A 144179-nucleotide genomic window follows, 5' to 3' on the forward strand; every position below is an offset into this window, starting at 1 on the left:
AAAAAAATAATAGATGCCAACCTGGATATATTAATAATCCCGTATCTATGATCACCTTCATAAGGTAGCTTCCCAACTTCTGTGTGGAAGTGTGTTTCTCCTTGGCACTTACACTGTTGTGGAGACCACTAGGAGTTCAGCTTTGTGCAGGATCATCTGACCTGGACTTTTGGCAAGACCTGTACAGCCCTCACACATGCTCAGATGCTACAGGACTTTTCAGACCAGTCCAGACAACAGTAGGCATCCATTCATTGTCTGCACTCTACAGATTCCTAGATGCACGACATTCATTACCATCAAATGCAGAATTTTCATCAAAAACTAATATATATATATCATTCCAATCTGAATCAAGAAAATCGGAAATATCCCCAAATCCAAAGAGTGGATCCCCATTGTGATGCTACAAGTTGAAAATTCCACAGCTGACCTCATGGGATGGTTCACAGTCAAAAGACAGCTGCATGAAAAAATATTACATGACCTTCCTGCTATGTGAAAAGTGGCATGTGAAGTACACATGCATGTCTTCCTCAGACATGGGTTCATTTGCAAGACACCTTGTGCAATTGAAAATACTCCAAAAGGGGAGAAATCAGAACCATGTCTCCAAAGTATTTCAGCAGAGACCAACTCCATCTGTCTATCTATCTCTCAGTGAGTGTGTGTGCTCTTGTGTGTGTTTGTGTGTCTTTGTTTGTGTTTGTACCATCACAGCTGATACTTCATTGCCCCCATTGGAAAACTGACTCAGATAATGCCATCTGCCAAACTCCTAAAAACCAAAGTTCTTGCTGATAGAATGAAACATTCCTTCCTGTTGGTTTGGATGTGTCCTTTAGGAATCACTGCTACATTTAGTATACTCAAATCATCACAGTAGATCAGGTAACAAAAACATATATATTTTAAAATAATAATAATATATTAATGGAAACAACAAATACAGGATAGAGTAACAACTGTGTTACTAAACAAGGTCAAGGACAATGGCAAACTATAGATTCAAACTTTGAAGAAAATAGTAATCAATGTAAATATTCCTGGGCTGCCTCAGCCCCGCCCAGGCACACAGCAACAGAATGGTTTTGCAAGCATCCTCAGGAGGGCAGGAGCCTTCTTTGCAGGACGAGAGGGAGGTTGAGGCTCGATCCACCCATCATTCTTTTGGGAGAGGCTCCTTTTCCTCAGCACAAAGTTGGATTTTTTGTGAGGATTCTTGGCATCAAATACGTTGGCCTCTGCTGGAATCCTCAGCTCTGGGGAGAGAGGGGTGTACAAAAAGAAGGTGGCACTCAGGAGGTGCTCCCTAGGACACGCCAACATCTGAGAGCCTGTGCCAGAAAAGGCCAGAGCCACACACCTGAGAGCTCTCCAATTCAGCACCAATACCAACAAAGACAGCCTCCACAGTCCTCCCTGAGGAAGAACTAGGCAGAGCACTTCAACAGACCTAATGTCTGTTCCTACTGAAGGCTTTGGACTCCAGAATATCTCAGGTCCTCTTGCATCTGCCAAAGCACACCACTAGGGTTTGCATCTGAAATCTCCCACAAAAGGCTCCTGTGCCGAAGATTCAGTCCCCACATGAGCCATCTTCATAGGTGGGTTTGGAGGGAAGCATTGGATGGTGAGTGCTCTGATGTCAACATGAAATTCTCATTCAAGATGAATACACTACTGGGGGGTGGGAGGGACTGGAAGAAAGGTTGAGCATGGTTGGAGTAAGACCTAAACAGGGTTGTGCCCTGGGCAACAGTACCTTGTTCCTGTTGGCTCCACTGAATCCTCATTCTCCAAGGAGAGGTCCTCCCTCTCCATCTTTCTCTCTCTCCCTCTCTGCCAGCCTCGATCTCTCTCTCCCAGTCTATGCCTTTGTGGCAAGGGCTGAGGAGCTCTCCACTGCCACACACTAGAGCTTTATGGACAGCCTCAGTGCACAACCAAAGAGAAAGCTATGAAACCCAGAGAAAAAAGGCCTAGGATTCCTCCTCTGAGTTATTTTCCTCAAGTATGGCCACAGTGAGGACAGGCTGACCAGCACGGATACCACATTAGAGCCATGCTTCTGCGTTGGTGGAGCCCGCCTCCATGTGAACCAGGCTTCTGAGAATGGAGGCCACATTCCAAATACTGCCCTACTGAGAACAATGGTTCCAAAGACCAGCAAAGGGACTGCTTCCCTCCAACATGGTGTATGGCCCAGTGGTGCCATGACCCCGAGTGGGGGAATACAACAGCCGCTTCTCCTTCCTCTGAACATGTGTTTCCTGTCGCCCTCCTCTAACCTAGAGCCTGTTCTCCATCCCTTCTGGGTTGGATGTGGAGATCTCTGCTATGAATTTCTTAGGCTACCAAGGCCCCAGACAGACTTCCTCTTCCATAGACTCTACTAACCTAACAGTAGGTTAAGATAGGAGACAAGTGATCCTAGAACTCATAGGGATGGTGGTCTTCAGGGTACATAGGCTGGGATAATGGCTGCTGTGGTGTTTGGCTCACAAAAACCAACCAACCAACCAACGAAAAAGCGCTGGCATTATTATCAGATGAGCTCTGTGGCTACGTGCTCAGGAAGCCCTCATCTGACTTTAGTTAGGGATCACAACCTGGCTATTGTGATCACTCCTTGCCTAGTGGACTCAGGTGCGTAAGACCATGGAATTTATGCAAAAACAGATGATTCAGGCTGTCTCCCAGGCTGTGTTTTCTTCCCAATTTCATCCTGTTACTGCTTGCTAGAATCCTGGCAATGCTCTGCCCAGGCAGTGGTTTTTTGGTCACACAGAAGGCTTTCAATAGTACTGCTTCAGTCCACAAAATGCCAGTTCCCTCTTTAGCCCATGCATTCCCATGTTCGTTTGAAACCACTCCTATCCCAGACCATGAAAACATACTGCTCCTGGAGAGAGGCTTTCCTCCTCACTCCTCAAAGATGTCAGCTTTGGATGCCTGTTCATGTCCAGGGGAGGGCACCTGGTGGGGAGCCGCAATATCCACCGGGGTATACCATTGGACCTCAAGACCTTCCACCAGCAGAAGTGCAGTTGGCTTTGTGCACGAACCCAACACACCTGTTGGAGTGTTCTTGGGGGTCAGAGACTACTCTTTGTTGCTAAGAGTTGACCTGAGTCCACATCCTGACCCTTGCTCTCTGCTATCTGATTGTCTCACTTACTCTGACGGCGAGAGATGATTTGGCCCAGCTCATAATCCTCTGGATTCTCCTCAGTAAGGAAGTGTAGGTCGAGGGCGCTGCGGATGACGACAGGAGCCCTATCGTGGCAGGTCACCTGGAGCAGCATGGGAGACAGGCCTTCAGGAAATGGGCCTTGAAGTGACTACTCAAGGACAGTGGGCAGGGGCATTCTGGAGGCACCTCCATTCTAAATACAAGGGCAACATCCATGACCCTACTACCCGAGGCTGACCTCCTGCTCATCGTGTGGGCTCTTCCCACAGGCTACTAGCCCAATCCTTGTACATAGGACTTCCTGGGCCTGCCATTGCTCTTTGTGGAGCTGCACTCCTCTCGGAGTGAAAGGACCCCACTACCTGCATACAGATGCAATCTCATCCCACAAGTTGGGAGGAATGGGACAATAGCCTCCAAGATCCCAGGTCTGCCCGAGGATGCAGGCGGCATTGGGAATGGCCTAGGCACAAAACCTAGAGGCTTTGGTCTGGATTGCCAGGGCCAAAAACAGACCCAGGAACATGACCACACACAGGAGAGCTGAAAGATAGCCACGAGAGCTCCTAGCCTCCAGAGGCTCAGTGCTGGCTGGGATGTAGGTGGGCACCTCATCCGGCAAGGGTGGTCATTGGGTTACCTGGACATTTAGTGTGCTTGCTCCACATCCATATCGACTCTGCAGAGAGACTCTCTCAGCTCCTTGTTCAAGGAACATGGAGAACCTCACACTGCTGTCCTCCTCCATAGACGTCAGCATCCCATACAAGGGAACCTGCAACCTAGTTCCTGTCCTATTCTCATCTGTCACCCATACCTGTCCCTGCCCTTCTGGACTGCATGCTGCCACCTGACACACAGACTCCCTCAGACATGGCAGTGGACAAGCTGCTGCACTCGCTCATCTCAGCTCCAGCCCTTCACACTGACCTCTCCCTTCTTGATTCCCATCTATCCTCCTGATCATCCAGAAGCTCCAAATTCAAGAGGGCATGAGTAGTCCATGGTATTGGACCAGTGTCTGCTCCCCACCCAGGTGTAAGCACCACGGGACACCCCTGCTCCCAGGCTTACCAGAACACTCTTGGCCATCTCTGGACTTTGTGTTTCTAAGTGGACACGAATTAAGCAGGTGTCTCCCACCTGCTTGTGGGAAAGCGGCCTGGAGGACTTGCAGGTTGATTCTGAGAACTGTGGGGGATGGAACATCAGCAAACCCAGAAATAGAAAGCCACCCGAGACTGTCAGTTGGCTCTATGGGCTTCCAGCAAATATGTCCAGGTGCTGAGGCTTCTTATTTCCTCAGGTCGGAGTGGAATGGCAGCACATGCACAGCTTGAATAAGGTAGGTGTTTACCTCCTTTCCCTTGACCTGGGGGCGTTTCCTCACGATGAAATATTGTATTCCCAGATTCATGGACAGACACACGAGTGAGTGGTCAGAGACCTTGATTTCTGCAGAGCGAAGTGGAGAGAATTGTTAGGTGGCACTCAAGGATTATACCACAAAACACCCACAACCCCTGAGAGTCTCCGCCAGGCCCATCACACTTTGGTATTTTGGGGCCAAGGCCCACTTTCTCTTGGCTGTCAGTTATCCTGAGCCCACTGTGGATCATGTCTCCCCACTGTCTGATTGTCCTACTTACTCTCATCCTCAGACATCATATACAGCAGCTCAAAGTTGTCCACATCCTCATGCTGCAACAAATTTTGGTCCAAGGCCCTGCGGATGAGGCTTGTCACCGTCTCCTGAAAGGTCACCTGGATCAGGGTGGGACAAATGTCATCAGAGAATGGCTTTTAGAAGAGCTACCCAGAAGACTGTGGTCAAACATTCAGGAGAAATCTCAGCTACATATACAAGGGCACAATCTTGTTATCCTGCTACCTGAGTGTGTCCTCCATATACCACCTGGGTTCTTGCAATGTGCTACTAGAACAATCCTGGTACAAATATCTGCCTGTACCTGCCATCTCCCCTCCCCCTGGGGAGCCACATTCCACTCATGTCAAAGGACCAAACTGCCTATGCACAGACACACTCTCATCTCACTGAGATGAGAGCAATGGGCCAGGGATCTGCGCACCAAGTGTGATCTGGGATGCAGGCTGCCTTTGTGGGTGGAAGAGGCAGATGCACTGAAAATTTGGGTCCTGACTGCCACGACACAAAACAGACTCAGATACAAGAGTGTGCACTTGAGTGCTTCATGATAGCTTTGAGAGGCCCTGGCCTCTGGAAGCTCGGTGCGGGTCTGGTTGTCATGATGTACTTGACTCAGCACTGGCAGTCACTGAACATGTCTCCTCTGCAGCTGGACACCTGCAGCATTAGCGTGTCTACTGCACATCCATAGAAATTCTGCCAAGAACCCCTTTAGCTCCGTATTTACATACATGCAAAGCCTAACATTCCGAAGCTTTGGCATGACCCCCCAGGTGATCCCGACCCCAAATTCCTACACCTAGTCATGCTAAGGAGGTTCTCTTCCCTGCCACCAGGAACACAACCCCTCCTACACATGTGACAAGTCACTGCCACCTCCTCTGCTCCAAATTCACTCATTGAGAATACCAAGTTCTAGGCACTGCAGCCTGCACCCTGGACATATCTCTGCCTTCATCTGTCCACAGCACTTCCGTCTGCACTTCTGGCCTGCAAAACCCACAATACACAGGCCCACTCACCACTGAAGCTGGGCATGCTGATGCTCTCCCTCCTCAGGTCAAGCCCTTAAGACGGACCTCTCTCTTCTTTATTTCCCACCATAGCCCTGGGGTTGGCTGTGTCTCCTGCCTTCCACTGTGTGGACACCCAGGAGGCAGCCCTGCTGTCGGGCTTACCGGGATGCACTTTGTCTCCCTCAGGCTCTGTCCCTCTAGGAGGACGTGAACAACGCGGCTGTCTTCCACCTGCTCGCTGGAGTGAAGCAGTGAGGAGCTGCTACTCACAGCTGCTGGGGTCCTGGATGCCACTGCCACAGAAGGTTCCAAGAACTGTGGGGGATGACAACATCAGCAAACTGCACCCCACCCAGCCTGGCAGTTGGCTCTGTGGGCATTCTACAACATCCATCCAGAACCTGAGGTTCTTGTCCCCTTGGAGGATGTGGAGTGGCACCAGGAGTAAAGACTGAAGAAGGTGGCTGTTTTGGGAACAAGAGATCCAGCACCTGCTGGGTGGGGATGAAATCCCAGGAGATTAACCCCATGTTGCTGCTGAAATGTAGGTTCCTCCCACAAATGACAGGCAGGAGCTCATTCCTAAGCTGGTCCTGCCTGTAAGGTTCAAGGCTCTGAACCCTGAAGGGCTCCTCCGTGTTCTGATCATTTTCACCCTGGGTTGGGACCAAGAATGGTGGGTTCAAAATGGAATTGGTGACAAACAGAAAAATGACTTGTGCCAATACACTAGAGTCAAAGCACAATGGGACAGTTCCCATCAGTACAAACACACACACACACACACACACACACACACACACACACACACACACACAGAGTCAGAATAGGAGTCCTGGGCCATTCATCAGGGATCAGACTAGAGGGCCTGCTGGGCTCACCTGCCCTGTGCTACTCACTGTTACTCTTGAGCTCCTCTGCGACAATCGCCAGAGGCTCTGGCGTCTAAGATGAAGCCTCACCCAGTGTATCCACAAAAGGGCTAGTTGGCCCCCCTGAGATTCCTGGGAGCCTGAGGCTCGGCATTGTCTGCAACCACAGGAGAACATCCTTCTCCCTCCAGTGGCTCCAACCAAGTGAGCTCGGATGGCTTGGTCAGTGAAGTGGGTGCCTGGATACCAGGGTTCCATGTTCTGTTTGATCCATTGTCAAGGCAATGATGTCATTTCCTGTGCCCATACCTGAGCCTCTTTTCACATAAGACCACTTTCAACAGCCCTATGGGCTGCCGATTTCTCCTCCATGCCTACCCATCTCAGGTGCGCAGGTGTTCACCAACAACTACCCAAACATCCCCACCAGCATCTGCCCTGCTTGGTGCCACTAGAGTTCCAGCTTGGAGCCTTCAAAAATGCATTCACAACCAGTCCTTCCCTCTCAGCAGCTTTTGGACCCTGGTCCCATCATTGTGCAACTCATGGTGTGCCCAGTCTTTTCTGGAAAGTAGGGTAGCATCTAATCTCTAGGGTTTATTGTGTCTATTGGCCCATAACACCCTCTGTTCTCTCTGAAACCAGAGATGGGACTCACAGGTGGCTAAAGCACAAATGTAGAGATGGGATAATCACAAGAAAGGGAGAGACAAAGAATGCACCCTAACTCAATCAGGCCTGTGTCCCACACAGGGACATGGCCAATGTCCGTCCCATCGTGGCTGCAGTTCCCTCTCTACACCATGGCAAGTTGGAGGGGACTGAGATGCAGAGGCTGCTCCCCTCTGCCATACAACTTCCCAAGGCTTCTCCTAAGATTTCAAAAGGGCCAAGTGTGTCTAGTGTTGGGGTCTCACAGAGACTCCGAGGTACCACAGCATCCTGCTGCCCAGAACCGGTTCACCCCTCACCTCAAGGGGGCTCAGCCTCTGGATTCATGGGAATTGAAGTGGGTACAGGTGATGGGATATCACCTCCAAGACTGAGTTATGCCAAGTCCATGACCCCTGTCTGCATCCCTGTCTCCAGCACCACTCCCCCCTCTCTCTTTCCTCCTCAGAGCAAACAAATCCATTTAGCAAGTGTGTCCTGTGATAAAGACATGACGGTCACCCATCCTCTCATTACAAAAACACTGAGGCTCAGCCAACATGGATCCTACAGGGAACACAGGCATAAACTCAGACTCCGATCCTCCCAGCCGAGCCTCAGTGGAGCCTGGACTCCCAGCCTCCTGAGTCAAGGAAACAGAGGTTCCTAGCCGAGCCACCTTGGATGCAGCCGCACACAAACTGAACTCATCAATGCCCCTTGCTCTCAGTTGTGAGTAAGAGGGGAAGTGGTGTTTCACAACCCTGGACATCAAGTGCAGTCTCCAGGCTTTGGGGTGTGCCCTGGCCTCTGTCTATCTGCCCAGGCTCTCCAACCCACACTGGCCTCTTACCCAACCTCCTCCTAGGGCCAAACTCAATCCTGCCTCTCAATTTCTGCTGCCTTCCCCAACACACTGCTCCCCAAAATGAGCAGGGCTGGCTCTCGGTTATCATGCTGGTGCCAGCAGCAATGCCACCCCACTGACATAATTCTGAGTCCCAACCTAGGCACTCCAGCTGTCTTTGCCACACCTGGCCTGTTTGGGCTCTGGCTCTTGCTCTTTTCTTTCATGTGCATGTGTTTTGAGGTTTTGAGTTTCTCCCACTGCAGAACTGCAGCTGTGGCAGGGTAGAGCTCATGAGGGTGACATTCTGAGCCACATCCAATCCCATCAGGACTGTTCACTGGGGTGACTGCTGGAACACAGTGATGAGTGAACACATGGGAGGTGGTTGGACCCACCTTGCCTCTGAGTGGCTTCCTTTCAGGACAGGAATGTAGGCATGGGAGCCCCTGGCGTGGGATGCTTTGCACAAGGCGTGACCATGGGCTCTCTTTCCTGGCAAAAATGGCTCCACTCAGCATGGAGAGCACTGTCATTCCTGGTGGCTAACAACAGCCCTGGACCCCAGAAAGGAACCCACACTCAAGATTAACGTCTGAGTGTGCGTGTCCTCGAGGAAATGAGGTCTCCTGATCCCAGGTGCAAAGGGGTAAGTCCTCTAACTCCAGGGGCCATGAAGGGACATCTGAGTTTCCCTCGTCCTTCTTTCCCTCTCTAACTAACCACAGTTAGGACCCTGGCCTCATTCCCCAGTGAGGATCATTAGGCTCCATAAAGGACAGTCTCTAAGATGCTCAGTGGACCAACACCCTCTGCACAACCCATAACCCTATTCACCCAAGAGGCAAGAGGATTTCTATTCAGGAAAACCAGGAAAGGGAGAGCCTTTCTCAAGGACACAAGGACATTAGTGAGTGAGGGAGTGATTAATGGATGGAGAACTATTTCCAACACCAACTTCCAGGAGCATATATGGCCCCCTGGAGAATTCTGCAGTGTGTTGGTGATTAAGGAGAACGTGTGAATTCAGGGGTCACTAGGTCCTCTCAGCCATAAGGAGGGAAACTGCCATAAAGGAACTAGGACAAGGGTGCGAGGAATGCTCACTGGTGGGAGATCGGAAGGAAGGAAAGTGTACTCATTAGAAAAGTGTCGCCTGAAAATTCTTAGCCAGCCAAAAGTCGTGCGAACTTGTGTGGGAAAAGAGTCTTTGCACAGTGATGAAGCTAAGAGCTCACATGATGGAACACAGCATCAACTGGGACCAAATCCAATATCTGATATTCTTGTAGGAAGAGGAGAGTCTGGACCCAGATACCAGGGAGACTGGGGGATACCGGATATGTGAGGTTGGAGCCAGGGCGGGATGCCCATATGGGAACCACAGATCGTGGGCAGCAATAGGAGAGTGGGCAAGGGCTGGGAGAGTTGGGGAGACAGTCCCCTTGAAACCTGGGAGGGGTTATGGCACTGGGACAGCCCAACACCTACTGTGTTGAGCCTCTGGAGCTCAACGGAAGACACTTCCTCTGTTGTCGGCCACCCAGTTAACAGAGTTTGGTTGCAGCAGCCTAGGACCCAGCTGAAGGTCTGAGCATGTTGGCCATGCAGGTTGGATCTGGACCACAGACACCCTCATCAGAGATTGTAGGGTCTCAGCCCTGAGGCAAGACAGGCACTAAGTCAGGCCAGGTGGGGAAACGGATAGGCACACACTCTGGGGGCTGGTGCCTGTGTTACTGGGAGCACTTCTGATCGCAATTCCCTGATCTGCTGCCAACACAGGCTACAGAGGAGCGTACAGAAACACAGACCACGGATCTGCCCCACTCAGTGGGCCCAGGCCAACACCACACCCAGCAGCCTCGTGCCATACCCAATGAGTCTCGAAGCGGCCCCCTCTTCCCATCCTGAGAGCTCTTCCCTTCCTCATGTGCCAATAGCTCCCTACTGTCACTGGCAATATCTACTCTGTGAGATGTCAACATCCGTGGGTACTGTTCTCTCATCCCAGGACAGTGTGGTCCCACACACCCTGGTGAAATGGGCCACCTGGAGGCTGGACCTGGAGGTTGTTGAGGCTGAATGGCAGCGGTGGTCCTCTGGCACTTAATATTATTTAAGTTAAAAAAAACAAAAACAAAAACAAAAACAAAAACAAAAAACGGGTCTTGGTGCTCAAAAATGTTTGATTTGCATATTCTCATCCCCTAACCCCAATATTTTCATTATTTCCTCACATATGAAATCTTACTAGCATAAAGGTAATTTCGTATTAAACAAAGTGGATTGAAATAACATTGGTAAAAATAATCAATCACCATACTTTCAATTTTTGTTCTGCTTTCCTATTAGAAACCACTTGGATACAAGAGAACAGAGGACAGACTCATGGAAATGCTTGAAATGACAAGAAGCTCCCACTCAAGCTCAGCATTCAGTCCTGGACAGGGTAAGACCAGGCCACTTTGACATCTGTGCCAAAGAGTCTACCAGACAGAATCCTCTGACTGATCCCTGACTGAGCCATAGGAACTGGCTAGAAAAGCCTTCACATCCTCAATACATTCTTCACGTCAGAATACTTGACAACCATTGATATCCATCTCTCGTTAACTTGCTCCCCAGCCAACCATTCTTCAACAAATTCAAAGGAGTAACTCATGCAAGCACACAGAAAGGGGTGTTCACTACACACATCCATGTGCGAAAAAGACAACTGGTATTTCTTGTTTGGGCTATTTCAAATGAAATCCCTTCTGCATGACCTCCACAAACCAAAGGAAAATATTTGTGAAATTCCCACGTAGAAGACAAGATACACTTGCCAAGGAGGCAGTGGCAAGAATTTTGACACTCCAAATGTAGAGTGTGTGTTTAGGAAGCAGTCACAGTTTCCATGAGAGAGTCCCATGAAATCAATTAGGAAGATCCATGCTCTAGCCCTACCATGCAAGTGATGTGACTTGAAAGAGTCACTTAGTCTTAGTAACCATCATCACTAACAACTAAGTCAATGAATAAAGGTCCTCAGGTGCCAAGCTACAAAATGTGGGATGAGCATGGATGAGGATGGGTGGGAGAAGTCTCCAACTCTAACACAATTAGGGAAGGATGTGCTGACCTCAAGTGGCTGGGGGGCTGGGATCCTGCCACAGAGGGGGATTCCAAACCTCACATCCCCTGACCCAGGCCAGAAGACCAGGTAGAGTCCAAGGACCCTGGGGTGGCCCAATGGCAATAAAGGTCAAAAGGAACTAGGGATCTGCCTGGTCCCTCAATCCCCTACTCTGAGCAGGGCTGCATGACGAGGCCAGAGGCCATCCACAGCAATCTGCCTTTACAGGAAAACAGGGACTGCAGGCTGCCTCTGGCTCACTGAATCAGGGTGGTGTTTTCATAAAGCAAGACCACTTCCTCACATTTGACCAGCAGCTCATGTGTTGACAGCACAATGACTGACTTGACTCAGGCCCTGATGAATGAAATAGAAAATTCATAGCAAACCCATCTTTAGCTCTTCCACATCATCAGGGGCTCTGATTCAATTCCGTCCAGAAAGGTGTCTGAAATGATTTCTAAACATGCTGGGGACTCACCTCTGTGTGGAACTTTTCAGGAAAAAGGGGATCAAATCTCATGAAGCAACTCTTCTCTCTTCTAGCCCATGGGCAATGCAAGGAACCTGCATGATACCAGAGGCTCACTTCTCTCTTCTCATGTCTTCTGGAAAGGATTCGTTAATGCTTCCTGCAAGGTGAAGCAGAAGCCTGCATCCCCAGCTGCACAGAAGTGTTTTAGGGCAGTGTCTCCCTTAAAACCCAAAAATAAAAAAAACAGGTCATTCAACAGGCACATGGATTCGAGTACATGTTCAATGATCCCTCCTCCCTGGAGCCTTCCACATGCCCATCTTCCACATTCACAGAGCAATGCTTGGCCATTCTCAAGACCAGGAGACCATGATGCTCATCACCAGGAAGTCAATAAGGAACATGAAGAGAGCAGCATGGATTGCAGAAGGTGGCACATCAAGGATCTTCAGCTCTGCTGCTAGAACACAAGAGCTTAACTTCAGTATTGACTTTTTGCCAACTACCAAGTACGATAGCAGTGTCAAGCCCAATATGCAGATATGCAAGTAGTAGGTGACACCCCGCATCCATTCACAAAAGTGGGCAACATCTGCATCAGAACAAGGAAGTATCTTACCCTTACTCATAAAAATCATCAGAAACAAAATAAAATGGATGCAAGACTTCTCATTTCACTATTAGGTAGCTGTTGGAATTCCCTATTAAATAATACCTCCTCCAAAATAAAAAGTATCTCAGACATGTGTCAACTATTCAATGGATGACATTTTAAAAACTATGGACTTTACTTAATATTTATGTATGCTATATCCCTGCCTAAGGCTCTATGAGAAAGGAGCACATAGAATTGGATCTTTGAAAATCTCACATTTGCTGATAAATATTACTGCTGATCTCAGGCATGGCGAAGTGAAAAGTGGGACTTTGGATATTCCAAGAATGCTATGTTGTGGGATTGGTGTCCCTGATTCATACATAGCATATGGTTTCTATGAAATCCAGTGAGGGAGCAGGAGGAACGAAGCTGATTGCACAGATGACCTCAGGGAATACTGACAGATAGGCCAAATGAAAAATATGCTCCAGCTAACCATTGGTATTTGGGCTTCTGATCCCAGTCCTGTTTTTAAAAAAGGTGCAGACAGGCAGTGTTCATTAAAAACTGTCTACCATGTAAAAGTGGGTAATTTAAATGGCATCTAGTTACACATCTGATAGAATGGTCTGGCAACATATGAATTTCATTCTAACAACAACAACAACAACAACAAAACATAGAAAATGAGACATAAAGATAAAACCTTGTCTTCACCAGGATGCCTAAAAATAGGTTTTATTTGGCTCATGCCAATAAATATCTTTCAATAGAATTTCTGATTTCTGAATGAATCCATTCAACTTCATACTGCACAGATCACAAGGTTTTCTTTACAGAATATTCTCTTCTTCTTCTTAAAGCCTCACATAGAAAATGTCTCACAGGACATAGGAGGGGAATGACCCAAAGGATGAGAGAATGGCTGGAACCGTTCTCAAATGTGCCCATGTAGCCTAAAGTTTGAAGGCATCTAATTGTACTCTAAAACAATTATGAACCTATTCGATCCATTATTAATAAATATCACCACTTTACCACTTGAACCAAATCACAGAAAATTGGAAACAGATGATCATTGGCTTTGATACCTTTACTTCTGTTTCATTACTCAGAGTCGATCAACTCTATACTTCAAGTGACACAGATTTATTACAGAATGCCTAAGATCCTAAGGATCTATTTTAGCTCAGCCCATGGTATTGCTTCATTATTTTATTATTTTGTAAGTAATAAAATATAACTTCATGTTGGATGATATATTCAAGCCATGAATATATCATCCAACATTGTTCTTCCCAAAATATTAGCCCAATTTCTGCGCGCGCTCACTTACTGTTCAGGAATTTTACTAATTGTTTGAAGGTTCTAGAGGACCTGTTAGACTCCTAATGGACAAACCATACAACATACTCCAGAGAACGGACGAGTGCCATAAGAAGAAAATAAGGTCAGCCTACAGCAATGGGCAGCTGCCTGCCCTCGGCTGGGAGGAGCCCTGGCCATGGCACCAGGGCTGCTGGGCAGCAGAAGCCTCCACAGCCCTGCAGGGAGCCTGGAGCACAGCTCTGCCTAACCATGCTCAGCCCTGGACAGATGCACATGAGTTCCCATCACAGGCTCGAGTGTGACAGTCCCAGGTGCATGCCTGTCATGCCAGCCACCAGGGAGGCTGAGGCAAGAGGAACGTTTGAGGTCAGCCTTGGCAACTTAGACCCCGAGGCAAAGGGGAAATACTTTTACAGGGGTCTCTGAGGGTGTAGCTCAGGTAGGTCACTTGCCTCACAGGCTCAAGGCCCTGGGTTCAATCCCCAGAACCCACGTACACACAAAAAGTGAACTTGGAATATTGTTTAAAATGATGGGTCAGGTACACACAAGGACTTCAATATGACCTCTCAGAGGAGCTCAATTTGAGATCAGAGTGAACAAAAGACCACCTGGACCATTGACTCAGTGTCTGAAACCCTCTGTGAGCATGAGAAGCACTGCTGGCAAGACACCAGAGGGCCAAAGCACTTGTGCCCCCTGCAGGGGCGTCTCTTGTCTACCGCCAAAGACTGTTCCCCTCCTGGGGCAGCTGAGAGCAAGCTGGGCCTTGGAGCAAGGACTAGTGCTTTAGATATAGACTATGCAAGCAAGGGGCAATGTCTTTAATAAAACTAAAATTAAAAAGTCACATTGAAAAAATTTTAAAAAGAAGAAAATAAGGTCAAGTAGAGGAAGCCCATTTTCACAGGAAAAAATCCCCCAGTGAAAAGCATCAGAATAGATACCAAGAAAAATACCAACAAAAACAGTGTGCTCCCACTATGTATCTACTCAACCTGCAAAAGTTAGAAAGCTAGATAATACAATCCTGGCCACAGGTAGAGCTATGCAGAAGAGCCACCTGGCAGTGCTTAGTCAAAGAAGTAAACATGCACACTTTGACCTAGAAATTCCACCTGTGTGTAAACCAGGCGGTGCTTAAGCAGTTTCACAAGGGGACATGCACAGGGAAATTTATCCTCAGGTTCTTATAGAGTTGTCTGTGCTTACAGGGAGTTGATGGTTGTCAAGATGCCCACAGCTGCGAAAGTCAAAAGCTAAAAAAATAATAGATGCCAACCTGGATATATTAATAATCCCGTATCTATGATCACCTTCATAAGGTAGCTTCCCAACTTCTGTGTGGAAGTGTGTTTCTCCTTGGCCCTTACACTGTTGTGGAGAACACTAGGAGTTCAGCTTTGTGCAGGATCATCTGACCTGGACTTTTGGCAAGACCTGTACAGCCCTCACACATGCTCAGATGCTACAGGACTTTTCAGACCAGTCCAGACAACAGTAGGCATCCATTCATTGTCTGCACTCTACAGATTCCTAGATGCACGACATTCATTACCATCAAATGCAGAATTTTCATCAAAAACTAATATATATATCATTCCAATCTGAATCAAGAAAATCGGAAATATCCCCAAATCCAAAGAGTGGATCCCCATTGTGATGCTACAAGTTGAAAATTCCACAGCTGACCTCATGGGATGGTTCACAGTTAAAAGACAGCTGCATGAAAAATATTGCATGACCTTCCTGCTATTTGAAAAGTGGCATGTGAAGTACACATGCATGTCTTCCTCAGACATGGGTTCATTTGCAAGACACCTTGTGCAATTGAAAATACTCCAAAAGGGGAGAAATCAGAACCATGTCTCCAAAGTATTTCAGCAGAGACCAACTCCATCTGTCTTTCTATCTCTCAGTGAGTGTGTGTGCTCTTGTGTGTGTTTGTGTGTCTTTGTTTGTGTTTGTACCATCATAGCTGATACTTCATTGCCCCCATTGGAAAACTGACTCAGATAATGCCATCTGCCAAACTCCTAAAAACCAAAGTTCTTGCTGATAGAATGAAACATTCCTTCCTGTTGGTTTGGATGTGTCCTTTAGGAATCACTGCTACATTTAGTATACTCAAATCATCACAGTAGATCAGGTAACAAAAACATATATATTTTAAAATAATAATAATATATTAATGGAAACAACAAATACAGGATAGAGTAACAACTGTGTTACTAAACAAGGTCAAGGACAATGGCAAACTATAGATTCAAACTTTGAAGAAAATAGTAATCAATGTAAATATTCCTGGGCTGCCTCAGCCCCGCCCAGGCACACAGCAACAGAATGGTTTTGCAAGCATCCTCAGGAGGGCAGGAGCCTTCTTTGCAGGACGAGAGGGAGGTTGAGGCTCGATCCACCCATCATTCTTTTGGGAGAGGCTCCTTTTCCTCAGCACAAAGTTGGATTTTTTGTGAGGATTCTTGGCATAAAGTACGTTGGCCTCTGCTGGAATCCTCAGCTCTGGGGAGAGAGGGGTGTACAAAAAGAAGGTGGCACTCAGGAGGTGCTCCCTAGGACACGCCAACATCTGAGAGCCTGTGCCAGAAAAGGCCAGAGCCACACACCTGAGAGCTCTCCAATTCAGCACCAATACCAACAAAGACAGCCTCCACAGTCCTCCCTGAGGAAGAACTAGGCAGAGCACTTCAACAGACCTAATGTCTGTTCCTACCGAAGGCTTTGGACTCCAGAATATCTCAGGTCCTCTTGCATCTGCCAAAGCACACCACTAGGGTTTGCATCTGAAATCTCCCACAAAAGGCTCCTGTGCCGAAGATTCAGTCCCCACATGAGCCATCTTCATAGGTGGGTTTGGAGGGAAGCATTGGATGGTGAGTGCTCTGATGTCAACATGAAATTCTCATTCAAGATGAATACACTACTGGTGGTGTGGGAGGGACTGGAAGAAATGTTGAGCATGGTTGGAGTAAGACCTAAACAGGGTTGTGCCCTGGGCAACAGTACCTTGTTCCTGTTGGCTCCACTGAATCCTCATTCTCCAAGGAGAGGTCCTCCCTCTCCATCTTTCTCTCTCTCCCTCTCTGCCAGCCTCGTTCTCTCTCTCCCAGTCTATGCCTTTGTGGCAAGGGCTGAGTAGCTCTCCACTGCCACACACTAGAGCTTTATGGACAGCCTCAGTGCACAACCAAAGAGAAAGCTATGAAACCCAGAGAAAAAAGGCCTAGGATTCCTCCTCTAAGTTATTTTCCTCAAGTATGGCCACAGTGAGGACAGGCTGACAAGCGCGGATACCACGTTAGAGCCATGCTTCTGCGTTGGTGGAGCCCGTCTCCATGTGAACCAGGCTTCTGAGAATGGAGGCCACATTCCAAATACTGCCCTACTGAGAACAATGGTTCCAAAGACCAGCAAAGGGACTGCTTCCCTCCAACATGGCGTATGGCCCAGTGGTGCCATGACCCCGAGTGGGGGAATACAACAGCCGCTTCTCCTTCCGCTGAACATGTGTTTCCTGTCGCCCTCCTCTAACCTAGAGCCTGTTCTCCATCCCTTCTGGGTTGGATGTGGAGATCTCTGCTATGAATTTCTTAGGCTACCAAGGCCCCAGACAGACTTCCTCTTCCATAGACTCTACTAACCTAACAGTAGGTTAAGATAGGAGACAAGTGATCCTAGAACTCATAGGGATGGTGGTCTTCAGGGTACATAGGCTGGGATAATGGCTGCTGTGGTGTTTGGCTCACAAAAACCAACCAACCAACCAACGAAAAAGCGCTGGCATTATTATCAGATGAGCTCTGTGGCTACGTGCTCAGGAAGCCCTCATCTGACTTTAGTTAGGGATCACAACCTGGCTATTGTGATCACTCCTTGCCTAGTGGACTCAGGTGCGTAAGACCATGGAATTTATGCAAAAACAGATGATTCAGGCTGTCTCCCAGGCTGTGTTTTCTTCCTAATTTCATCCTGTTACTGCTTGCTAGAATCCTGGCAATGCTCTGCCCAGGCAGTGGTTTTTTGGTCACACAGAAGGCTTTCAATAGTACTGCTTCAGTCCACAAAATGCCAGTTCCCTCTTTAGCCCATGCATTCCCATGTTCGTTTGAAACCACTCCTATCCCAGACCATGAAAACATACTGCTCCTGGAGAGAGGCTTTCCTCCTCACTCCTCAAAGATGTCAGCTTTGGATGCCTGTTCATGTCCAGGGGAGGGCACCTGGTGGGGAGCCGCAATATCCACCGGGGTATACCATTGGACCTCAAGACCTTCCACCAGCAGAAGTGCAGTTGGCTTTGTGCACGAACCCAACACACCTGTTGGAGTGTTCTTGGGGGTCAGAGACTACTCTTTGTTGCTAAGAGTTGACCTGAGTCCACATCCTGACCCTTGCTCTCTGCTATCTGATTGTCTCACTTACTCTGACGGCGAGAGATGATTTGGCCCAGCTCATAATCCTCTGGATTCTCCTCAGTAAGGAAGTGTAGGTCGAGGGCGCTGCGGATGACGACAGGAGCCCTATCGTGGCAGGTCACCTGGAGCAGCATGGGAGACAGGCCTTCAGGAAATGGGCCTTGAAGTGACTACTCAAGGACAGTGGGCAGGGGCATTCTGGAGGCACCTCCACTCTAAATACAAGGGCAACATCCATGACCCTACTACCCGAGGCTGACCTCCTGCTCATCGTGTGGGCTCTTCCCACAGGCTACTAGCCCAATCCTTGTACATAGGACTTCCTGGGCCTGCCATTGCTCTTTGTGGAGCTGCACTCCTCTCGGAGTGAAAGGACCCCACTACCTGCATACAGATGCAATCTCATCCCACAAGTTGGGAGGAATGGGACAATAGCCTCCAAGATCCCAGGTCTGCCCGAGGATGCAGGCGGCATTGGGAATGGCCTAGGCACAAAACCTAGAGGCTTTGGTCTGGATTGCCAGGGCCAAAAACAGACCCAGGAACATGACCACACACAGGAGAGCTGAAAGATAGCCACGAGAGCTCCTGGCCTCCAGAGGCTCAGTGCTGGCTGGGATGTAGGAGGGCACCTCATCCGGCAAGGGTGGTCATTGGGTTACCTGGACATTTAGTGTGCTTGCTCCACATCCATATCGACTCTGCAGAGAGACTCTCTCAGCTCCTTGTTCAAGGAACATGGAGAACCTCACACTGCTGTCCTCCTCCATAGACGTCAGCATCCCATACAAGGGAACCTGCAACCTAGTTCCTGTCCTATTCTCATCTGTCACCCATACCTGTCCCTGCCCTTCTGGACTGCATGCTGCCACCTGACACACAGACTCCCTCAGACATGGCAGTGGACAAGCTGCTGCACTCGCTCATCTCAGCTCCAGCCCTTCACACTGACCTCTCCCTTCTTGATTCCCATCTATCCTCCTGATCATCCAGAAGCTCCAAATTCAAGAGGGCATGAGTAGTCCATGGTATTGGACCAGTGTCTGCTCCCCACCCAGGTGTAAGCACCACGGGACACCCCTGCTCCCAGGCTTACCAGAACACTCTTGGCCATCTCTGGACTTTGTGTTTCTAAGTGGACACGAATTAAGCAGGTGTCTCCCACCTGCTTGTGGGAAAGCGGCCTGGAGGACTTGCAGGTTGATTCTGAGAACTGTGGGGGATGGAACATCAGCAAACCCAGAAATAGAAAGCCACCCGAGACTGTCAGTTGGCTCTATGGGCTTCCAGCAAATATGTCCAGGTGCTGAGGCTTCTTATTTCCTCAGGTCGGAGTGGAATGGCAGCACATGCACAGCTTGAATAAGGTAGGTGTTTACCTCCTTTCCCTTGACCTGGGGGCGTTTCCTCACGATGAAAGATTGTATTCCCAGATTCATGGACAGACACACGAGTGAGTGGTCAGAGACCTTGATTTCTGCAGAGCGAAGTGGAGAGAATTGTTAGGTGGCACTCAAGGATTATACCACAAAACACCCACAACCCCTGAGAGTCTCCGCCAGGCCCATCACACTTTGGTATTTTGGGGCCAAGGCCCACTTTCTCTTGGCTGTCAGTTATCCTGAGCCCACTGTGGATCATGTCTCCCCACTGTCTGATTGTCCTACTTACTCTCATCCTCAGACATCATATACAGCAGCTCAAAGTTGTCCACATCCTCATGCTGCAACAAATTTTGGTCCAAGGCCCTGCGGATGAGGCTTGTCACCGTCTCCTGAAAGGTCACCTGGATCAGGGTGGGACAAATGTCATCAGAGAATGGCTTTTAGAAGAGCTACCCAGAAGACTGTGGTCAAACATTCAGGAGAAATCTCAGCTACATATACAAGGGCACAATCTTGTTATCCTGCTACCTGAGTGTGTCCTCCATATACCACATGGGTTCTTGCAATGTGCTACTAGAACAATCCTGGTACAAATATCTGCCTGTACCTGCCATCTCCCCTCCCCCTGGGGAGCCACATTCCACTCATGTCAAAGGACCAAACTGCCTATGCACAGACACACTCTCATCTCACTGAGATGAGAGCAATGGGCCAGGGATCTGCGCACCAAGTGTGATCTGGGATGCAGGCTGCCTTTGTGGGTGGAAGAGGCAGATTCACTGAAAACTTGGGTCCTGACTGCCACGACACAAAACAGACTCAGATACAAGAGTGTGCACTTGAGTGCTTCATGATAGCTTTGAGAGGCCCTGGCCTCTGGAAGCTCGGTGCGGGTCTGGTTGTAATGATGTACTTGACTCAGCACTGGCAGTCACTGAACATGTCTCCTCTGCAGCTGGACACCTGCAGCATTAGCGTGTCTACTGCACATCCATAGAAATTCTGCCAAGAACCCCTTTAGCTCCGTATTTACCTACATGCAAAGCCTAACATTCCGAAGCTTTGGCATGACCCCCCAGGTGATCCCGACCCCAAATTCCTACACCTAGTCATGCTAAGGAGGTTCTCTTCCCTGCCACCAGGAACACATCCCCTCCTACACATGTGACAAGTCACTGCCACCTCCTCTGCTCCAACTTCACTCATTGAGAATACCAAGTTCTAGGCACTGCAGCCTGCACCCTGGACATATCTCTGCCTTCATCTGTCCACAGCACTTCCGTCTGCACTTCTGGCCTGCAAAACCCACAATACACAGGCCCACTCACCACTGAAGCTGGGCATGCTGATGCTCTCCCTCCTCAGGTCAAGCCCTTAAGACGGACCTCTCTCTTCTTTATTTCCCACCATAGCCCTGGGGTTGGCTGTGTCTCCTGCCTTCCACTGTGTGGACACCCAGGAGGCAGCCCTGCTGTCGGGCTTACCGGGATGCGCTTTGTCTCCCTCAGGCTCTGTCCCTCTAGGAGGACGTGAACAACGCGGCTGTCTTCCACCTGCTCGCTGGAGTGAAGCAGTGAGGAGCTGCTACTCACAGCTGCTGGGGTCCTGGATGCCACTGCCACAGAAGGTTCCAAGAACTGTGGGGGATGACAACATCAGCAAAGCCCAGCAACTGCACCCCACCCAGCCTGGCAGTTGGCTCTGTGGGCATTCTACAACATCCATCCAGAACCTGAGGTTCTTGTCCCCTTGGAGGATGTGGAGTGGCACCAGGAGTAAAGACTGAAGAAGGTGGCTGTTTTGGGAACAAGAGATCCAGCACCTGCTGGGTGGGGATGAAATCCCAGGAGATTAACCCCATGTTGCTGCTGAAATGTAGGTTCCTCCCACAAATGACAGGCAGGAGCTCATTCCTAAGCTGGTCCTGCCTGTAAGGTTCAAGGCTCTGAACCCTGAAGGGCTCCTCCGTGTTCTGATCATTTTCACCCTGGGTTGGGACCAAGAATGGTGGGTTCAAAATGGAATTGGTGACAAACAGAAAAATGACTTGTGCCAATACACTAGAGTCAAAGCACAATGGGACAGTTCCCATCAGTACAAACACACACACACACACACACACACACACACACACACACACACACACAGAGTCAGAAGAGGAGTCCTGGGCCATTCATCAGGGATCAGACTAGAGGGCCTGCTGGGCTCACCTGCCCTGTGCTACTCACTGTTACTCTTGAGCTCCTCTGCGACAATCGCCAGAGGCTCTGGCGTCTAAGATGAAGCCTCACCCAGTGTATCCACAAAAGGGCTAGTTGGCCCCCCTGAGATTCCTGGGAGCCTGAGGCTCGGCATTGTCTGCAACCACAGGAGAACATCCTTCTCCCTCCAGTGGCTCCAACCAAGTGAGCTCGGATGGCTTGGTCAGTGAAGTGGGTGCCTGGATACCAGGGTTCCATGTTCTGTTTGATCCATTGTCAAGGCAATGATGTCATTTCCTGTGCCCATACCTGAGCCTCTTTTCACATAAGACCACTTTCAACAGCCCTATGGGCTGCCGATTTCTCCTCCATGCCTACCCATCTCAGGTGCGCAGGTGTTCACCAACAACTACCCAAACATCCCCACCAGCATCTGCCCTGCTTGGTGCCACTAGAGTTCCAGCTTGGAGCCTTCAAAAATGCATTCACAACCAGTCCTTCCCTCTCAGCAGCTTTTGGACCCTGGTCCCATCATTGTGCAACTCATGGTGTGCCCAGTCTTTTCTGGAAAGTAGGGTAGCATCTAATCTCTAGGGTTTATTGTGTCTATTGGCCCATAACACCCTCTGTTCTCTCTGAAACCAGAGATGGGACTCACAGGTGGCTAAAGCACAAATGTAGAGATGGGATAATCACAAGAAAGGGAGAGACAAAGAATGCACCCTAACTCAATCAGGCCTGTGTCCCACACAGGGACATGGCCAATGTCCGTCCCATCGTGGCTGCAGTTCCCTCTCTACACCATGGCAAGTTGGAGGGGACTGAGATGCAGAGGCTGCTCCCCTCTGCCATACAACTTCCCAAGGCTTCTCCTAAGATTTCAAAAGGGCCAAGTGTGTCTAGTGTTGGGGTCTCACAGAGACTCCGAGGTACCACAGCATCCTGCTGCCCAGAACCGGTTCACCCCTCACCTCAAGGGGGCTCAGCCTCTGGATTCATGGGAATTGAAGTGGGTACAGGTGATGGGATATCACCTCCAAGACTGAGTTATGCCAAGTCCATGACCCCTGTCTGCATCCCTGTCTCCAGCACCACTCCCCCCTCTCTCTTTCCTCCTCAGAGCAAACAAATCCATTTAGCAAGTGTGTCCTGTGATAAAGACATGACGGTCACCCATCCTCTCATTACAAAAACACTGAGGCTCAGCCAACATGGATCCTACAGGGAACACAGGCATAAACTCAGACTCCGATCCTCCCAGCCGAGCCTCAGTGGAGCCTGGACTCCCAGCCTCCTGAGTCAAGGAAACAGAGGTTCCTAGCCGAGCCACCTTGGATGCAGCCGCACACAAACTGAACTCATCAATGCCCCTTGCTCTCAGTTGTGAGTAAGAGGGGAAGTGGTGTTTCACAACCCTGGACATCAAGTGCAGTCTCCAGGCTTTGGGGTGTGCCCTGGCCTCTGTCTATCTGCCCAGGCTCTCCAACCCACACTGGCCTCTTACCCAACCTCCTCCTAGGGCCAAACTCAATCCTGCCTCTCAATTTCTGCTGCCTTCCCCAACACACTGCTCCCCAAAATGAGCAGGGCTGGCTCTCGGTTATCATGCTGGTGCCAGCAGCAATGCCACCCCACTGACATAATTCTGAGTCCCAACCTAGGCACTCCAGCTGTCTTTGCCACACCTGGCCTGTTTGGGCTCTGGCTCTTGCTCTTTTCTTTCATGTGCATGTGTTTTGAGGTTTTGAGTTTCTCCCACTGCAGAACTGCAGCTGTGGCAGGGTAGAGCTCATGAGGGTGACATTCTGAGCCACATCCAATCCCATCAGGACTGTTCACTGGGGTGACTGCTGGAACACAGTGATGAGTGAACACATGGGAGGTGGTTGGACCCACCTTGCCTCTGAGTGGCTTCCTTTCAGGACAGGAATGTAGGCATGGGAGCCCCTGGCGTGGGATGCTTTGCAAAAGGCGTGACCATGGGCTCTCTTTCCTGGCAAAAATGGCTCCACTCTGCATGGAGAGCACTGTCATTCCTGGTGGCTAACAACAGCCCTGGACCCCAGAAAGGAACCCACACTCAAGATTAACGTCTGAGTGTGCGTGTCCTCGAGGAAATGAGGTCTCCTGATCCCAGGTGCAAAGGGGTAAGTCCTCTAACTCCAGGGGCCATGAAGGGACATCTGAGTTTCCCTCGTCCTTCTTTCCCTCTCTAACTAACCACAGTTAGGACCCTGGCCTCATTCCCCAGTGAGGATCATTAGGCTCCATAAAGGACAGTCTCTAAGATGCTCAGTGGACCAACACCCTCTGCACAACCCATAACCCTATTCACCCAAGAGGCAAGAGGATTTCTATTCAGGAAAACCAGGAAAGGGAGAGCCTTTCTCAAGGACAGAAGGACATTAGTGAGTGAGGGAGTGATTAATGGATGGAGAACTATTTCCAACACCAACTTCCAGGAGCATATATGGCCCCCTGGAGAATTCTGCAGTGTGTTGGTGATTAAGGAGAACGTGTGAATTCAGGGGTCACTAGGTCCTCTCAGCCATAAGGAGGGAAACTGCCATAAAGGAACTAGGACAAGGGTGCGAGGAATGCTCACTGGTGGGAGATCGGAAGGAAGGAAAGTGTACTCATTAGAAAAGTGTCGCCTGAAAATTCTTAGCCAGCCAAAAGTCGTGCGAACTTGTGTGGGAAAAGAGTCTTTGCACAGTGATGAAGCTAAGAGCTCACATGATGGAACACAGCATCAACTGGGACCAAATCCAATATCTGATATTCTTGTAGGAAGAGGAGAGTCTGGACCCAGATACCAGGGAGACTGGGGGATACCGGATATGTGAGGTTGGAGCCAGGGCGGGATGCCCATATGGGAACCACAGATCGTGGGCAGCAATAGGAGAGTGGGCAAGGGCTGGGAGAGTTGGGGAGACAGTCCCCTTGAAACCTGGGAGGGGTTATGGCACTGGGACAGCCCAACACCTACTGTGTTGAGCCTCTGGAGCTCAACGGAAGACACTTCCTCTGTTGTCGGCCACCCAGTTAACAGAGTTTGGTTGCAGCAGCCTAGGACCCAGCTGAAGGTCTGAGCATGTTGGCCATGCAGGTTGGATCTGGACCACAGACACCCTCATCAGAGATTGTAGGGTCTCAGCCCTGAGGCAAGACAGGCACTAAGTCAGGCCAGGTGGGGAAACGGATAGGCACACACTCTGGGGGCTGGTGCCTGTGTTACTGGGAGCACTTCTGATCGCAATTCCCTGATCTGCTGCCAACACAGGCTACAGAGGAGCGTACAGAAACACAGACCACGGATCTGCCCCACTCAGTGGGCCCAGGCCAACACCACACCCAGCAGCCTCGTGCCATACCCAATGAGTCTCGAAGCGGCCCCCTCTTCCCATCCTGAGAGCTCTTCCCTTCCTCATGTGCCAATAGCTCCCTACTGTCACTGGCAATATCTACTCTGTGAGATGTCAACATCCGTGGGTACTGTTCTCTCATCCCAGGACAGTGTGGTCCCACACACCCTGGTGAAATGGGCCACCTGGAGGCTGGACCTGGAGGTTGTTGAGGCTGAATGGCAGCGGTGGTCCTCTGGCACTTAATATTATTTAAGTTAAAAAAAACAAAAACAAAAACAAAAACAAAAAACGGGTCTTGGTGCTCAAAAATGTTTGATTTGCATATTCTCATCCCCTAACCCCAATATTTTCATTATTTCCTCACATATGAAATCTTACTAGCATAAAGGTAATTTCGTATTAAACAAAGTGGATTGAAATAACATTGGTAAAAATAATCAATCACCATACTTTCAATTTTTGTTCTGCTTTCCTATTAGAAACCACTTGGATACAAGAGAACAGAGGACAGACTCATGGAAATGCTTGAAATGACAAGAAGCTCCCACTCAAGCTCAGCATTCAGTCCTGGACAGGGTAAGACCAGGCCACTTTGACATCTGTGCCAAAGAGTCTACCAGACAGAATCCTCTGACTGATCCCTGACTGAGCCATAGGAACTGGCTAGAAAAGCCTTCACATCCTCAATACATTCTTCACGTCAGAATACTTGACAACCATTGATATCCATCTCTCGTTAACTTGCTCCCCAGCCAACCATTCTTCAACAAATTCAAAGGAATAACTCATGCAAGCACACAGAAAGGGGTGTTCACTACACACATCCATGTGCGAAAAAGACAACTGGTATTTCTTGTTTGGGCTATTTCAAATGAAATCCCTTCTGCATGACCTCCACAAACCAAAGGAAAATATTTGTGAAATTCCCACGTAGAAGACAAGATACACTTGCCAAGGAGACAGTGGCAAGAATTTTGACACTCCAAATGTAGAGTGTGTGTTTAGGAAGCAGTCACAGTTTCCATGAGAGAGTCCCATGAAATCAATTAGGAAGATCCATGCTCTAGCCCTACCATGCAAGTGATGTGACTTGAAAGAGTCACTTAGTCTTAGTAACCATCATCACTAACAACTAAGTCAATGAATAAAGGTCCTCAGGTGCCAAGCTACAAAATGTGGGATGAGCATGGATGAGGATGGTTGGGAGAAGTCTCCAACTCTAACACAATTAGGGAAGGATGTGCTGACCTCAAGTGGCTGGGGGGCTGGGATCCTGCCACAGAGGGGGATTCCAAACCTCACATCCCCTGACCCAGGCCAGAAGACCAGGTAGAGTCCAAGGACCCTGGGGTGGCCCAATGGCAATAAAGGTCAAAAGGAACTAGGGATCTGCCTGGTCCCTCAATCCCCTACTCTGAGCAGGGCTGCATGACGAGGCCAGAGGCCATCCACAGCAATCTGCCTTTACAGGAAAACAGGGACTGCAGGCTGCCTCTGGCTCACTGAATCAGGGTGGTGTTTTCATAAAGCAAGACCACTTCCTCACATTTGACCAGCAGCTCATGTGTTGACAGCACAATGACTGACTTGACTCAGGCCCTGATGAATGAAATAGAAAATTCATAGCAAACCCATCTTTAGCTCTTCCACATCATCAGGGGCTCTGATTCAATTCCGTCCAGAAAGGTGTCTGAAATGATTTCTAAACATGCTGGGGACTCACCTCTGTGTGGAACTTTTCAGGAAAAAGGGGATCAAATCTCATGAAGCAACTCTTCTCTCTTCTAGCCCATGGGCAATGCAAGGAACCTGCATGATACCAGAGGCTCACTTCTCTCTTCTCATGTCTTCTGGAAAGGATTCGTTAATGCTTCCTGCAAGGTGAAGCAGAAGCCTGCATCCCCAGCTGCACAGAAGTGTTTTAGGGCAGTGTCTCCCTTAAAACCCAAAAATAAAAAAAACAGGTCATTCAACAGGCACATGGATTCGAGTACATGTTCAATGATCCCTCCTCCCTGGAGCCTTCCACATGCCCATCTTCCACATTCACAGAGCAATGCTTGGCCATTCTCAAGACCAGGAGACCATGATGCTCATCACCAGGAAGTCAATAAGGAACATGAAGAGAGCAGCATGGATTGCAGAAGGTGGCACATCAAGGATCTTCAGCTCTGCTGCTAGAACACAAGAGCTTAACTTCAGTATTGACTTTTTGCCAACTACCAAGTACGATAGCAGTGTCAAGCCCAATATGCAGATATGCAAGTAGTAGGTGACACCCCGCATCCATTCACAAAAGTGGGCAACATCTGCATCAGAACAAGGAAGTATCTTACCCTTACTCATAAAAATCATCAGAAACAAAATAAAATGGATGCAAGACTTCTCATTTCACTATTAGGTAGCTGTTGGAATTCCCTATTAAATAATACCTCCTCCAAAATAAAAAGTATCTCAGACATGTGTCAACTATTCAATGGATGACATTTTAAAAACTATGGACTTTACTTAATATTTATGTATGCTATATCCCTGCCTAAGGCTCTATGAGAAAGGAGCACATAGAATTGGATCTTTGAAAATCTCACATTTGCTGATAAATATTACTGCTGATCTCAGGCATGGCGAAGTGAAAAGTGGGACTTTGGATATTCCAAGAATGCTATGTTGTGGGATTGGTGTCCCTGATTCATACATAGCATATGGTTTCTATGAAATCCAGTGAGGGAGCAGGAGGAACGAAGCTGATTGCACAGATGACCTCAGGGAATACTGACAGATAGGCCAAATGAAAAATATGCTCCAGCTAACCATTGGTATTTGGGCTTCTGATCCCAGTCCTGTTTTTAAAAAAGGTGCAGACAGGCAGTGTTCATTAAAAACTGTCTACCATGTAAAAGTGGGTAATTTAAATGGCATCTAGTTACACATCTGATAGAATGGTCTGGCAACATATGAATTTCATTCTAACAACAACAACAACAACAACAAAACATAGAAAATGAGACATAAAGATAAAACCTTGTCTTCACCAGGATGCCTAAAAATAGGTTTTATTTGGCTCATGCCAATTAATATCTTTCAATAGAATTTCTGATTTCTGAATGAATCCATTCAACTTCATACTGCACAGATCACAAGGTTTTCTTTACAGAATATTCTCTTCTTCTTCTTAAAGCCTCACATAGAAAATGTCTCACAGGACATAGGAGGGGAATGACCCAAAGGATGAGAGAATGGCTGGAACCGTTCTCAAATGTGCCCATGTAGCCTAAAGTTTGAAGGTATCTAATTGTACTCTAAAACAATTATGAACCTATTCGATCCATTATTAATAAATATCACCACTTTACCACTTGAACCAAATCACAGAAAATTGGAAACAGATGATCATTGGCTTTGATACCTTTACTTCTGTTTCATTACTCAGAGTCGATCAACTCTATACTTCAAGTGACACAGATTTATTACAGAATGCCTAAGATCCTAAGGATCTATTTTAGCTCAGCCCATGGTATTGCTTCATTATTTTATTATTTTGTAAGTAATAAAATATAACTTCATGTTGGATGATATATTCAAGCCATGAATATATCATCCAACATTGTTCTTCCCAAAATATTAGCCCAATTTCTGCGCGCGCTCACTTACTGTTCAGGAATTTTACTAATTGTTTGAAGGTTCTAGAGGACCTGTTAGACTCCTAATGGACAAACCATACAACATACTCCAGAGAACGGACGAGTGCCATAAGAAGAAAATAAGGTCAGCCTACAGCAATGGGCAGCTGCCTGCCCTCGGCTGGGAGGAGCCCTGGCCATGGCACCAGGGCTGCTGGGCAGCAGAAGCCTCCACAGCCCTGCAGGGAGCCTGGAGCACAGCTCTGCCTAACCATGCTCAGCCCTGGACAGATGCACATGAGTTCCCATCACAGGCTCGAGTGTGACAGTCCCAGGTGCATGCCTGTCATGCCAGCCACCAGGGAGGCTGAGGCAAGAGGAACGTTTGAGGTCAGCCTTGGCAACTTAGACCCCGAGGCAAAGGGGAAATACTTTTACAGGGGTCTCTGAGGGTGTAGCTCAGGTAGGTCACTTGCCTCACAGGCTCAAGGCCCTGGGTTCAATCCCCAGAACCCACGTACACACAAAAAGTGAACTTGGAATATTGTTTAAAATGATGGGTCAGGTAAACACAAGGACTTCAATATGACCTCTCAGAGGAGCTCAATTTGAGATCAGAGTGAACAAAAGACCACCTGGACCATTGACTCAGTGTCTGAAACCCTCTGTGAGCATGAGAAGCACTGCTGGCAAGACACCAGAGGGCCAAAGCACTTGTGCCCCCTGCAGGGGCGTCTCTTTTCTACCGCCAAAGACTGTTCCCCTCCTGGGGCAGCTGAGAGCAAGCTGGGCCTTGGAGCAAGGACTAGTGCTTTAGATATAGACTATGCAAGCAAGGGGCAATGTCTTTAATAAAACTAAAATTAAAAAGTCACATTGAAAAAATTTTAAAAAGAAGAAAATAAGGTCAAGTAGAGGAAGCCCATTTTCACAGGAAAAAATCCCCCAGTGAAAAGCATCAGAATAGATACCAAGAAAAATACCAACAAAAACAGTGTGCTCCCACTATGTATCTACTCAACCTGCAAAAGTTAGAAAGCTAGATAATACAATCCTGGCCACAGGTAGAGCTATGCAGAAGAGCCACCTGGCAGTGCTTAGTCAAAGAAGTAAACATGCACACTTTGACCTAGAAATTCCACCTGTGTGTAAACCAGGCGGTGCTTAAGCAGTTTCACAAGGGGACATGCACAGGGAAATTTATCCTCAGGTTCTTATAGAGTTGTCTGTGCTTACAGGGAGTTGATGGTTGTCAAGATGCCCACAGCTGCGAAAGTCAAAAGCTAAAAAAATAATAGATGCCAACCTGGATATATTAATAATCCCGTATCTATGATCACCTTCATAAGGTAGCTTCCCAACTTCTGTGTGGAAGTGTGTTTCTCCTTGGCCCTTACACTGTTGTGGAGAACACTAGGAGTTCAGCTTTGTGCAGGATCATCTGACCTGGACTTTTGGCAAGACCTGTACAGCCCTCACACATGCTCAGATGCTACAGGACTTTTCAGACCAGTCCAGACAACAGTAGGCATCCATTCATTGTCTGCACTCTACAGATTCCTAGATGCACGACATTCATTACCATCAAATGCAGAATTTTCATCAAAAACTAATATATATATCATTCCAATCTGAATCAAGAAAATCGGAAATATCCCCAAATCCAAAGAGTGGATCCCCATTGTGATGCTACAAGTTGAAAATTCCACAGCTGACCTCATGGGATGGTTCACAGTTAAAAGACAGCTGCATGAAAAATATTGCATGACCTTCCTGCTATTTGAAAAGTGGCATGTGAAGTACACATGCATGTCTTCCTCAGACATGGGTTCATTTGCAAGACACCTTGTGCAATTGAAAATACTCCAAAAGGGGAGAAATCAGAACCATGTCTCCAAAGTATTTCAGCAGAGACCAACTCCATCTGTGTATCTATCTCTCAGTGAGTGTGTGTGCTCTTGTGTGTGTTTGTGTGTCTTTGTTTGTGTTTGTACCATCATAGCTGATACTTCATTGCCCCCATTGGAAAACTGACTCAGATAATGCCATCTGCCAAACTCCTAAAAACCAAAGTTCTTGCTGATAGAATGAAACATTCCTTCCTGTTGGTTTGGATGTGTCCTTTAGGAATCACTGCTACATTTAGTATACTCAAATCATCACAGTAGATCAGGTAACAAAAACATATATATTTTAAAATAATAATAATATATTAATGGAAACAACAAATACAGGATAGAGTAACAACTGTGTTACTAAACAAGGTCAAGGACAATGGCAAACTATAGATTCAAACTTTGAAGAAAATAGTAAACAATGTAAATATTCCTGGGCTGCCTCAGCCCCGCCCAGGCACACAGCAACAGAATGGTTTTGCAAGCATCCTCAGGAGGGCAGGAGCCTTCTTTGCAGGACGAGAGGGAGGTTGAGGCTCGATCCACCCATCATTCTTTTGGGAGAGGCTCCTTTTCCTCAGCACAAAGTTGGATTTTTTGTGAGGATTCTTGGCATCAAATACGTTGGCCTCTGCTGGAATCCTCAGCTCTGGGGAGAGAGGGGTGTACAAAAAGAAGGTGGCACTCAGGAGGTGCTCCCTAAAACACGCCAACATCTGAGAGCCTGTGCCAGAAAAGGCCAGAGCCACACACCTGAGAGCTCTCCAATTCAGCACCAATACCAACAAAGACAGCCTCCACAGTCCTCCCTGAGGAAGAACTAGGCAGAGCACTTCAACAGACCTAATGTCTGTTCCTACCGAAGGCTTTGGACTCCAGAATATCTCAGGTCCTCTTGCATCTGCCAAAGCACACCACTAGGGTTTGCATCTGAAATCTCCCACAAAAGGCTCCTGTGCCGAAGATTCAGTCCCCACATGAGCCATCTTCATAGGTGGGTTTGGAGGGAAGCATTGGATGGTGAGTGCTCTGATGTCAACATGAAATTCTCATTCAAGATGAATACACTACTGGGGGGTGGGAGGGACTGGAAGAAAGGTTGAGCATGGTTGGAGTAAGACCTAAACAGGGTTGTGCCCTGGGCAACAGTACCTTGTTCCTGTTGGCTCCACTGAATCCTCATTCTCCAAGGAGAGGTCCTCCCTCTCCATCTTTCTCTCTCTCCCTCTCTGCCAGCCTCGTTCTCTCTCTCCCAGTCTATGCCTTTGTGGCAAGGGCTGAGGAGCTCTCCACTGCCACACACTAGAGCTTTATGGACAGCCTCAGTGCACAACCAAAGAGAAAGCTATGAAACCCAGAGAAAAAAGGCCTAGGATTCCTCCTCTAAGTTATTTTCCTCAAGTATGGCCACAGTGAGGACAGGCTGACAAGCGCGGATACCACGTTAGAGCCATGCTTCTGCGTTGGTGGAGCCCGTCTCCATGTGAACCAGGCTTCTGAGAATGGAGGCCACATTCCAAATACTGCCCTACTGAGAACAATGGTTCCAAAGACCAGCAAAGGGACTGCTTCCCTCCAACATGGCGTATGGCCCAGTGGTGCCATGACCCCGAGTGGGGGAATACAACAGCCGCTTCTCCTTCCGCTGAACATGTGTTTCCTATCGCCCTCCTCTAACCTAGAGCCTGTTCTCCATCCCTTCTGGGTTGGATGTGGAGATCTCTGCTATGAATCTTAGGCTACCAAGGCCCCAGACAGACTTCCTCTTCCATAGACTCTACTAACCTAACAGTAGGTTAAGATAGGAGACAAGTGATCCTAGAACTCATAGGGATGGTGGTCTTCAGGGTACATAGGCTGGGATAATGGCTGCTGTGGTGTTTGGCTCACAAAAACCAACCAACCAACCAACGAAAAAGCGCTGGCATTATTATCAGATGAGCTCTGTGGCTACGTGCTCAGGAAGCCCTCATCTGACTTTAGTTAGGGATCACAACCTGGCTATTGTGATCACTCCTTGCCTAGTGGACTCAGGTGCGTAAGACCATGGAATTTATGCAAAAACAGATGATTCAGGCTGTCTCCCAGGCTGTGTTTTCTTCCTAATTTCATCCTGTTACTGCTTGCTAGAATCCTGGCAATGCTCTGCCCAGGCAGTGGTTTTTTGGTCACACAGAAGGCTTTCAATAGTACTGCTTCAGTCCACAAAATGCCAGTTCCCTCTTTAGCCCATGCATTCCCATGTTCGTTTGAAACCACTCCTATCCCAGACCATGAAAACATACTGCTCCTGGAGAGAGGCTTTCCTCCTCACTCCTCAAAGATGTCAGCTTTGGATGCCTGTTCATGTCCAGGGGAGGGCTCCTGGTGGGGAGCCGCAATATCCACCGGGGTATACCATTGGACCTCAAGACCTTCCACCAGCAGAAGTGCAGTTGGCTTTGTGCACGAACCCAACACACCTGTTGGAGTGTTCTTGGGGGTCAGAGACTACTCTTTGTTGCTAAGAGTTGACCTGAGTCCACATCCTGACCCTTGCTCTCTGCTATCTGATTGTCTCACTTACTCTGACGGCGAGAGATGATTTGGCCCAGCTCATAATCCTCTGGATTCTCCTCAGTAAGGAAGTGTAGGTCGAGGGCGCTGCGGATGACGACAGGAGCCCTATCGTGGCAGGTCACCTGGAGCAGCATGGGAGACAGGCCTTCAGGAAATGGGCCTTGAAGTGACTACTCAAGGACAGTGGGCAGGGGCATTCTGGAGGCACCTCCACTCTAAATACAAGGGCAACATCCATGACCCTACTACCCGAGGCTGACCTCCTGCTCATCGTGTGGGCTCTTCCCACAGGCTACTAGCCCAATCCTTGTACATAGGACTTCCTGGGCCTGCCATTGCTCTTTGTGGAGCTGCACTCCTCTCGGAGTGAAAGGACCCCACTACCTGCATACAGATGCAATCTCATCCCACAAGTTGGGAGGAATGGGACAATAGCCTCCAAGATCCCAGGTCTGCCCTAGGATGCAGGCGGCATTGGGAATGGCCTAGGCACAAAACCTAGAGGCTTTGGTCTGGATTGCCAGGGCCAAAAACAGACCCAGGAACATGACCACACACAGGAGAGCTGAAAGATAGCCACGAGAGCTCCTGGCCTCCAGAGGCTCAGTGCTGGCTGGGATGTAGGAGGGCACCTCATCCGGCAAGGGTGGTCATTGGGTTACCTGGACATTTAGTGTGCTTGCTCCACATCCATATCGACTCTGCAGAGAGACTCTCTCAGCTCCTTGTTCAAGGAACATGGAGAACCTCACACTGCTGTCCTCCTCCATAGACGTCAGCATCCCATACAAGGGAACCTGCAACCTAGTTCCTGTCCTATTCTCATCTGTCACCCATACCTGTCCCTGCCCTTCTGGACTGCATGCTGCCACCTGACACACAGACTCCCTCAGACATGGCAGTGGACAAGCTGCTGCACTCGCTCATCTCAGCTCCAGCCCTTCACACTGACCTCTCCCTTCTTGATTCCCATCTATCCTCCTGATCATCCAGAAGCTCCAAATTCAAGAGGGCATGAGTAGTCCATGGTATTGGACCAGTGTCTGCTCCCCACCCAGGTGTAAGCACCACGGGACACCCCTGCTCCCAGGCTTACCAGAACACTCTTGGCCATCTCTGGACTTTGTGTTTCTAAGTGGACACGAATTAAGCAGGTGTCTCCCACCTGCTTGTGGGAAAGCGGCCTGGAGGACTTGCAGGTTGATTCTGAGAACTGTGGGGGATGGAACATCAGCAAACCCAGAAATAGAAAGCCACCCGAGACTGTCAGTTGGCTCTATGGGCTTCCAGCAAATATGTCCAGGTGCTGAGGCTTCTTATTTCCTCAGGTCGGAGTGGAATGGCAGCACATGCACAGCTTGAATAAGGTAGGTGTTTACCTCCTTTCCCTTGACCTGGGGGCGTTTCCTCACGATGAAAGATTGTATTCCCAGATTCATGGACAGACACACGAGTGAGTGGTCAGAGACCTTGATTTCTGCAGAGCGAAGTGGAGAGAATTGTTAGGTGGCACTCAAGGATTATACCACAAAACACCCACAACCCCTGAGAGTCTCCGCCAGGCCCATCACACTTTGGTATTTTGGGGCCAAGGCCAACTTTCTCTTGGCTGTCAGTTATCCTGAGCCCACTGTGGATCATGTCTCCCCACTGTCTGATTGTCCTACTTACTCTCATCCTCAGACATCATATACAGCAGCTCAAAGTTGTCCACATCCTCATGCTGCAACAAATTTTGGTCCAAGGCCCTGCGGATGAGGCTTGTCACCGTCTCCTGAAAGGTCACCTGGATCAGGGTGGGACAAATGTCATCAGAGAATGGCTTTTAGAAGAGCTACCCAGAAGACTGTGGTCAAACATTCAGGAGAAATCTCAGCTACATATACAAGGGCACAATCTTGTTATCCTGCTACCTGAGTGTGTCCTCCATATACCACATGGGTTCTTGCAATGTGCTACTAGAACAATCCTGGTACAAATATCTGCCTGTACCTGCCATCTCCCCTCCCCCTGGGGAGCCACATTCCACTCATGTCAAAGGACCAAACTGCCTATGCACAGACACACTCTCATCTCACTGAGATGAGAGCAATGGGCCAGGGATCTGCGCACCAAGTGTGATCTGGGATGCAGGCTGCCTTTGTGGGTGGAAGAGGCAGATGCACTGAAAACTTGGGTCCTGACTGCCACGACACAAAACAGACTCAGATACAAGAGTGTGCACTTGAGTGCTTCATGATAGCTTTGAGAGGCCCTGGCCTCTGGAAGCTCGGTGCGGGTCTGGTTGTAATGATGTACTTGACTCAGCACTGGCAGTCACTGAACATGTCTCCTCTGCAGCTGGACACCTGCAGCATTAGCGTGTCTACTGCACATCCATAGAAATTCTGCCAAGAACCCCTTTAGCTCCGTATTTACCTACATGCAAAGCCTAACATTCCGAAGCTTTGGCATGACCCCCCAGGTGATCCCGACCCCAAATTCCTACACCTAGTCATGCTAAGGAGGTTCTCTTCCCTGCCACCAGGAACACATCCCCTCCTACACATGTGACAAGTCACTGCCACCTCCTCTGCTCCAACTTCACTCATTGAGAATACCAAGTTCTAGGCACTGCAGCCTGCACCCTGGACATATCTCTGCCTTCATCTGTCCACAGCACTTCCGTCTGCACTTCTGGCCTGCAAAACCCACAATACACAGGCCCACTCACCACTGAAGCTGGGCATGCTGATGCTCTCCCTCCTCAGGTCAAGCCCTTAAGACGGACCTCTCTCTTCTTTATTTCCCACCATAGCCCTGGGGTTGGCTGTGTCTCCTGCCTTCCACTGTGTGGACACCCAGGAGGCAGCCCTGCTGTCGGGCTTACCGGGATGCGCTTTGTCTCCCTCAGGCTCTGTCCCTCTAGGAGGACGTGAACAACGCGGCTGTCTTCCACCTGCTCGCTGGAGTGAAGCAGTGAGGAGCTGCTACTCACAGCTGCTGGGGTCCTGGATGCCACTGCCACAGAAGGTTCCAAGAACTGTGGGGGATGACAACATCAGCAAAGCCCAGCAACTGCACCCCACCCAGCCTGGCAGTTGGCTCTGTGGGCATTCTACAACATCCATCCAGAACCTGAGGTTCTTGTCCCCTTGGAGGATGTGGAGTGGCACCAGGAGTAAAGACTGAAGAAGGTGGCTGTTTTGGGAACAAGAGATCCAGCACCTGCTGGGTGGGGATGAAATCCCAGGAGATTAACCCCATGTTGCTGCTGAAATGTAGGTTCCTCCCACAAATGACAGGCAGGAGCTCATTCCTAAGCTGGTCCTGCCTGTAAGGTTCAAGGCTCTGAACCCTGAAGGGCTCCTCCGTGTTCTGATCATTTTCACCCTGGGTTGGGACCAAGAATGGTGGGTTCAAAATGGAATTGGTGACAAACAGAAAAATGACTTGTGCCAATACACTAGAGTCAAAGCACAATGGGACAGTTCCCATCAGTACAAACACACACACACACACACACACACACACACACACACACACACACACACACAGAGTCAGAAGAGGAGTCCTGGGCCATTCATCAGGGATCAGACTAGAGGGCCTGCTGGGCTCACCTGCCCTGTGCTACTCACTGTTACTCTTGAGCTCCTCTGCGACAATCGCCAGAGGCTCTGGCGTCTAAGATGAAGCCTCACCCAGTGTATCCACAAAAGGGCTAGTTGGCCCCCCTGAGATTCCTGGGAGCCTGAGGCTCGGCATTGTCTGCAACCACAGGAGAACATCCTTCTCCCTCCAGTGGCTCCAACCAAGTGAGCTCGGATGGCTTGGTCAGTGAAGTGGGTGCCTGGATACCAGGGTTCCATGTTCTGTTTGATCCATTGTCAAGGCAATGATGTCATTTCCTGTGCCCATACCTGAGCCTCTTTTCACATAAGACCACTTTCAACAGCCCTATGGGCTGCCGATTTCTCCTCCATGCCTACCCATCTCAGGTGCGCAGGTGTTCACCAACAACTACCCAAACATCCCCACCAGCATCTGCCCTGCTTGGTGCCACTAGAGTTCCAGCTTGGAGCCTTCAAAAATGCATTCACAACCAGTCCTTCCCTCTCAGCAGCTTTTGGACCCTGGTCCCATCATTGTGCAACTCATGGTGTGCCCAGTCTTTTCTGGAAAGTAGGGTAGCATCTAATCTCTAGGGTTTATTGTGTCTATTGGCCCATAACACCCTCTGTTCTCTCTGAAACCAGAGATGGGACTCACAGGTGGCTAAAGCACAAATGTAGAGATGGGATAATCACAAGAAAGGGAGAGACAAAGAATGCACCCTAACTCAATCAGGCCTGTGTCCCACACAGGGACATGGCCAATGTCCGTCCCATCGTGGCTGCAGTTCCCTCTCTACACCATGGCAAGTTGGAGGGGACTGAGATGCAGAGGCTGCTCCCCTCTGCCATACAACTTCCCACGGCTTCTCCTAAGATTTCAAAAGGGCCAAGTGTGTCTAGTGTTGGGGTCTCACAGAGACTCCGAGGTACCACAGCATCCTGCTGCCCAGAACCGGTTCACCCCTCACCTCAAGGGGGCTCAGCCTCTGGATTCATGGGAATTGAAGTGGGTACAGGTGATGGGATATCACCTCCAAGACTGAGTTATGCCAAGTCCATGACCCCTGTCTGCATCCCTGTCTCCAGCACCACTCCCCCCTCTCTCTTTCCTCCTCAGAGCAAACAAATCCATTTAGCAAGTGTGTCCTGTGATAAAGACATGACGGTCACCCATCCTCTCATTACAAAAACACTGAGGCTCAGCCAACATGGATCCTACAGGGAACACAGGCATAAACTCAGACTCCGATCCTCCCAGCCGAGCCTCAGTGGAGCCTGGACTCCCAGCCTCCTGAGTCAAGGAAACAGAGGTTCCTAGCCGAGCCACCTTGGATGCAGCTGCACACAAACTGAACTCATCAATGCCCCTTGCTCTCAGTTGTGAGTAAGAGGGGAAGTGGTGTTTCACAACCCTGGACATCAAGTGCAGTCTCCAGGCTTTGGGGTGTGCCCTGGCCTCTGTCTATCTGCCCAGGCTCTCCAACCCACACTGGCCTCTTACCCAACCTCCTCCTAGGGCCAAACTCAATCCTGCCTCTCAATTTCTGCTGCCTTCCCCAACACACTGCTCCCCAAAATGAGCAGGGCTGGCTCTCGGTTATCATGCTGGTGCCAGCAGCAATGCCACCCCACTGACATAATTCTGAGTCCCAACCTAGGCACTCCAGCTGTCTTTGCCACACCTGGCCTGTTTGGGCTCTGGCTCTTGCTCTTTTCTTTCATGTGCATGTGTTTTGAGGTTTTGAGTTTCTCCCACTGCAGAACTGCAGCTGTGGCAGGGTAGAGCTCATGAGGGTGACATTCTGAGCCACATCCAATCCCATCAGGACTGTTCACTGGGGTGACTGCTGGAACACAGTGATGAGTGAACACATGGGAGGTGGTTGGACCCACCTTGCCTCTGAGTGGCTTCCTTTCAGGACAGGAATGTAGGCATGGGAGCCCCTGGCGTGGGATGCTTTGCAAAAGGCGTGACCATGGGCTCTCTTTCCTGGCAAAAATGGCTCCACTCAGCATGGAGAGCACTGTCATTCCTGGTGGCTAACAACAGCCCTGGACCCCAGAAAGGAACCCACACTCAAGATTAACGTCTGAGTGTGCGTGTCCTCGAGGAAATGAGGTCTCCTGATCCCAGGTGCAAAGGGGTAAGTCCTCTAACTCCAGGGGCCATGAAGGGACATCTGAGTTTCCCTTGTCCTTCTTTCCCTCTCTAACTAACCACAGTTAGGACCCTGGCCTCATTCCCCAGTGAGGATCATTAGGCTCCATAAAGGACAGTCTCTAAGATGCTCAGTGGACCAACACCCTCTGCACAACCCATAACCCTATTCACCCAAGAGGCAAGAGGATTTCTATTCAGGAAAACCAGGAAAGGGAGAGCCTTTCTCAAGGACACAAGGACATTAGTGAGTGAGGGAGTGATTAATGGATGGAGAACTATTTCCAACACCAACTTCCAGGAGCATATATGGCCCCCTGGAGAATTCTGCAGTGTGTTGGTGATTAAGGAGAACGTGTGAATTCAGGGGTCACTAGGTCCTCTCAGCCATAAGGAGGGAAACTGCCATAAAGGAACTAGGACAAGGGTGCGAGGAATGCTCACTGGTGGGAGATCGGAAGGAAGGAAAGTGTACTCATTAGAAAAGTGTCGCCTGAAAATTCTTAGCCAGCCAAAAGTCGTGCGAACTTGTGTGGGAAAAGAGTCTTTGCACAGTGATGAAGCTAAGAGCTCACATGATGGAACACAGCATCAACTGGGACCAAATCCAATATCTGATATTCTTGTAGGAAGAGGAGAGTCTGGACCCAGATACCAGGGAGACTGGGGGATACCGGATATGTGAGGTTGGAGCCAGGGCGGGATGCCCATATGGGAACCACAGATCGTGGGCAGCAATAGGAGAGTGGGCAAGGGCTGGGAGAGTTGGGGAGACAGTCCCCTTGAAACCTGGGAGGGGTTATGGCACTGGGACAGCCCAACACCTACTGTGTTGAGCCTCTGGAGCTCAACGGAAGACACTTCCTCTGTTGTCGGCCACCCAGTTAACAGAGTTTGGTTGCAGCAGCCTAGGACCCAGCTGAAGGTCTGAGCATGTTGGCCATGCAGGTTGGATCTGGACCACAGACACCCTCATCAGAGATTGTAGGGTCTCAGCCCTGAGGCAAGACAGGCACTAAGTCAGGCCAGGTGGGGAAACGGATAGGCACACACTCTGGGGGCTGGTGCCTGTGTTACTGGGAGCACTTCTGATCGCAATTCCCTGATCTGCTGCCAACACAGGCTACAGAGGAGCGTACAGAAACACAGACCACGGATCTGCCCCACTCAGTGGGCCCAGGCCAACACCACACCCAGCAGCCTCGTGCCATACCCAATGAGTCTCGAAGCGGCCCCCTCTTCCCATCCTGAGAGCTCTTCCCTTCCTCATGTGCCAATAGCTCCCTACTGTCACTGGCAATATCTACTCTGTGAGATGTCAACATCCGTGGGTACTGTTCTCTCATCCCAGGACAGTGTGGTCCCACACACCCTGGTGAAATGGGCCACCTGGAGGCTGGACCTGGAGGTTGTTGAGGCTGAATGGCAGCGGTGGTCCTCTGGCACTTAATATTATTTAAGTTAAAAAAAAAAAAAAAACAAAAACAAAAAACGGGTCTTGGTGCTCAAAAATGTTTGATTTGCATATTCTCATCCCCTAACCCCAATATTTTCATTATTTCCTCACATATGAAATCTTACTAGCATAAAGGTAATTTCGTATTAAACAAAGTGGATTGAAATAACATTGGTAAAAATAATCAATCACCATACTTTCAATTTTTGTTCTGCTTTCCTATTAGAAACCACTTGGATACAAGAGAACAGAGGACAGACTCATGGAAATGCTTGAAATGACAAGAAGCTCCCACTCAAGCTCAGCATTCAGTCCTGGACAGGGTAAGACCAGGCCACTTTGACATCTGTGCCAAAGAGTCTACCAGACAGAATCCTCTGACTGATCCCTGACTGAGCCATAGGAACTGGCTAGAAAAGCCTTCACATCCTCAATACATTCTTCACGTCAGAATACTTGACAACCATTGATATCCATCTCTCGTTAACTTGCTCCCCAGCCAACCATTCTTCAACAAATTCAAAGGAGTAACTCATGCAAGCACACAGAAAGGGGTGTTCACTACACACATCCATGTGCGAAAAAGACAACTGGTATTTCTTGTTTGGGCTATTTCAAATGAAATCCCTTCTGCATGACCTCCACAAACCAAAGGAAAATATTTGTGAAATTCCCACGTAGAAGACAAGATACACTTGCCAAGGAGGCAGTGGCAAGAATTTTGACACTCCAAATGTAGAGTGTGTGTTTAGGAAGCAGTCACAGTTTCCATGAGAGAGTCCCATGAAATCAATTAGGAAGATCCATGCTCTAGCCCTACCATGCAAGTGATGTGACTTGAAAGAGTCACTTAGTCTTAGTAACCATCATCACTAACAACTAAGTCAATGAATAAAGGTCCTCAGGTGCCAAGCTACAAAATGTGGGATGAGCATGGATGAGGATGGGTGGGAGAAGTCTCCAACTCTAACACAATTAGGGAAGGATGTGCTGACCTCAAGTGGCTGGGGGGCTGGGATCCTGCCACAGAGGGGGATTCCAAACCTCACATCCCCTGACCCAGGCCAGAAGACCAGGTAGAGTCCAAGGACCCTGGGGTGGCCCAATGGCAATAAAGGTCAAAAGGAACTAGGGATCTGCCTGGTCCCTCAATCCCCTACTCTGAGCAGGGCTGCATGACGAGGCCAGAGGCCATCCACAGCAATCTGCCTTTACAGGAAAACAGGGACTGCAGGCTGCCTCTGGCTCACTGAATCAGGGTGGTGTTTTCATAAAGCAAGACCACTTCCTCACATTTGACCAGCAGCTCATGTGTTGACAGCACAATGACTGACTTGACTCAGGCCCTGATGAATGAAATAGAAAATTCATAGCAAACCCATCTTTAGCTCTTCCACATCATCAGGGGCTCTGATTCAATTCCGTCCAGAAAGGTGTCTGAAATGATTTCTAAACATGCTGGGGACTCACCTCTGTGTGGAACTTTTCAGGAAAAAGGCGATCAAATCTCATGAAGCAACTCTTCTCTCTTCTAGCCCATGGGCAATGCAAGGAACCTGCATGATACCAGAGGCTCACTTCTCTCTTCTCATGTCTTCTGGAAAGGATTCGTTAATGCTTCCTGCAAGGTGAAGCAGAAGCCTGCATCCCCAGCTGCACAGAAGTGTTTTAGGGCAGTGTCACCCTTAAAACCCAAAAATAAAAAAAACAGGTCATTCAACAGGCACATGGATTCGAGTACATGTTCAATGATCCCTCCTCCCTGGAGCCTTCCACATGCCCATCTTCCACATTCACAGAGCAATGCTTGGCCATTCTCAAGACCAGGAGACCATGATGCTCATCACCAGGAAGTCAATAAGGAACATGAAGAGAGCAGCATGGATTGCAGAAGGTGGCACATCAAGGATCTTCAGCTCTGCTGCTAGAACACAAGAGCTTAACTTCAGTATTGACTTTTTGCCAACTACCAAGTACGATAGCAGTGTCAAGCCCAATATGCAGATATGCAAGTAGTAGGTGACACCCCGCATCCATTCACAAAAGTGGGCAACATCTGCATCAGAACAAGGAAGTATCTTACCCTTACTCATAAAAATCATCAGAAACAAAATAAAATGGATGCAAGACTTCTCATTTCACTATTAGGTAGCTGTTGGAATTCCCTATTAAATAATACCTCCTCCAAAATAAAAAGTATCTCAGACATGTGTCAACTATTCAATGGATGACATTTTAAAAACTATGGACTTTACTTAATATTTATGTATGCTATATCCCTGCCTAAGGCTCTATGAGAAAGGAGCACATAGAATTGGATCTTTGAAAATCTCACATTTGCTGATAAATATTACTGCTGATCTCAGGCATGGCGAAGTGAAAAGTGGGACTTTGGATATTCCAAGAATGCTATGTTGTGGGATTGGTGTCCCTGATTCATACATAGCATATGGTTTCTATGAAATCCAGTGAGGGAGCAGGAGTAACGAAGCTGATTGCACAGATGACCTCAGGGAATACTGACAGATAGGCCAAATGAAAAATATGCTCCAGCTAACCATTGGTATTTGGGCTTCTGATCCCAGTCCTGTTTTTAAAAAAGGTGCAGACAGGCAGTGTTCATTAAAAACTGTCTACCATGTAAAAGTGGGTAATTTAAATGGCATCTAGTTACACATCTGATAGAATGGTCTGGCAACATATGAATTTCATTCTAACAACAACAACAACAACAAAACATAGAAAATGAGACATAAAGATAAAACCTTGTCTTCACCAGGATGCCTAAAAATAGGTTTTATTTGGCTCATGCCAATAAATATCTTTCAATAGAATTTCTGATTTCTGAATGAATCCATTCAACTTCATACTGCACAGATCACAAGGTTTTCTTTACAGAATATTCTCTTCTTCTTCTTAAAGCCTCACATAGAAAATGTCTCACAGTACATAGGAGGGGAATGACACAAAGGATGAGAGAATGGCTGGAACCGTTCTCAAATGTGCCCATGTAGCCTAAAGTTTGAAGGCATCTAATTGTACTCTAAAACAATTATGAACCTATTCGATCCATTATTAATAAATATCACCACTTTACCACTTGAACCAAATCACAGAAAATTGGAAACAGATGATCATTGGCTTTGATACCTTTACTTCTGTTTCATTACTCAGAGTCGATCAACTCTATACTTCAAGTGACACAGATTTATTACAGAATGCCTAAGATCCTAAGGATCTATTTTAGCTCAGCCCATGGTATTGCTTCATTATTTTATTATTTTGTAAGTAATAAAATATAACTTCATGTTGGATGATATATTCAAGCCATGAATATATCATCCAACATTGTTCTTCCCAAAATATTAGCCCAATTTCTGCGCGCGCTCACTTACTGTTCAGGAATTTTACTAATTGTTTGAAGGTTCTAGAGGACCTGTTAGACTCCTAATGGACAAACCATACAACATACTCCAGAGAACGGACGAGTGCCATAAGAAGAAAATAAGGTCAGCCTACAGCAATGGGCAGCTGCCTGCCCTCGGCTGGGAGGAGCCCTGGCCATGGCACCAGGGCTGCTGGGCAGCAGAAGCCTCCACAGCCCTGCAGGGAGCCTGGAGCACAGCTCTGCCTAACCATGCTCAGCCCTGGACAGATGCACATGAGTTCCCATCACAGGCTCGAGTGTGACAGTCCCCGGTGCATGCCTGTCATGCCAGCCACCAGGGAGGCTGAGGCAAGAGGAACGTTTGAGGTCAGCCTTGGCAACTTAGACCCCGAGGCAAAGGGGAAAAATTTTACAGGGGTCTCTGAGGGTGTAGCTCAGGTAGGTCACTTGCCTCACAGGCTCAAGGCCCTGGGTTCAATCCCCAGAACCCACGTACACACAAAAAGTGAACTTGGAATATTGTTTAAAATGATGGATCAGGTACACACAAGGACTTCAATATGACCTCTCAGAGGAGCTCAATTTGAGATCAGACTGAACAAAAGACCACCTGGACCATTGACTCAGTGTCTGAAACCCTCTGTGAGCATGGGAAGCACTGCTGGCAAGACACCAGAGGGCCAAAGCACTTGTGCCCCCTGCAGGGGTGTCTCTTGTCTACCGCCAAAGACTGTTCCCCTCCTGGGGCAGCTGAGAGCAAGCTGGGCCTTGGAGCAAGGACTAGTGCTTTAGATATAGACTATGCAAGCAAGGGGCAATGTCTTTAATAAAACTAAAATTAAAAAGTCACATTGAAAAAATTTTAAAAAGAAGAAAATAAGGTCAAGTAGAGGAAGCCCATTTTCACAGGAAAAAATCCCCCAGTGAAAAGCATCAGAATAGATACCAAGAAAAATACCAACAAAAACAGTGTGCTCCCACTATGTATCTACTCAACATGCAAAAGTTAGAAAGCTAGATAATACAATCCTGGCCACAGGTAGAGCTATGCAGAAGAGCCACCTGGCAGTGCTTAGTCAAAGAAGTAAACATGCACACTTTGACCTAGAAATTCCACCTGTGTGTAAACCAGGCGGTGCTTAAGCAGTTTCACAAGGGGACATGCACAGGGAAATTTATCCTCAGGTTCTTATAGAGTTGTCTGTGCTTACAGGGAGTTGATGGTTGTCAAGATGCCCACAGCTGCGAAAGTCAAAAGCTAAAAAAATAATAGATGCCAACCTGGATATATTAATAATCCCGTATCTATGATCACCTTCATAAGGTAGCTTCCCAACTTCTGTGTGGAAGTGAGTTTCTCCTTGGCCCTTACACTGTTGTGGAGACCACTAGGAGTTCAGCTTTGTGCAGGATCATCTGACCTGGACTTTTGGCAAGACCTGTACAGCCCTCACACATGCTCAGATGCTACAGGACTTTTCAGACCAGTCCAGACAACAGTAGGCATCCATTCATTGTCTGCACTCTACAGATTCCTAGATGCACGACATTCATTACCATCAAATGCAGAATTTTCATCAAAAACTAATATATATATATATCATTCCAATCTGAATCAAGAAAATCGGAAATATCCCCAAATCCAAAGAGTGGATCCCCATTGTGATGCTACAAGTTGAAAATTCCACAGCTGACCTCATGGGATGGTTCACAGTCAAAAGACAGCTGCATGAAAAATATTACATGACCTTCCTGCTATGTGAAAAGTGGCATGTGAAGTACACATGCATGTCTTCCTCAGACATGGGTTCATTTGCAAGACACCTTGTGCAATTGAAAATACTCCAAAAGGGGAGAAATCAGAACCATGTCTCCAAAGTATTTCAGCAGAGACCAACTCCATCTGTCTATCTATCTCTCAGTGAGTGTGTGTGCTCTTGTGTTTGTTTGTGTGTCTTTGTTTGTGTTTGTACCATCACAGCTGATACTTCATTGCCCCCATTGGAAAACTGACTCAGATAATGCCATCTGCCAAACTCCTAAAAACCAAAGTTCTTGCTGATAGAATGAAACATTCCTTCCTGTTGGTTTGGATGTGTCCTTTAGGAATCACTGCTACATTTAGTATACTCAAATCATCACAGTAGATCAGGTAACAAAAACATATATATTTTAAAATAATAATAATATATTAATGGAAACAACAAATACAGGATAGAGTAACAACTGTGTTACTAAACAAGGTCAAGGACAATGGCAAACTATAGATTCAAACTTTGAAGAAAATAGTAATCAATGTAAATATTCCTGGGCTGCCTCAGCCCCGCCCAGGCACACAGCAACAGAATGGTTTTGCAAGCATTCTCCGGAGGGCAGGAGCCTTCTTTGCAGGACGAGAGGGAGGTTGAGGCTCGATCCACCCATCATTCTTTTGGGAGAGGCTCCTTTTCCTCAGCACAAAGTTGGATTTTTTGTGAGGATTCTTGGCATCAAATACGTTGGCCTCTGCTGGAATCCTCAGCTCTGGGGAGAGAGGGGTGTACAAAAAGAAGGTGGCACTCAGGAGGTGCTCCCTAGGACACGCCAACATCTGAGAGCCTGTGCCAGAAAAGGCCACAGCCACACACCTGAGAGCTCTCCAATTCAGCACCAATACCACCAAAACAGCCTCCACAGTCCTCCCTGAGGAAGAAATAGGCAGAGCACTTCAACAGACCTAATGTCTGTTCCTACCGAAGGCTTTGGACTCCAGAATATCTCAGGTCCTCTTGCATCTGCCAAAGCACACCACTAGGGTTTGCATCTGAAATCTCCCACAAAAGGCTCCTGTGCCAAAGATTCAGTCCCCACATGAGCCATCTTCATAGGTGGGTTTGGAGGGAAGCATTGGATGGTGAGTGCTCTGATGTCAACATGAAATTCTCATTCAAGATGAATACACTACTGGGGGGTGGGAGGGACTGGAAGAAAGGTTGAGCATGGTTGGAGTAAGACCTAAACAGGGTTGTGCCCTGGGCAACAGTACCTTGTTCCTGTTGGCTCCACTGAATCCTCATTCTCCAAGGAGAGGTCCTCCCTCTCCATCTTTCTCTCTCCCTCTCTGCCAGCCTCGTTCTCTCTCTCCCAGTCTATGCCTTTGTGGCAAGGGCTGAGGAGCTCTCCACTGCCACACACTAGAGCTTTATGGACAGCCTCAGTGCACAACCAAAGAGAAAGCTATGAAACCCAGAGAAAAAAGGCCTAGGATTCCTCCTCTGAGTTATTTTCCTCAAGTATGGCCACAGTGAGGACAGGCTGACCAGCACGGATACCACGTTAGAGCCATGCTTCTGCGTTGGTGGAGCCTGCCTCCATGTGAACCAGGCTTCTGAGAATGGAGGCCACATTCCAAATACTGCCCTACTGAGAACAATGGTTCCAAAGACCAGCAAAGGGACTGCTTCCCTCCAACATGGTGTATGGCCCAGTGGTGCCATGACCCCGAGTGGGGGAATACAACAGCCACTTCTCCTTCCTCTGAACATGTGTTTCCTGTCGCCCTCCTCTAACCTAGAGCCTGTTCTCCATCCCTTCTGGGTTGGATGTGGAGATCTCTGCTATGAATTTCTTAGGCTACCAAGGCCCCAGACAGACTTCCTCTTCCATAGACTCTACTAACCTAACAGTAGGTTAAGATAGGAGACAAGTGATCCTAGAACTCATAGGGATGGTGGTCTTCAGGGTACATAGGCTGGGATAATGGCTGCTGTGGTGTTTGGCTCACAAAAACCAACCAACCAACCAACGAAAAAGCGCTGGCATTATTATCAGATGAGCTCTGTGGCTACGTGCTCAGGAAGCCCTCATCTGACTTTAGTTAGGGATCACAACCTGGCTATTGTGATCACTCCTTGCCTAGTGGACTCAGATGCGTAAGACCATGGAATTTATGCAAAAACAGATGATTCAGGCTGTCTCCCAGGCTGTGTTTTCTAGCCAATTTCATCCTGTTACTGCTTGCTAGAATCCTGGCAATGCTCTGCCCAGGCAGTGTTTTTTTGGTCACACAGAAGGCTTTCAATAGTACTGCTTCAGTCCACAAAATGCCAGTTCCCTCTTTAGCCCATGCATTCCCATGTTCGTTTGAAACCACTCCTATCCCAGACCATGAAAACATACTGCTCCTGGAGAGAGGCTTTCCTCCTCACTCCTCAAAGATGTCAGCTTTGGATGCCTGTTCATGTCCAGGGGAGGGCACCTGGTGGGGAGCCACAATATCCACCGGGGTATACCATTGGACCTCAAGACCTTCCACCAGCAGAAGTGCAGTTGGCTTTGTGCACGAACCCAACACACCTGTTGGAGTGTTCTTGGGGGTCAGAGACTACTCTTTGTTGCTAAGAGTTGACCTGAGTCCACATCCTGACCCTTGCTCTCTGCTATCTGATTGTCTCACTTACTCTGACGGCGAGAGATGATTTGGCCCAGCTCATAATCCTCTGGATTCTCCTCAGTAAGGAAGTGTAGGTCGAGGGCGCTGCGGATGACGACAGGAGCCCTATCGTGGCAGGTCACCTGGAGCAGCATGGGAGACAGGCCTTCAGGAAATGGGCCTTGAAGTGACTACTCAAGGACAGTGGGCAGGGGCATTCTGGAGGCACCTCCACTCTAAATACAAGGGCAACATCCATGACCCTACTACCCGAGGCTGACCTCCTGCTCATCGTGTGGGCTCTTCCCACAGGCTACTAGCCCAATCCTTGTACATAGGACTTCCTGGGCCTGCCATTGCTCTTTGTGGAGCTGCACTCCTCTCGGAGTGAAAGGACCCCACTACCTGCATACAGATGCAATCTCATCCCACAAGTTGGGAGGAATGGGACAATAGCCTCCAAGATCCCAGGTCTGCCCGAGGATGCAGGCGACATTGGGAATGGCCTAGGCACAAAACCTAGAGGCTTTGGTCTGGATTGCCAGGGCCAAAAACAGACCCAGGAACATGACCACACACAGGAGAGCTGAAAGATAGCCACGAGAGCTCCTGGCCTCCAGAGGCTCAGTGCTGGCTGGGATGTAGGAGGCCACCTCATCCGGCAAGGGTGGTCATTGGGTTACCTGGACATTTAGTGTGCTTGCTCCACATCCATATCGACTCTGCAGAGAGACTCTCTCAGCTCCTTGATCAAGGAACATGGAGAACCTCACACTGCTGTCCTCCTCCATAGACGTCAGCATCCCATACAAGGGAACCTGCAACCTAGTTCCTGTCCTATTCTCATCTGTCACCCATACCTGTCCCTGCCCTTCTGGACTGCATGCTGCCACCTGACACACAGACTCCCTCAGACATGGCAGTGGACAAGCTGCTGCACTCGCTCATCTCAGCTCCAGCCCTTCACACTGACCTCTCCCTTCTTGATTCCCATCTATCCTCCTGATCATCCAGAAGCTCCAAATTCAAGAGGGCATGAGTAGTCCATGGTATTGGACCAGTGTCTGCTCCCCACCCAGGTGTAAGCACCACGGGACACCCCTGCTCCCAGGCTTACCAGAACACTCTTGGCCATCTCTGGACTTTGTGTTTCTAAGTGGACACGAATTAAGCAGGTGTCTCCCACCTGCTTGTGGGAAAGCGGCCTGGAGGACTTGCAGGTTGATTCTGAGAACTGTGGGGGATGGAACATCAGCAAACCCAGAAACAGAAAGCCACCCCAGACTGTCAGTTGGCTCTATGGGCTTCCAGCAAATATGTCCAGTTGCTGAGGCTTCTTATTTCCTCAGGTCGGAGTGGAATGGCAGCACATGCACAGCTTGAATAAGGTAGGTGTTTACCTCCTTTCCCTTGACCTGGGGGCGTTTCCTCACGATGAAAGATTGTATTCCCAGATTCATGGACAGACACACGAGTGAGTGGTCAGAGACCTTGATTTCTGCAGAGCGAAGTGGAGAGAATTGTTAGGTGGCACTCAAGGATTATACCACAAAACACCCACAACCCCTGAGAGTCTCCGCCAGGCCCATCACACTTTGGTATTTTGGGGCCAAGGCCCACTTTCTCTTGGCTGTCAGTTATCCTGAGCCCACTGTGGATCATGTCTCCCCACTGTCTGATTGTCCTACTTACTCTCATCCTCAGACATCATATACAGCAGCTCAAAGTTGTCCACATCCTCATGCTGCAACAAATTTTGGTCCAAGGCCCTGCGGATGAGGCTTGTCACCGTCTCCTGAAAGGTCACCTGGATCAGGGTGGGACAAATGTCATCAGAGAATGGCTTTTAGAAGAGCTACCCAGAAGACTGTGGTCAAACATTCAGGAGAAATCTCAGCTACATATACAAGGGCACAATCTTGTTATCCTGCTACCTGAGTGTGTCCTCCATATACCACCTGGGTTCTTGCAATGTGCTACTAGAACAATCCTGGTACAAATATCTGCCTGTACCTGCCATCTCCCCTCCCCCTGGGGAGCCACATTCCACTCATGTCAAAGGACCAAACTGCCTATGCACAGACACACTCTCATCTCACTGAGATGAGAGCAATGGGCCAGGGATCTGCGCACCAAGTGTGATCTGGGATGCAGGCTGCCTTTGTGGGTGGAAGAGGCAGATGCACTGAAAATTTGGGTCCTGACTGCCACGACACAAAACAGACTCAGATACAAGAGTGTGCACTTGAGTGCTTCATGATAGCTTTGAGAGGCCCTGGCCTCTGGAAGCTCGGTGCGGGTCTGGTTGTAATGATGTACTTGACTCAGCACTGGCAGTCACTGAACATGTCTCCTCTGCAGCTGGACACCTGCAGCATTAGCGTGTCTACTGCACATCCATAGAAATTCTGCCAAGAACCCCTTTAGCTCCGTATTTACATACATGCAAAGCCTAACATTCCGAAGCTTTGGCATGACCCCCCAGGTGATCCCGACCCCAAATTCCTACACCTAGTCATGCTAAGGAGGTTCTCTTCCCTGCCACCAGGAACACATCCCCTCCTACACATGTGACAAGTCACTGCCACCTCCTCTGCTCCAACTTCACTCATTGAGAATACCAAGTTCTAGGCACTGCAGCCTGCACCCTGGACATATCTCTGCCTTCATCTGTCCACAGCACTTCCGTCTGCACTTCTGGCCTGCAAAACCCACAATACACAGGCCCACTCACCACTGAAGCTGGGCATGCTGATGCTCTCCCTCCTCAGGTCAAGCCCTTAAGACGGACCTCTCTCTTCTTTATTTCCCACCATAGCCCTGGGGTTGGCTGTGTCTCCTGCCTTCCACTGTGTGGACACCCAGGAGGCAGCCCTGCTGTCGGGCTTTCCGGGATGCGCTTTGTCTCCCTCAGGCTCTGTCCCTCTAGGAGGACGTGAACAACGCGGCTGTCTTCCACCTGCTCGCTGGAGTGAAGCAGTGAGGAGCTGCTACTCACAGCTGCTGGGGTCCTGGATGCCACTGCCACAGAAGGTTCCAAGAACTGTGGGGGATGACAACATCAGCAAAGCCCAGCAACTGCACCCCACCCAGCCTGGCAGTTGGCTCTGTGGGCATTCTACAACATCCATCCAGAACCTGAGGTTCTTGTCCCCTTGGAGGATGTGGAGTGGCACCAGGAGTAAAGACTGAAGAAGGTGGCTGTTTTGGGAACAAGAGATCCAGCACCTGCTGGGTGGGGATGAAATCCCAGGAGATTAACCCCATGTTGCTGCTGAAATGTAGGTTCCTCCCACAAATGACAGGCAGGAGCTCATTCCTAAGCTGGTCCTGCCTGTAAGGTTCAAGGCTCTGAACCCTGAAGGGCTCCTCCGTGTTCTGATCATTTTCACCCTGGGTTGGGACCAAGAATGGTGGGTTCAAAATGGAATTGGTGACAAACAGAAAAATGACTTGTGCCAATACACTAGAGTCAAAGCACAATGGGACAGTTCCCATCAGTACAAACACACACACACACACACACACACACACACACACACACACACACAGAGTCAGAATAGGAGTCCTGGGCCATTCATCAGGGATCAGACTAGAGGGCCTGCTGGGCTCACCTGCCCTGTGCTACTCACTGTTACTCTTGAGCTCCTCTGCGACAATCGCCAGAGGCTCTGGCGTCTAAGATGAAGCCTCACCCAGTGTATCCACAAAAGGGCTAGTTGGCCCCCCTGAGATTCCTGGGAGCCTGAGGCTCGGCATTGTCTGCAACCACAGGAGAACATCCTTCTCCCTCCAGTGGCTCCAACCAAGTGAGCTCGGATGGCTTGGTCAGTGAAGTGGGTGCCTGGATACCAGGGTTCCATGTTCTGTTTGATCCATTGTCAAGGCAATGATGTCATTTCCTGTGCCCATACCTGAGCCTCTTTTCACATAAGACCACTTTCAACAGCCCTATGGGCTGCCGATTTCTCCTCCATGCCTACCCATCTCAGGTGCGCAGGTGTTCACCAACAACTACCCAAACATCCCCACCAGCATCTGCCCTGCTTGGTGCCACTAGAGTTCCAGCTTGGAGCCTTCAAAAATGCATTCACAACCAGTCCTTCCCTCTCAGCAGCTTTTGGACCCTGGTCCCATCATTGTGCAACTCATGGTGTGCCCAGTCTTTTCTGGAAAGTAGGGTAGCATCTAATCTCTAGGGTTTATTGTGTCTATTGGCCCATAACACCCTCTGTTCTCTCTGAAACCAGAGATGGGACTCACAGGTGGCTAAAGCACAAATGTAGAGATGGGATAATCACAAGAAAGGGAGAGACAAAGAATGCACCCTAACTCAATCAGGCCTGTGTCCCACACAGGGACATGGCCAATGTCCGTCCCATCGTGGCTGCAGTTCCCTCTCTACACCATGGCAAGTTGGAGGGGACTGAGATGCAGAGGCTGCTCCCCTCTGCCATACAACTTCCCAAGGCTTCTCCTAAGATTTCAAAAGGGCCAAGTGTGTCTAGTGTTGGGGTCTCACAGAGACTCCGAGGTACCACAGCATCCTGCTGCCCAGAACCGGTTCACCCCTCACCTCAAGGGGGCTCAGCCTCTGGATTCATGGGAATTGAAGTGGGTACAGGTGATGGGATATCACCTCCAAGACTGAGTTATGCCAAGTCCATGACCCCTGTCTGCATCCCTGTCTCCAGCACCACTCCCCCCTCTCTCTTTCCTCCTCAGAGCAAACAAATCCATTTAGCAAGTGTGTCCTGTGATAAAGACATGACGGTCACCCATCCTCTCATTACAAAAACACTGACGCTCAGCCAACATGGATCCTACAGGGAACACAGGCATAAACTCAGACTCCGATCCTCCCAGCCGAGCCTCAGTGGAGCCTGGACTCCCAGCCTCCTGAGTCAAGGAAACAGAGGTTCCTAGCCGAGCCACCTTGGATGCAGCCGCACACAAACTGAACTCATCAATGCCCCTTGCTCTCAGTTGTGAGTAAGAGGGGAAGTGGTGTTTCACAACCCTGGACATCAAGTGCAGTCTCCAGGCTTTGGGGTGTGCCCTGGCCTTTGTCTATCTGCCCAGGCTCTCCAACCCACACTGGCCTCTTACCCAACCTCCTCCTAGGGCCAAACTCAATCCTGCCTCTCAATTTCTGCTGCCTTCCCCAACACACTGCTCCCCAAAATGAGCAGGGCTGGCTCTCGGTTATCATGCTGGTGCCAGCAGCAATGCCACCCCACTGACATAATTCTGAGTCCCAACCTAGGCACTCCAGCTGTCTTTGCCACACCTGGCCTGTTTGGGCTCTGGCTCTTGCTCTTTTCTTTCATGTGCATGTGTTTTGAGGTTTTGAGTTTCTCCCACTGCAGAACTGCAGCTGTGGCAGGGTAGAGCTCATGAGGGTGACATTCTGAGCCACATCCAATCCCATCAGGACTGTTCACTGGGGTGACTGCTGGAACACAGTGATGAGTGAACACATGGGAGGTGGTTGGACCCACCTTGCCTCTGAATGACTTCCTTTCAGGACAGGAATGTAGGCATGGGAGCCCCTGGCGTGGGATGCTTTGCACAAGGCGTGACCATGGGCTCTCTTTCCTGGCAAAAATGGCTCCACTCAGCATGGAGAGCACTGTCATTCCTGGTGGCTAACAACAGCCCTGGACCCCAGAAAGGAACCCACACTCAAGATTAACATCTGAGTGTGCGTGTCCTCGAGGAAATGAGGTCTCCTGATCCCAGGTGCAAAGGGGTAAGTCCTCTAACTCCAGGAGCCATGAAGGGACATCTGAGTTTCCCTCGTCCTTCTTTCCCTCTCTAACTAACCACAGTTAGGACCCTGGCCTCATTCCCCAGTGAGGATCATTAGGCTCCATAAAGGACAGTCTCTAAGATGCTCAGTGGACCAACACCCTCTGCACAACCCATAACCCTATTCACCCAAGAGGCAAGAGGATTTCTATTCAGGAAAACCAGGAAAGGGAGAGCCTTTCTCAAGGACACAAGGACATTAGTGAGTGAGGGAGTGATTAATGGATGGAGAACTATTTCCAACACCAACTTCCAGGAGCATATATGGCCCCCTGGAGAATTCTGCAGTGTGTTGGTGATTAAGGAGAACGTGTGAATTCAGGGGTCACTAGGTCCTCTCAGCCATAAGGAGGGAAACTGCCATAAAGGAACTAGGACAAGGGTGCAAGGAATGCTCACTGGTGGCAGATCGGAAGGAAGGAAAGTGTACTCATTAGAAAAGTGTCGCCTGAAAATTCTTAGCCAGCCAAAAGTCGTGCGAACTTGTGTGGGAAAAGAGTCTTTGCACAGTGATGAAGCTAAGAGCTCACATGATGGAACACAGCATCAACTGGGACCAAATCCAATATCTGATATTCTTGTAGGAAGAGGAGAGTCTGGACCCAGATACCAGGGAGACTGGGGGATACCGGATATGTGAGGTTGGAGCCAGGGCGGGATGCCCATATGGGAACCACAGATCGTGGGCAGCAATAGGAGAGTGGGCAAGGGCTGGGAGAGTTGGGGAGACAGTCCCCTTGAAACCTGGGAGGGGTTATGGCACTGGGACAGCCCAACACCTACTGTGTTGAGCCTCTGGAGCTCAACGGAAGACACTTCCTCTGTTGTCGGCCACCCAGTTAACAGAGTTTGGTTGCAGCAGCCTAGGACCCAGCTGAAGGTCTGAGCATGTTGGCCATGCAGGTTGGATCTGGACCACAGACACCCTCATCAGAGATTGTAGGGTCTCAGCCCTGAGGCAAGACAGGCACTAAGTCAGGCCAGGTGGGGAAACGGATAGGCACACACTCTGGGGGCTGGTGCCTGTGTTACTGGGAGCACTTCTGATCGCAATTCCCTGATCTGCTGCCAACACAGTCTACAGAGGAGCGTACAGAAACACAGACCACGGATCTGCCCCACTCAGTGGGCCCAGGCCAACACCACACCCAGCAGCCTCGTGCCATACCCAATGAGTCTCGAAGCGGCCCCCTCTTCCCATCCTGAGAGCTCTTCCCTTCCTCATGTGCCAATAGCTCCCTACTGTCACTGGCAATATCTACTCTGTGAGATGTCAACATCCGTGGGTACTGTTCTCTCATCCCAGGACAGTGTGGTCCCACACACCCTGGTGAAATGGGCCACCTGGAGGCTGGACCTGGAGGTTGTTGAGGCTGAATGGCAGCGGTGGTCCTCTGGCACTTAATATTATTTAAGTTAAAAAAAAAAAAAAAAACAAAAACAAAAAACGGGTCTTGGTGCTCAAAAATGTTTGATTTGCATATTCTCATCCCCTAACCCCAATATTTTCATTATTTCCTCACATATGAAATCTTACTAGCATAAAGGTAATTTCGTATTAAACAAAGTGGATTGAAATAACATTGGTAAAAATAATCAATCACCATACTTTCAATTTTTGTTCTGCTTTCCTATTAGAAACCACTTGGATACAAGAGAACAGAGGACAGACTCATGGAAATGCTTGAAATGACAAGAAGCTCCCACTCAAGCTCAGCATTCAGTCCTGGACAGGGTAAGACCAGGCCACTTTGACATCTGTGCCAAAGAGTCTACCAGACAGAATCCTCTGACTGATCCCTGACTGAGCCATAGGAACTGGCTAGAAAAGCCTTCACATCCTCAATACATTCTTCACGTCAGAATACTTGACAACCATTGATATCCATCTCTCGTTAACTTGCTCCCCAGCCAACCATTCTTCAACAAATTCAAAGGAGTAACTCATGCAAGCACACAGAAAGGGGTGTTCACTACACACATCCATGTGCGAAAAAGACAACTGGTATTTCTTGTTTGGGCTATTTCAAATGAAATCCCTTCTGCATGACCTCCACAAACCAAAGGAAAATATTTGTGAAATTCCCACGTAGAAGACAAGATACACTTGCCAAGGAGGCAGTGGCAAGAATTTTGACACTCCAAATGTAGAGTGTGTGTTTAGGAAGCAGTCACAGTTTCCATGAGAGAGTCCCATGAAATCAATTAGGAAGATCCATGCTCTAGCCCTACCATGCAAGTGATGTGACTTGAACGAGTCACTTAGTCTTAGTAACCATCATCACTAACAACTAAGTCAATGAATAAAGGTCCTCAGGTGCCAAGCTACAAAATGTGGGATGAGCATGGATGAGGATGGGTGGGAGAAGTCTCCAACTCTAACACAATTAGGGAAGGATGTGCTGACCTCAAGTGGCTGGGGGGGCTGGGATCCTGCCACAGAGGGGGATTCCAAACCTCACATCCCCTGACCCAGGCCAGAAGACCAGGTAGAGTCCAAGGACCCTGGGGTGGCCCAATGGCAATAAAGGTCAAAAGGAACTAGGGATCTGCCTGGTCCCTCAATCCCCTACTCTGAGCAGGGCTGCATGACGAGGCCAGAGGCCATCCACAGCAATCTGCCTTTACAGGAAAACAGGGACTGCAGGCTGCCTCTGGTTCACTGAATCAGGGTGGTGTTTTCATAAAGCAAGACCACTTCCTCACATTTGACCAGCAGCTCATGTGTTGACAGCACAATGACTGACTTGACTCAGGCCCTGATGAATGAAATAGAAAATTCATAGCAAACCCATCTTTAGCTCTTCCACATCATCAGGGGCTCTGATTCAATTCCGTCCAGAAAGGTGTCTGAAATGATTTCTAAACATGCTGGGGACTCACCTCTGTGTGGAACTTTTCAGGAAAAAGGGGATCAAATCTCATGAAGCAACTCTTCTCTCTTCTAGCCCATGGGCAATGCAAGGAACCTGCATGATACCAGAGGCTCACTTCTCTCTTCTCATGTCTTCTGGAAAGGATTCGTTAATGCTTCCTGCAAGGTGAAGCAGAAGCCTGCATCCCCAGCTGCACAGAAGTGTTTTAGGGCAGTGTCTCCCTTAAAACCCAAAAATAAAAAAAACAGGTCATTCAACAGGCACATGGATTCGAGTACATGTTCAATGATCCCTCCTCCCTGGAGCCTTCCACATGCCCATCTTCCACATTCACAGAGCAATGCTTGGCCATTCTCAAGACCAGGAGACCATGATGCTCATCACCAGGAAGTCAATAAGGAACATGAAGAGAGCAGCATGGATTGCAGAAGGTGGCACATCAAGGATCTTCAGCTCTGCTGCTAGAACACAAGAGCTTAACTTCAGTATTGACTTTTTGCCAACTACCAAGTACGATAGCAGTGTCAAGCCCAATATGCAGATATGCAAGTAGTAGGTGACACCCCGCATCCATTCACAAAAGTGGGCAACATCTGCATCAGAACAAGGAAGTATCTTACCCTTACTCATAAAAATCATCAGAAACAAAATAAAATGGATGCAAGACTTCTCATTTCACTATTAGGTAGCTGTTGGAATTCCCTATTAAATAATACCTCCTCCAAAATAAAAAGTATCTCAGACATGTGTCAACTATTCAATGGATGACATTTTAAAAACTATGGACTTTACTTAATATTTATGTATGCTATATCCCTGCCTAAGGCTCTATGAGAAAGGAGCACATAGAATTGGATCTTTGAAAATCTCACATTTGCTGATAAATATTACTGCTGATCTCAGGCATGGCGAAGTGAAAAGTGGGACTTTGGATATTCCAAGAATGCTATGTTGTGGGATTGGTGTCCCTGATTCATACATAGCATATGGTTTCTATGAAATCCAGTGAGGGAGCAGGAGGAACGAAGCTGATTGCACAGATGACCTCAGGGAATACTGACAGATAGGCCAAATGAAAAATATGCTCCAGCTAACCATTGGTATTTGGGCTTCTGATCCCAGTCCTGTTTTTAAAAAAGGTGCAGACAGGCAGTGTTCATTAAAAACTGTCTACCATGTAAAAGTGGGTAATTTAAATGCCATCTAGTTACACATCTGATAGAATGGTCTGGCAACATATGAATTTCATTCTAACAACAACAACAACAACAAAACATAGAAAATGAGACATAAAGATAAAACCTTGTCTTCACCAGGATGCCTAAAAATAGGTTTTATTTGGCTCATGCAAATAAATATCTTTCAATAGAATTTCTGATTTCTGAATGAATCCATTCAACTTCATACTGCACAGATCACAAGGTTTTCTTTACAGAATATTCTCTTCTTCTTCTTAAAGCCTCACATAGAAAATGTCTCACAGGACATAGGAGGGGAATGACCCAAAGGATGAGAGAATGGCTGGAACCGTTCTCAAATGTGCCCATGTAGCCTAAAGTTTGAAGAAATCTAATTGTACTCTAAAACAATTATGAACCTATTCGATCCATTATTAATAAATATCACCACTTTACCACTTGAACCAAATCACAGAAAATTGGAAACAGATGATCATTGGCTTTGATACCTTTACTTCTGTTTCATTACTCAGAGTCGATCAACTCTATACTTCAAGTGACACAGATTTATTACAGAATGCCTAAGATCCTAAGGATCTATTTTAGCTCAGCCCATGGTATTGCTTCATTATTTTATTATTTTGTAAGTAATAAAATATAACTTCATGTTGGATGACATATTCAAGCCATGAATATATCATCCAACATTGTTCTTCCCAAAATATTAGCCCAATTTCTGCGCGCGCTCACTTACTGTTCAGGAATTTTACTAATTGTTTGAAGGTTCTAGAGGACCTGTTAGACTCCTAATGGACAAACCATACAACATACTCCAGAGAACGGACGAGTGCCATAAGAAGAAAATAAGGTCAGCCTACAGCAATGGGCAGCTGCCTGCCCTCGGCTGGGAGGAGCCCTGGCCATGGCACCAGGGCTGCTGGGCAGCAGAAGCCTCCACAGCCCTGCAGGGAGCCTGGAGCACAGCTCTGCCTAACCATGCTCAGCCCTGGACAGATGCACATGAGTTCCCATCACAGGCTCGAGTGTGACAGTCCCAGGTGCATGCCTGTCATGCCAGCCACCAGGGAGGCTGAGGCAAGAGGAACGTTTGAGGTCAGCCTTGGCAACTTAGACCCCGAGGCAAAGGGGAAATACTTTTACAGGGGTCTCTGAGGGTGTAGCTCAGGTAGGTCACTTGCCTCACAGGCTCAAGGCCCTGGGTTCAATCCCCAGAACCCACGTACACACAAAAAGTGAACTTGGAATATTGTTTAAAATGATGGGTCAGGTACACACAAGGACTTCAATATGACCTCTCAGAGGAGCTCAATTTGAGATCAGACTGAACAAAAGACCACCTGGACCATTGACTCAGTGTCTGAAACCCTCTGTGAGCATGAGAAGCACTGCTGGCAAGACACCAGAGGGCCAAAGCACTTGTGCCCCCTGCAGGGGCGTCTCTTGTCTACCGCCAAAGACTGTTCCCCTCCTGGGGCAGCTGAGAGCAAGCTGGGCCTTGGAGCAAGGACTAGTGCTTTAGATATAGACTATGCAAGCAAGGGGCAATGTCTTTAATAAAACTAAAATTAAAAAGTCACATTGAAAAAATTTTAAAAAGAAGAAAATAAGGTCAAGTAGAGGAAGCCCATTTTCACAGGAAAAAATCCCCCAGTGAAAAGCATCAGAATAGATACCAAGAAAAATACCAACAAAAACAGTGTGCTCCCACTATGTATCTACTCAACATGCAAAAGTTAGAAAGCTAGATAATACAATCCTGGCCACAGGTAGAGCTATGCAGAAGAGCCACCTGGCAGTGCTTAGTCAAAGAAGTAAACATGCACACTTTGACCTAGAAATTCCACCTGTGTGTAAACCAGGCGGTGCTTAAGCAGTTTCACAAGGGGACATGCACAGGGAAATTTATCCTCAGGTTCTTATAGAGTTGTCTGTGCTTACAGGGAGTTGATGGTTGTCAAGATGCCCACAGCTGCGAAAGTCAAAAGCTAAAAAAATAATAGATGCCAACCTGGATATATTAATAATCCCGTATCTATGATCACCTTCATAAGGTAGCTTCCCAACTTCTGTGTGGAAGTGAGTTTCTCCTTGGCCCTTACACTGTTGTGGAGACCACTAGGAGTTCAGCTTTGTGCAGGATCATCTGACCTGGACTTTTGGCAAGACCTGTACAGCCCTCACACATGCTCAGATGCTACAGGACTTTTCAGACCAGTCCAGACAACAGTAGGCATCCATTCATTGTCTGCACTCTACAGATTCCTAGATGCACGACATTCATTACCATCAAATGCAGAATTTTCATCAAAAACTAATATATATATCATTCCAATCTGAATCAAGAAAATCGGAAATATCCCCAAATCCAAAGAGTGGATCCCCATTGTGATGCTACAAGTTGAAAATTCCACAGCTGACCTCATGGGATGGTTCACAGTCAAAAGACAGCTGCATGAAAAATATTACATGACCTTCCTGCTATGTGAAAAGTGGCATGTGAAGTACACATGCATGTCTTCCTCAGACATGGGTTCATTTGCAAGACACCTTGTGCAATTGAAAATACTCCAAAAGGGGAGAAATCAGAACCATGTCTCCAAAGTATTTCAGCAGAGACCAACTCCATCTGTCTATCTATCTCTCACTGAGTGTGTGTGCTCTTGTGTGTGTTTGTGTGTCTTTGTTTGTGTTTGTACCATCATAGCTGATACTTCATTGCCCCCATTGGAAAACTGACTCAGATAATGCCATCTGCCAAACTCCTAAAAACCAAGGTTCTTGCTGATAGAATGAAACATTCCTTCCTGTTGGTTTGGATGTGTCCTTTAGGAATCACTGCTACATTTAGTATACTCAAATCATCACAGTAGATCAGGTAACAAAAACATATATATTTTAAAATAATAATAATATATTAATGGAAACAACAAATACAGGATAGAGTAACAACTGTGTTACTAAACAAGGTCAAGGACAATGGCAAACTATAGATTCAAACTTTGAAGAAAATAGTAATCAATGTAAATATTCCTGGGCTGCCTCAGCCCCGCCCAGGCACACAGCAACAGAATGGTTTTGCAAGCATCCTCAGGAGGGCAGGAGCCTTCTTTGCAGGACGAGAGGGAGGTTGAGGCTCGATCCACCCATCATTCTTTTGGGAGAGGCTCCTTTTCCTCAGCACAAAGTTGGATTTTTTGTGAGGATTCTTGGCATCAAATACGTTGGCCTCTGCTGGAATCCTCAGCTCTGGGGAGAGAGGGGTGTACAAAAAGAAGGTGGCACTCAGGAGGTGCTCCCTAGGACACGCCAACATCTGAGAGCCTGTGCCAGAAAAGGCCAGAGCCACACACCTGAGAGCTCTCCAATTCAGCACCAATACCAACAAAGACAGCCTCCACAGTCCTCCCTGAGGAAGAACTAGGCAGAGCACTTCAACAGACCTAATGTCTGTTCCTACCGAAGGCTTTGGACTCCAGAATATCTCAGGTCCTCTTGCATCTGCCAAAGCACACCACTAGGGTTTGCATCTGAAATCTCCCACAAAAGGCTCCTGTGCCGAAGATTCAGTCCCCACATGAGCCATCTTCATAGGTGGGTTTGGAGGGAAGCATTGGATGGTGAGTGCTCTGATGTCAACATGAAATTCTCATTCAAGATGAATACACTACTGGGGGGTGGGAGGGACTGGAAGAAAGGTTGAGCATGGTTGGAGTAAGACCTAAACAGGGTTGTGCCCTGGGCAACAGTACCTTGTTCCTGTTGGCTCCACTGAATCCTCATTCTCCAAGGAGAGGTCCTCCCTCTCCATCTTTCACTCTCTCCATCTCTGCCAGCCTCGTTCTCTCTCTCCCAGTCTATGCCTTTGTGGCAAGGGCTGAGGGGCTCTCCACTGCCACACACTAGAGCTTTATGGACAGCCTCAGTGCACAACCAAAGAGAAAGCTATGAAACCCAGAGAAAAAAGGCCTAGGATTCCTCCTCTGAGTTATTTTCCTCAAGTATGGCCACAGTGAGGACAGGCTGACCAGCACGGATACCACGTTAGAGCCATGCTTCTGCATTGGTGGAGCCCGCCTCCATGTGAACCAGGCTTCTGAGAATGGAGGCCACATTCCAAATACTGCCCTACTGAGAACAATGGTTCCAAAGACCAGCAAAGGGACTGCTTCCCTCCAACATGGCGTATGGCCCAGTGGTGCCATGACCCCGAGTGGGGGAATACAACAGCCGCTTCTCCTTCCTCTGAACATGTGTTTCCTGTCGCCCTCCTCTAACCTAGAGCCTGTTCTCCATCCCTTCTGGGTTGGATGTGGAGATCTCTGCTATGAATTTCTTAGGCTACCAAGGCCCCAGACAGACTTCCTCTTCCATAGACTCTACTAACCTAACAGTAGGTTAAGATAGGAGACAAGTGATCCTAGAACTCATAGGGATGGTGGTCTTCAGGGTACATAGGCTGGGATAATGGCTGCTGTGGTGTTTGGCTCACAAAAACCAACCAACCAACCAACGAAAAAGCGCTGGCATTATTATCAGATGAGCTCTGTGGCTACGTGCTCAGGAAGCCCTCATCTGACTTTAGTTAGGGATCACAACCTGGCTATTGTGATCACTCCTTGCCTAGTGGACTCAGGTGCGTAAGACCATGGAATTTATGCAAAAACAGATGATTCAGGCTGTCTCCCAGGCTGTGTTTTCTTCCCAATTTCATCCTGTTACTGCTTGCTAGAATCCTGGCAGTGCTCTGCCCAGGCAGTGGTTTTTTGGTCACACAGAAGGCTTTCAATAGTACTGCTTCAGTCCACAAAATGCCAGTTCCCTCTTTAGCCCATGCATTCCCATGTTCCTTTGAAACCACTCCTATCCCAGACCATGAAAACATACTGCTCCTGGAGAGAGGCTTTCCTCCTCACTCCTCAAAGATGTCAGCTTTGGATGCCTGTTCATGTCCAGGGGAGGGCACCTGGTGGGGAGCCGCAATATCCACCGGGGTATACCATTGGACCTCAAGACCTTCCACCAGCAGAAGTGCAGTTGGCTTTGTGCACGAACCCAACACACCTGTTGGAGTGTTCTTGGGGGTCAGAGACTACTCTTTGTTGCTAAGAGTTGACCTGAGTCCACATCCTGACCCTTGCTCTCTGCTATCTGATTGTCTCACTTACTCTGACGGCGAGAGATGATTTGGCCCAGCTCATAATCCTCTGGAGTCTCCTCAGTAAGGAAGTGTAGGTCGAGGGCGCTGCGGATGACGACAGGAGCCCTATCGTGGCAGGTCACCTGGAGCAGCATGGGAGACAGGCCTTCAGGAAATGGGCCTTGAAGTGACTACTCAAGGACAGTGGGCAGGGGCATTCTGGAGGCACCTCCACTCTAAATACAAGGGCAACATCCATGACCCTACTACCCGAGGCTGACCTCCTGCTCATCGTGTGGGCTCTTCCCACAGGCTACTAGCCCAATCCTTGTACATAGGACTTCCTGGGCCTGCCATTGCTCTTTGTGGAGCTGCACTCCTCTCGGAGTGAAAGGACCCCACTACCTGCATACAGATGCAATCTCATCCCACAAGTTGGGAGGAATGGGACAATAGCCTCCAAGATCCCAGGTCTGCCCGAGGATGCAGGCGGCATTGGGAATGGCCTAGGCACAAAACCTAGAGGCTTTGGTCTGGATTGCCAGGGCCAAAAACAGACCCAGGATCATGACCACACACAGGAGAGCTGAAAGATAGCCAGGAGAGCTCCTGGCCTCCAGAGGCTCAGTGCTGGCTGGGATGTAGGAGGCCACCTCATCCGGCAAGGGTGGTCATTGGGTTACCTGGACATTTAGTGTGCTTGCTCCACATCCATATCGACTCTGCAGAGAGACTCTCTCAGCTCCTTGTTCAAGGAACATGGAGAACCTCACACTGCTGTCCTCCTCCATAGACGTCAGCATCCCATACAAGGGAACCTGCAACCTAGTTCCTGTCCTATTCTCATCTGTCACCCATACCTGTCCCTGCCCTTCTGGACTGCATGCTGCCACCTGACACACAGACTCCCTCAGACATGGCAGTGGACAAGCTGCTGCACTCACTCATCTCAGCTCCAGCCCTTCACACTGACCTCTCCCTTCTTGATTCCCATCTATCCTCCTGATCATCCAGAAGCTCCAAATTCAAGAGGGCATGAGTAGTCCATGGTATTGGACCAGTGTCTGCTCCCCACCCAGGTGTAAGCACCACGGGACACCCCTGCTCCCAGGCTTACCAGAACACTCTTGGCCATCTCTGGACTTTGTGTTTCTAAGTGGACACGAATTAAGCAGGTGCCTCCCACCTGCTTGTGGGAAAGCGGCCTGGAGGACTTGCAGGTTGATTCTGAGAACTGTGGGGGATGGAACATCAGCAAACCCAGAAACAGAAAGCCACCCCAGACTGTCAGTTGGCTCTATGGGCTTCCAGCAAATATGTCCAGGTGCTGAGGCTTCTTATTTCCTCAGGCCGGAGTGGAATGGCAGCACATGCACAGCTTGAATAAGGTAGGTGTTTACCTCCTTTCCCTTGACCTGGGGGCGTTTCCTCACCATGAAATATTGTATTCCCAGATTCATGGACAGACACACGAGTGAGTGGTCAGAGACCTTGATTTCTGCAGAGCGAAGTGGAGAGAATTGTTAGGTGGCACTCAAGGATTATACCACAAAACACCCACAACCCCTGAGAGTCTCCGCCAGGCCCATCACACTTTGGTATTTTGGGGCCAAGGCCCACTTTCTCTTGGCTGTCAGTTATCCGGAGCCCACTGTGGATCATGTCTCCCCACTGTCTGATTGTCCTACTTACTCTCATCCTCAGACATCATATACAGCAGCTCAAAGTTGTCCACATCCTCATGCTGCAACAAATTTTGGTCCAAGGCCCTGCGGATGAGGCTTGTCACCGTCTCCTGAAAGGTCACCTGGATCAGGGTGGGACAAATGTCATCAGAGAATGGCTTTTAGAAGAGCTACCCAGAAGACTGTGGTCAAACATTCAGGAGAAATCTCAGCTACATATACAAGGGCACAATCTTGTTATCCTGCTACCTGAGTGTGTCCTCCATATACCACCTGGGTTCTTGCAATGTGCTACTAGAACAATCCTGGTACAAATATCTGCCTGTACCTGCCATCTCCCCTCCCCCTGGGGAGCCACATTCCACTCATGTCAAAGGACCAAACTGCCTATGCACAGACACACTCTCATCTCACTGAGATGAGAGCAATGGGCCAGGGATCTGCGCACCAAGTGTGATCTGGGATGCAGGCTGCCTTTGTGGGTGGAAGAGGCAGATGCACTGAAAACTTGGGTCCTGACTGCCACGACACAAAACAGACTCAGATACAAGAGTGTGCACTTGAGTGCTTCATGATAGCTTTGAGAGGCCCTGGCCTCTGGAAGCTCGGTGCGGGTCTGGTTGTAATGATGTACTTGACTCAGCACTGGCAGTCACTGAACATGTCTCCTCTGCAGCTGGACACCTGCAGCATTAGCGTGTCTACTGCACATCCATAGAAATTCTGCCAAGAACCCCTTTAGCTCCGTATTTACCTACATGCAAAGCCTAACATTCCGAAGCTTTGGCATGACCCCCCAGGTGATCCCGACCCCAAATTCCTACACCTAGTCATGCTAAGGAGGTTCTCTTCCCTGCCACCAGGAACACATCCCCTCCTACACATGTGACAAGTCACTGCCACCTCCTCTGCTCCAACTTCACTCATTGAGAATACCAAGTTCTAGGCACTGCAGCCTGCACCCTGGACATATCTCTGCCTTCATCTGTCCACAGCACTTCCGTCTGCACTTCTGGCCTGCAAAACCCACAATACACAGGCCCACTCACCACTGAAGCTGGGCATGCTGATGCTCTCCCTCCTCAGGTCAAGCCCTTAAGACGGACCTCTCTCTTCTTTATTTCCCACCATAGCCCTGGGGTTGGCTGTGTCTCCTGCCTTCCACTGTGTGGACACCCAGGAGGCAGCCCTGCTGTCGGGCTTACCGGGATGCGCTTTGTCTCCCTCAGGCTCTGTCCCTCTAGGAGGACGTGAACAACGCGGCTGTCTTCCACCTGCTCGCTGGAGTGAAGCAGTGAGGAGCTGCTACTCACAGCTGCTGGGGTCCTGGATGCCACTGCCACAGAAGGTTCCAAGAACTGTGGGGGATGACAACATCAGCAAAGCCCAGCAACTGCACCCCACCCAGCCTGGCAGTTGGCTCTGTGGGCATTCTACAACATCCATCCAGAACCTGAGGTTCTTGTCCCCTTGGAGGATGTGGAGTGGCACCAGGAGTAAAGACTGAAGAAGGTGGCTGTTTTGGGAACAAGAGATCCAGCACCTGCTGGGTGGGGATGAAATCCCAGGAGATTAACCCCATGTTGCTGCTGAAATGTAGGTTCCTCCCACAAATGACAGGCAGGAGCTCATTCCTAAGCTGGTCCTGCCTGTAAGGTTCAAGGCTCTGAACCCTGAAGGGCTCCTCCGTGTTCTGATCATTTTCACCCTGGGTTGGGACCAAGAATGGTGGGTTCAAAATGGAAATGGTGACAAACAGAAAAATGACTTGTGCCAATACACTCGAGTCAAAGCACAATGGGACAGTTCCCATCAGTACAAACACACACACACACACACACACACACACACACACACACACACAGAGTCAGAATAGGAGTCCTGGGCCATTCATCAGGGATCAGACTAGAGGGCCTGCTGGGCTCACCTGCCCTGTTCTACTCACTGTTATTCTTGAGCTCCTCTGCGACAATCGCCAGAGGCTCTGGCGTCTAAGATGAAGCCTCACCCAGTGTATACACAAAAGGGCTAGTTGGCCCCCCTGAGATTCCTGGGAGCCTGAGGCTCGGCATTGTCTGCAACCACAGAAGAACATCCTTCTCCCTCCAGTGGCTCCAACCAAGTGAGCTCGGATGGCTTGGTCAGTGAAGTGGGTGCCTGGATAACAGGGTTCCATGTTCTATTTGATCCATTGTCAAGGCAATGATGTCATTTCCTGTGCCCATACCTGAGCCTCTTTTCACATAAGACCACTTTCAACAGCCCTATGGGCTGCCGATTTCTCCTCCATGCCTACCCATCTCAGGTGCGCAGGTGTTCACCAACAACTACCCAAACATCCCCACCAGCATCTGCCCTGCTTGGTGCCACTAGAGTTCCAGCTTGGAGCCTTCAAAAATGCATTCACAACCAGTCCTTCCCTCTCAGCAGCTTTTGGACCCTGGTCCCATCATTGTGCAACTCATGGTGTGCCCAGTCTTTTCTGGAAAGTAGGGTAGCATCTAATCTCTAGGGCTTATTGTGTCTATTGGCCCATAACACCCTCTGTTCTCTCTGAAACCAGAGATGGGACTCACAGGTGGCTAAAGCACAAATGTAGAGATGGGATAATCACAAGAAAGGGAGAGACAAAGAATGCACCCTAACTCAATCAGGCCTGTGTCCCACACAGGGACATGGCCAATGTCCGTCCCATCGTGGCTGCAGTTCCCTCTCTACACCATGGCAAGTTGGAGGGGACTGAGATGCAGAGGCTGCTCCCCTCTGCCATACAACTTCCCAAGGCTTCTCCTAAGATTTCAAAAGGGCCAAGTGTGTCTAGTGTTGGGGTCTCACAGAGACTCCGAGGTACCACAGCATCCTGCTGCCCAGAACCGGTTCACCCCTCACCTCAAGGGGGCTCAGCCTCTGGATTCATGGGAATTGAAGTGGGTACAGGTGATGGGATATCACCTCCAAGACTGAGTTATGCCAAGTCCATGACCCCTGTCTGCATCCCTGTCTCCAGCACCACTCCCCCCTCTCTCTTTCCTCCTCAGAGCAAACAAATCCATTTAGCAAGTGTGTCCTGTGATAAAGACATGACGGTCACCCATCCTCTCATTACAAAGACACTGAGGCTCAGCCAACATGGATCCTACAGGGAACACAGGCATAAACTCAGACTCCGATCCTCCCAGCCGAGACTCAGTGCAGCCTGGACTCCCAGCCTCCTGAGTCAAGGAAACAGAGGTTCCTAGCCGAGCCACCTTGGATGCAGCCGCACACAAACTGAACTCATCAATGCTCTCAGTTGTGAGTAAGAGGGGAAGTGGTGTTTCACAACCCTGGACATCAAGGGCAGTCTCCAGGCTTTGGGGTGTGCCCTGGCCTCTGTCTATCTGCCCAGGCTCTCCAACCCACACTGGCCTCTTACCCAACCTCCTCCTAGGGCCAAACTCAATCCTGCCTCTCAATTTCTGCTGCCTTCCCCAACACACTGCTCCCCAAAATGAGCAGGGCTGGCTCTCGGTTATCATGCTGGTGCCAGCAGCAATGCCACCCCACTGACATAATTCTGAGTCCCAACCTAGGCACTCCAGCTGTCTTTGCCACACCTGGCCTGTTTGGGCTCTGGCTCTTGCTCTTTTCTTTCATGTGCATGTGTTTTGAGGTTTTGAGTTTCTCCCACTGCAGAACTGCAGCTGTGGCAGGGTAGAGCTCATGAGGGTGACATTCTGAGCCACATCCAATCCCATCAGGACTGTTCACTGGGGTGACTGCTGGAACACAGTGATGAGTGAACACATGGGAGGTGGTTGGACCCACCTTGCCTCTGAGTGGCTTCCTTTCAGGACAGGAATGTAGGCATGGGAGCCCCTGGCGTGGGATGCTTTGCAAAAGGCGTGACCATGGGCTCTCTTTCCTGGCAAAAATGGCTCCACTCTGCATGGAGAGCACTGTCATTCCTGGTGGCTAACAACAGCCCTGGACCCCAGAAAGGAACCCACACTCAAGATTAACGTCTGAGTGTGCGTGTCCTCGAGGAAATGAGGTCTCCTGATCCCAGGTGCAAAGGGGTAAGTCCTCTAACTCCAGGGGCCATGAAGGGACATCTGAGTTTCCCTTGTCCTTCTTTCCCTCTCTAACTAACCACAGTTAGGACCCTGGCCTCATTCCCCAGTGAGGATCATTAGGCTCCATAAAGGACAGTCTCTAAGATGCTCAGTGGACCAACACCCTCTGCACAACCCATAACCCTATTCACCCAAGAGGCAAGAGGATTTCTATTCAGGAAAACCAGGAAAGGGAGAGCCTTTCTCAAGGACACAAGGACATTAGTGAGTGAGGGAGTGATTAATGGATGGAGAACTATTTCCAACACCAACTTCCAGGAGCATATATGGCCCCCTGGAGAATTCTGCAGTGTGTTGGTGATAAAGGAGAACGTGTGAATTCAGGGGTCACTAGGTCCTCTCAGCCATAAGGAGGGAAACTGCCATAAAGGAACTAGGACAAGGGTGCGAGGAATGCTCACTGGTGGGAGATCGGAAGGAAGGAAAGTGTACTCATTAGAAAAGTGTCGCCTGAAAATTCTTAGCCAGCCAAAAGTCGTGCGAACTTGTGTGGGAAAAGAGTCTTTGCACAGTGATGAAGCTAAGATCTCACATGATGGAACACAGCATCAACTGGGACCAAATCCAATATCTGATATTCTTGTAGGAAGAGGAGAGTCTGGACCCAGATACCAGGGAGACTGGGGGATACCGGATATGTGAGGTTGGAGCCAGGGCGGGATGCCCATATGGGAACCACAGATCGTGGGCAGCAATAGGAGAGTGGGCAAGGGCTGGGAGAGTTGGGGAGACAGTCCCCTTGAAACCTGGGAGGGGTTATGGCACTGGGACAGCCCAACACCTACTGTGTTGAGCCTCTGGAGCTCAACGGAAGACACTTCCTCTGTTGTCGGCCACCCAGTTAACAGAGTTTGGTTGCAGCAGCCTAGGACCCAGCTGAAGGTCTGAGCATGTTGGCCATGCAGGTTGGATCTGGACCACAGACACCCTCATCAGAGATTGTAGGGTCTCAGCCCTGAGGCAAGACAGGCACTAAGTCAGGCCAGGTGGGGAAACGGATAGGCACACACTCTGGGGGCTGGTGCCTATGTTACTGGGAGCACTTCTGATCGCAATTCCCTGATCTGCTGCCAACACAGTCTACAGAGGAGCGTACAGAAACACAGACCACGGATCTGCCCCACTCAGTGGGCCCAGGCCAACACCACACCCAGCAGCCTCGTGCCATACCCAATGAGTCTCGAAGCGGCCCCCTCTTCCCATCCTGAGAGCTCTTCCCTTCCTCATGTGCCAATAGCTCCCTACTGTCACTGGCAATATCTACTCTGTGAGATGTCAACATCCGTGGGTACTGTTCTCTCATCCCAGGACAGTGTGGTCCCACACACCCTGGTGAAATGGGCCACCTGGAGGCTGGACCTGGAGGTTGTTGAGGCTGAATGGCAGCGGTGGTCCTCTGGCACTTAATATTATTTAAGTTAAAAAAAAAAACAAAAACAAAAACAAAAAACGGGTCTTGGTGCTCAAAAATGTTTGATTTGCATATTCTCATCCCCTAACCCCAATATTTTCATTATTTCCTCACATATGAAATCTTACTAGCATAAAGGTAATTTCGTATTAAACAAAGTGGATTGAAATAACATTGGTAAAAATAATCAATCACCATACTTTCAATTTTTGTTCTGCTTTCCTATTAGAAACCACTTGGATACAAGAGAACAGAGGACAGACTCATGGAAATGCTTGAAATGACAAGAAGCTCCCACTCAAGCTCAGCATTCAGTCCTGGACAGGGTAAGACCAGGCCACTTTGACATCTGTGCCAAAGAGTCTACCAGACAGAATCCTCTGACTGATCCCTGACTGAGCCATAGGAACTGGCTAGAAAAGCCTTCACATCCTCAATACATTCTTCACGTCAGAATACTTGACAACCATTGATATCCATCTCTCGTTAACTTGCTCCCCAGCCAACCATTCTTCAACAAATTCAAAGGAGTAACTCATGCAAGCACACAGAAAGGGGTGTTCACTACACACATCCATGTGCGAAAAAGACAACTGGTATTTCTTGTTTGGGCTATTTCAAATGAAATCCCTTCTGCATGACCTCCACAAACCAAAGGAAAATATTTGTGAAATTCCCACGTAGAAGACAAGATACACTTGCCAAGGAGGCAGTGGCAAGAATTTTGACACTCCAAATGTAGAGTGTGTGTTTAGGAAGCAGTCACAGTTTCCATGAGAGAGTCCCATGAAATCAATTAGGAAGATCCATGCTCTAGCCCTACCATGCAAGTGATGTGACTTGAACGAGTCACTTAGTCTTAGTAACCATCATCACTAACAACTAAGTCAATGAATAAAGGTCCTCAGGTGCCAAGCTACAAAATGTGGGATGAGCATGGATGAGGATGGGTGGGAGAAGTCTCCAACTCTAACACAATTAGGGAAGGATGTGCTGACCTCAAGTGGCTGGGGGGCTGGGATCCTGCCACAGAGGGGGATTCCAAACCTCACATCCCCTGACCCAGGCCAGAAGACCAGGTAGAGTCCAAGGACCCTGGGGTGGCCCAATGGCAATAAAGGTCAAAAGGAACTAGGGATCTGCCTGGTCCCTCAATCCCCTACTCTGAGCAGGGCTGCATGACGAGGCCAGAGGCCATCCACAGCAATCTGCCTTTACAGGAAAACAGGGACTGCAGGCTGCCTCTGGCTCACTGAATCAGGGTGGTGTTTTCATAAAGCAAGACCACTTCCTCACACTTGACCAGCAGCTCATGTGTTGACAGCACAATGACTGACTTGACTCAGGCCCTGATGAATGAAATAGAAAATTCATAGCAAACCCATCTTTAGCTCTTCCACATCATCAGGGGCTCTGATTCAATTCCGTCCAGAAAGGTGTCTGAAATGATTTCTAAACATGCTGGGGACTCACCTCTGTGTGGAACTTTTCAGGAAAAAGGGGATCAAATCTCATGAAGCAACTCTTCTCTCTTCTAGCCCATGGGCAATGCAAGGAACCTGCATGATACCAGAGGCTCACTTCTCTCTTCTCATGTCTTCTGGAAAGGATTCGTTAATGCTTCCTGCAAGGTGAAGCAGAAGCCTGCATCCCCAGCTGCACAGAAGTGTTTTAGGGCAGTGTCTCCCTTAAAACCCAAAAATAAAAAAAACAGGTCATTCAACAGGCACATGGATTCGAGTACATGTTCAATGATCCCTCCTCCCTGGAGCCTTCCACATGCCCATCTTCCACATTCACAGAGCAATGCTTGGCCATTCTCAAGACCAGGAGACCATGATGCTCATCACCAGGAAGTCAATAAGGAACATGAAGAGAGCAGCATGGATTGCAGAAGGTGGCACATCAAGGATCTTCAGCTCCGCTGCTAGAACACAAGAGCTTAACTTCAGTATTGACTTTTTGCAACTACCAAGTACGATAGCAGTGTCAAGCCCAATATGCAGATATGCAAGTAGTAGGTGACACCCCGCATCCATTCACAAAAGTGGGCAACATCTGCATCAGAACAAGGAAGTATCTTACCCTTACTCATAAAAATCATCAGAAACAAAATAAAATGGATGCAAGACTTCTCATTTCACTATTAGGTAGCTGTTGGAATTCCCTATTAAATAATACCTCCTCCAAAATAAAAAGTATCTCAGACATGTGTCAACTATTCAATGGATGACATTTTAAAAACTATGGACTTTACTTAATATTTATGTATGCTATATCCCTGCCTAAGGCTCTATGAGAAAGGAGCACATAGAATTGGATCTTTGAAAATCTCACATTTGCTGATAAATATTACTGCTGATCTCAGGCATGGCGAAGTGAAAAGTGGGACTTTGGATATTCCAAGAATGCTATGTTGTGGGATTGGTGTCCCTGATTCATACATAGCATATGGTTTCTATGAAATCCAGTGAGGGAGCAGGAGTAACGAAGCTGATTGCACAGATGACCTCAGGGAATACTGACAGATAGGCCAAATGAAAAATATGCTCCAGCTAACCATTGGTATTTGGGCTTCTGATCCCAGTCCTGTTTTTAAAAAAGGTGCAGACAGGCAGTGTTCATTAAAAACTGTCTACCATGTAAAAGTGGGTAATTTAAATGGCATCTAGTTACACATCTGATAGAATGGTCTGGCAACATATGAATTTCATTCTAACAACAACAACAACAACAAAACATAGAAAATGAGACATAAAGATAAAACCTTGTCTTCACCAGGATGCCTAAAAATAGGTTTTATTTGGCTCATGCAAATAAATATCTTTCAATAGAATTTCTGATTTCTGAATGAATCCATTCAACTTCATACTGCACAGATCACAAGGTTTTCTTTACAGAATATTCTCTTCTTCTTCTTAAAGCCTCACATAGAAAATGTCTCACAGGACTTAGGAGGGGAATGACCCAAAGGATGAGAGAATGGCTGGAACCGTTCTCAAATGTGCCCATGTAGCCTAAAGTTTGAAGGCATCTAATTGTACTCTAAAACAATTGTGAACCTATTCGATCCATTATTAATAAATATCACCACTTTACCACTTGAACCAAATCACAGAAAATTGGAAACAGATGATCATTGGCTTTGATACCTTTACTTCTGTTTCATTACTCAGAGTCGATCAACTCTATACTTCAAGTGACACAGATTTATTACAGAATGCCTAAGATCCTAAGGATCTATTTTAGCTCAGCCCATGGTATTGCTTCATTATTTTATTATTTTGTAAGTAATAAAATATAACTTCATGTTGGATGATATATTCAAGCCATGAATATATCATCCAACATTGTTCTTCCCAAAATATTAGCCCAATTTCTGCGTGCGCTCACTTACTGTTCAGGAATTTTACTAATTGTTTGAAGGTTCTAGAGGACCTGTTAGACTCCTAATGGACAAACCATACAACATACTCCAGAGAACGGACGAGTGCCATAAGAAGAAAATAAGGTCAGCCTACAGCAATGGGCAGCTGCCTGCCCTCGGCTGGGAGGAGCCCTGGCCATGGCACCAGGGCTGCTGGGCAGCAGAAGCCTCCACAGCCCTGCAGGGAGCCTGGAGCACAGCTCTGCCTAACCATGCTCAGCCCTGGACAGATGCACATGAGTTCCCATCACAGGCTCGAGTGTGACAGTCCCAGGGGCATGCCTGTCATGCCAGCCACCAGGGAGGCTGAGGCAAGAGGAACGTTTGAGGTCAGCCTTGGCAACTTAGACCCCGAGGCAAAGGGGAAATACTTTTACAGGGGTCTCTGAGGGTGTAGCTCAGGTAGGTCACTTGCCTCACAGGCTCAAGGCCCTGGGTTCAATCCCCAGAACCCACGTACACACAAAACGTGAACTTGGAATACTGTTTAAAATGATGGGTCAGGTACACACAAGGACTTCAATATGACCTCTCAGAGGAGCTCAATTTGAGATCAGACTGAACAAAAGACCACCTGGACCATTGACTCAGTGTCTGAAACCCTCTGTGAGCATGGGAAGCACTGCTGGCAAGACACCAGAGGGCCAAAGCACTTGTGCCCCCTGCAGGGGCGTCTCTTGTCTACCGCCAAAGACTGTTCCCCTCCTGGGGCAGCTGAGAGCAAGCTGGGCCTTGGAGCAAGGACTAGTGCTTTAGATATAGACTATGCAAGCAAGGGGCAATGTCTTTAATAAAACTAAAATTAAAAAGTCACATTGAAAAAATTTTAAAAAGAAGAAAATAAGGTCAAGTAGAGGAAGCCCATTTTCACAGGAAAAAATCCCCCAGTGAAAAGCATCAGAATAGATACCAAGAAAAATACCAACAAAAACAGTGTGCTCCCACTATGTATCTACTCAACCTGCAAAAGTTAGAAAGCTAGATAATACAATCCTGGCCACAGGTAGAGCTATGCAGAAGAGCCACCTGGCAGTGCTTAGTCAAAGAAGTAAACATGCACACTTTGACCTAGAAATTCCACCTGTGTGTAAACCAGGCGGTGCTTAAGCAGTTTCACAAGGGGACATGCACAGGGAAATTTATCCTCAGGTTCTTATAGAGTTGTCTGTGCTTACAGGGAGTTGATGGTTGTCAAGATGCCCACAGCTGCGAAAGTCAAAAGCTAAAAAAATAATTGATGCCAACCTGGATATATTAATAATCCCGTATCTATGATCACCTTCATAAGGTAGCTTCCCAACTTCTGTGTGGAAGTGAGTTTCTCCTTGGCCCTTACACTGTTGTGGAGACCACTAGGAGTTCAGCTTTGTGCAGGATCATCTGACCTGGACTTTTGGCAAGACCTGTACAGCCCTCACACATGCTCAGATGCTACAGGACTTTTCAGACCAGTCCAGACAACAGTAGGCATCCATTCATTGTCTGCACTCTACAGATTCCTAGATGCACGACATTCATTACCATCAAATGCAGAATTTTCATCAAAAACTAATATATATATCATTCCAATCTGAATCAAGAAAATCGGAAATATCCCCAAATCCAAAGAGTGGATCCCCATTGTGATGCTACAAGTTGAAAATTCCACAGCTGACCTCATGGGATGGTTCACAGTCAAAAGACAGCTGCATGAAAAATATTACATGACCTTCCTGCTATGTGAAAAGTGGCATGTGAAGTACACATGCATGTCTTCCTCAGACATGGGTTCATTTGCAAGACACCTTGTGCAATTGAAAATACTCCAAAAGGGGAGAAATCAGAACCATGTCTCCAAAGTATTTCAGCAGAGACCAACTCCATCTGTCTATCTATCTCTCAGTGAGTGTGTGTGCTCTTGTGTGTGTTTGTGTGTCTTTGTTTGTGTTTGTACCATCATAGCTGATACTTCATTGCCCCCATTGGAAAACTGACTCAGATAATGCCATCTGCCAAACTCCTAAAAACCAAAGTTCTTGCTGATAGAATGAAACATTCCTTCCTGTTGGTTTGGATGTGTCCTTTAGGAATCACTGCTACATTTAGTATACTCAAATCATCACAGTAGATCAGGTAACAAAAACATATATATTTTAAAATAATAATAATATATTAATGGAAACAACAAATACAGGATAGAGTAACAACTGTGTTACTAAACAAGGTCAAGGACAATGGCAAACTATAGATTCAAACTTTGAAGAAAATAGTAATCAATGTAAATATTCCTGGGCTGCCTCAGCCCCGCCCAGGCACACAGCAACAGAATGGTTTTGCAAGCATCCTCAGGAGGGCTGGAGCCTTCTTTGCAGGACCAGAGGGAGGTTGAGGCTGGATCCACCCATCATTCTTTTGGGAGAGGCTCCTTTTCCCCAGCACAAAGCTGGATTTTTTGTGAGGATTCTTGGCATAAAATACGTTGGCCTCTGCTGGAATCCTCAGCTCTGGGGAGAGAGGGGTGTACAAAAAGAAGGTGGCACTCAGGAGGTGCTCCCTAGGACACGCCAACACTGAGAGCCTGTGCCAGAAAAGGCCAGAGCCACACACCTGAGAGCTCTCCAATTCAGCACCAATACCAACAAAGACAGCCTCCACAGTCCTCCCTGAGGAAGAACTAGGCAGAGCACTTCAACAGACCTAATGTCTGTTCCTACCGAAGGCTTTGGACTCCAGAATCTCTCAGGTCCTCTTGCATCTGCCAAAGCACACCACTAGGGTTTGCATCTGAAATCTCCCACAAAAGGTTCCTGTGCCGAAGATTCAGTCCCCACATGAGCCATCTTCATAGGTGGGTTTGGAGGGAAGCATTGGATGGTGAGTGCTCTGATGTCAACATGAAATTCTCATTCAAGATGAATACACTACTGGGGGGTGGGAGGGACTGGAAGAAAGGTTGAGCATGGTTGGAGTAAGACCTAAACAGGGTTGTGCCCTGGGCAACAGTACCTTGTTCCTGTTGGCTCCACTGAATCCTCATTCTCCAAGGAGAGGTCCTCCCTCTCCATCTTTCTCTCTCTCCCTCTCTGCCAGCCTCGTTCTCTCTCTCCCAGTCTATGCCTTTGTGGCAAGGGCTGAGGAGCTCTCCACTGCCACACACTAGAGCTTTATGGACAGCCTCAGTGCACAACCAAAGAGAAAGCTATGAAACCCAGAGAAAAAAGGCCTAGGATTCCTCCTCTGAGTTATTTTCCTCAAGTATGGCCACAGTGAGGACAGGCTGACCAGCACGGATACCACGTTAGAGCCATGCTTCTGCGTTGGTGGAGCCCGCCTCCATGTGAACCAGGCTTCTGAGAATGGAGGCCACATTCCAAATACTGCCCTACTGAGAACAATGGTTCCAAAGACCAGCAAAGGGACTGCTTCCCTCCAACATGGTGTATGGCCCAGTGGTGCCATGACCCCGAGTGGGGGAATACAACAGCCGCTTCTCCTTCCTCTGAACATGTGTTTCCTGTCGCCCTCCTCTAACCTAGAGCCTGTTCTCCATCCCTTCTGGGTTGGATGTGGAGATCTCTGCTATGAATTTCTTAGGCTACCAAGGCCCCAGACAGACTTCCTCTTCCATAGACTCTACTAACCTAACAGTAGGTTAAGATAGGAGACAAGTGATCCTAGAACTCATAGGGATGGTGGTCTTCAGGGTACATAGGCTGGGATAATGGCTGCTGTGGTGTTTGGCTCACAAAAACCAACCAACCAACCAACGAAAAAGCGCTGGCATTATTATCAGATGAGCTCTGTGGCTACGTGCTCAGGAAGCCCTCATCTGACTTTAGTTAGGGATCACAACCTGGCTATTGTGATCACTCCTTGCCTAGTGGACTCAGGTGCGTAAGACCATGGAATTTATGCAAAAACAGATGATTCAGGCTGTCTCCCAGGCTGTGTTTTCTTCCCAATTTCATCCTGTTACTGCTTGCTAGAATCCTGGCAACGCTCTGCCCAGGCAGTGGTTTTTTGGTCACACAGAAGGCTTTCAATAGTACTGCTTCAGTCCACAAAATGCCAGTTCCCTCTTTAGCCCATGCATTCCCATGTTCCTTTGAAACCACTCCTATCCCAGACCATGAAAACACACTGCTCCTGGAGAGAGGCTTTCCTCCTCACTCCTCAAAGATGTCAGCTTTGGATGCCTGTTCATGTCCAGGGGAGGGCACCTGGTGGGGAGCCGCAATATCCACCGGGGTATACCATTGGACCTCAAGACCTTCCACCAGCAGAAGTGCAGTTGGCTTTGTGCACGAACCCAACACACCTGTTGGAGTGTTCTTGGGGGTCAGAGACTACTCTTTGTTGCTAAGAGTTGACCTGAGTCCACATCCTGACCCTTGCTCTCTGCTATCTGATTGTCTCACTTACTCTGACGGCGAGAGATGATTTGGCCCAGCTCATAATCCTCTGGATTCTCCTCAGTAAGGAAGTGTAGGTCGAGGGCGCTGCGGATGACGACAGGAGCCCTATCGTGGCAGGTCACCTGGAGCAGCATGGGAGACAGGCCTTCAGGAAATGGGCCTTGAAGTGACTACTCAAGGACAGTGGGCAGGGGCATTCTGGAGGCACCTCCACTCTAAATACAAGGGCAACATCCATGACACTACTACCCGAGGCTGACCTCCTGCTCATCGTGTGGGCTCTTCCCACAGGCTACTAGCCCAATCCTTGTACATAGGACTTCCTGGGCCTGCCATTGCTCTTTGTGGAGCTGCACTCCTCTCGGAGTGAAAGGACCCCACTACCTGCATACAGATGCAATCTCATCCCACAAGTTGGGAGGAATGGGACAATAGCCTCCAAGATCCCAGGTCTGCCCGAGGATGCAGGCGGCATTGGGAATGGCCTAGGCACAAAACCTAGAGGCTTTGGTCTGGATTGCCAGGGCCAAAAACAGACCCAGGAACATGACCACACACAGGAGAGCTGAAAGATAGCCACGAGAGCTCCTGGCCTCCAGAGGCTCAGTGCTGGCTGGGATGTAGGAGGGCACCTCATCCGGCAAGGGTGGTCATTGGGTTACCTGGACATTTAGTGTGCTTGCTCCACATCCATATCGACTCTGCAGAGAGACTCTCTCAGCTCCTTGTTCAAGGAACATGGAGAACCTCACACTGCTGTCCTCCTCCATAGACGTCAGCATCCCATACAAGGGAACCTGCAACCTAGTTCCTGTCCTATTCTCATCTGTCACCCATACCTGTCCCTGCCCTTCTGGACTGCATGCTGCCACCTGACACACAGACTCCCTCAGACATGGCAGTGGACAAGCTGCTGCACTCGCTCATCTCAGCTCCAGCCCTTCACACTGACCTCTCCCTTCTTGATTCCCATCTATCCTCCTGATCATCCAGAAGCTCCAAATTCAAGAGGGCATGAGTAGTCCATGGTATTGGACCAGTGTCTGCTCCCCACCCAGGTGTAAGCACCACGGGACACCCCTGCTCCCAGGCTTACCAGAACACTCTTGGCCATCTCTGGACTTTGTGTTTCTAAGTGGACACGAATTAAGCAGGTGTCTCCCACCTGCTTGTGGGAAAGCGGCCTGGAGGACTTGCAGGTTGATTCTGAGAACTGTGGGGGATGGAACATCAGCAAACCCAGAAACAGAAAGCCACCCCAGACTGTCAGTTGGCTCTATGGGCTTCCAGCAAATATGTCCAGGTGCTGAGGCTTCTTATTTCCTCAGGTCGGAGTGGAATGGCAGCACATGCACAGCTTGAATAAGGTAGGTGTTTACCTCCTTTCCCTTGACCTGGGGGCGTTTCCTCACCATGAAAGATTGTATTCCCAGATTCATGGACAGACACACGAGTGAGTGGTCAGAGACCTTGATTTCTGCAGAGCGAAGTGGAGAGAATTGTTAGGTGGCACTCAAGGATTATACCACAAAACACCCACAACCCCTGAGAGTCTCCGCCAGGCCCATCACACTTTGGTATTTTGGGGCCAAGGCCCACTTTCTCTTGGCTGTCAGTTATCCGGAGCCCACTGTGGATCATGTCTCCCCACTGTCTGATTGTCCTACTTACTCTCATCCTCAGACATCATATACAGCAGCTCAAAGTTGTCCACATCCTCATGCTGCAACAAATTTTGGTCCAAGGCCCTGCGGATGAGGCTTGTCACCGTCTCCTGAAAGGTCACCTGGATCAGGGTGGGACAAATGTCATCAGAGAATGGCTTTTAGAAGAGCTACCCAGAAGACTGTGGTCAAACATTCAGGAGAAATCTCAGCTACATATACAAGGGCACAATCTTGTTATCCTGCTACCTGAGTGTGTCCTCCATATACCACCTGGGTTCTTGCAATGTGCTACTAGAACAATCCTGGTACAAATATCTGCCTGTACCTGCCATCTCCCCTCCCCCTGGGGAGCCACATTCCACTCATGTCAAAGGACCAAACTGCCTATGCACAGACACACTCTCATCTCACTGAGATGAGAGCAATGGGCCAGGGATCTGCGCACCAAGTGTGATCTGGGATGCAGGCTGCCTTTGTGGGTGCAAGAGGCAGATGCACTGAAAACTTGGGTCCTGACTGCCACGACACAAAACAGACTCAGATACAAGAGTGTGCACTTGAGTGCTTCATGATAGCTTTGAGAGGCCCTGGCCTCTGGAAGCTCGGTGCGGGTCTGGTTGTCATGATGTACTTGACTCAGCACTGGCAGTCACTGAACATGTCTCCTCTGCAGCTGGACACCTGCAGCATTAGCGTGTCTACTGCACATCCATAGAAATTCTGCCAAGAACCCCTTTAGCTCCGTATTTACATACATGCAAAGCCTAACATTCCGAAGCTTTGGCATGACCCCCCAGGTGATCCCGACCCCAAATTCCTACACCTAGTCATGCTAAGGAGGTTCTCTTCCCTGCCACCAGGAACACATCCCCTCCTACACATGTGACAAGTCACTGCCACCTCCTCTGCTCCAACTTCACTCATTGAGAATACCAAGTTCTAGGCACTGCAGCCTGCACCCTGGACATATCTCTGCCTTCATCTGTCCACAGCACTTCCGTCTGCACTTCTGGCCTGCAAAACCCACAATACACAGGCCCACTCACCACTGAAGCTGGGCATGCTGATGCTCTCCCTCCTCAGGTCAAGCCCTTAAGACGGACCTCTCTCTTCTTTATTTCCCACCATAGCCCTGGGGTTGGCTGTGTCTCCTGCCTTCCACTGTGTGGACACCCAGGAGGCAGCCCTGCTGTCGGGCTTACCGGGATGCGCTTTGTCTCCCTCAGGCTCTGTCCCTCTAGGAGGACGTGAACAATGCGGCTGTCTTCCACCTGCTCGCTGGAGTGAAGCAGTGAGGAGCTGCTACTCACAGCTGCTGGGGTCCTGGATGCCACTGCCACAGAAGGTTCCAAGAACTGTGGGGGATGACAACATCAGCAAAGCCCAGCAACTGCACCCCACCCAGCCTGGCAGTTGGCTCTGTGGGCATTCTACAACATCCATCCAGAACCTGAGGTTCTTGTCCCCTTGGAGGATGTGGAGTGGCACCAGGAGTAAAGACTGAAGAAGGTGGCTGTTTTGGGAACAAGAGATCCAGCACCTGCTGGGTGGGGATGAAATCCCAGGAGATTAACCCCATGTTGCTGCTGAAATGTAGGTTCCTCCCACAAATGACAGGCAGGAGCTCATTCCTAAGCTGGTCCTGCCTGTAAGGTTCAAGGCTCTGAACCCTGAAGGGCTCCTCCGTGTTCTGATCATTTTCACCCTGGGTTGGGACCAAGAATGGTGGGTTCAAAATGGAAATGGTGACAAACAGAAAAATGACTTGTGCCAATACACTCGAGTCAAAGCACAATGGGACAGTTCCCATCAGTACAAACACACACACACACACACACACACACACACACACACAGAGTCAGAATAGGAGTCCTGGGCCATTCATCAGGGATCAGACTAGAGGGCCTGCTGGGCTCACCTGCCCTGTGCTACTCACTGTTACTCTTGAGCTCCTCTGCGACAATCGCCAGAGGCTCTGGAGTCTAAGATGAAGCCTCACCCAGTGTATCCACAAAAGGGCTAGTTGGCCCCCCTGAGATTCCTGGGAGCCTGAGGCTCGGCATTGTCTGCAACCACAGGAGAACATCCTTCTCCCTCCAGTGGCTCCAACCAAGTGAGCTCGGATGGCTTGGTCAGTGAAGTGGGTGCCTGGATACCAGGGTTCCATGTTCTGTTTGATCCATTGTCAAGGCAATGATGTCATTTCCTGTGCCCATACCTGAGCCTCTTTTCACATAAGACCACTTTCAACAGCCCTATGGGCTGCCGATTTCTCCTCCATGCCTACCCATCTCAGGTGCGCAGGTGTTCACCAACAACTACCCAAACATCCCCACCAGCATCTGCCCTGCTTGGTGCCACTAGAGTTCCAGCTTGGAGCCTTCAAAAATGCATTCACAACCAGTCCTTCCCTCTCAGCAGCTTTTGGACCCTGGTCCCATCATTGTGCAACTCATGGTGTGCCCAGTCTTTTCTGGAAAGTAGGGTAGCATCTAATCTCTAGGGTTTATTGTGTCTATTGGCCCATAACACCCTCTGTTCTCTCTGAAACCAGAGATGGGACTCACAGGTGGCTAAAGCACAAATGTAGAGATGGGATAATCACAAGAAAGGGAGAGACAAAGAATGCACCCTAACTCAATCAGGCCTGTGTCCCACACAGGGACATGGCCAATGTCCGTCCCATCGTGGCTGCAGTTCCCTCTCTACACCATGGCAAGTTGGAGGGGACTGAGATGCAGAGGCTGCTCCCCTCTGCCATACAACTTCCCAAGGCTTCTCCTAAGATTTCAAAAGGGCCAAGTGTGTCTAGTGTTGGGGTCTCACAGAGACTCCGAGGTACCACAGCATCCTGCTGCCCAGAACCGGTTCACCCCTCACCTCAAGGGGGCTCAGCCTCTGGATTCATGGGAATTGAAGTGGGTACAGGTGATGGGATATCACCTCCAAGACTGAGTTATGCCAAGTCCATGACCCCTGTCTGCATCCCTGTCTCCAGCACCACTCCCCCCTCTCTCTTTCCTCCTCAGAGCAAACAAATCCATTTAGCAAGTGTGTCCTGTGATAAAGACATGACGGTCACCCATCCTCTCATTACAAAAACACTGAGGCTCAGCCAACATGGATCCTACAGGGAACACAGGCATAAACTCAGACTCCGATCCTCCCAGCCGAGCCTCAGTGGAGCCTGGACTCCCAGCCTCCTGAGTCAAGGAAACAGAGGTTCCTAGCCGAGCCACCTTGGATGCAGCCGCACACAAACTGAACTCATCAATGCCCCTTGCTCTCAGTTGTGAGTAAGAGGGGAAGTGGTGTTTCACAACCCTGGACATCAAGTGCAGTCTCCAGGCTTTGGGGTGTGCCCTGGCCTCTGTCTATCTGCCCAGGCTCTCCAACCCACACTGGCCTCTTACCCAACCTCCTCCTAGGGCCAAACTCAATCCTGCCTCTCAATTTCTGCTGCCTTCCCCAACACACTGCTCCCCAAAATGAGCAGGGCTGGCTCTCGGTTATCATGCTGGTGCCAGCAGCAATGCCACCCCACTGACATAATTCTGAGTCCCAACCTAGGCACTCCAGCTGTCTTTGCCACACCTGGCCTGTTTGGGCTCTGGCTCTTGCTCTTTTCTTTCATGTGCATGTGTTTTGAGGTTTTGAGTTTCTCCCACTGCAGAACTGCAGCTGTGGCAGGGTAGAGCTCATGAGGGTGACATTCTGAGCCACATCCAATCCCATCAGGACTGTTCACTGGGGTGACTGCTGGAACACAGTGATGAGTGAACACATGGGAGGTGGTTGGACCCACCTTGCCTCTGAGTGGCTTCCTTTCAGGACAGGAATGTAGGCATGGGAGCCCCTGGCGTGGGATGCTTTGCACAAGGCGTGACCATGGGCTCTCTTTCCTGGCAAAAATGGCTCCACTCAGCATGGAGAGCACTGTCATTCCTGGTGGCTAACAACAGCCCTGGACCCCAGAAAGGAACCCACACTCAAGATTAACGTCTGAGTGTGCGTGTCCTCGAGGAAATGAGGTCTCCTGATCCCAGGTGCAAAGGGGTAAGTCCTCTAACTCCAGGGGCCATGAAGGGACATCTGAGTTTCCCTCGTCCTTCTTTCCCTCTCTAACTAACCACAGTTAGGACCCTGGCCTCATTCCCCAGTGAGGATCATTAGGCTCCATAAAGGACAGTCTCTAAGATGCTCAGTGGACCAACACCCTCTGCACAACCCATAACCCTATTCACCCAAGAGGCAAGAGGATTTCTATTCAGGAAAACCAGGAAAGGGAGAGCCTTTCTCAAGGACACAAGGACATTAGTGAGTGAGGGAGTGATTAATGGATGGAGAACTATTTCCAACACCAACTTCCAGGAGCATATATGGCCCCCTGGAGAATTCTGCAGTGTGTTGGTGATTAAGGAGAACGTGTGAATTCAGGGGTCACTAGGTCCTCTCAGCCATAAGGAGGGAAACTGCCATAAAGGAACTAGGACAAGGGTGCGAGGAATGCTCACTGGTGGGAGATCGGAAGGAAGGAAAGTGTACTCATTAGAAAAGTGTCGCCTGAAAATTCTTAGCCAGCCAAAAGTCGTGCGAACTTGTGTGGGAAAAGAGTCTTTGCACAGTGATGAAGCTAAGAGCTCACATGATGGAACACAGCATCAACTGGGACCAAATCCAATATCTGATATTCTTGTAGGAAGAGGAGAGTCTGGACCCAGATACCAGGGAGACTGGGGGATACCGGATATGTGAGGTTGGAGCCAGGGCGGGATGCCCATATGGGAACCACAGATCGTGGGCAGCAATAGGAGAGTGGGCAAGGGCTGGGAGAGTTGGGGAGACAGTCCCCTTGAAACCTGGGAGGGGTTATGGCACTGGGACAGCCCAACACCTACTGTGTTGAGCCTCTGGAGCTCAACGGAAGACACTTCCTCTGTTGTCGGCCACCCAGTTAACAGAGTTTGGTTGCAGCAGCCTAGGACCCAGCTGAAGGTCTGAGCATGTTGGCCATGCAGGTTGGATCTGGACCACAGACACCCTCATCAGAGATTGTAGGGTCTCAGCCCTGAGGCAAGACAGGCACTAAGTCAGGCCAGGTGGGGAAACGGATAGGCACACACTCTGGGGGCTGGTGCCTGTGTTACTGGGAGCACTTCTGATCGCAATTCCCTGATCTGCTGCCAACACAGGCTACAGAGGAGGGTACAGAAACACAGACCACGGATCTGCCCCACTCAGTGGGCCCAGGCCAACACCACACCCAGCAGCCTCGTGCCATACCCAATGAGTCTCGAAGCGGCCCCCTCTTCCCATCCTGAGAGCTCTTCCCTTCCTCATGTGCCAATAGCTCCCTACTGTCACTGGCAATATCTACTCTGTGAGATGTCAACATCCGTGGGTACTGTTCTCTCATCCCAGGACAGTGTGGTCCCACACACCCTGGTGAAATGGGCCACCTGGAGGCTGGACCTGGAGGTTGTTGAGGCTGAATGGCAGCGGTGGTCCTCTGGCACTTAATATTATTTAAGTTAAAAAAAAAAACAAAAACAAAAACAAAAAACGGGTCTTGGTGCTCAAAAATATTTGATTTGCATATTCTCATCCCCTAACCCCAATATTTTCATTATTTCCTCACATATGAAATCTTACTAGCATAAAGGTAATTTCGTATTAAACAAAGTGGATTGAAATAACATTGGAAAAAATAATCAATCAACATACTTTCAATTTTTGTTCTGCTTTCCTATTAGAAACCACTTGGATACAAGAGAACAGAGGACAGACTCATGGAAATGCTTGAAATGACAAGAAGCTCCCACTCAAGCTCAGCATTCAGTCCTGGACAGGGTAAGACCAGGCCACTTTGACATCTGTGCCAAAGAGTCTACCAGACAGAATCCTCTGACTGATCCCTGACTGAGCCATAGGAACTGGCTAGAAAAGCCTTCACATCCTCAATACATTCTTCACGTCAGAATACTTGACAACCATTGATATCCATCTCTCGTTAACTTGCTCCCCAGCCAACCATTCTTCAACAAATTCAAAGGAGTAACTCATGCAAGCACACAGAAAGGGGTGTTCACTACACACATCCATGTGCGAAAAAGACAACTGGTATTTCTTGTTTGGGCTATTTCAAATGAAATCCCTTCTGCATGACCTCCACAAACCAAAGGAAAATATTTGTGAAATTCCCACGTAGAAGACAAGATACACTTGCCAAGGAGGCAGTGGCAAGAATTTTGACACTCCAAATGTAGAGTGTGTGTTTAGGAAGCAGTCACAGTTTCCATGAGAGAGTCCCATGAAATCAATTAGGAAGATCCATGCTCTAGCCCTACCATGCAAGTGATGTGACTTGAAAGAGTCACTTAGTCTTAGTAACCATCATCACTAACAACTAAGTCAATGAATAAAGGTCCTCAGGTGCCAAGCTACAAAATGTGGGATGAGCATGGATGAGGATGGGTGGGAGAAGTCTCCAACTCTAACACAATTAGGGAAGGATGTGCTGACCTCAAGTGGCTGGGGGGGCTGGGATCCTGCCACAGAGGGGGATTCCAAACCTCACATCCCCTGACCCAGGCCAGAAGACCAGGTAGAGTCCAAGGACCCTGGGGTGGCCCAATGGCAATAAAGGTCAAAAGGAACTAGGGATCTGCCTGGTCCCTCAATCCCCTACTCTGAGCAGGGCTGCATGACGAGGCCAGAGGCCATCCACAGCAATCTGCCTTTACAGGAAAACAGGGACTGCAGGCTGCCTCTGGCTCACTGAATCAGGGTGGTGTTTTCATAAAGCAAGACCACTTCCTCACATTTGACCAGCAGCTCATGTGTTGACAGCACAATGACTGACTTGACTCAGGCCCTGATGAATGAAATAGAAAATTCATAGCAAACCCATCTTTAGCTCTTCCACATCATCAGGGGCTCTGATTCAATTCCGTCCAGAAAGGTGTCTGAAATGATTTCTAAACATGCTGGGGACTCACCTCTGTGTGGAACTTTTCAGGAAAAAGGGGATCAAATCTCATGAAGCAACTCTTCTCTCTTCTAGCCCATGGGCAATGCAAGGAACCTGCATGATACCAGAGGCTCACTTCTCTCTTCTCATGTCTTCTGGAAAGGATTCGTTAATGCTTCCTGCAAGGTGAAGCAGAAGCCTGCATCCCCAGCTGCACAGAAGTGTTTTAGGGCAGTGTCTCCCTTAAAACCCAAAAATAAAAAAACAGGTCATTCAACAGGCACATGGATTCGAGTACATGTTCAATGATCCCTCCTCCCTGGAGCCTTCCACATGCCCATCTTCCACATTCACAGAGCAATGCTTGGCCATTCTCAAGACCAGGAGACCATGATGCTCATCACCAGGAAGTCAATAAGGAACATGAAGAGAGCAGCATGGATTGCAGAAGGTGGCACATCAAGGATCTTCAGCTCTGCTGCTAGAACACAAGAGCTTAACTTCAGTATTGACTTTTTGCCAACTACCAAGTACGATAGCAGTGTCAAGCCCAATATGCAGATATGCAAGTAGTAGGTGACACCCCGCATCCATTCACAAAAGTGGGCAACATCTGCATCAGAACAAGGAAGTATCTTACCCTTACTCATAAAAATCATCAGAAACAAAATAAAATGGATGCAAGACTTCTCATTTCACTATTAGGTAGCTGTTGGAATTCCCTATTAAATAATACCTCCTCCAAAATAAAAAGTATCTCAGACATGTGTCAACAATTCAATGGATGACATTTTAAAAACTATGGACTTTACTTAATATTTATGTATGCTATATCCCTGCCTAAGGCTCTATGAGAAAGGAGCACATAGAATTGGATCTTTGAAAATCTCACATTTGCTGATAAATATTACTGCTGATCTCAGGCATGGCGAAGTGAAAAGTGGGACTTTGGATATTCCAAGAATGCTATGTTGTGGGATTGGTGTCCCTGATTCATACATAGCATATGGTTTCTATGAAATCCAGTGAGGGAGCAGGAGTAACGAAGCTGATTGCACAGATGACCTCAGGGAATACTGACAGATAGGCCAAATGAAAAATATGCTCCAGCTAACCATTGGTATTTGGGCTTCTGATCCCAGTCCTGTTTTTAAAAAAGGTGCAGACAGGCAGTGTTCATTAAAAACTGTCTACCATGTAAAAGTGGGTAATTTAAATGGCATCTAGTTACACATCTGATAGAATGGTCTGGCAACATATGAATTTCATTCTAACAACAACAACAACAACAAAACATAGAAAATGAGACATAAAGATAAAACCTTGTCTTCACCAGGATGCCTAAAAATAGGTTTTATTTGGCTCATGCCAATAAATATCTTTCAATAGAATTTCTGATTTCTGAATGAATCCATTCAACTTCATACTGCACAGATCACAAGGTTTTCTTTACAGAATATTCTCTTCTTCTTCTTAAAGCCTCACATAGAAAATGTCTCACAGGACATAGGAGGGGAATGACCCAAAGGATGAGAGAATGGCTGGAACCGTTCTCAAATGTGCCCATGTAGCCTAAAGTTTGAAGGCATCTAATTGTACTCTAAAACAATTATGAACCTATTCGATCCATTATTAATAAATATCACCACTTTACCACTTGAACCAAATCACAGAAAATTGGAAACAGATGATCATTGGCTTTGATACCTTTACTTCTGTTTCATTACTCAGAGTCGATCAACTCTATACTTCAAGTGACACAGATTTATTACAGAATGCCTAAGATCCTAAGGATCTATTTTAGCTCAGCCCATGGTATTGCTTCATTATTTTATTATTTTGTAAGTAATAAAATGTAACTTCATGTTGGATGATATATTCAAGCCATGAATATATCATCCAACATTGTTCTTCCCAAAATATTAGCCCAATTTCTGCGCGCGCTCACTTACTGTTCAGGAATTTTACTAATTGTTTGAAGGTTCTAGAGGACCTGTTAGACTCCTAATGGACAAACCATACAACATACTCCAGAGAACGGACGAGTGCCATAAGAAGAAAATAAGGTCAGCCTACAGCAATGGGCAGCTGCCTGCCCTCGGCTGGGAGGAGCCCTGGCCATGGCACCAGGGCTGCTGGGCAGCAGAAGCCTCCACAGCCCTGCAGGGAGCCTGGAGCACAGCTCTGCCTAACCATGCTCAGCCCTGGACAGATGCACATGAGTTCCCATCACAGGCTCGAGTGTGACAGTCCCAGGTGCATGCCTGTCATGCCAGCCACCAGGGAGGCTGAGGCAAGAGGAACGTTTGAGGTCAGCCTTGGCAACTTAGACCCCGAGGCAAAGGGGAAATACTTTTACAGGGGTCTCTGAGGGTGTAGCTCAGGTAGGTCACTTGCCTCACAGGCTCAAGGCCCTGGGTTCAATCCCCAGAACCCACGTACACACAAAAAGTGAACTTGGAATATTGTTTAAAATGATGGGTCAGGTACACACAAGGACTTCAATATGACCTCTCAGAGGAGCTCAATTTGAGATCAGACTGAACAAAAGACCACCTGGACCATTGACTCAGTGTCTGAAACCCTCTGTGAGCATGAGAAGCACTGCTGGCAAGACACCAGAGGGCCAAAGCACTTGTGCCCCCTGCAGGGGCGTCTCTTGTCTACCGCCAAAGACTGTTCCCCTCCTGGGGCAGCTGAGAGCAAGCTGGGCCTTGGAGCAAGGACTAGTGCTTTAGATATAGACTATGCAAGCAAGGGGCAATGTCTTTAATAAAACTAAAATTAAAAAGTCACATTGAAAAAATTTTAAAAAGAAGAAAATAAGGTCAAGTAGAGGAAGCCCATTTTCACAGGAAAAAATCCCCCAGTGAAAAGCATCAGAATAGATACCAAGAAAAATACCAACAAAAACAGTGTGCTCCCACTATGTATCTACTCAACCTGCAAAAGTTAGAAAGCTAGATAATACAATCCTGGCCACAGGTAGAGCTATGCAGAAGAGCCACCTGGCAGTGCTTAGTCAAAGAAGTAAACATGCACACTTTGACCTAGAAATTCCACCTGTGTGTAAACCAGGCGGTGCTTAAGCAGTTTCACAAGGGGACATGCACAGGGAAATTTATCCTCAGGTTCTTATAGAGTTGTCTGTGCTTACAGGGAGTTGATGGTTGTCAAGATGCCCACAGCTGCGAAAGTCAAAAGCTAAAAAAATAATAGATGCCAACCTGGATATATTAATAATCCCGTATCTATGATCACCTTCATAAGGTAGCTTCCCAACTTCTGTGTGGAAGTGTGTTTCTCCTTGGCCCTTACACTGTTGTGGAGACCACTAGGAGTTCAGCTTTGTGCAGGATCATCTGACCTGGACTTTTGGCAAGACCTGTACAGCCCTCACACATGCTCAGATGCTACAGGACTTTTCAGACCAGTCCAGACAACAGTAGGCATCCATTCATTGTCTGCACTCTACAGATTCCTAGATGCACGACATTCATTACCATCAAATGCAGAATTTTCATCAAAAACTAATATATATATCATTCCAATCTGAATCAAGAAAATCGGAAATATCCCCAAATCCAAAGAGTGGATCCCCATTGTGATGCTACAAGTTGAAAATTCCACAGCTGACCTCATGGGATGGTTCACAGTTAAAAGACAGCTGCATGAAAAATATTGCATGACCTTCCTGCTATTTGAAAAGTGGCATGTGAAGTACACATGCATGTCTTCCTCAGACATGGGTTCATTTGCAAGACACCTTGTGCAATTGAAAATACTCCAAAAGGGGAGAAATCAGAACCATGTCTCCAAAGTATTTCAGCAGAGACCAACTCCATCTGTCTATCTATCTCTCAGTGAGTGTGTGTGCTCTTGTGTGTGTTTGTGTGTCTTTGTTTGTGTTTGTACCATCATAGCTGATACTTCATTGCCCCCATTGGAAAACTGACTCAGATAATGCCATCTGCCAAACTCCTAAAAACCAAAGTTCTTGCTGATAGAATGAAACATTCCTTCCTGTTGGTTTGGATGTGTCCTTTAGGAATCACTGCTACATTTAGTATACTCAAATCATCACAGTAGATCAGGTAACAAAAACATATATATTTTAAAATAATAATAATATATTAATGGAAACAACAAATACAGGATAGAGTAACAACTGTGTTACTAAACAAGGTCAAGGACAATGGCAAACTATAGATTCAAACTTTGAAGAAAATAGTAAACAATGTAAATATTCCTGGGCTGCCTCAGCCCCGCCCAGGCACACAGCAACAGAATGGTTTTGCAAGCATCCTCAGGAGGGCAGGAGCCTTCTTTGCAGGACGAGAGGGAGGTTGAGGCTGGATCCACCCATCATTCTTTTGGGAGAGGCTCCTTTTCCTCAGCACAAATTTGGATTTTTTGTGAGGATTCTTGGCATCAAATACGTTGGCCTCTGCTGGAATCCTCAGCTCTGGGGAGAGAGGGGTGTACAAAAAGAAGGTGGCACTCAGGAGGTGCTCCCTAGGACACGCCAACATCTGAGAGCCTGTGCCAGAAAAGGCCAGAGCCACACACCTGAGAGCTCTCCAATTCAGCACCAATACCAACAAAGACAGCCTCCACAGTCCTCCCTGAGGAAGAACTAGGCAGAGCACTTCAACAGACCTAATGTCTGTTCCTACCGAAGGCTTTGGACTCCAGAATATCTCAGGTCCTCTTGCATCTGCCAAAGCACACCACTAGGGTTTGCATCTGAAATCTCCCACAAAAGGCTCCTGTGCCGAAGATTCAGTCCCCACATGAGCCATCTTCATAGGTGGGTTTGGAGGGAAGCATTGGATGGTGAGTGCTCTGATGTCAACATGAAATTCTCATTCAAGATGAATACACTACTGGGGGGTGGGAGGGACTGGAAGAAAGGTTGAGCATGGTTGGAGTAAGACCTAAACAGGGTTGTGCCCTGGGCAACAGTACCTTGTTCCTGTTGGCTCCACTGAATCCTCATTCTCCAAGGAGAGGTCCTCCCTCTCCATCTTTCTCTCTCTCCCTCTCTGCCAGCCTCGTTCTCTCTCTCCCAGTCTATGCCTTTGTGGCAAGGGCTGAGGAGCTCTCCACTGCCACACACTAGAGCTTTATGGACAGCCTCAGTGCACAACCAAAGAGAAAGCTATGAAACCCAGAGAAAAAAGGCCTAGGATTCCTCCTCTGAGTTATTTTCCTCAAGTATGGCCACAGTGAGGACAGGCTGACCAGCACGGATACCACGTTAGAGCCATGCTTCTGCGTTGGTGGAGCCTGCCTCCATGTGAACCAGGCTTCTGAGAATGGAGGCCACATTCCAAATACTGCCCTACTGAGAACAATGGTTCCAAAGACCAGCAAAGGGACTGCTTCCCTCCAACATGGTGTATGGCCCAGTGGTGCCATGTCCCCGAGTGGGGGAATACAACAGCCGCTTCTCCTTCCTCTGAACATGTGTTTCCTGTCGCCCTCCTCTAACCTAGAGCCTGTTCTCCATCCCTTCTGGGTTGGATGTGGAGATCTCTGCTATGAATTTCTTAGGCTACCAAGGCCCCAGACAGACTTCCTCTTCCATAGACTCTACTAACCTAACAGTAGGTTAAGATAGGAGACAAGTGATCCTAGAACTCATAGGGATGGTGGTCTTCAGGGTACATAGGCTGGGATAATGGCTGCTGTGGTGTTTGGCTCACAAAAACCAACCAACCAACCAACGAAAAAGCGCTGGCATTATTATCAGATGAGCTCTGTGGCTACGTGCTCAGGAAGCCCTCATCTGACTTTAGTTAGGGATCACAACCTGGCTATTGTGATCACTCCTTGCCTAGTGGACTCAGGTGCGTAAGACCATGGAATTTATGCAAAAACAGATGATTCAGGCTGTCACCCAGGCTGTGTTTTCTTCCCAATTTCACCCTGTTACTGCTTGCTAGAATCCTGGCAATGCTCTGCCCAGGCAGTGGTTTTTTGGTCACACAGAAGGCTTTCAATAGTACTGCTTCAGTCCACAAAATGCCAGTTCCCTCTTTAGCCCATGCATTCCCATGTTCCTTTGAAACCACTCCTATCCCAGACCATGAAAACATACTGCTCCTGGAGAGAGGCTTTCCTCCTCACTCCTCAAAGATGTCAGCTTTGGATGCCTGTTCATGTCCAGGGGAGGGCACCTGGTGGGGAGCCGCAATATCCACCGGGGTATACCATTGGACCTCAAGACCTTCCACCAGCAGAAGTGCAGTTGGCTTTGTGCACGAACCCAACACACCTGTTGGAGTGTTCTTGGGGGTCAGAGACTACTCTTTGTTGCTAAGAGTTGACCTGAGTCCACATCCTGACCCTTGCTCTCTGCTATCTGATTGTCTCACTTACTCTGACGGCGAGAGATGATTTGGCCCAGCTCATAATCCTCTGGATTCTCCTCAGTAAGGAAGTGTAGGTCGAGGGCGCTGCGGATGACGACAGGAGCCCTATCGTGGCAGGTCACCTGGAGCAGCATGGGAGACAGGCCTTCAGGAAATGGGCCTTGAAGTGACTACTCAAGGACAGTGGGCAGGGGCATTCTGGAGGCACCTCCACTCTAAATACAAGGGCAACATCCATGACCCTACTACCCGAGGCTGACCTCCTGCTCATCGTGTGGGCTCTTCCCACAGGCTACTAGCCCAATCCTTGTACATAGGACTTCCTGGGCCTGCCATTGCTCTTTGTGGAGCTGCACTCCTCTCGGAGTGAAAGGACCCCACTACCTGCATACAGATGCAATCTCATCCCACAAGTTGGGAGGAATGGGACAATAGCCTCCAAGATCCCAGGTCTGCCCGAGGATGCAGGCGGCATTGGGAATGGCCTAGGCACAAAACCTAGAGGCTTTGGTCTGGATTGCCAGGGCCAAAAACAGACCCAGGAACATGACCACACACAGGAGAGCTGAAAGATAGCCACGAGAGCTCCTGGCCTCCAGAGGCTCAGTGCTGGCTGGGATGTAGGAGGGCACCTCATCCGGCAAGGGTGGTCATTGGGTTACCTGGACATTTAGTGTGCTTGCTCCACATCCATATCGACTCTGCAGAGAGACTCTCTCAGCTCCTTGTTCAAGGAACATGGAGAACCTCACACTGCTGTCCTCCTCCATAGACGTCAGCATCCCATACAAGGGAACCTGCAACCTAGTTCCTGTCCTATTCTCATCTGTCACCCATACCTGTCCCTGCCCTTCTGGACTGCATGCTGCCACCTGACACACAGACTCCCTCAGACATGGCAGTGGACAAGCTGCTGCACTCGCTCATCTCAGCTCCAGCCCTTCACACTGACCTCTCCCTTCTTGATTCCCATCTATCCTCCTGATCATCCAGAAGCTCCAAATTCAAGAGGGCATGAGTAGTCCATGGTATTGGACCAGTGTCTGCTCCCCACCCAGGTGTAAGCACCACGGGACACCCCTGCTCCCAGGCTTACCAGAACACTCTTGGCCATCTCTGGACTTTGTGTTTCTAAGTGGACACGAATTAAGCAGGTGTCTCCCACCTGCTTGTGGGAAAGCGGCCTGGAGGACTTGCAGGTTGATTCTGAGAACTGTGGGGGATGGAACATCAGCAAACCCAGAAACAGAAAGCCACCCCAGACTGTCAGTTGGCTCTATGGGCTTCCAGCAAATATGTCCAGGTGCTGAGGCTTCTTATTTCCTCAGGTCGGAGTGGAATGGCAGCACATGCACAGCTTGAATAAGGTAGGTGTTTACCTCCTTTCCCTTGACCTGGGGGCGTTTCCTCACCATGAAATATTGTATTCCCAGATTCATGGACAGACACACGAGTGAGTGGTCAGAGACCTTGATTTCTGCAGAGCGAAGTGGAGAGAATTGTTAGGTGGCACTCAAGGATTATACCACAAAACACCCACAACCCCTGAGAGTCTCCGCCAGGCCCATCACACTTTGGTATTTTGGGGCCAAGGCCCACTTTCTCTTGGCTGTCAGTTATCCTGAGCCCTCTGTGGATCATGTCTCCCCACTGTCTGATTGTCCTACTTACTCTCATCCTCAGACATCATATACAGCAGCTCAAAGTTGTCCACATCCTCATGCTGCAACAAATTTTGGTCCAAGGCCCTGCGGATGAGGCTTGTCACCGTCTCCTGAAAGGTCACCTGGATCAGGGTGGGACAAATGTCATCAGAGAATGGCTTTTAGAAGAGCTACCCAGAAGACTGTGGTCAAACATTCAGGAGAAATCTCAGCTACATATACAAGGGCACAATCTTGTTATCCTGCTACCTGAGTGTGTCCTCCATATACCACCTGGGTTCTTGCAATGTGCTACTAGAACAATCCTGGTACAAATATCTGCCTGTACCTGCCATCTCCCCTCCCCCTGGGGAGCCACATTCCACTCATGTCAAAGGACCAAACTGCCTATGCACAGACACACTCTCATCTCACTGAGATGAGAGCAATGGGCCAGGGATCTGCGCACCAAGTGTGATCTGGGATGCAGGCTGCCTTTGTGGGTGGAAGAGGCAGATTCACTGAAAACTTGGGTCCTGACTGCCACGACACAAAACAGACTCAGATACAAGAGTGTGCACTTGAGTGCTTCATGATAGCTTTGAGAGGCCCTGGCCTCTGGAAGCTCGGTGCGGGTCTGGTTGTAATGATGTACTTGACTCAGCACTGGCAGTCACTGAACATGTCTCCTCTGCAGCTGGACACCTGCAGCATTAGCGTGTCTACTGCACATCCATAGAAATTCTGCCAAGAACCCCTTTAGCTCCGTATTTACATACATGCAAAGCCTAACATTCCGAAGCTTTGGCATGACCCCCCAGGTGATCCCGACCCCAAATTCCTACACCTAGTCATGCTAAGGAGGTTCTCTTCCCTGCCACCAGGAACACATCCCCTCCTACACATGTGACAAGTCACTGCCACCTCCTCTGCTCCAACTTCACTCATTGAGAATACCAAGTTCTAGGCACTGCAGCCTGCACCCTGGACATATCTCTGCCTTCATCTGTCCACAGCACTTCCGTCTGCACTTCTGGCCTGCAAAACCCACAATACACAGGCCCACTCACCACTGAAGCTGGGCATGCTGATGCTCTCCCTCCTCAGGTCAAGCCCTTAAGACGGACCTCTCTCTTCTTTATTTCCCACCATAGCCCTGGGGTTGGCTGTGTCTCCTGCCTTCCACTGTGTGGACACCCAGGAGGCAGCCCTGCTGTCGGGCTTACCGGGATGCGCTTTGTCTCCCTCAGGCTCTGTCCCTCTAGGAGGACGTGAACAACGCGGCTGTCTTCAACCTGCTCACTGGAGTGAAGCAGTGAGGAGCTGCTACTCACAGCTGCTGGGGTCCTGGATGCCACTGCCACAGAAGGTTCCAAGAACTGTGGGGGATGACAACATCAGCAAAGCCCAGCAACTGCACCCCACCCAGCCTGGCAGTTGGCTCTGTGGGCATTCTACAACATCCATCCAGAACCTGAGGTTCTTGTCCCCTTGGAGGATGTGGAGTGGCACCAGGAATAAAGACTGAAGAAGGTGGCTGTTTTGGGAACAAGAGATCCAGCACCTGCTGGGTGGGGATGAAATCCCAGGAGATTAACCCCATGTTGCTGCTGAAATGTAGGTTCCTCCCACAAATGACAGGCAGGAGCTCATTCCTAAGCTGGTCCTGCCTGTAAGGTTCAAGGCTCTGAACCCTGAAGGGCTCCTCCGTGTTCTGATCATTTTCACCCTGGGTTGGGACCAAGAATGGTGGGTTCAAAATGGAAATGGTGACAAACAGAAAAATGACTTGTGCCAATACACTAGAGTCAAAGCACAATGGGACAGTTCCCATCAGTACAAACACACACACACACACACACACACACACACACACACACAGAGTCAGAATAGGAGTCCTGGGCCATTCATCAGGGATCAGACTAGAGGGCCTGCTGGGCTCACCTGCCCTGTGCTACTCACTGTTACTCTTGAGCTCCTCTGCGACAATCGCCAGAGGCTCTGGCGTCTAAGATGAAGCCTCACCCAGTGTATCCACAAAAGGGCTAGTTGGCCCCCCTGAGATTCCTGGGAGCCTGAGGCTCGGCATTGTCTGCAACCACAGGAGAACATCCTTCTCCCTCCAGTGGCTCCAACCAAGTGAGCTCGGATGGCTTGGTCAGTGAAGTGGGTGCCTGGATACCAGGGTTCCATGTTCTGTTTGATCCATTGTCAAGGCAATGATGTCATTTCCTGTGCCCATACCTGAGCCTCTTTTCACATAAGACCACTTTCAACAGCCCTATGGGCTGCCGATTTCTCCTCCATGCCTACCCATCTCAGGTGCGCAGGTGTTCACCAACAACTACCCAAACATCCCCACCAGCATCTGCCCTGCTTGGTGCCACTAGAGTTCCAGCTTGGAGCCTTCAAAAATGCATTCACAACCAGTCCTTCCCTCTCAGCAGCTTTTGGACCCTGGTCCCATCATTGTGCAACTCATGGTGTGCCCAGTCTTTTCTGGAAAGTAGGGTAGCATCTAATCTCTAGGGTTTATTGTGTCTATTGGCCCATAACACCCTCTGTTCTCTCTGAAACCAGAGATGGGACTCACAGGTGGCTAAAGCACAAATGTAGAGATGGGATAATCACAAGAAAGGGAGAGACAAAGAATGCACCCTAACTCAATCAGGCCTGTGTCCCACACAGGGACATGGCCAATGTCCGTCCCATCGTGGCTGCAGTTCCCTCTCTACACCATGGCAAGTTGGAGGGGACTGAGATGCAGAGGCTGCTCCCCTCTGCCATACAACTTCCCAAGGCTTCTCCTAAGATTTCAAAAGGGCCAAGTGTGTCTAGTGTTGGGGTCTCACAGAGACTCCGAGGTACCACAGCATCCTGCTGCCCAGAACCGGTTCACCCCTCACCTCAAGGGGGCTCAGCCTCTGGATTCATGGGAATTGAAGTGGGTACAGGTGATGGGATATCACCTCCAAGACTGAGTTATGCCAAGTCCATGACCCCTGTCTGCATCCCTGTCTCCAGCACCACTCCCCCCTCTCTCTTTCCTCCTCAGAGCAAACAAATCCATTTAGCAAGTGTGTCCTGTGATAAAGACATGACGGTCACCCATCCTCTCATTACAAAAACACTGAGGCTCAGCCAACATGGATCCTACAGGGAACACAGGCATAAACTCAGACTCCGATCCTCCCAGCCGAGACTCAGTGCAGCCTGGACTCCCAGCCTCCTGAGTCAAGGAAACAGAGGTTCCTAGCCGAGCCACCTTGGATGCAGCCGCACACAAACTGAACTCATCAATGCCCCTTGCTCTCAGTTGTGAGTAAGAGGGGAAGTGGTGTTTCACAACCCTGGACATCAAGTGCAGTCTCCAGGCTTTGGGGTGTGCCCTGGCCTCTGTCTATCTGCCCAGGCTCTCCAGCCCACACTGGCCTCTTACCCAACCTCCTCCTAGGGCCAAACTCAATCCTGCCTCTCAATTTCTTCTGCCTTCCCCAACACACTGCTCCCCAAAATGAGCAGGGCTGGCTCTCGGTTATCATGCTGGTGCCAGCAGCAATGCCACCCCACTGACATAATTCTGAGTCCCAACCTAGGCACTCCAGCTGTCTTTACCACACCTGGCCTGTTTGGGCTCTGGCTCTTGCTCTTTTCTTTCATGTGCATGTGTTTTGAGGTTTTGAGTTTCTCCCACTGCAGAACTGCAGCTGTGGCAGGGTAGAGCTCATGAGGGTGACATTCTGAGCCACATCCAATCCCATCAGGACTGTTCACTGGGGTGACTGCTGGAACACAGTGATGAGTGAACACATGGGAGGTGGTTGGACCCACCTTGCCTCTGAGTGGCTTCCTTTCAGGACAGGAATGTAGGCATGGGAGCCCCTGGCGTGGGATGCTTTGCACAAGGCGTGACCATGGGCTCTCTTTCCTGGCAAAAATGGCTCCACTCAGCATGGAGAGCACTGTCATTCCTGGTGGCTAACAACAGCCCTGGACCCCAGAAAGGAACCCACACTCAAGATTAACGTCTGAGTGTGCGTGTCCTCGAGGAAATGAGGTCTCCTGATCCCAGGTGCAAAGGTGTAAGTCCTCTAACTCCAGGGGCCATGAAGGGACATCTGAGTTTCCCTCGTCCTTCTTTCCCTCTCTAACTAACCACAGTTAGGACCCTGGCCTCATTCCCCAGTGAGGATCATTAGGCTCCATAAAGGACAGTCTCTAAGATGCTCAGTGGACCAACACCCTCTGCACAACCCATAACCCTATTCACCCAAGAGGCAAGAGGATTTCTATTCAGGAAAACCAGGAAAGGGAGAGCCTTTCTCAAGGACACAAGGACATTAGTGAGTGAGGGAGTGATTAATGGATGGAGAACTATTTCCAACACCAACTTCCAGGAGCATATATGGCCCCCTGGAGAATTCTGCAGTGTGTTGGTGATTAAGGAGAACGTGTGAATTCAGGGGTCACTAGGTCCTCTCAGCCATAAGGAGGGAAACTGCCATAAAGGAACTAGGACAAGGGTGCGAGGAATGCTCACTGGTGGGAGATCGGAAGGAAGGAAAGTGTACTCATTAGAAAAGTGTCGCCTGAAAATTCTTAGCCAGCCAAAAGTCGTGCGAACTTGTGTGGGAAAAGAGTCTTTGCACAGTGATGAAGCTAAGAGCTCACATGATGGAACACAGCATCAACTGGGACCAAATCCAATATCTGATATTCTTGTAGGAAGAGGAGAGTCTGGACCCAGATACCAGGGAGACTGGGGGATACCGGATATGTGAGGTTGGAGCCAGGGCGGGATGCCCATATGGGAACCACAGATCGTGGGCAGCAATAGGAGAGTGGGCAAGGGCTGGGAGAGTTGGGGAGACAGTCCCCTTGAAACCTGGGAGGGGTTATGGCACTGGGACAGCCCAACACCTACTGTGTTGAGCCTCTGGAGCTCAACGGAAGACACTTCCTCTGTTGTCGGCCACCCAGTTAACAGAGTTTGGTTGCAGCAGCCTAGGACCCAGCTGAAGGTCTGAGCATGTTGGCCATGCAGGTTGGATCTGGACCACAGACACCCTCATCAGAGATTGTAGGGTCTCAGCCCTGAGGCAAGACAGGCACTAAGTCAGGCCAGGTGGGGAAACGGATAGGCACACACTTTGGGGGCTGGTGCCTGTGTTACTGGGAGCACTTCTGATCGCAATTCCCTGATCTGCTGCCAACACAGGCTACAGAGGAGGGTACAGAAACACAGACCACGGATCTGCCCCACTCAGTGGGCCCAGGCCAACACCACACCCAGCAGCCTCGTGCCATACCCAATGAGTCTCGAAGCGGCCCCCTCTTCCCATCCTGAGAGCTCTTCCCTTCCTCATGTGCCAATAGCTCCCTACTGTCACTGGCAATATCTACTCTGTGAGATGTCAACATCCGTGGGTACTGTTCTCTCATCCCAGGACAGTGTGGTCCCACACACCCTGGTGAAATGGGCCACCTGGAGGCTGGACCTGGAGGTTGTTGAGGCTGAATGGCAGCGGTGGTCCTCTGGCACTTAATATTATTTAAGTTAAAAAAAAAAAACAAAAACAAAAACAAAAAACGGGTCTTGGTGCTCAAAAATGTTTGATTTGCATATTCTCATCCCCTAACCCCAATATTTTCATTATTTCCTCACATATGAAATCTTACTAGCATAAAGGTAATTTCGTATTAAACAAAGTGGATTGAAATAACATTGGTAAAAATAATCAATCACCATACTTTCAATTTTTGTTCTGCTTTCCTATTAGAAACCACTTGGATACAAGAGAACAGAGGACAGACTCATGGAAATGCTTGAAATGACAAGAAGCTCCCACTCAAGCTCAGCATTCAGTCCTGGACAGGGTAAGACCAGGCCACTTTGACATCTGTGCCAAAGAGTCTACCAGACAGAATCCTCTGACTGATCCCTGACTGAGCCATAGGAACTGGCTAGAAAAGCCTTCACATCCTCAATACATTCTTCACGTCAGAATACTTGACAACCATTGATATCCATCTCTCGTTAACTTGCTCCCCAGCCAACCATTCTTCAACAAATTCAAAGGAGTAACTCATGCAAGCACACAGAAAGGGGTGTTCACTACACACATCCATGTGCGAAAAAGACAACTGGTATTTCTTGTTTGGGCTATTTCAAATGAAATCCCTTCTGCATGACCTCCACAAACCAAAGGAAAATATTTGTGAAATTCCCACGTAGAAGACAAGATACACTTGCCAAGGAGGCAGTGGCAAGAATTTTGACACTCCAAATGTAGAGTGTGTGTTTAGGAAGCAGTCACAGTTTCCATGAGAGAGTCCCATGAAATCAATTAGGAAGATCCATGCTCTAGCCCTACCATGCAAGTGATGTGACTTGAAAGAGTCACTTAGTCTTAGTAACCATCATCACTAACAACTAAGTCAATGAATAAAGGTCCTCAGGTGCCAAGCTACAAAATGTGGGATGAGCATGGATGAGGATGGGTGGGAGAAGTCTCCAACTCTAACACAATTAGGGAAGGATGTGCTGACCTCAAGTGGCTGGGGGGCTGGGATCCTGCCACAGAGGGGGATTCCAAACCTCACATCCCCTGACCCAGGCCAGAAGACCAGGTAGAGTCCAAGGACCCTGGGGTGGCCCAATGGCAATAAAGGTCAAAAGGAACTAGGGATCTGCCTGGTCCCTCAATCCCCTACTCTGAGCAGGGCTGCATGACGAGGCCAGAGGCCATCCACAGCAATCTGCCTTTACAAGAAAACAGGGACTGCAGGCTGCCTCTGGCTCACTGAATCAGGGTGGTGTTTTCATAAAGCAAGACCACTTCCTCACATTTGACCAGCAGCTCATGTGTTGACAGCACAATGACTGACTTGACTCAGGCCCTGATGAATGAAATAGAAAATTCATAGCAAACCCATCTTTAGCTCTTCCACATCATCAGGGGCTCTGATTCAATTCCGTCCAGAAAGGTGTCTGAAATGATTTCTAAACATGCTGGGGACTCACCTCTGTGTGGAACTTTTCAGGAAAAAGGGGATCAAATCTCATGAAGCAACTCTTCTCTCTTCTAGCCCATGGGCAATGCAAGGAACCTGCATGATACCAGAGGCTCACTTCTCTCTTCTCGTGTCTTCTGGAAAGGATTCGTTAATGCTTCCTGCAAGGTGAAGCAGAAGCCTGCATCCCCAGCTGCACAGAAGTGTTTTAGGGCAGTGTCTCCCTTAAAACCCAAAAAATAAAAAAAAAAAAAAAAACAGGTCATTCAACAGGCACATTGATTCGAGTACATGTTCAATGATCCCTCCTCCCTGGAGCCTTCCACATGCCCATCTTCCACATTCACAGAGCAATGCTTGGCCATTCTCAAGACCAGGAGACCATGATGCTCATCACCAGGAAGTCAATAAGGAACATGAAGAGAGCAGCATGGATTGCAGAAGGTGGCACATCAAGGATCTTCAGCTCTGCTGCTAGAACACAAGAGCTTAACTTCAGTATTGACTTTTTGCCAACTACCAAGTACGATAGCAGTGTCAAGCCCAATATGCAGATATGCAAGTAGTAGGTGACACCCCGCATCCATTCACAAAAGTGGGCAACATCTGCATCAGAACAAGGAAGTATCTTACCCTTACTCATAAAAATCATCAGAAACAAAATAAAATGGATGCAAGACTTCTCATTTCACTATTAGGTAGCTGTTGGAATTCCCTATTAAATAATACCTCCTCCAAAATAAAAAGTATCTCAGACATGTGTCAACTATTCAATGGATGACATTTTAAAAACTATGGACTTTACTTAATATTTATGTATGCTATATCCCTGCCTAAGGCTCTATGAGAAAGGAGCACATAGAATTGGATCTTTGAAAATCTCACATTTGCTGATAAATATTACTGCTGATCTCAGGCATGGCGAAGTGAAAAGTGGGACTTTGGATATTCCAAGAATGCTATGTTGTGGGATTGGTGTCCCTGATTCATACATAGCATATGGTTTCTATGAAATCCAGTGAGGGAGCAGGAGTAACGAAGCTGATTGCACAGATGACCTCAGGGAATACTGACAGATAGGCCAAATGAAAAAATATGCTCCAGCTAACCATTGGTATTTGGGCTTCTGATCCCAGTCCTGTTTTTAAAAAAGGTGCAGACAGGCAGTGTTCATTAAAAACTGTCTACCATGTAAAAGTGGGTAATTTAAATGGCATCTAGTTACACATCTGATAGAATGGTCTGGCAACATATGAATTTCATTCTAACAACAACAACAACAACAAAACATAGAAAATGAGACATAAAGATAAAACCTTGTCTTCACCAGGATGCCTAAAAATAGGTTTTATTTGGCTCATGCCAATAAATATCTTTCAATAGAATTTCTGATTTCTGAATGAATCCATTCAACTTCATACTGCACAGATCACAAGGTTTTCTTTACAGAATATTCTCTTCTTCTTCTTAAAGCCTCACATAGAAAATGTCTCACAGGACATAGGAGGGGAATGACCCAAAGGATGAGAGAATGGCTGGAACCGTTCTCAAATGTGCCCATGTAGCCTAAAGTTTGAAGGCATCTAATTGTACTCTAAAACAATTATGAACCTATTCGATCCATTATTAATAAATATCACCACTTTACCACTTGAACCAAATCACAGAAAATTGGAAACAGATGATCATTGGCTTTGATACCTTTACTTCTGTTTCATTACTCAGAGTCGATCAACTCTATACTTCAAGTGACACAGATTTATTACAGAATGCCTAAGATCCTAAGGATCTATTTTAGCTCAGCCCATGGTATTGCTTCATTATTTTATTATTTTGTAAGTAATAAAATATAACTTCATGTTGGATGATATATTCAAGCCATGAATATATCATCCAACATTGTTCTTCCCAAAATATTAGCCCAATTTCTGCGCGCGCTCACTTACTGTTCAGGAATTTTACTAATTGTTTGAAGGTTCTAGAGGACCTGTTAGACTCCTAATGGACAAACCATACAACATACTCCAGAGAACGGACGAGTGCCATAAGAAGAAAATAAGGTCAGCCTACAGCAATGGGCAGCTGCCTGCCCTCGGCTGGGAGGAGCCCTGGCCATGGCACCAGGGCTGCTGGGCAGCAGAAGCCTCCACAGCCCTGCAGGGAGCCTGGAGCACAGCTCTGCCTAACCATGCTCAGCCCTGGACAGATGCACATGAGTTCCCATCACAGGCTCGAGTGTGACAGTCCCAGGTGCATGCCTGTCATGCCAGCCACCAGGGAGGCTGAGGCAAGAGGAACGTTTGAGGTCAGCCTTGGCAACTTAGACCCCGAGGCAAAGGGGAAATACTTTTACAGGGGTCTCTGAGGGTGTAGCTCAGGTAGGTCACTTGCCTCACAGGCTCAAGGCCCTGGGTTCAATCCCCAGAACCCACGTACACACAAAAAGTGAACTTGGAATATTGTTTAGAATTATGGATCAGGTACACACAAGGACTTCAATATGACCTCTCAGAGGAGCTCAATTTGAGATCAGACTGAACAAAAGACCACCTGGACCATTGACTCAGTGTCTGAAACCCTCTGTGAGCATGGGAAGCACTGCTGGCAAGACACCAGAGGGCCAAAGCACTTGTGCCCCCTGCAGGGGCGTCTCTTGTCTACCGCCAAAGACTGTTCCCCTCCTGGGGCAGCTGAGAGCAAGCTGGGCCTTGGAGCAAGGACTAGTGCTTTAGATATAGACTATGCAAGCAAGGGGCAATGTCTTTAATAAAACTAAAATTAAAAAGTCACATTGAAAAAATTTTAAAAAGAAGAAAATAAGGTCAAGTAGAGGAAGCCCATTTTCACAGGAAAAAATCCCCCAGTGAAAAGCATCAGAATAGATACCAAGAAAAATACCAACAAAAACAGTGTGCTCCCACTATGTATCTACTCAACCTGCAAAAGTTAGAAAGCTAGATAATACAATCCTGGCCACAGGTAGAGCTATGCAGAAGAGCCACCTGGCAGTGCTTAGTCAAAGAAGTAAACATGCACACTTTGACCTAGAAATTCCACCTGTGTGTAAACCAGGCGGTGCTTAAGCAGTTTCACAAGGGGACATGCACAGGGAAATTTATCCTCAGGTTCTTATAGAGTTGTCTGTGCTTACAGGGAGTTGATGGTTGTCAAGATGCCCACAGCTGCGAAAGTCAAAAGCTAAAAAAATTAATAGACGCCAACCTGGATATATTAATAATCCCGTATCTATGATCACCTTCATAAGGTAGCTTCCCAACTTCTGTGTGGAAGTGTGTTTCTCCTTGGCCCTTACACTGTTGTGGAGACCACTAGGAGTTCAGCTTTGTGCAGGATCATCTGACCTGGACTTTTGGCAAGACCTGTACAGCCCTCACACATGCTCATATGTTACAGGACTTTTCAGACCAGTCCAGACAACAGTAGGCATCCATTCATTGTCTGCACTCTACAGATTCCTAGATGCACGACATTCATTACCATCAAATGCAGAATTTTCATCAAAAACTAATATATATATATATATCATTCCAATCTGAATCAAGAAAATCGGAAATATCCCCAAATCCAAAGAGTGGATCCCCAATGTGATGCTACAAGTTGAAAATTCCACAGCTGACCTCATGGAATGGTTCACAGTCAAAAGACAGCTGCATGAAAAATATTACATGACCTTCCTGCTATGTGAAAAGTGGCATGTGAAGTACACATGCATGTCTTCCTCAGACATGGGTTCATTTGCAAGACACCTTGTGCAATTGAAAATACTCCAAAAGGGGAGAAATCAGAACCATGTCTCCAAAGTATTTCAGCAGAGACCAACTCCATCTGTCTATCTATCTCTCAGTGAGTGTGTGTGCTCTTGTGTGTGTTTGTGTGTCTTTGTTTGTGTTTGTACCATCATAGCTGATACTTCATTGCCCCCATTGGAAAACTGACTCAGATAATGCCATCTGCCAAACTCCTAAAAACCAAAGTTCTTGCTGATAGAATGAAACATTCCTTCCTGTTGGTTTGGATGTGTCCTTTAGGAATCACTGCTACATTTAGTATACTCAAATCATCACAGTAGATCAGGTAACAAAAACATATATATTTTAAAATAATAATAATATATTAATGGAAACAACAAATACAGGATAGAGTAACAACTGTGTTACTAAACAAGGTCAAGGACAATGGCAAACTATAGATTCAAACTTTGAAGAAAATAGTAATCAATGTAAATATTCCTGGGCTGCCTCAGCCCCGCCCAGGCACACAGCAACAGAATGGTTTTGCAAGCATCCTCAGGAGGGCAGGAGCCTTCTTTGCAGGACGAGAGGGAGGTTGAGGCTCGATCCACCCATCATTCTTTTGGGAGAGGCTCCTTTTCCTCAGCACAAAGTTGGATTTTTTGTGAGGATTCTTGGCATCAAATACGTTGGCCTCTGCTGGAATCCTCAGCTCTGGGGAGAGAGGGGTGTACAAAAAGAAGGTGGCACTCAGGAGGTGCTCCCTAGGACACGCCAACATCTGAGAGCCTGTGCCAGAAGAGGCCAGAGCCACACACCTGAGAGCTCTCCAATTCAGCACCAATACCAACAAAGACAGCCTCCACAGTCCTCCCTGAGGAAGAACTAGGCAGAGCACTTCAACAGACCTAATGTCTGTTCCTACCGAAGGCTTTGGACTCCAGAATATCTCAGGTCCTCTTGCATCTGCCAAAGCACACCACTAGGGTTTGCATCTGAAATCTCCCACAAAAGGCTCCTGTGCCGAAGATTCAGTCCCCACATGAGCCATCTTCATAGGTGGGTTTGGAGGGAAGCACTGGATGGTGAGTGCTCTGATGTCAACATGAAATTCTCATTCAAGATGAATACACTACTGGGGGGTGGGAGGGATTGGAAGAAAGGTTGAGCATGGTTGGAGTAAGACCTAAACAGGGTTGTGCCCTGGGCAACAGTACCTTGTTCCTGTTGGCTCCACTGAATCCTCATTCTCCAAGGAGAGGTCCTCCCTCTCCATCTTTCTCTCTCTCCCTCTCTGCCAGCCTCGTTCTCTCTCTCCCAGTCTATGCCTTTGTGGCAAGGGCTGAGGAGCTCTCCACTGCCACACACTAGAGCTTTATGGACAGCCTCAGTGCACAACCAAAGAGAAAGCTATGAAACCCAGAGAAAAAAGGCCTAGGATTCCTCCTCTGAGTTATTTTCCTCAAGTATGGCCACAGTGAGGACAGGCTGACCAGCACGGATACCACGTTAGAGCCATGCTTCTGCGTTGGTGGAGCCCGCCTCCATGTGAACCAGGCTTCTGAGAATGGAGGCCACATTCCAAATACTGCCCTACTGAGAACAATGGTTCCAAAGACCAGCAAAGGGACTGCTTCCCTCCAACATGGTGTATGGCCCAGTGGTGCCATGACCCCGAGTGGGGGAATACAACAGCCGCTTCTCCTTCCTCTGAACATGTGTTTCCTGTCGCCCTCCTCTAACCTAGAGCCTGTTCTCCATCCCTTCTGGGTTGGATGTGGAGATCTCTGCTATGAATTTCTTAGGCTACCAAGGCCCCAGACAGACTTCCTCTTCCATAGACTCTACTAACCTAACAGTAGGTTAAGATAGGAGACAAGTGATCCTAGAACTCATAGGGATGGTGGTCTTCAGGGTACATAGGCTGGGATAATGGCTGCTGTGGTGTTTGGCTCACAAAAACCAACCAACCAACCAACGAAAAAGCGCTGGCATTATTATCAGATGAGCTCTGTGGCTACGTGCTCAGGAAGCCCTCATCTGACTTTAGTTAGGGATCACAACCTGGCTATTGTGATCACTCCTTGCCTAGTGGACTCAGGTGCGTAAGACCATGGAATTTATGCAAAAACAGATGATTCAGGCTGTCTCCCAGGCTGTGTTTTCTTCCCAATTTCACCCTGTTACTGCTTGCTAGAATCCTGGCAATGCTCTGCCCAGGCAGTGGTTTTTTGGTCACACAGATGGCTTTCAATAGTACTGCTTCAGTCCACAAAATGCCAGTTCCCTCTTTAGCCCATGCATTCCCATGTTCCTTTGAAACCACTCCTATCCCAGACCATGAAAACATACTGCTCCTGGAGAGAGGCTTTCCTCCTCACTCCTCAAAGATGTCAGCTTTGGATGCCTGTTCATGTCCAGGGGAGGGCACCTGGTGGGGAGCCGCAATATCCACCGGGGTATACCATTGGACCTCAAGACCTTCCACCAGCAGAAGTGCAGTTGGCTTTGTGCACGAACCCAACACACCTGTTGGAGTGTTCTTGGGGGTCAGAGACTACTCTTTGTTGCTAAGAGTTGACCTGAGTCCACATCCTGACCCTTGCTCTCTGCTATCTGATTGTCTCACTTACTCTGACGGCGAGAGATGATTTGGCCCAGCTCATAATCCTCTGGATTCTCCTCAGTAAGGAAGTGTAGGTCGAGGGCGCTGCGGATGACGACAGGAGCCCTATCGTGGCAGGTCACCTGGAGCAGCATGGGAGACAGGCCTTCAGGAAATGGGCCTTGAAGTGACTACTCAAGGACAGTGGGCAGGGGCATTCTGGAGGCACCTCCACTCTAAATACAAGGGCAACATCCATGACACTACTACCCGAGGCTGACCTCCTGCTCATCGTGTGGGCTCTTCCCACAGGCTACTAGCCCAATCCTTGTACATAGGACTTCCTGGGCCTGCCATTGCTCTTTGTGGAGCTGCACTCCTCTCGGAGTGAAAGGACCCCACTACCTGCATACAGATGCAATCTCATCCCACAAGTTGGGAGGAATGGGACAATAGCCTCCAAGATCCCAGGTCTGCCCGAGGATGCAGGCGGCATTGGGAATGGCCTAGGCACAAAACCTAGAGGCTTTGGTCTGGATTGCCAGGGCCAAAAACAGACCCAGGAACATGACCACACACAGGAGAGCTGAAAGATAGCCACGAGAGCTCCTGGCCTCCAGAGGCTCAGTGCTGGCTGGGATGTAGGAGGGCACCTCATCCGGCAAGGGTGGTCATTGGGTTACCTGGACATTTAGTGTGCTTGTTCCACATCCATATCGACTCTGCAGAGAGACTCTCTCAGCTCCTTGTTCAAGGAACATGGAGAACCTCACACTGCTGTCCTCCTCCATAGACGTCAGCATCCCATACAAGGGAACCTGCAACCTAGTTCCTGTCCTATTCTCATCTGTCACCCATACCTGTCTCTGCCCTTCTGGACTGCATGCTGCCACCTGACACACAGACTCCCTCAGACATGGCAGTGGACAAGCTGCTGCACTTGCTCATCTCAGCTCCAGCCCTTCACACTGACCTCTCCCTTCTTGATTCCCATCTATCCTCCTGATCATCCAGAAGCTCCAAATTCAAGAGGGCATGAGTAGTCCATGGTATTGGACCAGTGTCTGCTCCCCACCCAGGTGTAAGCACCACGGGACACCCCTGCTCCCAGGCTTACCAGAACACTCTTGGCCATCTCTGGACTTTGTGTTTCTAAGTGGACACGAATTAAGCAGGTGTCTCCCACCTGCTTGTGGGAAAGCGGCCTGGAGGACTTGCAGGTTGATTCTGAGAACTGTGGGGGATGGAACATCAGCAAACCCAGAAACAGAAAGCCACCCCAGACTGTCAGTTGGCTCTATGGGCTTCCAGCAAATATGTCCAGGTGCTGAGGCTTCTTATTTCCTCAGGTCGGAGTGGAATGGCAGCACATGCACAGCTTGAATAAGGTAGGTGTTTACCTCCTTTCCCTTGACCTGGGGGCGTTTCCTCACGATGAAAGATTGTATTCCCAGATTCATGGACAGACACAGGAGTGAGTGGTCAGAGACCTTGATTTCTGCAGAGCGAAGTGGAGAGAATTGTTAGGTGGCACTCAAGGATTATACCACAAAACACCCACAACCCCTGAGAGTCTCCGCCAGGCCCATCACACTTTGGTATTTTGGGGCCAAGGCCCACTTTCTCTTGGCTGTCAGTTATCCTGAGCCCACTGTGGATCATGTCTCCCCACTGTCTGATTGTCCTACTTACTCTCATCCTCAGACATCATATACAGCAGCTCAAAGTTGTCCACATCCTCATGCTGCAACAAATTTTGGTCCAAGGCCCTGCGGATGAGGCTTGTCACCGTCTCCTGAAAGGTCACCTGGATCAGGGTGGGACAAATGTCATCAGAGAATGGCTTTTAGAAGAGCTACCCAGAAGACTGTGGTCAAACATTCAGGAGAAATCTCAGCTACATATACAAGGGCACAATCTTGTTATCCTGCTACCTGAGTGTGTCCTCCATATACCACCTGGGTTCTTGCAATGTGCTACTAGAACAATCCTGGTACAAATATCTGCCTGTACCTGCCATCTCCCCTCCCCCTGGGGAGCCACATTCCACTCATGTCAAAGGACCAAACTGCCTATGCACAGACACACTCTCATCTCACTGAGATGAGAGCAATGGGCCAGGGATCTGCGCACCAAGTGTGATCTGGGATGCAGGCTGCCTTTGTGGGTGGAAGAGGCAGATGCACTGAAAACTTGGGTCCTGACTGCCACGACACAAAACAGACTCAGATACAAGAGTGTGCACTTGAGTGCTTCATGATAGCTTTGAGAGGCCCTGGCCTCTGGAAGCTCGGTGCGGGTCTGGTTGTAATGATGTACTTGACTCAGCACTGGCAGTCACTGAACATGTCTCCTCTGCAGCTGGACACCTGCAGCATTAGCGTGTCTACTGCACATCCATAGAAATTCTGCCAAGAACCCCTTTAGCTCCGTATTTACATACATGCAAAGCCTAACATTCCGAAGCTTTGGCATGACCCCCCAGGTGATCCCGACCCCAAATTCCTACACCTAGTCATGCTAAGGAGGTTCTCTTCCCTGCCACCAGGAACACATCCCCTCCTACACATGTGACAAGTCACTGCCACCTCCTCTGCTCCAACTTCACTCATTGAGAATACCAAGTTCTAGGCACTGCAGCCTGCACCCTGGACATATCTCTGCCTTCATCTGTCCACAGCACTTCCGTCTGCACTTCTGGCCTGCAAAACCCACAATACACAGGCCCACTCACCACTGAAGCTGGGCATGCTGATGCTCTCCCTCCTCAGGTCAAGCCCTTAAGACGGACCTCTCTCTTCTTTATTTCCCACCATAGCCCTGGGGTTGGCTGTGTCTCCTGCCTTCCACTGTGTGGACACCCAGGAGGCAGCCCTGCTGTCGGGCTTACCGGGATGCGCTTTGTCTCCCTCAGGCTCTGTCCCTCTAGGAGGACGTGAACAACGCGGCTGTCTTCCACCTGCTCGCTGGAGTGAAGCAGTGAGGAGCTGCTACTCACAGCTGCTGGGGTCCTGGATGCCACTGCCACAGAAGGTTCCAAGAACTGTGGGGGATGACAACATCAGCAAAGCCCAGCAACTGCACCCCACCCAGCCTGGCAGTTGGCTCTGTGGGCATTCTACAACATCCATCCAGAACCTGAGGTTCTTGTCCCCTTGGAGGATGTGGAGTGGCACCAGGAGTAAAGACTGAAGAAGGTGGCTGTTTTGGGAACAAGAGATCCAGCACCTGCTGGGTGGGGATGAAATCCCAGGAGATTAACCCCATGTTGCTGCTGAAATGTAGGTTCCTCCCACAAATGACAGGCAGGAGCTCATTCCTAAGCTGGTCCTGCCTGTAAGGTTCAAGGCTCTGAACCCTGAAGGGCTCCTCCGTGTTCTGATCATTTTCACCCTGGGTTGGGACCAAGAATGGTGGGTTCAAAATGGAAATGGTGACAAACAGAAAAATGACTTGTGCCAATACACTAGAGTCAAAGCACAATGGGACAGTTCCCATCAGTACAAACACACACACACACACACACACACACAGAGTCAGAATAGGAGTCCTGGGCCATTCATCAGGGATCAGACTAGAGGGCCTGCTGGGCTCACCTGCCCTGTGCTACTCACTGTTACTCTTGAGCTCCTCTGTGACAATCGCCAGAGGCTCTGGCGTCTAAGATGAAGCCTCACCCAGTGTATCCACAAAAGGGCTAGTTGGCCCCCCTGAGATTCCTGGGAGCCTGAGGCTCGGCATTGTCTGCAACCACAGGAGAACATCCTTCTCCCTCCAGTGGCTCCAACCAAGTGAGCTCGGATGGCTTGGTCAGTGAAGTGGGTGCCTGGATACCAGGGTTCCATGTTCTGTTTGATCCATTGTCAAGGCAATGATGTCATTTCCTGTGCCCATACCTGAGCCTCTTTTCACATAAGACCACTTTCAACAGCCCTATGGGCTGCCGATTTCTCCTCCATGCCTACCCATCTCAGGTGCGCAGGTGTTCACCAACAACTACCCAAACATCCCCACCAGCATCTGCCCTGCTTGGTGCCACTAGAGTTCCAGCTTGGAGCCTTCAAAAATGCATTCACAACCAGTCCTTCCCTCTCAGCAGCTTTTGGACCCTGGTCCCATCATTGTGCAACTCATGGTGTGCCCAGTCTTTTCTGGAAAGTAGGGTAGCATCTAATCTCTAGGGTTTATTGTGTCTATTGGCCCATAACACCCTCTGTTCTCTCTGAAACCAGAGATGGGACTCACAGGTGGCTAAAGCACAAATGTAGAGATGGGATAATCACAAGAAAGGGAGAGACAAAGAATGCACCCTAACTCCATCAGGCCTGTGTCCCACACAGGGACATGGCCAATGTCCGTCCCATCGTGGCTGCAGTTCCCTCTCTACACCATGGCAAGTTGGAGGGGACTGAGATGCAGAGGCTGCTCCCCTCTGCCATACAACTTCCCAAGGCTTCTCCTAAGATTTCAAAAGGGCCAAGTGTGTCTAGTGTTGGGGTCTCACAGAGACTCCGAGGTACCACAGCATCCTGCTGCCCAGAACCGGTTCACCCCTCACCTCAAGGGGGCTCAGCCTCTGGATTCATGGGAATTGAAGTGGGTACAGGTGATGGGATATCACCTCCAAGACTGAGTTATGCCAAGTCCATGACCCCTGTCTGCATCCCTGTCTCCAGCACCACTCCCCCCTCTCTCTTTCCTCCTCAGAGCAAACAAATCCATTTAGCAAGTGTGTCCTGTGATAAAGACATGACGGTCACCCATCCTCTCATTACAAAAACACTGAGGCTCAGCCAACATGGATCCTACAGGGAACACAGGCATAAACTCAGACTCCGATCCTCCCAGCCGAGCCTCAGTGGAGCCTGGACTCCCAGCCTCCTGAGTCAAGGAAACAGAGGTTCCTAGCCGAGCCACCTTGGATGCAGCCGCACACAAACTGAACTCATCAATGCCCCTTGCTCTCAGTTGTGAGTAAGAGGGGAAGTGGTGTTTCACAACCCTGGACATCAAGTGCAGTCTCCAGGCTTTGGGGTGTGCCCTGGCCTCTGTCTATCTGCCCAGGCTCTCCAACCCACACTGGCCTCTTACCGAACCTCCTCCTAGGGCCAAACTCAATCCTGCCTCTCAATTTCTGCTGCCTTCCCCAACACACTGCTCCCCAAAATGAGCAGGGCTGGCTCTCGGTTATCATGCTGGTGCCAGCAGCAATGCCACCCCACTGACATAATTCTGAGTCCCAACCTAGGCACTCCAGCTGTCTTTGCCACACCTGGCCTGTTTGGGCTCTGGCTCTTGCTCTTTTCTTTCATGTGCATGTGTTTTGAGGTTTTGAGTTTCTCCCACTGCAGAACTGCAGCTGTGGTAGGGTAGAGCTCATGAGGGTGACATTCTGAGCCACATCCAATCCCATCAGGACTGTTCACTGGGGTGTCTGCTGGAACACAGTGATGAGTGAACACATGGGAGGTGGTTGGACCCACCTTGCCTCTGAGTGGCTTCCTTTCAGGACAGGAATGTAGGCATGGGAGCCCCTGGCGTGGGATGCTTTGCACAAGGCGTGACCATGGGCTCTCTTTCCTGGCAAAAATGGCTCCACTCAGCATGGAGAGCACTGTCATTCCTGGTAGCTAACAACAGCCCTGGACCCCAGAAAGGAACCCACACTCAAGATTAACGTCTGAGTGTGCGTGTCCTCGAGGAAATGAGGTCTCCTGATCCCAGGTGCAAAGGGGTAAGTCCTCTAACTCCAGGGGCCATGAAGGGACATCTGAGTTTCCCTTGTCCTTCTTTCCCTCTCTAACCACAGTTAGGACCCTGGCCTCATTCCCCAGTGAGGATCATTAGGCTCCATAAAGGACAGTCTCTAAGATGCTCAGTGGACCAACACCCTCTGCACAACCCATAACCCTATTCACCCAAGAGGCAAGAGGATTTCTATTCAGGAAAACCAGGAAAAGGAGAGCCTTTCTCAAGGACACAAGGACATTAGTGAGTGAGGGAGTGATTAATGGATGGAGAACTATTTCCAACACCAACTTCCAGGAGCATATATGGCCCCCTGGAGAATTCTGCAGTGTGTTGGTGATTAAGGAGAACGTGTGAATTCAGGGGTCACTAGGTCCTCTCAGCCATAAGGAGGGAAACTGCCATAAAGGAACTAGGACAAGGGTGCGAGGAATGCTCACTGGTGGGAGATCGGAAGGAAGGAAAGTGTACTCATTAGAAAAGTGTCGCCTGAAAATTCTTAGCCAGCCAAAAGTCGTGCGAACTTGTGTGGGAAAAGAGTCTTTGCACAGTGATGAAGCTAAGAGCTCACATGATGGAACACAGCATCAACTGGGACCAAATCCAATATCTGATATTCTTGTAGGAAGAGGAGAGTCTGGACCCAGATACCAGGGAGACTGGGGGATACCGGATATGTGAGGTTGGAGCCAGGGCGGGATGCCCATATGGGAACCACAGATCGTGGGCAGCAATAGGAGAGTGGGCAAGGGCTGGGAGAGTTGGGGAGACAGTCCCCTTGAAACCTGGGAGGGGTTATGGCACTGGGACAGCCCAACACCTACTGTGTTGAGCCTCTGGAGCTCAACGGAAGACACTTCCTCTGTTGTCGGCCACCCAGTTAACAGAGTTTGGTTGCAGCAGCCTAGGACCCAGCTGAAGGTCTGAGCATGTTGGCCATGCAGGTTGGATCTGGACCACAGACACCCTCATCAGAGATTGTAGGGTCTCAGCCCTGAGGCAAGACAGGCACTAAGTCAGGCCAGGTGGGGAAACGGATAGGCACACACTCTGGGGGCTGGTGCCTGTGTTACTGGGAGCACTTCTGATCGCAATTCCCTGATCTGCTGCCAACACAGGCTACAGAGGAGGGTACAGAAACACAGACCACGGATCTGCCCCACTCAGTGGGCCCAGGCCAACACCACACCCAGCAGCCTCGTGCCATACCCAATGAGTCTCGAAGCGGCCCCCTCTTCCCATCCTGAGAGCTCTTCCCTTCCTCATGTGCCAATAGCTCCCTACTGTCACTGGCAATATCTACTCTGTGAGATGTCAACATCCGTGGGTACTGTTCTCTCATCCCAGGACAGTGTGGTCCCACACACCCTGGTGAAATGGGCCACCTGGAGGCTGGACCTGGAGGTTGTTGAGGCTGAATGGCAGCGGTGGTCCTCTGGCACTTAATATTATTTAAGTTAAAAAAAAAAAAACAAAAACAAAAACAAAAAACGGGTCTTGGTGCTCAAAAATGTTTGATTTGCATATTCTCATCCCCTAACCCCAATATTTTCATTATTTCCTCACATATGAAATCTTACTAGCATAAAGGTAATTTCGTATTAAACAAAGTGGATTGAAATAACATTGGTAAAAATAATCAATCACCATACTTTCAATTTTTGTTCTGCTTTCCTATTAGAAACCACTTGGATACAAGAGAACAGAGGACAGACTCATGGAAATGCTTGAAATGACAAGAAGCTCCCACTCAAGCTCAGCATTCAGTCCTGGACAGGGTAAGACCAGGCCACTTTGACATCTGTGCCAAAGAGTCTACCAGACAGAATCCTCTGACTGATCCCTGACTGAGCCATAGGAACTGGCTAGAAAAGCCTTCACATCCTCAATACATTCTTCACGTCAGAATACTTGACAACCATTGATATCCATCTCTCGTTAACTTGCTCCCCAGCCAACCATTCTTCAACAAATTCAAAGGAGTAACTCATGCAAGCACACAGAAAGGGGTGTTCGCTACACACATCCATGTGCGAAAAAGACAACTGGTATTTCTTGTTTGGGCTATTTCAAATGAAATCCCTTCTGCATGACCTCCACAAACCAAAGGAAAATATTTGTGAAATTCCCACGTAGAAGACAAGATACACTTGCCAAGGAGGCAGTGGCAAGAATTTTGACACTCCAAATGTAGAGTGTGTGTTTAGGAAGCAGTCACAGTTTCCATGAGAGAGTCCCATGAAATCAATTAGGAAGATCCATGCTCTAGCCCTACCATGCAAGTGATGTGACTTGAAAGAGTCACTTAGTTTTAGTAACCATCATCACTAACAACTAAGTCAATGAATAAAGGTCCTCAGGTGCCAAGCTACAAAATGTGGGATGAGCATGGATGAGGATGGGTGGGAGAAGTCTCCAACTCTAACACAATTAGGGAAGGATGTGCTGACCTCAAGTGGCTGGGGGGCTGGGATCCTGCCACAGAGGGGGATTCCAAACCTCACATCCCCTGACCCAGGCCAGAAGACCAGGTAGAGTCCAAGGACCCTGGGGTGGCCCAATGGCAATAAAGGTCAAAAGGAACTAGGGATCTGCCTGGTCCCTCAATCCCCTACTCTGAGCAGGGCTGCATGACGAGGCCAGAGGCCATCCACAGCAATCTGCCTTTACAGGAAAACAGGGACTGCAGGCTGCCTCTGGCTCACTGAATCAGGGTGGTGTTTTCATAAAGCAAGACCACTTCCTCACATTTGACCAGCAGCTCATGTGTTGACAGCACAATGACTGACTTGACTCAGGCCCTGATGAATGAAATAGAAAATTCATAGCAAACCCATCTTTAGCTCTTCCACATCATCAGGGGCTCTGATTCAATTCCGTCCAGAAAGGTGTCTGAAATGATTTCTAAACATGCTGGGGACTCACCTCTGTGTGGAACTTTTCAGGAAAAAGGGGATCAAATCTCATGAAGCAACTCTTCTCTCTTCTAGCCAATGGGCAATGCAAGGAACCTGCATGATACCAGAGGCTCACTTCTCTCTTCTCGTGTCTTCTGGAAAGGATTCGTTAATGCTTCCTGCAAGGTGAAGCAGAAGCCTGCATCCCCAGCTGCACAGAAGTGTTTTAGGGCAGTGTCTCCCTTAAAACCCAAAAATAAAAAAACAGGTCATTCAACAGGCACATGGATTCGAGTACATGTTCAATGATCCCTCCTCCCTGGAGCCTTCCACATGCCCATCTTCCACATTCACAGAGCAATGCTTGGCCATTCTCAAGACCAGGAGACCATGATGCTCATCACCAGGAAGTCAATAAGGAACATGAAGAGAGCAGCATGGATTGCAGAAGGTGGCACATCAAGGATCTTCAGCTCTGCTGCTAGAACACAAGAGCTTAACTTCAGTATTGACTTTTTGCCAACTACCAAGTACGATAGCAGTGTCAAGCCCAATATGCAGATATGCAAGTAGTAGGTGACACCCCGCATCCATTCACAAAAGTGGGCAACATCTGCATCAGAACAAGGAAGTATCTTACCCTTACTCATAAAAATCATCAGAAACAAAATAAAATGGATGCAAGACTTCTCATTTCACTATTAGGTAGCTGTTGGAATTCCCTATTAAATAATACCTCCTCCAAAATAAAAAGTATCTCAGACATGTGTCAACTATTCAATGGATGACATTTTAAAAACTATGGACTTTACTTAATATTTATGTATGCTATATCCCTGCCTAAGGCTCTATGAGAAAGGAGCACATAGAATTGGATCTTTGAAAATCTCACATTTGCTGATAAATATTACTGCTGATCTCAGGCATGGCGAAGTGAAAAGTGGGACTTTGGATATTCCAAGAATGCTATGTTGTGGGATTGGTGTCCCTGATTCATACATAGCATATGGTTTCTATGAAATCCAGTGAGGGAGCAGGAGTAACGAAGCTGATTGCACAGATGACCTCAGGGAATACTGACAGATAGGCCAAATGAAAAAATATGTTCCAGCTAACCATTGGTATTTGGGCTTCTGATCCCAGTCCTGTTTTTAAAAAAGGTGCAGACAGGCAGTGTTCATTAAAAACTGTCTACCATGTAAAAGTGGGTAATTTAAATGGCATCTAGTTACACATCTGATAGAATGGTCTGGCAACATATGAATTTCATTCTAACAACAACAACAACAACAACAAAACATAGAAAATGAGACATAAAGATAAAACCTTGTCTTCACCAGGATGCCTAAAAATAGGTTTTATTTGGCTCATGCCAATAAATATCTTTCAATAGAATTTCTGATTTCTGAATGAATCCATTCAACTTCATACTGCACAGATCACAAGGTTTTCTTTACAGAATATTCTCTTCTTCTTCTTAAAGCCTCACATAGAAAATGTCTCACAGGACATAGGAGGGGAATGACCCAAAGGATGAGAGAATGGCTGGAACCATTCTCAAATGTGCCCATGTAGCCTAAAGTTTGAAGGCATCTAATTGTACTCTAAAACAATTATGAACCTATTCGATCCATTATTAATAAATATCACCACTTTACCACTTGAACCAAATCACAGAAAATTGGAAACAGATGATCATTGGCTTTGATACCTTTACTTCTGTTTCATTACTCAGAGTCGATCAACTCTATACTTCAAGTGACACAGATTTATTACAGAATGCCTAAGATCCTAAGGATCTATTTTAGCTCAGCCCATGGTATTGCTTCATTATTTTATTATTTTGTAAGTAATAAAATATAACTTCATGTTGGATGATATATTCAAGCCATGAATATATCATCCAACATTGTTCTTCCCAAAATATTAGCCCAATTTCTGCGCGCGCTCACTTACTGTTCAGGAATTTTACTAATTGTTTGAAGGTTCTAGAGGACCTGTTAGACTCCTAATGGACAAACCATACAACATACTCCAGAGAACGGACGAGTGCCATAAGAAGAAAATAAGGTCAGCCTACAGCAATGGGCAGCTGCCTGCCCTCGGCTGGGAGGAGCCCTGGCCATGGCACCAGGGCTGCTGGGCAGCAGAAGCCTCCACAGCCCTGCAGGGAGCCTGGAGCACAGCTCTGCCTAACCATGCTCAGCCCTGGACAGATGCACATGAGTTCCCATCACAGGCTCGAGTGTGACAGTCCCAGGTGCATGCCTGTCATGCCAGCCACCAGGGAGGCTGAGGCAAGAGGAACGTTTGAGGTCAGCCTTGGCAACTTAGACCCCGAGGCAAAGGGGAAATACTTTTACAGGGGTCTCTGAGGGTGTAGCTCAGGTAGGTCACTTGCCTCACAGGCTCAAGGCCCTGGGTTCAATCCCCAGAACCCACGTACACACAAAAAGTGAACTTGGAATATTGTTTAGAATGATGGATCAGGTACACACAAGGACTTCAATATGACCTCTCAGAGGAGCTCAATTTGAGATCAGACTGAACAAAAGACCACCTGGACCATTGACTCAGTGTCTGAAACCCTCTGTGAGCATGGGAAGCACTGCTGGCAAGACACCAGAGGGCCAAAGCACTTGTGCCCCCTGCAGGGGCGTCTCTTGTCTACCGCCAAAGACTGTTCCCCTCCTGGGGCAGCTGAGAGCAAGCTGGGCCTTGGAGCAAGGACTAGTGCTTTAGATATAGACTATGCAAGCAAGGGGCAATGTCTTTAATAAAACTAAAATTAAAAAGTCACATTGAAAAAATTTTAAAAAGAAGAAAATAAGGTCAAGTAGAGGAAGCCCATTTTCACAGGAAAAAATCCCCCAGTGAAAAGCATCAGAATAGATACCAAGAAAAATACCAACAAAAACAGTGTGCTCCCACTATGTATCTACTCAACCTGCAAAAGTTAGAAAGCTAGATAATACAATCCTGGCCACAGGTAGAGCTATGCAGAAGAGCCACCTGGCAGTGCTTAGTCAAAGAAGTAAACATGCACACTTTGACCTAGAAATTCCACCTGTGTGTAAACCAGGCGGTGCTTAAGCAGTTTCACAAGGGGACATGCACAGGGAAATTTATCCTCAGGTTCTTATAGAGTTGTCTGTGCTTACAGGGAGTTGATGGTTGTCAAGATGCCCACAGCTGCGAAAGTCAAAAGCTAAAAAAATTAATAGACGCCAACCTGGATATATTAATAATCCCGTATCTATGATCACCTTCATAAGGTAGCTTCCCAACTTCTGTGTGGAAGTGTGTTTCTCCTTGGCCCTTACACTGTTGTGGAGACCACTAGGAGTTCAGCTTTGTGCAGGATCATCTGACCTGGACTTTTGGCAAGACCTGTACAGCCCTCACACATGCTCAGATGCTACAGGACTTTTCAGACCAGTCCAGACAACAGTAGGCATCCATTCATTGTCTGCACTCTACAGATTCCTAGATGCACGACATTCATTACCATCAAATGCAGAATTTTCATCAAAAACTAATATATATGTATATATCATTCCAATCTGAATCAAGAAAATCGGAAATATCCCCAAATCCAAAGAGTGGATCCCCAATGTGATGCTACAAGTTGAAAATTCCACAGCTGACCTCATGGAATGGTTCACAGTCAAAAGACAGCTGCATGAAATATATTACATGACCTTCCTGCTATGTGAAAAGTGGCATGTGAAGTACACATGCATGTCTTCCTCAGACATGGGTTCATTTGCAAGACACCTTGTGCAATTGAAAATACTCCAAAAGGGGAGAAATCAGAACCATGTCTCCAAAGTATTTCAGCAGAGACCAACTCCATCTGTCTATCTATCTCTCAGTGAGTGTGTGTGCTCTTGTGTGTGTTTGTGTGTCTTTGTTTGTGTTTGTACCATCATAGCTGATACTTCATTGCCCCCATTGGAAAACTGACTCAGATAATGCCATCTGCCAAACTCCTAAAAACCAAAGTTCTTGCTGATAGAATGAAGCATTCCTTCCTGTTGGTTTGGATGTGTCCTTTAGGAATCACTGCTACATTTAGTATACTCAAATCATCACAGTAGATCAGGTAACAAAAACATATATATTTTAAAATAATAATAATATATTAATGGAAACAACAAATACAGGATAGAGTAACAACTGTGTTACTAAACAAGGTCAAGGACAATGGCAAACTATAGATTCAAACTTTGAAGAAAATAGTAATCAATGTAAATATTCCTGGGCTGCCTCAGCCCCGCCCAGGCACACAACAACAGAATGGTTTTGCAAGCATCCTCAGGAGGGCAGGAGCCTTCTTTGCAGGACGAGAGGGAGGTTGAGGCTCGATCCACCCATCATTCTTTTGGGAGAGGCTCCTTTTCCTCAGCACAAAGTTGGATTTTTTGTGAGGATTCTTGGCATCAAATACGTTGGCCTCTGCTGGAATCCTCAGCTCTGGGGAGAGAGGGGTGTACAAAAAGAAGGTGGCACTCAGGAGGTGCTCCCTAGGACACGCCAACATCTGAGAGCCTGTGCCAGAAAAGGCCAGAGCCACACACCTGAGAGCTCTCCAATTCAGCACCAATACCAACAAAGACAGCCTCCACAGTCCTCCCTGAGGAAGAACTAGGCAGAGCACTTCAACAGACCTAATGTCTGTTCCTACCGAAGGCTTTGGACTCCAGAATATCTCAGGTCCTCTTGCATCTGCCAAAGCACACCACTAGGGTTTGCATCTGAAATCTCCCACAAAAGGCTCCTGTGCCGAAGATTCAGTCCCCACATGAGCCATCTTCATAGGTGGGTTTGGAGGGAAGCATTGGATGGTGAGTGCTCTGATGTCAACATGAAATTCTCATTCAAGATGAATACACTACTGGGGGGTGGGAGGGACTGGAAGAAAGGTTGAGCATGGTTGGAGTAAGACCTACACAGGGTTGTGCCCTGGGCAACAGTACCTTGTTCCTGTTGGCTCCACTGAATCCTCATTCTCCAAGGAGAGGTCCTCCCTCTCCATCTTTCTCTCTCTCCCTCTCTGCCAGCCTCGTTCTCTCTCTCCCAGTCTATGCCTTTGTGGCAAGGGCTGAGGAGCTCTCCACTGCCACACACTAGAGCTTTATGGACAGCCTCAGTGCACAACCAAAGAGAAAGCTATGAAACCCAGAGAAAAAAGGCCTAGGATTCCTCCTCTGAGTTATTTTCCTCAAGTATGGCCACAGTGAGGACAGGCTGACCAGCACGGATACCACGTTAGAGCCATGCTTCTGCGTTGGTGGAGCCCGCCTCCATGTGAACCAGGCTTCTGAGAATGGAGGCCACATTCCAAATACTGCCCTACTGAGAACAATGGTTCCAAAGACCAGCAAAGGGACTGCTTCCCTCCAACATGGTGTATGGCCCAGTGGTGCCATGACCCCGAGTGGGGGAATACAACAGCCGCTTCTCCTTCCTCTGAACATGTGTTTCCTGTCGCCCTCCTCTAACCTAGAGCCTGTTCTCCATCCCTTCTGGGTTGGATGTGGAGATCTCTGCTATGAATTTCTTAGGCTACCAAGGCCCCAGACAGACTTCCTCTTCCATAGACTCTACTAACCTAACAGTAGGTTAAGATAGGAGACAAGTGATCCTAGAACTCATAGGGATGGTGGTCTTCAGGGTACATAGGCTGGGATAATGGCTGCTGTGGTGTTTGGCTCAAAAAAACCAACCAACCAACCAACGAAAAAGCGCTGGCATTATTATCAGATGAGCTCTGTGGCTACGTGCTCAGGAAGCCCTCATCTGACTTTAGTTAGGGATCACAACCTGGCTATTGTGATCACTCCTTGCCTAGTGGACTCAGGTGCGTAAGACCATGGAATTTATGCAAAAACAGATGATTCAGGCTGTCTCCCAGGCTGTGTTTTCTTCCCAATTTCATCCTGTTACTGCTTGCTAGAATCCTGGCAATGCTCTGCCCAGGCAGTGGTTTTTTGGTCACACAGAAGGCTTTCAATAGTACTGCTTCAGTCCACAAAATGCCAGTTCCCTCTTTAGCCCATGCATTCCCATGTTCCTTTGAAACCACTCCTATCCCAGACCATGAAAACATACTGCTCCTGGAGAGAGGCTTTCCTCCTCACTCCTCAAAGATGTCAGCTTTGGATGCCTGTTCATGTCCAGGGGAGGGCACCTGGTGGGGAGCCGCAATATCCACCGGGGTATACCATTGGACCTCAAGACCTTCCACCAGCAGAAGTGCAGTTGGCTTTGTGCACGAACCCAACACAACTGTTGGAGTGTTCTTGGGGGTCAGAGACTACTCTTTGTTGCTAAGAGTTGACCTGAGTCCACATCCTGACCCTTGCTCTCTGCTATCTGATTGTCTCACTTACTCTGACGGCGAGAGATGATTTGGCCCAGCTCATAATCCTCTGGATTCTCCTCAGTAAGGAAGTGTAGGTCGAGGGCGCTGCGGATGACGACAGGAGCCCTATCGTGGCAGGTCACCTGGAGCAGCATGGGAGACAGGCCTTCAGGTAATGGGCCTTGAAGTGACTACTCAAGGACAGTGGGCAGGGGCATTCTGGAGGCACCTCCACTCTAAATACAAGGGCAACATCCATGACCCTACTACCCGAGGCTGACCTCCTGCTCATCGTGTGGGCTCTTCCCACAGGCTACTAACCCAATCCTTGTACATAGGACTTCCTGGGCCTGCCATTGCTCTTTGTGGAGCTGCACTCCTCTCGGAGTGAAAGGACCCCACTACCTGCATACAGATGCAATCTCATCCCACAAGTTTGGAGGAATGGGACAATAGCCTCCAAGATCCCAGGTCTGCCCGAGGATGCAGGCGGCATTGGGAATGGCCTAGGCACAAAACCTAGAGGCTTTGGTCTGGATTGCCAGGGCCAAAAACAGACCCAGGAACATGACCACACACAGGAGAGCTGAAAGATAGCCACGAGAGCTCCTGGCCTCCAGAGGCTCAGTGCTGGCTGGGATGTAGGAGGGCACCTCATCCGGCAAGGGTGGTCATTGGGTTACCTGGACATTTAGTGTGCTTGCTCCACATCCATATCGACTCTTCAGAGAGACTCTCTCAGCTCCTTGTTCAAGGAACATGGAGAACCTCACACTGCTGTCCTCCTCCATAGACGTCAGCATCCCATACAAGGGAACCTGCAACCTAGTTCCTGTCCTATTCTCATCTGTCACCCATACCTGTCCCTGCCCTTCTGGACTGCATGCTGCCACCTGACACACAGACTCCCTCAGACATGGCAGTGGACAAGCTGCTGCACTCGCTCATCTCAGCTCCAGCCCTTCACACTGACCTCTCCCTTCTTGATTCCCATCTATCCTCCTGATCATCCAGAAGCTCCAAATTCAAGAGGGCATGAGTAGTCCATGGTATTGGACCAGTGTCTGCTCCCCACCCAGGTGTAAGCACCACGGGACACCCCTGCTCCCAGGCTTACCAGAACACTCTTGGCCATCTCTGGACTTTGTGTTTCTAAGTGGGCACGAATTAAGCAGGTGTCTCCCACCTGCTTGTGGGAAAGCGGCCTGGAGGACTTGCAGGTTGATTCTGAGAACTGTGGGGGATGGAACATCAGCAAACCCAGAAACAGAAAGCCACCCCAGACTGTCAGTTGGCTCTATGGGCTTCCAGCAAATATGTCCAGGTGCTGAGGCTTCTTATTTCCTCAGGTCGGAGTGGAATGGCAGCACATGCACAGCTTGAATAAGGTAGGTGTTTACCTCCTTTCCCTTGACCTGGGGGCGTTTCCTCACGATGAAATATTGTATTCCCAGATTCATGGACAGACACACGAGTGAGTGGTCAGAGACCTTGATTTCTGCAGAGCGAAGTGGAGAGAATTGTTAGGTGGCACTCAAGGATTATACCACAAAACACCCACAACCCCTGAGAGTCTCCGCCAGGCCCATCACACTTTGGTATTTTGGGGCCAAGGCCCACTTTCTCTTGGCTGTCAGTTATCCTGAGCCCACTGTGGATCATGTCTCCCCACTGTCTGATTGTCCTACTTACTCTCATCCTCAGACATCATATACAGCAGCTCAAAGTTGTCCACATCCTCATGCTGCAACAAATTTTGGTCCAAGGCCCTGCGGATGAGGCTTGTCACCGTCTCCTGAAAGGTCACCTGGATCAGGGTGGGACAAATGTCATCAGAGAATGGCTTTTAGAAGAGCTACCCAGAAGACTGTGGTCAAACATTCAGGAGAAATCTCAGCTACATATACAAGGGCACAATCTTGTTATCCTGCTACCTGAGTGTGTCCTCCATATACCACCTGGGTTCTTGCAATGTGCTACTAGAACAATCCTGGTACAAATATCTGCCTGTACCTGCCATCTCCCCTCCCCCTGGGGAGCCACATTCCACTCATGTCAAAGGACCAAACTGCCTATGCACAGACACACTCTCATCTCACTGAGATGAGAGCAATGGGCCAGGGATCTGCGCACCAAGTGTGATCTGGGATGCAGGCTGCCTTTGTGGGTGGAAGAGGCAGATGCACTGAAAATTTGGGTCCTGACTGCCACGACACAAAACAGACTCAGATACAAGAGTGTGCACTTGAGTGCTTCATGATAGCTTTGAGAAGCCCTGGCCTCTGGAAGCTCGGTGCGGGTCTGGTTGTCATGATGTACTTGACTCAGCACTGGCAGTCACTGAACATGTCTCCTCTGCAGCTGGACACCTGCAGCATTAGCGTGTCTACTGCACATCCATAGAAATTCTGCCAAGAACCCCTTTAGCTCCGTATTTACATACATGCAAAGCCTAACATTCCGAAGCTTCGGCATGACCCCCCAGGTGATCCCGACCCCAAATTCCTACACCTAGTCATGCTAAGGAGGTTCTCTTCCCTGCCACCAGGAACACATCCCCTCCTACACATGTGACAAGTCACTGCCACCTCCTCTGCTCCAACTTCACTCATTGAGAATACCAAGTTCTAGGCACTGCAGCCTGCACCCTGGACATATCTCTGCCTTCATCTGTCCACAGCACTTCCGTCTGCACTTCTGGCCTGCAAAACCCACAATACACAGGCCCACTCACCACTGAAGCTGGGCATGCTGATGCTCTCCCTCCTCAGGTCAAGCCCTTAAGACGGACCTCTCTCTTCTTTATTTCCCACCATAGCCCTGGGGTTGGCTGTGTCTCCTGCCTTCCACTGTGTGGACACCCAGGAGGCAGCCCTGCTGTCGGGCTTACCGGGATGCGCTTTGTCTCCCTCAGGCTCTGTCCCTCTAGGAGGACGTGAACAACGCGGCTGTCTTCCACCTGCTTGCTGGAGTGAAGCAGTGAGGAGCTGCTACTCACAGCTGCTGGGGTCCTGGATGCCACTGCCACAGAAGGTTCCAAGAACTGTGGGGGATGACAACATCAGCAAAGCCCAGCAACTGCACCCCACCCAGCCTGGCAGTTGGCTCTGTGGGCATTCTACAACATCCATCCAGAACCTGAGGTTCTTGTCCCCTTGGAGGATGTGGAGTGGCACCAGGAGTAAAGACTGAAGAAGGTGGCTGTTTTGGGAACAAGAGATCCAGCACCTGCTGGGTGGGGATGAAATCCCAGGAGATTAACCGCATGTTGCTGCTGAAATGTAGGTTCCTCCCACAAATGACAGGCAGGAGCTCATTCCTAAGCTGGTCCTGCCTGTAAGGTTCAAGGCTCTGAACCCTGAAGGGCTCCTCCGTGTTCTGATCATTTTCACCCTGGGTTGGGACCAAGAATGGTGGGTTCAAAATGGAAATGGTGACAAACAGAAAAATGACTTGTGCCAATACACTCGAGTCAAAGCACAATGGGACAGTTCCCATCAGTACAAACACACACACACACACACACACACACACACACACACACACACACAGAGTCAGAATAGGAGTCCTGGGCCATTCATCAGGGATCAGACTAGAGGGCCTGCTGGGCTCACCTGCCCTGTGCTACTCACTGTTACTCTTGAGCTCCTCTGCGACAATCGCCAGAGGCTCTGGCGTCTAAGATGAAGCCTCACCCAGTGTATCCACAAAAGGGCTAGTTGGCCCCCCTGAGATTCCTGGGAGCCTGAGGCTCGGCATTGTCTGCAACCACAGGAGAACATCCTTCTCCCTCCAGTGGCTCCAACCAAGTGAGCTCGGATGGCTTGGTCAGTGAAGTGGGTGCCTGGATACCAGGGTTCCATGTTCTGTTTGATCCATTGTCAAGGCAATGATGTCATTTCCTGTGCCCATACCTGAGCCTCTTTTCACATAAGACCACTTTCAACAGCCCTATGGGCTGCCGATTTCTCCTCCATGCCTACCCATCTCAGGTGCGCAGGTGTTCACCAACAACTACCCAAACATCCCCACCAGCATCTGCCCTGCTTGGTGCCACTAGAGTTCCAGCTTGGAGCCTTCAAAAATGCATTCACAACCAGTCCTTCCCTCTCAGCAGCTTTTGGACCCTGGTCCCATCATTGTGCAACTCATGGTGTGCCCAGTCTTTTCTGGAAAGTAGGGTAGCATCTAATCTCTAGGGTTTATTGTGTCTATTGGCCCATAACACCCTCTGTTCTCTCTGAAACCAGAGATGGGACTCACAGGTGGCTAAAGCACAAATGTAGAGATGGGATAATCACAAGAAAGGGAGAGACAAAGAATGCACCCTAACTCCATCAGGCCTGTGTCCCACACAGGGACATGGCCAATGTCCGTCCCATCGTGGCTGCAGTTCCCTCTCTACACCATGGCAAGTTGGAGGGGACTGAGATGCAGAGGCTGCTCCCCTCTGCCATACAACTTCCCAAGGCTTCTCCTAAGATTTCAAAAGGGCCAAGTGTGTCTAGTGTTGGGGTCTCACAGAGACTCCGAGGTACCACAGCATCCTGCTGCCCAGAACCGGTTCACCCCTCACCTCAAGGGGGCTCAGCCTCTGGATTCATGGGAATTGAAGTGGGTACAGGTGATGGGATATCACCTCCAAGACTGAGTTATGCCAAGTCCATGACCCCTGTCTGCATCCCTGTCTCCAGCACCACTCCCCCCTCTCTCTTTCCTCCTCAGAGCAAACAAATCCATTTAGCAAGTGTGTCCTGTGATAAAGACATGACGGTCACCCATCCTCTCATTACAAAAACACTGAGGCTCAGCCAACATGGATCCTACAGGGAACACAGGCATAAACTCAGACTCCGATCCTCCCAGCAGAGCCTCAGTGGAGCCTGGACTCCCAGCCTCCTGAGTCAAGGAAACAGAGGTTCCTAGCCGAGCCACCTTGGATGCAGCCGCACACAAACTGAACTCATCAATGCCCCTTGCTCTCAGTTGTGAGTAAGAGGGGAAGTGGTGTTTCACAACCCTGGACATCAAGTGCAGTCTCCAGGCTTTGGGGTGTGCCCTGGCCTCTGTCTATCTGCCCAGGCTCTCCAACCCACACTGGCCTCTTACCCAACCTCCTCCTAGGGCCAAACTCAATCCTGCCTCTCAATTTCTGCTGCCTTCCCCAACACACTGCTCACCAAAATGAGCAGGGCTGGCTCTCGGTTATCATGCTGGTGCCAGCAGCAATGCCACTCCACTGACATAATTCTGAGTCCCAACCTAGGCACTCCAGCTGTCTTTGCCACACCTGGCCTGTTTGGGCTCTGGCTCTTGCTCTTTTCTTTCATGTGCATGTGTTTTGAGGTTTTGAGTTTCTCCCACTGCAGAACTGCAGCTGTGGCAGGGTAGAGCTCATGAGGGTGACATTCTGAGCCACATCCAATCCCATCAGGACTGTTCACTGGGGTGACTGCTGGAACACAGTGATGAGTGAACACATGGGAGGTGGTTGGACCCACCTTGCCTCTGAGTGGCTTCCTTTCAGGACAGGAATGTAGGCATGGGAGCCCCTGGCGTGGGATGCTTTGCACAAGGCGTGACCATGGGCTCTCTTTCCTGGCAAAAATGGCTCCACTCAGCATGGAGAGCACTGTCATTCCTGGTGGCTAACAACAGCCCTGGACCCCAGAAAGGAACCCACACTCAAGATTAACGTCTGAGTGTGCGTGTCCTCGAGGAAATGAGGTCTCCTGATCCCAGGTGCAAAGGGGTAAGTCCTCTAACTCCAGGGGCCATGAAGGGACATCTGAGTTTCCCTCGTCCTTCTTTCCCTCTCTAACTAACCACAGTTAGGACCCTGGCCTCATTCCCCAGTGAGGATCATTAGGCTCCATAAAGGACAGTCTCTAAGATGCTCAGTGGACCAACACCCTCTGCACAACCCATAACCCTATTCACCCAAGAGGCAAGAGGATTTCTATTCAGGAAAACCAGGAAAGGGAGAGCCTTTCTCAAGGACACAAGGACATTAGTGAGTGAGGGAGTGATTAATGGATGGAGAACTATTTCCAACACCAACTTCCAGGAGCATATATGGCCCCCTGGAGAATTCTGCAGTGTGTTGGTGATTTAGGAGAACGTGTGAATTCAGGGGTCACTAGGTCCTCTCAGCCATAAGGAGGGAAACTGCCATAAAGGAACTAGGACAAGGGTGCGAGGAATGCTCACTGGTGGGAGATCGGAAGGAAGGAAAGTGTACTCATTAGAAAAGTGTCGCCTGAAAATTCTTAGCCAGCCAAAAGTCGTGCGAACTTGTGTGGGAAAAGAGTCTTTGCACAGTGATGAAGCTAAGAGCTCACATGATGGAACACAGCATCAACTGGGACCAAATCCAATATCTGATATTCTTGTAGGAAGAGGAGAGTCTGGACCCAGATACCAGGGAGACTGGGGGATACCGGATATGTGAGGTTGGAGCCAGGGCGGGATGCCCATATGGGAACCACAGATCGTGGGCAGCAATAGGAGAGTGGGCAAGGGCTGGGAGAGTTGGGGAGACAGTCCCCTTGAAACCTGGGAGGGGTTATGGCACTGGGACAGCCCAACACCTACTGTGTTGAGCCTCTGGAGCTCAACGGAAGACACTTCCTCTGTTGTCGGCCACCCAGTTAACAGAGTTTGGTTGCAGCAGCCTAGGACCCAGCTGAAGGTCTGAGCATGTTGGCCATGCAGGTTGGATCTGGACCACAGACACCCTCATCAGAGATTGTAGGGTCTCAGCCCTGAGGCAAGACAGGCACTAAGTCAGGCCAGGTGGGGAAACGGATAGGCACACACTCTGGGGGCTGGTGCCTGTGTTACTGGGAGCACTTCTGATCGCAATTCCCTGATCTGCTGCCAACACAGGCTACAGAGGAGGGTACAGAAACACAGACCACGGATCTGCCCCACTCAGTGGGCCCAGGCCAACACCACACCCAGCAGCCTCGTGCCATACCCAATGAGTCTCGAAGCGGCCCCCTCTTCCCATCCTGAGAGCTCTTCCCTTCCTCATGTGCCAATAGCTCCCTACTGTCACTGGCAATATCTACTCTGTGAGATGTCAACATCCGTGGGTACTGTTCTCTCATCCCAGGACAGTGTGGTCCCACACACCCTGGTGAAATGGGCCACCTGGAGGCTGGACCTGGAGGTTGTTGAGGCAGAATGGCAGCGGTGGTCCTCTGGCACTTAATATTATTTAAGTTAAAAAAAAAAAAAAACAAAAACAAAAACAAAAAACGGGTCTTGGTGCTCAAAAATGTTTGATTTGCATATTCTCATCCCCTAACCCCAATATTTTCATTATTTCCTCACATATGAAATCTTACTAGCATAAAGGTAATTTTGTATTAAACAAAGTGGATTGAAATAACATTGGTAAAAATAATCAATCACCATACTTTCAATTTTTGTTCTGCTTTCCTATTAGAAACCACTTGGATACAAGAGAACAGAGGACAGACTCATGGAAATGCTTGAAATGACAAGAAGCTCCCACTCAAGCTCAGCATTCAGTCCTGGACAGGGTAAGACCAGGCCACTTTGACATCTGTGCCAAAGAGTCTACCAGACAGAATCCTCTGACTGATCCCTGACTGAGCCATAGGAACTGGCTAGAAAAGCCTTCACATCCTCAATACATTCTTCACGTCAGAATACTTGACAACCATTGATATCCATCTCTCGTTAACTTGCTCCCCAGCCAACCATTCTTCAACAAATTCAAAGGAGTAACTCATGCAAGCACACAGAAAGGGGTGTTCACTACACACATCCATGTGCGAAAAAGACAACTGGTATTTCTTGTTTGGGCTATTTCAAATGAAATCCCTTCTGCATGACCTCCACAAACCAAAGGAAAATATTTGTGAAAGTCCCACGTAGAAGACAAGATACACTTGCCAAGGAGGCAGTGGCAAGAATTTTGACACTCCAAATGTAGAGTGTGTGTTTAGGAAGCAGTCACAGTTTCCATGAGAGAGTCCCATGAAATCAATTAGGAAGATCCATGCTCTAGCCCTACCATGCAAGTGATGTGACTTGAAAGAGTCACTTAGTCTTAGTAACCATCATCACTAACAAGTAAGTCAATGAATAAAGGTCCTCAGGTGCCAAGCTACAAAATGTGGGATGAGCATGGATGAGGATGGGTGGGAGAAGTCTCCAACTCTAACACAATTAGGGAAGGATGTGCTGACCTCAAGTGGCTGGGGGGGCTGGGATCCTGCCACAGAGGGGGATTCCAAACCTCACATCCCCTGACCCAGGCCAGAAGACCAGGTAGAGTCCAAGGACCCTGGGGTGGCCCAATGGCAATAAAGGTCAAAAGGAACTAGGGATCTGCCTGGTCCCTCAATCCCCTACTCTGAGCAGGGCTGCATGACGAGGCCAGAGGCCATCCACAGCAATCTGCCTTTACAGGAAAACAGGGACTGCAGGCTGCCTCTGGCTCACTGAATCAGGGTGGTGTTTTCATAAAGCAAGACCACTTCCTCACATTTGACCAGCAGCTCATGTGTTGACAGCACAATGACTGACTTGACTCAGGCCCTGATGAATGAAATAGAAAATTCATAGCAAACCCATCTTTAGCTCTTCCACATCATCAGGGGCTCTGATTCAATTCCGTCCAGAAAGGTGTCTGAAATGATTTCTAAACATGCTGGGGACTCACCTCTGTGTGGAACTTTTCAGGAAAAAGGGGATCAAATCTCATGAAGCAACTCTTCTCTCTTCTAGCCCATGGGCAATGCAAGGAACCTGCATGATACCAGAGGCTCACTTCTCTCTTCTCATGTCTTCTGGAAAGGATTCGTTAATGCTTCCTGCAAGGTGAAGCAGAAGCCTGCATCCCCAGCTGCACAGAAGTGTTTTAGGGCAGTGTCTCCCTTAAATCCCAAAAATAAAAAAAACAGGTCATTCAACAGGCACATGGATTCGAGTACATGTTCAATGATCCCTCCTCCCTGGAGCCTTCCACATGCCCATCTTCCACATTCACAGAGCAATGCTTGGCCATTCTCAAGACCAGGAGACCATGATGCTCCTCACCAGGAAGTCAATAAGGAACATGAAGAGAGCAGCATGGATTGCAGAAGGTGGCACATCAAGGATCTTCAGCTCTGCTGCTAGAACACAAGAGCTTAACTTCAGTATTGACTTTTTGCCAACTACCAAGTACGATAGCAGTGTCAAGCCCAATATGCAGATATGCAAGTAGTAGGTGACACCCCGCATCCATTCACAAAAGTGGGCAACATCTGCATCAGAACAAGGAAGTATCTTACCCTTACTCATAAAAATCATCAGAAACAAAATAAAATGGATGCAAGACTTCTCATTTCACTATTAGGTAGCTGTTGGAATTCCCTATTAAATAATACCTCCTCCAAAATAAAAAGTATCTCAGACATGTGTCAACTATTCAATGGATGACATTTTAAAAACTATGGACTTTACTTAATATTTATGTATGCTATATCCCTGCCTAAGGCTCTATGAGAAAGGAGCACATAGAATTGGATCTTTGAAAATCTCACATTTGCTGATAAATATTACTGCTGATCTCAGGCATGGCGAAGTGAAAAGTGGGACTTTGGATATTCCAAGAATGCTATGTTGTGGGATTGGTGTCCCTGATTCATACATAGCATATGGTTTCTATGAAATCCAGTGAGGGAGCAGGAGTAACGAAGCTGATTGCACAGATGACCTCAGGGAATACTGACAGATAGGCCAAATGAAAAATATGCTCCAGCTAACCATTGGTATTTGGGCTTCTGATCCCAGTCCTGTTTTTAAAAAAGGTGCAGACAGGCAGTGTTCATTAAAAACTGTCTACCATGTAAAAGTGGGTAATTTAAATGGCATCTAGTTACACATCTGATAGAATGGTCTGGCAACATATGAATTTCATTCTAACAACAACAACAACAACAAAACATAGAAAATGAGACATAAAGATAAAACCTTGTCTTCACCAGGATGCCTAAAAATAGGTTTTATTTGGCTCATGCCAATAAATATCTTTCAATAGAATTTCTGATTTCTGAATGAATCCATTCAACTTCATACTGCACAGATCACAAGGTTTTCTTTACAGAATATTCTCTTCTTCTTCTTAAAGCCTCTAATAGAAAATGTCTCATAGGACATAGGAGGGGAATGACCCAAAGGATGAGAGAATGGCTGGAACCGTTCTCAAATGTGCCCATGTAGCCTAAAGTTTGAAGGCATATCATTGTACTCTAAAACAATTATGAACCTATTCCATCCATTATTAATAAATATCACCACTTTACCACTTGAACCAAATCACAGAAAATTGGAAACAGATGATCATTGGCTTTGATACCTTTACTTCTGTTTCATTACTCAGAGTCGATCAACTCTATACTTCAAGTGACACAGATTTATTACAGAATGCCTAAGATCCTAAGGATCTATTTTAGCTCAGCCCATGGTATTGCTTCATTATTTTATTATTTTGTAAGTAATAAAATATAACTTCATGTTGGATGATATATTCAAGCCATGAATATATCATCCAACATTGTTCTTCCCAAAATATTAGCCCAATTTCTGCGCGCGCTCACTTACTGTTCAGGAATTTTACTAATTGTTTGAAGGTTCTAGAGGACCTGTTAGACTCCTAATGGACAAACCATACAACATACTCCAGAGAACGGACGAGTGCCATAAGAAGAAAATAAGGTCAGCCTACAGCAATGGGCAGCTGCCTGCCCTCGGCTGGGAGGAGCCCTGGCCATGGCACCAGGGCTGCTGGGCAGCAGAAGCCTCCACAGCCCTGCAGGGAGCCTGGAGCACAGCTCTGCCTAACCATGCTCAGCCCTGGACAGATGCACATGAGTTCCCATCACAGGCTCGAGTGTGACAGTCCCAGGTGCATGCCTGTCATGCCAGCCACCAGGGAGGCTGAGGCAAGAGGAACGTTTGAGGTCAGCCTTGGCAACTTAGACCCCGAGGCAAAGGGGAAATACTTTTACAGGGGTCTCTGAGGGTGTAGCTCAGGTAGGTCACTTGCCTCACAGGCTCAAGGCCCTGGGTTCAATCCCCAGAACCCACGTACACACAAAAAGTGAACTTGGAATATTGTTTAAAATGATGGGTCAAGTACACACAAGGACTTCAATATGACCTCTCAGAGGAGCTCAATTTGAGATCAGACTGAACAAAAGACCACCTGGACCATTGACTCAGTGTCTGAAACCCTCTGTGAGCATGAGAAGCACTGCTGGCAAGACACCAGAGGGCCAAAGCACTTGTGCCCCCTGCAGGGGCGTCTCTTGTCTACCGCCAAAGACTGTTCCCCTCCTGGGGCAGCTGAGAGCAAGCTGGGCCTTGGAGCAAGGACTAGTGCTTTAGATATAGACTATGCAAGCAAGGGGCAATGTCTTTAATAAAACTAAAATTAAAAAGTCACATTGAAAAAATTTTAAAAAGAAGAAAATAAGGTCAAGTAGAGGAAGCCCATTTTCACAGGAAAAAATCCCCCAGTGAAAAGCATCAGAATAGATACCAAGAAAAATACCAACAAAAACAGTGTGCTCCCACTATGTATCTACTCAACATGCAAAAGTTAGAAAGCTAGATAATACAATCCTGGCCACAGGTAGAGCTATGCAGAAGAGCCACCTGGCAGTGCTTAGTCAAAGAAGTAAACATGCACACTTTGACCTAGATATTCCACCTGTGTGTAAACCAGGCGGTGCTTAAGCAGATCACAAGGGGACATGCACAGGGAAATTTATCCTCAGGTTCTTATAGAGTTGTCTGTGCTTACAGGGAGTTGATGGTTGTCAAGATGCCCACAGCTGCGAAAGTCAAAAGCTAAAAAAATAATAGATGCCAACCTGGATATATTAATAATCCCGTATCTATGATCACCTTCATAAGGTAGCTTCCCAACTTCTGTGTGGAAGTGAGTTTCTCCTTGGCCCTTACACTGTTGTGGAGACCACTAGGAGTTCAGCTTTGTGCAGGATCATCTGACCTGGACTTTTGGCAAGACCTGTACAGCCCTCACACATGCTCAGATGCTACAGTACTTTTCAGACCAGTCCAGACAACAGTAGGCATCCATTCATTGTCTGCACTCTACAGATTCCTAGATGCACGACATTCATTACCATCAAATGCAGAATTTTCATCAAAAACTAATATATATATCATTCCAATCTGAATCAAGAAAATCGGAAATATCCCCAAATCCAAAGAGTGGATCCCCATTGTGATGCTACAAGTTGAAAATTCCACAGCTGACCTCATGGGATGGTTCACAGTCAAAAGACAGCTGCATGAAAAATATTACATGACCTTCCTGCTATGTGAAAAGTGGCATGTGAAGTACACATGCATGTCTTCCTCAGACATGGGTTCATTTGCAAGACACCTTGTGCAATTGAAAATACTCCAAAAGGGGAGAAATCAGAACCATGTCTCCAAAGTATTTCAGCAGAGACCAACTCCATCTGTCTATCTATCTCTCAGTGAGTGTGTGTGCTCTTGTGTGTGTTTGTGTGTCTTTGTTTGTGTTTGTACCATCACAGCTGATACTTCATTGCCCCCATTGGAAAACTGACTCAGATAATGCCATCTGCCAAACTCCTAAAAACCAAAGTTCTTGCTGATAGAATGAAACATTCCTTCCTGTTGGTTTGGATGTGTCCTTTAGGAATCACTGCTACATTTAGTATACTCAAATCATCACAGTAGATCAGGTAACAAAAACATATATATTTTAAAATAATAATAATATATTAATGGAAACAACAAATACAGGATAGAGTAACAACTGTGTTACTAAACAAGGTCAAGGACAATGGCAAACTATAGATTCAAACTTTGAAGAAAATAGTAATCAATGTATATATTCCTGGTCTGCCTCAGCCCCGCCCAGGCACACAGCAACAGAATGGTTTTGCAAGCATCCTCAGGAGGGCAGGAGCCTTCTTTGCAGGACGAGAGGGAGGTTGAGGCTCGATCCACCCATCATTCTTTTGGGAGAGGCTCCTTTTCCTCAGCACAAAGTTGGATTTTTTGTGAGGATTCTTGGCATAAAATACGTTGGCCTCTGCTGGAATCCTCAGCTCTGGGGAGAGAGGGGTGTACAAAAAGAAGGTGGCACTCAGGAGGTGCTCCCTAGGACACGCCAACATCTGAGAGCCTGTGCCAGAAAAGGCCAGAGCCACACACCTGAGAGCTCTCCAATTCAGCACCAATACCAACAAAGACAGCCTCCACAGTCCTCCCTGAGGAAGAACTAGGCAGAGCACTTCAACAGACCTAATGTCTGTTCCTACCGAAGGCTTTGGACTCCAGAATATCTCAGGTCCTCTTGCATCTGCCAAAGCACACCACTAGGGTTTGCATCTGAAATCTCCCACAAAAGGCTCCTGTGCCGAAGATTCAGTCCCCACATGAGCCATCTTCATAGGTGGGTTTGGAGGGAAGCATTGGATGGTGAGTGCTCTGATGTCAACATGAAATTCTCATTCAAGATGAATACACTACTGGGGGGTGGGAGGGACTGGAAGAAAGGTTGAGCATGGTTGGAGTAAGACCTAAACAGGGTTGTGCCCTGGGCAACAGTACCTTGTTCCTGTTGGCTCCACTGAATCCTCATTCTCCAAGGAGAGGTCCTCCCTCTCCATCTTTCTCTCTCTCCCTCTCTGCCAGCCTCGTTCTCTCTCTCCCAGTCTATGCCTTTGTGGCAAGGGCTGAGGAGCTCTCCACTGCCACACACTAGAGCTTTATGGACAGCCTCAGTGCACAACCAAAGAGAAAGCTATGAAACCCAGAGAAAAAAGGCCTAGGATTCCTCCTCTGAGTTATTTTCCTCAAGTATGGCCACAGTGAGGACAGGCTGACCAGCACGGATACCACGTTAGAGCCATGCTTCTGCGTTGGTGGAGCCCGCCTCCATGTGAACCAGGCTTCTGAGAATGGAGGCCACATTCCAAATACTGCCCTACTGAAAACAATGGTTCCAAAGACCAGCAAAGGGACTGCTTCCCTCCAACATGGTGTATGGCCCAGTGGTGCCATGACCCCGAGTGGGGGAATACAACAGCCGCTTCTCCTTCCTCTGAACATGTGTTTCCTGTCGCCCTCCTCTAACCTAGAGCCTGTTCTCCATCCCTTCTGGGTTGGATGTGGAGATCTCTGCTATGAATTTCTTAGGCTACCAAGGCCCCAGACAGACTTCCTCTTCCATAGACTCTACTAACCTAACAGTAGGTTAAGATAGGAGACAAGTGATCCTAGAACTCATAGGGATGGTGGTCTTCAGGGTACATAGGCTGGGATAATGGCTGCTGTGGTGTTTGGCTCACAAAAACCAACCAACCAACCAACGAAAAAGCGCTGGCATTATTATCAGATGAGCTCTGTGGCTACGTGCTCAGGAAGCCCTCATCTGACTTTAGTTAGGGATCACAACCTGGCTATTGTGATCACTCCTTGCCTAGTGGACTCAGGTGCATAAGACCATGGAATTTATGCAAAAACAGATGATTCAGGCTGTCTCCCAGGCTGTGTTTTCTTCCCAATTTCATCCTGTTACTGCTTGCTAGAATCCTGGCAATGCTCTGCCCAGGCAGTGGTTGTTTGGTCACACAGAAGGCTTTCAATAGTACTGCTTCAGTCCACAAAATGCCAGTTCCCTCTTTAGCCCATGCTTTCCCATGTTCCTTTGAAACCACTCCTATCCCAGACCATGAAAACATACTGCTCCTGGAGAGAGGCTTTCCTCCTCACTCCTCAAAGATGTCAGCTTTGGATGCCTGTTCATGTCCAGGGGAGGGCACCTGGTGGGGAGCCGCAATATCCACCGGGGTATACCATTGGACCTCAAGACCTTCCACCAGCAGAAGTGCAGTTGGCTTTGTGCACGAACCCAACACACCTGTTGGAGTGTTCTTGGGGGTCAGAGACTACTCTTTGTTGCTAAGAGTTGACCTGAGTCCACATCCTGACCCTTGCTCTCTGCTATCTGATTGTCTCACTTACTCTGATGGCGAGAGATGATTTGGCCCAGCTCATAATCCTCTGGATTCTCCTCAGTAAGGAAGTGTAGGTCGAGGGCGCTGCGGATGACGACAGGAGCCCTATCGTGGCAGGTCACCTGGAGCAGCATGGGAGACAGGCCTTCAGGAAATGGGCCTTGAAGTGACTAGTCAAGGACAGTGGGCAGGGGCATTCTGGAGGCACCTCCACTCTAAATACAAGGGCAACATCCATGACCCTACTACCCGAGGCTGACCTCCTGCTCATCGTGTGGGCTCTTCCCACAGGCTACTAGCCCAATCCTTGTACATAGGACTTCCTGGGCCTGCCATTGCTCTTTGTGGAGCTGCACTCCTCTCGGAGTGAAAGGACCCCACTACCTGCATACAGATGCAATCTCATCCCACAAGTTGGGAGGAATGGGACAATAGCCTCCAAGATCCCAGGTCTGCCCGAGGATGCAGGCGGCATTGGGAATGGCCTAGGCACAAAACCTAGAGGCTTTGGTCTGGATTGCCAGGGCCAAAAACAGACCCAGGAACATGACCACACACAGGAGAGCTGAAAGATAGCCACGAGAGCTCCTGGCCTCCAGAGGCTCAGTGCTGGCTGGGATATAGGAGGGCACCTCATCCGGAAAGGGTGGTCATTGGGTTACCTGGACATTTAGTGTGCTTGCTCCACATTCATATCGACTCTGCAGAGAGACTCTCTCAGCTCCTTGTTCAAGGAACATGGAGAACCTCACACTGCTGTCCTCCTCCATAGACATCAGCATCCCATACAAGGGAACCTGCAACCTAGTTCCTGTCCTATTCTCATCTGTCACCCATACCTGTCCCTGCCCTTCTGGACTGCATGCTGCCACCTGACACACAGACTCCCTCAGACATGGCAGTGGACAAGCTGCTGCACTCGCTCATCTCAGCTCCAGCCCTTCACACTGACCTCTCCCTTCTTGATTCCCATCTATCCTCCTGATCATCCAGAAGCTCCAAATTCAAGAGGGCATGAGTAGTCCATGGTATTGGACCAGTGTCTGCTCCCCACCCAGGTGTAAGCACCACGGGACACCCCTGCTCCCAGGCTTACCAGAACACTCTTGGCCATCTCTGGACTTTGTGTTTCTAAGTGGACACGAATTAAGCAGGTGTCTCCCACCTGCTTGTTGGAAAGCGGCCTGGAGGACTTGCAGGTTGATTCTGAGAACTGTGGGGGATGGAACATCAGCAAACCCAGAAACAGAAAGCCACCCCAGACTGTCAGTTGGCTCTATGGGCTTCCAGCAATTATGTCCAGGTGCTGAGGCTTCTTATTTCCTCAGGTCGAAGTGGAATGGCAGCACATGCACAGCTTGAATAAGGTAGGTGTTTACCTCCTTTCCCTTGACCTGGGGGCGTTTCCTCACCATGAAATATTGTATTCCCAGATTCATGGACAGACACACGAGTGAGTGGTCAGAGACCTTGATTTCTTCAGAGCGAAGTGGAGAGAATTGTTAGGTGGCACTCAAGAATTATACCACAAAACACCCACAACCCCTGAGAGTCTCCGCCAGGCCCATCACACTTTGGTATTTTGGGGCCAAGGCCCACTTTCTCTTGGCTGTCAGTTATCCTGAGCCCACTGTGGATCATGTCTCCCCACTGTCTGATTGTCCTACTTACTCTCATCCTCAGACATCATATACAGCAGCTCAAAGTTGTCCACATCCTCATGCTGCAACAAATTTTGGTCCAAGGCCCTGCGGATGAGGCTTGTCACCGTCTCCTGAAAGGTCACCTGGATCAGGGTGGGACAAATGTCATCAGAGAATGGCTTTTAGAAGAGCTACCCAGAAGACTGTGGTCAAACATTCAGGAGAAATCTCAGCTACATATACAAGGGCACAATCTTGTTATCCTGCTACCTGAGTGTGTCCTCCATATACCACCTGGGTTCTTGCAATGTGCTACTAGAACAATCCTGGTACAAATATCTGCCTGTACCTGCCATCTCCCCTCCCCCTGGGGAGCCACATTCCACTCATGTCAAAGGACCAAACTGCCTATGCACAGACACACTCTCATCTCACTGAGATGAGAGCAATGGGCCAGGGATCTGCGCACCAAGTGTGATCTGGGATGTTGGCTGCCTTTGTGGGTGGAAGAGGCAGATGCACTGAAAATTTGGGTCCTGACTGCCACGACACAAAACAGACTCAGATACAAGAGTGTGCACTTGAGTGCTTCATGATAGCTTTGAGAGGCCCTGGCCTCTGGAAGCTCGGTGCGGGTCTGGTTGTCATGATGTACTTGACTCAGCACTGGCAGTCACTGAACATGTCTCCTCTGCAGCTGGACACCAGCAGCATTAGCGTGTCTACTGCACATCCATAGAAATTCTGCCAAGAACCCCTTTAGCTCCGTATTTACATACATGCAAAGCCTAACATTCCGAAGCTTTGGCATGACCCCCCAGGTGATCCCGACCCCAAATTCCTACACCTAGTCATGCTAAGGAGGTTCTCTTCCCTGCCACCAGGAACACATCCCCTCCTACACATGTGACAAGTCACTGCCACCTCCTCTGCTCCAACTTCACTCATTGAGAATACCAAGTTCTAGGCACTGCAGCCTGCACCCTGGACATATCTCTGCCTTCATCTGTCTACAGCACTTCCGTCTGCACTTCTGGCCTGCAAAACCCACAATACACAGGCCCACTCACCACTGAAGCTGGGCATGCTGATGCTCTCCCTCCTCAGGTCAAGCCCTTAAGACGGACCTCTCTCTTCTTTATTTCCCACCATAGCCCTGGGGTTGGCTGTGTCTCCTGCCTTCCACTGTGTGGACACCCAGGAGGCAGCCCTGCTGTCGGGCTTACCGGGATGCGCTTTGTCTCCCTCAGGCTCTGTCCCTCTAGGAGGACGTGAACAACGCGGCTGTCTTCCACCTGCTCGCTGGAGTGAAGCAGTGAGGAGCTGCTACTCACAGCTGCTGGGGTCCTGGATGCCACTGCCACAGAAGGTTCCAAGAACTGTGGGGGATGACAACATCAGCAAAGCCCAGCAACTGCACCCCACCCAGCCTGGCAGTTGGCTCTGTGGGCATTCTACAACATCCATCCAGAACCTGAGGTTCTTGTTCCCTTGGAGGATGTGGAGTGGCACCAGGAGTAAAGACTGAAGAAGGTGGCTGTTTTGGGAACAAGAGATCCAGCACCTGCTGGGTGGGGATGAAATCCCAGGAGATTAACCCCATGTTGCTGCTGAAATGTAGGTTCCTTCCACAAATGACAGGCAGGAGCTCATTCCTAAGCTAGTCCTGCCTGTAAGGTTCAAGGCTCTGAACCCTGAAGGGCTCCTCCGTGTTCTGATCATTTTCACCCTGGGTTGGGACCAAGAATGGTGGGTTCAAAATGGAAATGGTGACAAACAGAAAAATGACTTGTGCCAATACACTAGAGTCAAAGCACAATGGGACAGTTCCCATCAGTACAAACACACACACACACACACACACACACACACACACACACAGAGTCAGAATAGGAGTCCTGGGCCATTCATCAGGGATCAGACTAGAGGGCCTGCTGGGCTCACCTGCCCTGTGCTACTCACTGTTACTCTTGAGCTCCTCTGCGACAATCGCCAGAGGCTCTGGCGTCTAAGATGAAGCCTCACCCAGTGTATCCACAAAAGGGCTAGTTGGCCCCCCTGAGATTCCTGGGAGCCTGAGGCTCGGCATTGTCTGCAACCACAGGAGAACATCCTTCTCCCTCCAGTGGCTCCAACCAAGTGAGCTCGGATGGCTTGGTCAGTGAAGTGGGTGCCTGGATACCAGGGTTCCATGTTCTGTTTGATCCATTGTCAAGGCAATGATGTCATTTCCTGTGCCCATACCTGAGCCTCTTTTCACATAAGACCACTTTCAACAGCCCTATGGGCTGCCGATTTCTCCTCCATGCCTACCCATCTCAGGTGCGCAGGTGTTCACCAACAACTACCCAAACATCCCCACCAGCATCTGCCCTGCTTGGTGCCACTAGAGTTCCAGCTTGGAGCCTTCAAAAATGCATTCACAACCAGTCCTTCCCTCTCAGCAGCTTTTGGACCCTGGTCCCATCATTGTGCAACTCATGGTGTGCCCAGTCTTTTCTGGAAAGTAGGGTAGCATCTAATCTCTAGGGTTTATTGTGTCTATTGGCCCATAACACCCTCAGTTCTCTCTGAAACCAGAGATGGGACTCACAGGTGGCTAAAGCACAAATGTAGAGATGGGATAATCACAAGAAAGGGAGAGACAAAGAATGCACCCTAACTCAATCAGGCCTGTGTCCCACACAGGGACATGGCCAATGTCCGTCCCATCGTGGCTGCAGTTCCCTCTCTACACCATGGCAAGTTGGAGGGGACTGAGATGCAGAGGCTGCTCCCCTCTGCCATACAACTTCCCAAGGCTTCTCCTAAGATTTCAAAAGGGCCAAGTGTGTCTAGTGTTGGGGTCTCACAGAGACTCCGAGGTACCACAGCATCCTGCTGCCCAGAACCGGTTCACCCCTCACCTCAAGGGGGCTCAGCCTCTGGATTCATGGGAATTGAAGTGGGTACAGGTGATGGGATATCACCTCCAAGACTGAGTTATGCCAAGTCCATGACCCCTGTCTGCATCCCTGTCTCCAGCACCACTCCCCCCTCTCTCTTTCCTCCTCAGAGCAAACAAATCCATTTAGCAAGTGTGTCCTGTGATAAAGACATGACGGTCACCCATCCTCTCATTACAAAAACACTGAGGCTCAGCCAACATGGATCCTACAGGGAACACAGGCATAAACTCAGACTCCGATCCTCCCAGCCGAGCCTCAGTGGAGCCTGGACTCCCAGCCTCCTGAGTCAAGGAAACAGAGGTTCCTAGCCGAGCCACCTTGGATGCAGCCGCACACAAACTGAACTCATCAATGCCCCTTGCTCTCAGTTGTGAGTAAGAGGGGAAGTGGTGTTTCACAACCCTGGACATCAAGTGCAGTCTCCAGGCTTTGGGGTGTGCCCTGGCCTCTGTCTATCTGCCCAGGCTCTCCAACCCACACTGGCCTCTTACCCAACCTCCTCCTAGGGCCAAACTCAATCCTGCCTCTCAATTTCTGCTGCCTTCCCCAACACACTGCTCCCCAAAATGAGCAGGGCTGGCTCTCGGTTATCATGCTGGTGCCAGCAGCAATGCCACCCCACTGACATAATTCTGAGTCCCAACCTAGGCACTCCAGCTGTCTTTGCCACACCTGGCCTGTTTGGGCTCTGGCTCTTGCTCTTTTCTTTCATGTGCATGTGTTTTGAGGTTTTGAGTTTCTCCCACTGCAGAACTGCAGCTGTGGCAGGGTAGAGCTCATGAGGGTGACATTCTGAGCCACATCCAATCCCATCAGGACTGTTCACTGGGGTGACTGCTGGAACACAGTGATGAGTGAACACATGGGAGGTGGTTGGACCCACCTTGCCTCTGAGTGGATTCCTTTCAGGACAGGAATGTAGGCATGGGAGCCCCTGGCGTGGGATGCTTTGCAAAAGGCGTGACCATGGGCTCTCTTTCCTGGCAAAAATGGCTCCACTCTGCATGGAGAGCACTGTCATTCCTGGTGGCTAACAACAGCCCTGGACCCCAGAAAGGAACCCATCCTGGGGCAGCTGAGAGCAAGCTGGGCCTTGGAGCAAGGACTAGTGCTTTAGATATAGACTATGCAAGCAAGGGGCAATGTCTTTAATAAAACTAAAATTAAAAAGTCACATTGAAAAAATTTTAAAAAGAAGAAAATAAGGT

Source organism: Urocitellus parryii, chromosome Y (assembly GCF_045843805.1).
Source record: "Urocitellus parryii isolate mUroPar1 chromosome Y, mUroPar1.hap1, whole genome shotgun sequence".
In the NCBI taxonomy this organism is placed as follows: Eukaryota; Metazoa; Chordata; class Mammalia; order Rodentia; family Sciuridae; genus Urocitellus; species Urocitellus parryii.